We start from the raw sequence: 144,179 nt of genomic DNA on the forward strand, positions 1-144,179 counted from the left end.
TGATGTGTGTTGTGAATTTGGATTTGATTGAACAATTAGATTGAAAGGCTTAAAGGTTTCTGTAGGTTATGGTCTCAGAATTTAGGATTTTGAAGACTAGTGAGATTTTCTTAGATATCTGTCAATTTGTCAGTTATATTGAGGCAAATGTTTTTCATAAAAGTAGTTAGCGTGATTTCTAATAATTATGTAAAGTTTAATAACAAATTAATGATTCAATCAAGAGTAATTCGCTCTGGGAGATTGGCATCAAGGTTGGAAAAGGAGGCCAGTTGATACCTAAGCACATTTTTGATGTTATCATCTATTTGATAATTTCGATCCTTTTCAAAAAAATTTGTATTTTTTATCAACTTAATTTTTATGAGGTGTGCAAAATTTGAGTTAAAATCAACTATTCATTTATTAATTATTAAGGTTTAAATATGTTGTAGAAATTACTTGGGACTGATTAGGATTTGGTTTGAAATTAGGATTAGAATTATGGATTGATTTAAGATTTGGTTAAGATTAGAATTAGGATTTTAGATTTGATTTAAGATTTAATTAGGATTAGGATTTTATTTAGATTATAGTTTAATTAGGATTTGTTTAGGATTTGATTAAGGCTTATTTAGAAATTGATTAAGGTTTGATAAGGATTTGACCAAAATTTTATTAAAATTTGATTAAGATTTAACTAGATTTTGATTGGGATTTAATTAAGATTTTTATTTTAATATTTTATTAATATTTCTATTTTAATATATATATATATATATTTTGAATTTCTATATTACTTCTTTATGATTTCTTTAAAAAGTCTCTAAATATTCTTTATGTTTCTTGTATAAATCTTTTGAAATTTTAATAAAATTTGATTGATATTTTATTATATTTGCTAATTTTTATTTATAATTTATTTAAGAGTCTATTAGAATTGTCAAGACTTATTGTTGTAATTTTATTTTTTTCTTCCATAGTTAGGTGCCTGGTGCATTCTCAAGCCAAACGCCATATAATATGATACCACTCAGCATCTAATTATGCCAACAATTCTCAATTATTCTATCAAAATTAAAAATTCAACAATAAAAGAGTTAATTCAACGACTTACAATGGCCTTAAAATGAGCATGGCATCGCCTCCTTATTGCACAAAATTAACAGAAGTTGTATGCAAATAACCACTTGCAACAGAAGACCTTTTGGAAGGATAATTAGGTATCATTTTCCAATACTAAATTACCACTTGCTTCATCAATCCAAATTTGTAAACTAGTACGTCAATGGCTTAGATATTTCTGTATTTTTGTAGTAAAATCTGATATTGCATATCACCTCGAGCTTTTGCCACATATTTAGATCCATCTAGTCTTCCATGTTTTGCAACTGAAGGAATTTCATACTAAGTCAAAGTGCTTTCTAGATTGACACCAACCACCACTGCCATCAGTTATAGTTGATGGCTAATAAGAATATGAATTAGATAGCATTTTGGAGCATTGCTGCCTTTAGACTACATTGCTACCTATTAGATGATACAACAATAATAACGTCATTAAAAATTGAAAGATTATAATTTCATATATTATTATCTTTATTAAAATAAAGATACCTATATATATATATATATATATATATATATACTATTATTATATTATATTATAATTATTTTATAAAAAAGATAAAGAAGATTATATTATAGAAGAACTTAATTAAAAATAGTACACAAAATATTTAAGATATACAAACAATAGATATGGAGGTAGAAAAATTAATAAGTGCTAATATTATCTTTTTGGAAGAAAAAATTCTACTTCTTTAGTAAGATCATAAATGAAGCAAAAAAAAAATAAAAAAAAATAGATGATATATTTTTTATTTTATCTTATCTTATTGAAATCTAAAGAAATCATAAAAAATGATAAAAAATCCTAAAGAAATCCTTAATAAATCCAAAAAAAATCTTAAAAAAATTCAAAGCAATTCTAAATTCAAAATTCTAAATTAATTCCAATTAATTCTTAAATCTTAAATCTTAAATCTTAAATCAACTTTAGTTAGATTCTAAAATCTAAATTAACTCTAATAAGATTTTAAATCTTAAATCAAATCCTAATCAATTCCTAATTAATTCTTAAATAAATCTTAACTAAAATCTAATCAATTCAAACTAATCTTAGGATAGTTTTAGAACCTCAATATCTATTGATTAAATTATTGATTTTGCTTAAAATTTTATATACTTTTAATGTCTTAATTAAAAATATATACAATAAATTTGAATAAAATCAAATCTAAAAGATAGGAGAATAAAGTCATAATCTACTCAAGTGTCTGCTAGCCTTTATCTTTGATCTTAATCTTCATATTCCAATAGTAATAATTTCTAATCAAATAGATATTTTAATATTAATAATTACTTTCAAATTTTACTTAAATATTAGAAGTTAAGTCAACTATTAGCTCTAATAAAATCTCTTCAATCCAACTAGCAAATCATTACCAACTTTAAATGATATTATTAAATCTAAAAATCTAATTTTTGAGACTCTAACCTACTTGAACTTCAATAACCTCCAATCTAATTATTCAATTATGGTCAAATTCACAATATATATTTAACACAATTATACTAACAATCCTACAAAATTTTATTTGTAGATCTACTACAAAATTCATGAAATTGCTCACATTATAAATCTCATTTTATTTTATAAAATCTAAAGTTATCCAAAATAATCATAAATTTGCAAAGTTCTTATAAAGTTATTACAAACTCAAATTTCTTAAAATCAATGCTTTAAAAAATTCTATGAAGTCTTCTCTAAAATTCTACTATTTAATTTATAAAATAATCTTGAAGTTATTGTAGATATGTAATTTTTTGCCTCAGGATCTGATTTCATCTCAATTTAACAACTAATCTTCTTTGGATATCAATTTTTGTTGTTTTAAAGTAATTTTTGCTAAAATCAACTTCTAATTCCTTTGTACATATGTTTGTATCTTTTATATTTTAATCTACCTTATTTTGCCTTATTCATGGGTCTACAAAATAATTAATAGGCAACTTTATAAAAAGATAGCATTTTCACTTATAATTTACTATCTTTCAATAATTATTCATATTTTTAAGATAATTTAGTATAATATTTTAAAATAAGATCTTCTAAAATATATATATATATATATATATATATATATATATATATATATATATATTTTCTTTTACCTATTAGTTGTGTTATATCACGACATCGATAAGTCAATAAATAATGGTTCTTGAGTTGAATCTATTGATTGTAGATTCTCTATTTTATTAGTACTACAAAATACAAAGAACTTATAATAAAGAATTAAAGATAGAATACAATCTCCATTAAAATTTCTATATTTTATAGTAAAAAATTGCTTGAATTTTAATCTTGATTTTGATAGATGTTGTTAATAAAAAGTTTTAACCTTCTTTGCTCTATTTATAAGATTCTTTGCTTGCTTTTACGTACATTTACCAATATCATACTAGTACCAATGAACAAGATATTCTGTCAAGGACAAGAACTTGATAAAAACAAATAAACAAGTGAGACTTCTTTCAAAAAAAGATGAAAAAATAGAAATAACTAAATATTTATATTATAAAAAAAAAACTAGAATGGCTATTGCCAAAAGACAAGAAAATTAGAAATCCTTGAAACTAGACTAGAAGTAAGAAAGGAGTTAACAAGAGCTACTTGATTTACTATTATTTTCTATAAATAGTTTTATTGGTTGAATTGTAAGTGAAAATGTTAGATTTTAAAATTTAATATAGTTATCTTTATTGGTGACCAATTTGTCCTAATCTGAAGAACCCCTATTGCTCGTTTCAACAGTACCCATTATTGAAAAAATACCCAATGGAGTACCAAATTCTTCTACACCTCCTTTTCTTTCAATTAACAACCTTAAGATTTCCACTGGAATGTTAACAAAATTTTTTGCGAATATTCTTGGCAATTTTTCTAATGATACATACGACTGCAGAATTAACAGTCTGTCCGGTTCTTGATATGTTCGGATGCACTGACAAGCTTGCAGCCATGGTTTAATCCAATTGTGTCGATGCTTCCTTTTAAGATTACGTTCTTGCTCCTCTCTAAGCAAGTTCCTTCCTTGCGCTCTTCCTTGTCTTTCTCTCAACTGATTTATTTTTTTCAATGTAATGCTCACGTTCTTATTAACCATAATCTTGCTTCAAACACTACTGAAATCGTCTTCCATTGCCAATTTTCTCACACGTTTGGTAATTAATTCCTAACACTCAAAGCTATTATCACTCTTAGACAACGGCGCCAAAATGTGATTGCTTGTTTTACTTATTCTGGAAGAAACCTCTTGGAATAAATCCGTATAGGGCGATTCAAACACTGAGAATGACTAGTTGCTTAAGCGTTCATGTTAAGGTCACACAATCAATTACCTCTTGAATGTATCATCTCTATTTTCAATATCTGAACACACAAGGAAACTATAATCTCCTCCTTCACCTTATTGGTCTCTTCCTTACAGCAATTCAGTCATACCAATAATTGCTATTTCTACCAATATATTCACCCTCATTATCTCCAACTGTAATATTGTGCCCTCATAGCTTTCAGTACACAATTACCATCATCCCAATCACTGGAATTCTTCACACAAAACTGCCATTCATAATACGGTGTTTCACACAAATACAGACTCATTCTCTTTGCTCAACTACAATCAGATTTCAGCATTCAATCTTTTTTCTTCTCAAATAATACCAATCACATTTCCATTCCATAATTCACTTCACAATATTTAAAAACTCTCAATCCTCTTATTCAAAGAAAATAACAAACAAAAGAAAAGATGTAGCACCAAGCTTACGCCGGCTCACAACTATTACAGCGATGGCCCTCGGCTCATGACTATCAGAGTTTGGCCCTCAGTTTACGACTCTCACAGTCTGGCTCTCGGCTTACGATTCTCACAATCTGGCACCTTAATTAACTTCTACAACTCCTAAATACTTTCCCCTGATTCTCCAGATTCTAACCGTAATTCTGTAATTAATCGCTTTTAAGAACTAAATCACTTATCCGTCCTCCTGAATTTCCTATTATATGGACTATTAATATATTTTATCAATATCTTTCAAAAATGAATTAATATCTATTCTATATAGCCCCACTCCTATCTATGCAGCATCCTCGCAAACACTTAATTGATACCTATCTAAAAATTATTTAATAAATCTCCACAAAAATTACGATCCCTGTGGCCTATCTAATTAATCAATTGCCGCAGTATCTGTTATTGATTCCACCGATTCCGGTTCCAATTGCAAATCTTCTTCTTCTTCCTCCTATCCTTCTATCGACTCCTACCTCAACTAAGCTAAAAGGTCTTTATTGTATTTACCCAATATACGGACTTGAGCCTCCAGTTTCAAGATCTGGACATCCCGAAGTTCCAATTGTTGCTACTGACTCATCCATTCTGGAATATCTTCAATCGACACTTGTGACTGGCTCCTTACTATTAACTCTTAATTGGAACTACTACTCTCGAAAACACAAGAAATACAAGAAAATGGCACTTCAGCCAACTCAAAACAATACTACAGAATGACTTTAACTGGTGTCCCACTCCTATTCTTTTATTACTTGGTGATAATGACAACATATTATCTATATTGTCCATGAAAGGTAATGAGAAGTAATCTTTCTTAGTGGCCGCATTTAACTTTCGAAAATCTTGACATATCCTGATTTTTCCGTTCTTCTTCGATACCATCACGATTAGTAATTCCCATGTACTATGCGGAACAGGATAAATAAAATCCATGTCGAGAAGTTTATCCAATTCTTCTTTCACTAAAAGAGAATATTTTAGATTAAGTCAGTGTTATCTTTGACGAACTGGCGTACCACCTTCGTCCAGAATAATCTGGTGCTCACACACATCAACTAGAATTCCTTTCAAATCCGCATACGACCATGCAAAGGTAGATTTGTAATGGACGAAAAACTATTTCCAAGCATCCAATTCTATATCGATAATACTGGCATATATTTTAATTAACTGTGGCATTTCATTGGTGCCCAGGTTAATGGAGTGACACACAGTGTCTTCAACAACCTCTGATTTAATTGTCTTCTCCTGATGTGAATATCTTGTATTATCCGACATATGTGAACCATTCAAATCTGATTCCAATGAGCTAACTCTATTGATTACGAGATTGTTCATCCATTCGGCAATAGCATGATCCGAGTTAGTCGCATCCTCCTGATGTAGTAAATATTCATCGGGACCTCCACATTGGTAGACTCTTACCTTTGCTATTGAAGTGTTTTGTCCTTCCCAAATTGCAGTGAACCTATAGCATCGTCATCTTCCTCAATCGATTGACTCTTGTTGTCTAATGTAAATTTTGATTCTGGCAATTAAGATTCTCCATAATATTATACCGAGTACATCTGTAAAATAATCTGATTACTATCTTTTCCAATTATCAATGTGCCTCGATCCCAATCGTTTTTAGCTTTGTCTTGATAAAGCCAAGGTCTGCCCAATAAAATGGAATACAATAACGTAGAACTTTGTAATCGAAATATAATATAATCGATTTTGTATGTCAATTCCGTGATTACAATGGTAATATTTCATAAGATTTCCATTGGCTTTATCCGACTATGATCTGCCATTTGCAAGACCAATGTTGTAGGTAGCAATCGCTTTAGATCCAAATCCTCCATTGTAACCATGTTCATTAAATTCACACTGGAGCCACCATCGACTTGAACACCCAAGATCATAACACCGTCAATCGAAACATCGCTGGTTGGTGCTCCCGGATCTGGGTTTAAGCTAACTTCATAAATTTCTTTAGTGCGGGATCTTTGTCGTATTAGTGCTGAATTCAATGTAGATCGACATTCTGGTGCTACAGCCAAAAGTTGCTTCATTGTAATTGAAGGCTGAATAACATCCAAATCCTTCAGAATGTCATAGGATTCTATATTGAGAGTAATTTCCAATGCTCTTTTGCGCTTCATTGGTTTTGATTTTATTCCATGAGATAAAATATTCTTTCGCCCTGGACTCGGAGTTGGAACAACAGCTTGGACTTCCTTATAATTCCCACCCCTGAGAGGATCTTTCAATGGATAGGATGTTTCTCGAAACTGCGTAGAGATTGAAATTGCTTGGAACGAAACCAAAACCTCCGTAATTGGGACCTCATTGGGTTCTACCACCGAGTCAGGTCTCATACTGGGTACAAAGCCCGTAACAGGACTTAAATTGGATGGTCCCAGTAAATTGGCATGTGGAACTAAATTGGGTTCCTCAGTCTGTTGAGGTCTCAATATTGAGATACGTTCCAATATTGATATTGGTTCATTTAGCCCTGTGGACGGCGCTACTTGCTCTCCTATGATTAGTTCATTCGGGTCCTAAATTGGATTCTTGTCTTTTTATTGGCCTCTGGTAAATACTACGTTCACCACCTCGACACGATGTACTAGTAAGTCTCGTTGAACAGGGCCTTTGTCCTCCGTCGGTTGGCTTGTTTGCATTTGCTGCTCCCGGTTATTATAATTAAAGGGTGCATTGCACTGCTGATAAGTGTGACCAGACTGCTTACAATTTCCACATATTGAAGCATAGTCATCATTGGCCCTTGGATTAGGACATTCACTCGCATAATGTCCAATTTGTCTGTAATAATAGCAACAAAGTGGTCTCCTTTTACCCCCATTAGGCATATTAGGTGCCTCTACCAGTATATACCTACTAGGCTTGTTCCATGTAGGATTAGAAAATGATCTTGGTTGTCCCGTTGGTACTAAGGGAACTTGGTTTGATGACATCAGTAGAGCATATTGCTGATACCTCTGCTGCTCCTTACCATAGTTTTGGGGTTTCGATGCAGATCCTTGATTAAAATTGGAACTTTGAAAGTTATTGAATGCTCGATTTTATCGATTAAATCGATTTTCATTCCATCCAAACGTATTTCCCGTTTGCTTTTGATTGACATCCTATTGGGTTGGTGGAATCATGGTCTGATTACTAAATTGTTGTTGTTGTCTTTGCCAATTCTAACAATTTGCTATTAGGTGCTTTCCTTCGCAAAATGTACATTGATCTATTATTTGTGAGGGTGAGGGGCAATCTGTTACAGAATGTCTGTGGCCCTTATAATTACTGCACCATACATTGGTCCTAGTATTGGTAGGCTTTTGTCTCTTCTATTTATCTTTGGCCATATTGACAGCCATTTCCTCCATTTTCTTCATCAAATTTAATAATAAGGTTTTATTGGAATCTTTTAGGGCTGGCATTATTGGTATCTCTGTCATAGTTAACACTTGTTGTTGATATGGAAAATATGGAGCATACGTTGTTGTCACGTTCAATGGTATAGCTTGCAATGGGGTGACATTAACTGGCCCCTGAATATTGATATTGAAATTGGCCCCTGTTTCTAACATCCGTGGATAACTATCCATTGATTCGTTCCAAGTCGGATTTTGATATCTACCTTGAACTGGAATCATCGTGGCTCCCATAATTAAAAATTGATCATAATGGTATTCCTCCCAAATCTTGGCTCTATTAAGGGATGCAGCCATCATAACAGGTTGAACTTCCTTTAGAAACATTTTTAGCTCTGGTGGGTGCAAACCATTGATTAATATGGATAAGATTAATGCCTCCGACATTTAGTGATTCGGCCACTTACTGAGTATACCAGCCACTCGACCATAGTACAATTCCACCACCTCCCCTAGGATCATTTTGTTGTTCATTAACCTCTCTCGAAGGCGGTTTTCAAAACCAATTGGTCAAAAATGAGATAAAAATGCATTCTTCAATGCTTCCCAATTCGAAAATTGACCCACTGGTTGGCAGTTGTACCATTCAAATGCCGTATCTTTTAAAGTCACTGACAGCCATCGCAACCAAATATCTTTAGTTCTGTCATTATTAGCTAGACATGCTATAAGAAACTGAGACAAATATTGATCGAGATCCGCATCAAGAAATCCTTGAAAAGTAGGTAGTGGCATGACACTAGTCATTTGATCGCCTACTGCACCCATCTGTATTGCAATCGAAACGGCTGGTCTTTCTAATGCCATTGAATTTCTTGTTTCGCTAAACTCCGTTTTAAAATAATCTCTACTTTTTCTTATTCTAATTTTCGAGCTCTCAGAGCTACTCGATTTACTGTTATTTTCTGCAAATAGTTTTATTGGTTGAATTATAAGTGTAAACGTCAGATTTTTAAATTCAATATCTTTATTGGCGACCAATTTGTGCCAATCTGAAGAGCCCCTATTGTTCGTTTCAACAGTACCCATTACTGAAAAAATATCCAATGGATTACCAAATTCTTCTACGCCTCCTTCTCTTTCAGTTAATGACCTTAAGATTTCCACTGGAATGTTAAAAAAAAATTTTGCGAGTGTTCTTGGCAATTTTTCTAATGATACATACGACTGCAGAATTAACAGTCTGTCCGGTTCTTGATATGTTCGGATGCACTGACAAGCTTGCAACCATGGTTTAATCCAATTTTGTCGATGCTTTCTTTTAAGATTACGTTCTTGCTCCTCTCTAAGCAAGTTCCTTCCTTGCGCTCTTCCTTGTCTTTCTCTCAACTGATTTATTTTTTTCAATGTAATGCTCACGTTCTTATTAACCATAATCTTGCTTCAAACACTACTGAAATCGTCTTCCATTGCCAATTTTCTCACACGTTTGGTCATTAATTCCTAACACTCAAAGCTATTATCACTCTCCAGCAATGGCACCAAAATGTGATTGCTCATTTTACTTATTCTGGAAGAAACCTCTTGGAATAAACCCGTATAGGGCGATTCAAACACTGGGAATGACTAGTTGCTTAAGCGTTCATGTTAAGGTCACACAATCAATTACCTCTTGAATGTATCATCTCTATTTTCAATATCTGAACACACAAGGAAACTATAATCTCCTCCTTCACCTTATTGGTCTCTTCCTTACAGCAATTCAGTCATACCAATAATTGCTATTTCTACCAATATATTCACCCTCATTATCTCCAACTGTAATATTATGCCCTCACAGCTTTCAACACACAATTACCATCATCCCAATCACTGGAATTCTTCACACAAAACTGCCATTCATAATACGGTGTTTCACACAAATACAGACTCATTCTCTTTGCTCAACTACAATCAGATTTCAGCATTCAATCTTTTTTCTTCTCAAATAATACCAATCACATTTCCATTCCATAATTCACTTCACAATATTTAGAAACTCTCAATCCTCTTATTCAAAGAAAATAACAAACAAAAGAAAAGATGTAGCACCAAGCTTACGCCGGCTCACAACTATTACAGCGATGGCCCTCGGATCATGACTATCAGAGTTTGGCCCTCAGTTTACGACTCTCACAGTCTGGCTCTCGGCTTACGATTCTCACAATCTGGCACCTTAATTAACTTCTACAACTCCTAAATACTTTCCCCTGATTCTCCAGATTCTAATCGTAATTCTGTAATTAATCGCTTTTAAGAACTAAATCACTCATCCGTCCTTCTGAATTTCCTATTATATGGACTATTAATATATTTTACCAATATCTTTTAAAAACGAATTAATATCTATTCTACAACCTCCAAAAATGTGTTGACTTTGCATAACACATATCTTAACTTATAAGGCAAGTTTTCTATGTGAGCACCACATAGTTAGCTTGTTTCGTAAGCTACCAACATGTATGGCATGTGGTTAACTTGTTAACTAAGTTTCTAACCTACTAATCAAGTATAAACACATGTAAAGTCAAAGCAACGTCTATGAAGCTTCTAGGGATCTTCTCTAGAAGATATTATGAAATTAATCTACTTTTCTTACTTCTATTTATTCATATCATCTAGGTAACAATTACAGTAAATATATGTCCGTGATATATTCCAACCTATTTTAACACCACCTTGAATTTAAGACTTCTTCTATTTGAAACCCTTGATTATTATCTATTTCTATAGGTGATGATGTATTAATCTTAAAAATTATAATTAATAAAATTAAGATTTTGTAAAAAAATATCTTATATAAGAAAGTCTAAATAAGATAAAAAAAACTATGAAAAGCAAAGTAGTTAATTGCCTATGTATAGAAAAGACAAGATAGTTTAAACTACTTTAAGAAGTTTAAGCCACCTTTGGTAGTTATGGTAGTTAGAAAAAAATTGTTTTTATTATATATTAAATAATATTAATAAAAATTTATTATAAAAAAATAAAAATAGCTTCAAAATCATGTTATTATCATCAAAAAAAAATTATAATAAAGTAATTATAATTAATATGCTCACATGTTATTTCATAAAAATTTAGATCTTATATTGAGTTTTAAAGAGCTACAAGAAAAAATAAAGTTATAAATTTTTAAAGTTTAGGTTTAAAAAGATAAAGAAAAAAAAAATAATGAAGATATAGATGTATGAAGATATAGATGTATGAAGATATAGATGTATGAAGACTAGGTTAAAGAAGATAAAACAAGATGAAGTTGATGAAGATATAGATGTATGAAGACTAAGTTAAAGAAGATAAAACAAGATGAAGTTGATGAAGATATAGATATATGAAGATTAAGATAAGATAAAATTGACCGAAAAAATTGATAGATAAAATCAGCAAATAAAATGAAAATAGTTTTTAAGATAAGTTATCAACTACAACTTTGACAAAAGCAAGATTTGTAAAAAAACAAGTATAAAAATAGTTCATATGTGGAGATATAGAAGAGATACTTGAAATTTTTGAGGTATGAAAATTTAGGTGCTAATTTGGCAACCATGTTGGAGATACATTGATATCCTTGGTAATTAAATTGATAAAATTTACAAAATTAATAGAAGTTATTTAACAAATAAGAATAATATTCTTGAATGGAACTTATCAACTTTACTATGAGTATTAAGAACTATAAATAAGGATGGTATGAAAAAATTCTATATTGTACACCAAATCAGTAGAATTGAGCAAATAGTATATAAAAAAAAGAAATAATATCTAATTTTAATCAAGATAAAAAAAAGATACACATGCAAGAAGGATCTATATCAAGAAAAATTGTATAAAAGATTTTTTTTACAATTAGGGAATTATAAAGAAACATATAATTAATGACTATGAAAAATCAATTATTACATGAGATAATGAGCAAAGAAATTGGATCTCCTAGAAGTCTAAAAATTCTAAGAATTTTTTTTTTTGAATGACAATATATTTATAAAATACTTAAACAAAAAGAAGAAGAAAAAAAAAGGAACAAAATTAATAGGCAAAATGCTAAAAGATAAGAATGTTATAATAGGAAAAAAGATTCTTCAAGAAAACTTAAGTTAAAAAAACTTAATAGAAGATTTGAGTCCTAATAGTGAACAATCAACACAATTTTCAATAAGGTCTTCTAGTTTACCTACACCACAATAATAAAGAGCAACAACCAATATGGCTTTAGCTATTAGACATACTAAAGCGGGTTTGCCCAAATTCAAAGGCAAAAGAGATCCAAATACTTACATCAAGGAATTTAATAATATTTGTCAAGCTAATAGATATGATAGATGAAGATAAATTAACATTTTTTTCAATAACACTCAAGAAAAGGAAACTAAAGTGATATACTTGATATACTATAGGACATTTGATTTTTTGAGAAGATCTTAAAAATGCATTCATTACTTGTTTCAAAAAAAAGAAAAGTAATAGAAAAATCATTAATAGTCTTTCACATTTCAAAAAAAGAATGATAAGGATGTAGAAGAATTATTTGAAAAAATAATATAGACAACTAATAAACTTATTCTTCAATTTCATGACTTATTTTTTAAAAAAAATGATTCTTAAATAGATTAAAAATAATAAGCAAATATGTAGCTCTATTACCAACAGATATTATAGAAGAAGCTCTACAATTAATAAGAAAAATTGAACTAAGTATACATAGGAATAAAAAATCTCATGATACATAATTTGAAGATTTGATTGAAGATTCAAATGAGGATGAAAGAAAAAAAAGTATATAAAAAAAATATATATATATATATATATATATATTAAATTTTTTTTAAAGAAATTAAAATAAAAAATAAAAAAAGTTAAGTACAACCACAATTAAATAATAAAAAAAGAAAATAACATATGATAAGAAATTTACCTATAAATCAAGATAGAAGTTAGGGACTTCAAATCAACAATATTACAAGAGGGAAAATACTTTGAGGAATAATTTTTATAGAAGAGAAGAAAGATATCTTTGTAAAGAAAGATATAGATCCAACTATTATGAGAATAGGTTATAACCAAGATATGAAATAAATAGGAATGAAAATTCACGAAGAAAGGGTTATGTAAATCAGCATGAAGAAGTAATCTTAAGTACTATTATTGCCATCAAAATAGACATATAAAAGTAGATTGTCTACTATGGCTTAAATATCAAAAAGAAGCTAAAGAGGCACAAATACAAGGACAACCGGTTGTAGCTACAAATGCAATAATTTTAAAAGTTTGTATAATGACTTTAGCTCAAAGAAAAAAAAGAATAAATTAAAAATGACATAAATAATAGTAGTAGTAGTAGTAGTAGTAGTGATGAAAAAGAAGAAGATTAGAATAAAGAACAACTTAGATTTTTAAATTTAGATAAATTACAGAAAAAATTATCTCAAGAATAGGCCAATAAAAGAAAAATATACAAAGATGTAACTAAGGAAGTATAACAATTATAAAAAGAATTTGAAAAAATTCCAATTTGGAATGAAGATTCACCTAAAGATGTTGAGAGAAAATTAGCAAGTAAGAATATTGAAAGAAAAAGAGTAACAAAAGAAGAAAAAGTTGAAAAAATAATTGAAGATGTATTTTGACAGAAAAATATATATATATATATATATATATATATATATATATATATATATATATATATATATAATTATTGAAATTAGCTTTATATTGCAAAAAGAAGATAATAAAAGTATTTTTTAAAAAATTAATTTTGAACCAAGTGTGCCAAAAGCTTATATTATAATTAAAGATTATGATATAAAAATGCCTATGATTACTATTAAAATTAAACATCAAATTATATAAGATATATTATTGGACGGAGGCTCAAGAGTGGATTAATTTTGGGATGGATTATTAGCAAAAAAGACCAAGTAGATAAAGTAAATCTAGGAACTAAAGCACAACCAAAAATAATAAAATAAAAAACCAAAATGATGATGGATATAAAGAAGAATTGATAAAATTATTAAAAAAATATTAAGATACTTTTATATATAATTATGAAGATTTAAAGGAAGTACTTGCTCACATTTGTTAACCTTAAATTGAACTTGAACTAAATACTTGACTAATTAAACAAGCAAGATATCAAATGAATCCAACTTATGTTGCTAAAATAAAGGTAGAAGTTGATAAATTACTTAAGATAAGATTTATTTATCTTGTAGATAAAAAAATAGTTATTTCTAATAGTTAGTATTCCTTAAAAGAATGGAAAAAATTGAGTTTATTTTGATTATAGTAAACTTAATGGAATTATAATAAAAAATATTTTTCTATTAGTTTTTACTAATGTAATACTTGTAATAGTGGCCGAACATGAATTATATTCTATGTTAGATGGATTCAATGGTTATAATTAAATACTAATGGTTCTAAACAATCAGCTTAAAACTTGTTTTTATTACCAAATAGAATTCATTTGCATATTGAATAATGTCTTTTGGTTTAAAAAATGAACGTGCTACATTTCAAAGAATGCCTTTACAAAATATTTTAATGATTTCATGTAATTTTTTCTTGATGATTTTAGACTGTATAGAACTCAAATCAAATATTTGGAGCATTTACAAAAGTACCTTCAAAAATGTCAAGAATATGGAATCAGTCTTAATTTAGAAAAATGTACCTTTGTAATTACTTTAGGTACATTATTGGATCATATTGTTTATAAAGAAGGGCTATTAGTGGATCTACCCAAAATATAAGCTATCATTGGATTATTACCACCAAAAAATCTTAAAGGTATATAAAAATTTATAGGTTCCACAAATTATTACCAAAGATTTGTACATAATTTTGCTAATATATCTCAACTATTAACAAACTTAAAAAAATCTAGTATAAAATAAGGATGGACTACAAAATGTCAAGCTTTTGAAATTTTAAAGAAAAAATTAATAATTATTCTAATTTTAATCACATTTCATTAGAATAAAATTTTCCATGTATATTGTGATGCATTAAATAAATCTATTGGTTGTATTTTGGTTCAAAAAGTTATTGGATAATTAGATTTATTAATTTACTATCTAAATTAATTATTAAATAAAACAAAAAATTATAATACCACAAAAAAGAAGTGTTGGCAATGGTTTATTCAATTTAAAATTTTTATCATTATTTGCTAGAAAATCATTTTATATTTTATGTCAATCATCAAGAATTATTATATTTAATTGAGAAATCAATAATTTTAGAACAAGTAGCAAGATGGATATTTTTATTATAAGAATATAATTTAAAAATCATTTATAAATCAAGACGTCAACATGTGATGGCAGATCATTTGTCCAGAATAACCACTAAGAAGCACCCACAAGTATAATAGATATTTTTCCAGATTTATGGATATTTTTCCACATAAAAAAAATAATTGGATGGACAGGAAAAAGGAAAGATGTTTGGCATTGTAATAACTACAATGCATACAAAAGACAATAGTATAAAAGGAAAATATGAAAATAAAAATTGTCTTATAGAAGAGGATAAGAATTTTTCTAATTACACTCAAAAATTTTGTAAGCTAAATAATTATTTGACTACTCCTATTAGTCCTAAAAACATTTACATGAATGGTGATAAAGGGACCACATATTTTAGTATAAGTAAAATTTTGGTATTAAAAAATATTGATCAAACAATTGTGGATTTAACAAATACAAGACAAAAGACTATAGCATCCTCATTAACAAATTCAAAAAAAGAAGAATTTAAGATTAAAAAAAGTAAAATTTATAGTTGTTATAAAGAAGATATTAAAACAATTTGTAAAAAAAAGAATAGTTTGGTGACAAATTTAGTTATTTAAATCATAGAATAGATATTCCAACCTTAACATCATTCGTGGAAATAGAAGAAAAAGTGAATGAAGTTTATAGACATTATCTAATAACTATTAAACAAAAAAGAAATTTAAATAAGTTATTAATATTTCAAAAATAAATAAAAATAAATAATAATATAATTTTTAGCATATGAAAAAGAAAACTTGATGAAAAAAGAAACAAATAGACTTTCAATTATGACTTGCACAAAGCAATCTTCCTTAATACTCTTGAAACATTAGTAGATTATCTCAAAAATCCAAGATACTTCTAATCCTCAGGAATATAAGGCTTTATTACAAAATAGGACAAAACATACAAAATAAAATTGAATGAAACTAAATAGAATAGGACATGAAAGACAAAATTGAGCAAAAAAAAACAAAATAGAGCAGATGTGAATAAAAAGGTGTAGAATCAAACTTTACTAAGAGAAAGAGTCCAAAACCATACGTGACAAAATGTCCCAAAAGGCCTTGGCTAGTCCTATTTATATCTTGTCCTATTACCTTAGACTTTCTAGAATGTTCTTAGATAGTAGGCCCTACCTAGATAACTACCTTTAATAACTTTTTTAGAAGGTTTTATGATAGGTCTTACCTACTTAACTACCTTAAATTCTTTCTAGAATGTTTGATATTAGATCCTACATGGTCTTTTAATTTAATTTCAATTCTAGAAACTTCAATGGTTCTAATTATTTATAAAATTATCTTATCTATACCTTGTTATAGTTAATTCTTTTTCATTAATGTGGAATGTCTTTGTTTTGTTCTCGATAATATTTCCAAATTGTCTCTTGGCAATAGCTGAGATTTTGTGCAGGTTTCCACTTTGTATGGTGAATAGAATAACCTTTCCAAAGAACTTTGTACTAAAGTTGTAGACATCTATTGCTATGATAAAGGTAGCGATGCTCCAAAATGTTGTGTACTTTATATTCTTATTGATCATCAAGTACAATTAGTTGTGGTGGTGGTTGGTATCGATCCAAAAATTGCTTTGGCTTAGTATGAAATTCCTTCAATTACAAAACATGAAAAATTAGATGGACCTAAATATGTGGTGGAAGCTCAAGGTGGTATGCAACATCAAATATTACTATAGAAATGTAAAAAGGTCCAAGCTACCAAAGTGCTAGTTTATGGATTTAGATTGATGTAGCAAGTGGCAAGTTGGCATTGGATAGTAATACCTGATCACCCTCCCAAAAGGTCTTGTGGTGTCGATGGTTATCTATATACTGCTTCTATCAATTTTGTGCAATAAGCAAGCATTGCAATGCCTCTTGTAAGGCCATTGTAAGCCATTGTATAAATTCTTTTGTTGTTGGGTTGTTAGTGTCAATGAGACAATGGAAAGTTACTGGCATAAATAGATGTTGATTGGTATTAAAGAAAAATGGTGAATGATTGGTACTTGCTTGAATACTATCATTATAAGCAAACTCCAAGTGGGCCAAGTATTCATCCCAATCATTATGATGAACCACCACAAATGCTCGTAGTATATCATCCATGGTTCGATCTGCATGTTGTCATACTTTAAATACTTATAATATATAAAAATTAATTAGAACATATAATATATTCATAAGTCTTGGTATATGTTAGAATGATTAATAGATTGATTTAAAGAGAGTGGATTTGAGAAACTTTATTTTGAGTTTTATCTATTTTGATTATATCAGTAAAAAAAATTATAAGACCTAAATATTTAATATGAAGCCTTGAGAGGAGATTAGAGCCTAAAGAAGAAATTTTTAACTAGTAGAAGGCTTATTGGGAGGGATGAAAGTAAGTCATGGTTGGATGAAGGCATGGAATAGAAATCTTCATTCCTATTGGTCAAAGGCCATGTCCAATGGGCTTCAAGGAGGCTGCTTAAGGCATTATTAGGAATTAGGGTTTCTTTTTTGAGGTCATTTTAATTATCGAGGCTAGGATCATCAATTTTAGATTTTTGGATATGGATTGGATACAAATTTTGTATGATTTGGAGTTTTTATGAAGGAATTATTGGTACTCAAAATTAAGGTATTAATTTCATACCTATTGTCACACTTTGGGGCATAACATATGTTTATAGAGAGCAATGAAAGATCGGCAATTAGAATTAGAAGGAAACTTTTTTGACTACACTTTTTATATATTTTTTGATGAATTTGGAGTTTAAATGAAGAGGTTATAGGGGGTTGAAGTCAGCACATCGAAATCAAAGGTAGTAAGTAAGTGATTTTATTCATAGTAATGGTTGGAGCCATATCTTAAGTTTCTAGATGAATTTTTTACTCAAACCTTTTGAAAATAGTAGATTATTGTCTTAAAAAGCTATAAATATAAATTTTATGGCATTTGAGTGTTTAATTTGTGAGATATGAAGAAATTTGCACGTGGGTGTATAAAAACTAGGGTTTGAAGCTACTATTAGGATTTTAGTGATATCTTATGATCCGCAATGAATTTGCCATTGAAATTTTTTGTGGTAGTTGTTAGAAATACATTCGTATTTTTTGTAAAATTTGAGTGTATTTGAATGGCCCAATTGGAAGATATGAGTTTTTAAAAATCAAAAATAATATCTTATAAGGATATATAAGGATTTAGATTTTTTAAATCATATTTTGGATGTTTTTGGGAACTTAAGACTTATATATTTGGTATAATTGCTCCTAAAAGTGTTATATATATGTACAAACTTGGTCTTTTTTATTTCAAGATTTGATTGAGTAATTAATGGTAGCCATGAGCCTAGTGCTTTCTTGAGGTAAATTCTTTCTACCTTGACAACATGAAAGTGGATATGCATTTTTAACAGTCTGCTTATTGAAACCTTGATAATAGATGTAAAGGTATAATCTATCATCTTTCTTAAGTGTAAAGAATACAAGTGCTTTCAATAGTGATGTGCTTTTTCAAATGAGGCCTTTTTCCAAGAGTTCATTCAATTTCTTCTATAGTGTTATGTTGTAACACGACTGTATGGTGAAAATATAAATGAAAAAGACTTATTAATATTTAGTCATCTTAGATGTTAGAAACAATGGCCAATTCCAGTGCCAATATTCAAGGACTAATTAATGTCACCCCATTGCAAGCTGTACCACCGAACGTGACAATAGCGTATGCTCAACCGACGTCATCGAACTAAGTACCCTCCGTACCAACAGGATGACTAGGATCATTTTCTAACCCTACATGGAACAAACTTAGTAGGTATATATCGATGGAGATACCCAATATGCCTGATGGGGGTACAAGAAGACCACTTAGTTGTTTCTGTTGTATACAGATTGGTCATTATGCTAATGAATGTTCCAATCCCAGAGCTAGTGACAATTACGCGCTAGTATGTGGGAATAGCAAGCAGTTGGGGCATACTTATCAGCAATATAATGCTTCGTTCAATTTTGATAATCGGGATCAACAGATCTAAAGCTAAGAAAAAATTGAGGAGATAAGTCGAGGTCCTCAAGATTCTTCGATAAATCGGATGGAATGTATCCAAGTTGTTCTTACAAAGAGTCGGCAAAAAGAAAAAAGACCAATTCAACATTCGGGTGAGTTTGATGTGAAGGGCCAATTTGACCCAATTATGGGGACATCCAATCCAAGTGCTGTTATGGGCCTCTTACCTAGTATGAGACCTGACTCGATTAGGCAACTCAATGAGGTTCCAAATATGGAGGCTTCGGTTCCATTTCAAGCTGTTCCGTTCTCTATGCCATTTTGGGAGAACCTTCCTTTCCATAGAAAGATCCTCTTAGAGGCAAGAATTCCATGGAAGCATGGTCTGTTGTTCCAATTCCGAGTCCAGGGCGGAAGAATAGGGGACCTCACGGAGTTAAAAGAAAAGAAAGAAAAAGAAAGAGGGCATTTGGAGATAGGAATTTTTTTGAGGTCGGAGAGCTAGCTTCAAGCTCATTCAAAAGGTGTAAGTCTTAATTTTCATAGGGTTTGGCAGGACTTTGTAATCGTTGTTCAAAGTCACTGATTGTATTGGTGATTTGGGTTTTTTTTCTAATAAAGTTAAAACTAGTACTCTTGACTGTTTTGTGAAATTAAAGAAACATCTGTGGTTGAAATTTTAGAGGTATCTAGATGGTTGAGTATGCCAAGTGCTTGCAAAAATTTGTATTAATCTAATGGTACGGATAGAGGATATTTGATCATTAGTATAAAGAGGTATCAAAAGTCAACATATTGGGGTCATTTAGGATTTCTATAATATCTGAAGATCTATCAGTTAGAATAAGATGAATTTTGATATAGTAAGTTGAGGACTTAAAGGCGGAGTTGCATACAAGGTTTGAATGAGAATTAATGGTTGGAGAAAGAGAAATTGTAAGTCAAGGTTCGTCATCAACTTTCTAGGCCGCAGTCAAGAGACATCAGTGTAGATTTATGACATTTTTTTGCAATCTTTTATATTTAGATGGTTGAAATCTACTAGACTACTCAGATATTATTGAAGAACAAATACTTTGAAGATACAATACTTAGCATCAACAAGATTATACACAAAGAGAGTATGAAATAAGATGTTTCTCACTTCTATTATCCATTACTTATAGGTAGTGGTTGCTGTCCTAAAAGACAACTTCTACTCTTTGACTTTTACACATGTGGCCTTAGGATCCTTTTGGCATCTCACGAGCCTCGAGGATATCCTATGATACGTACTAATGACTCATACTTAGTCTTTGAATATTCCCTTGTTAATACTTTATCCTTTTGATTTTGACTCTTGGTCCATGACTTTGTCCTATATCCATTGGATACCCTTATCATATACCAAGAGTCAAATCTTTGACCACTAGCAACTTACCTAAGTTAATATCCTCTATAAGATAACTTATTCTACTTTTATTTTAACACTTCCACTTTACTATTGGTCAAATGGCTTTTAATCCTAATACCTTTGTCAACATGTGGTGTCTATCTTTAATAATGCCTTTCTCAACAAATCAGCAAACATTTCTTCCATTGCACAATACTTCATATCAATCACTCTCATTTTAATCTTCTCTATTATAAAGTGATGTTGAATGTCAATAAGCTTGGTCCTTGAATGATGCTTTGGATTCTTTATAAATACAAGACATCTTTGATTGTCACTTTCCATTAGAGTTGCTTCCATTTGCACATCTCCAATGTCTTCCAAAAGTTGTTCCAACCATATTGCCTCCATTGCACCATGGCTTGCTGCCATGTACTCCGCTTCCATTGTTAATCTTGCAATTATTGGTTGTCTCTTGCAATTCCATGAAATTGCTCCTTCTCCAATAAAAATGCATATCCCATTATTGACCTTCTATCATTTGTATCTTCTTTCCAATCCACATCACAATAACCATGCAAACTAATGTTATCACCTCCAAGACATAAATTGAAGTTCAAAGTACCTTTTAAGTATCTCATGATCCTTTTGATGGTTTCCCAATAGATTGGTCTAGCCTTTGACATGTATTGACTCACAACACTCACCGCATATGCAAGATCCATCCTTATGCCAACTATTGCATACATAAGTGAGCCCACTACTGCTTTGTATGGAACACCTTGCATTTGACCTTCAACTTCAGCAAACTCTTCATCCGTGAGCTTCATCAACTTCAAGTTTGCCTCCAATGGTGTTCCAGTAGGCTTACACTCGTCCATGTTGAATCGTTTTAAGACTTCTTCAATGTACTTTCTTCAATGTGATATAGAAATTTTTTTATTGCTATAAAAAACCATAAATTAATATAATCAAATAAAAAAAGATAAATAATTATTATAGTTGACACTAGGGTTAAGTTGAAGATAAGACCGAGTGTTGTTCTCATTACATTCAAGCTTCAGTAGACCAAAGCAATTGAACTAATAGAGGTGGATTCGAACACGGGAAAAGATTGGTTATATGAATTGGATCTGTTAGTATCACAATTGACTGTAATCTGGCTATCTGAAATCAATTATTAAACTACAAAACATCGAGGCTTACTACTTCTATTTTAATTCAACTCAAAATCCATTCTATGATTATCAATTCAATAATACTTCTCTCAATCACAATTCTTTATAAGTAAATAATAAAGAAAATAAAGAGGTAGTACCAAGCTTACTTCGACTTATGACTCTTAGTCTGGCTCTTGACGCACGACTCTCAGTCTGGCTCTTGGCTTATGATTCTTAGAGTCTAACTTTTGGCTTACGACTCTCGCAGTCTAGCCCTCGGCTTACGACTCTCAATCTAGCTTTCAACTTACGACTCTCAGTCTAGCTCTCTGTTTATGACTCTCAATCTGGCTTTTGGCTTATGACTCTCAGTCTCGCTTCGATCTCTCTTTCTTCAACTTATTTATCCTACCAAAAGATGATCCGTCGGCTAGCGGATTCCAAAGGTTATGATCCTTTGAATTCTTAATCATTTGTTCCACTAACAACCTACTGTTACCAACTAAATTGCCTAACCATCAGTCTAATTCTCAAAGTTATCAATAACCAACCTGTAACTTACTACAAAGTTCATTTGCCTATTCTACATAGACCCACTCCTAACTGTGCAGCGTCCTCGCAAATACATGATTGTTATCTATTTAAAAAATACTAAACAAAACTCTACAAAGGTACTATTTCTTCTAATCCACCCAATTAATCATTTGCTGCATTATCAAATGTGCGTTCCACCAAATCTGGTTCTAATTACAAATCTTCTACCTCTTCCTCCAGTCAATCCATTGACTCCTTCCTCAACTAGTTTGAGAGATCTTCATTATACTCTCCCAATTCATGGACTTGAGCTTCCTGTTTCAAGTTCAGGACATCCTGAAGTTCTAATTGTTGTTGTTGCTGACTCATCCATTCTGGAATATCTTCAATCGATACTTGTGACTGGCTCTTCACTATTAACTCTTAACTGGAACTACTACTCTCAAAAATACAAAAAATACACGAAAATGGCACTCCAGCCAACCCAAAACAATACCTCAAAATGACTTTAACTGGCGCCCTACTTCTATTCTTTTACTACTTCATGATAATGACAACATGTTATCCATATTGTCCATAAAAGGTAATGGAAAGTAATCTTTCTTAGTAGCCTCATTTAATTTTTGGAAATTTTGACAGATGCAAAATTTTCCATTCTTTTTCGGCACCATAACAATTGGTGAAATCCATTCACTAAAAAGAACCTGATAGATAAATCCAACCTCCAAGAGTTTATCCAGCTCTTCTTTTTACCATAAGTGAGTATTTTGGATTAAGTCGATGTTATCTTTGGCATACTAGTGTAGCGTTCTCCTCCAATATAATTTGATGCTCACAAACTTCAGCTGGAATTCCTTTCAAATCTGCATACAACCATGCGAAAGTAATTTTGTGCATTAAAAAGTAATCCACCTAAATTTCTTTTTCCTTACCTTTTATACCATCATAAATCTGGATGATTTGGAGAGCCTCCCCTATATCTAAATTAATTGGTTGACATCGTAGAATTTTAGGTATCTCTGGAGTGATATTCGGCTCAATTCTAGAACCTTTCATTAAATTTGACACATTAGAACTCTCCAACTCTAGTTCCATAGCACTAACGTGATAAACATCCCGTCTATTCATTCAATATGCAATCATATAATCAAAATCATCAATAACATCTAGAGAAATTAAGTACTCTTCCGATCTCCTACATTAGTAGTTCATTCTAGTGTGCTCAACAACTTGCCTTGTATCAGCATAAATTGGGTCAGGTATACCAATTTCTTCTTCTATAGACTCATCTTCACAATCCAACGTGAATTCTAAAGTGTCATCTTGAGTTTCTCCGTGATATTGGACAAGGTACATTTGAAGCACAATTTTATCATTACCTTTTCCAATTGTCAATGTACCACAGCCCCAGTCATTTCGAACTTTAGTTTAATACAACCACGGTTGCCCCAATAAAATTGGGTATGATAATATAGAGCTTCACAATTGAAAAACAATATAATCAATTTTGTAGAAAATCTGTATAATTATTATATCAATACTTCGTAAAATATCCATAGGTTTAACTTGACTGGAGTCAGCCATTCTCAAAACTACTGTAGTAGGCAATAAGTGATCTAAACCCAACTCCTCTATTGTAGTGGCATTCATAAGATTTACACTAGATCCTCTGTCTACTTGCACTCCCGAAAATAACACTCTATCAATTGAGACATCAATCGTAGGTGCATCTGGATCAGGATTCAAACTTATTTCTTGGATTTCTTTATTTCAAGATCTGCGACAAATTAATGAGGAATTCAAGATAGTTCGGCACTCAGGTGCTACCGCCAATAGTTGCTTCATAGAGATCGTGGGCTGTATGGTGCTCGAATCTGTATGATTCTGTATTAGTAGTAATTTCCAATATCTGTTTCTTCTTTCCAGTCCTAGACACCAACGTAGGTAAATTAGTTTTCTCTATATTGGAAATTGGTAAAGTTATTGGAACTAAATTTGATGGAGCCTATAAAATCGGTTCTTTCAATGGGTAAGATTGTTCTCCCAATTAGGCTGAGATTGGTTCCTTAGAATTCACACCTCTTAGAGGATCTTTCAATGGAAAGGATATTTTCCTAAACTGTGTAGAGAACGGAACAACTTGACACAAAATTGAAGCCTCCGTAATTAATACCTCATTAAAGTGTACAATCGATTCAGGACTTATACTAAGTAAGGGGCCCATGTCATGACTTGGATTGGATATCCCTATAATTAGTTCCAATTGGTCCTTCACTTCAAGAGCACCCAAATGTTGAATTGATCTTTTCTCTTTTTGCTGACTTCTTGTAAGGACAACTTGGACTACTTCTACCTGATGAATTGGTGAATCTTGAGGACCTTGATTTATCTCCTCCATTTTTTCTTGGCTTTGGATTTGTTGATACCGATTATTGAAATTAAACGGAGTATTACATTGCTAATAAATATATCCCGACTACTTACAATTTGCACATATTGGCGCATAATTGTCACTGACTCTAAGATTGGGACATTCACTAGCATAATGACCAATTTGTCTGCAACAAAAACAATGAAGTGGTCTTCTTGTACCCCCATCCGACATATTGGGTGTCTCCATCGGTATATACCTACTAGGCTTGTTCCATGTAGGGTTAAAAAATGATCTTGGTTGTCTTGTTTGTACGGAGGGTACTTGGTTCAATGACGTCGGTGGAGCATAATACTAATACCTCTGCTGCTCCTTCCCATAGTTCTGAAGGTTTGATACAGATCCTTGATTAAAATTGGAACTTTGAAAATTATTGAATATTCAAATTTGTCGATTAGATCGATTTCCATTCCATCCATACGTATTTTTTATTTGAACTTGATTGACTTCCCATTGAGTCGGTGGGATCATGGTTTGATTACTGAATTGTTGTTGCCTTTGTAAATGCCAATAGTTTTGGGTAGGGTGCTTTCCTCCGCAAAATGTACATTGAACACATGTTTGTCTAGGTGATAGACATTCTGTATCAAAATGACCTTGTTCCTTACAATTATTGCACCATACATTAAGTCTCGTATTAGAAGTCTTATATTATTTTTCCTTATCTTTAGCCAAATTTACCACCAATTCTTCCATTTTTTTGTTAGATTTAATAACAAGGCTTCATTTGGATCATTAACAGTCACATTTGTGAACAACTCTGGTTGTTGATAGGTTTGCGATGTAAAATAAGGTATCATCATTATTGGCGCTATTGCTTGGAGTGGTGTAGCATTAATTGGTTGTTGTAACATAACATTCTTCACATTGGAGGTAACCATTTGTGGATAATTATCCATCGACACATTTCTTGGTTGTATTTGTTGGCTTTCTAAACTTGGAATCATCGTGGCCCTCACTGTTAACAATTGGTCATAATGATATTTTTCTCACACCTTTGCTCGTACCAACGATGCCTCTACCGTAGCTGGTCGAGCCTCTTTTACAAATATTTTCAATTTTGATGGATGCAAACCGTTAATTAATATCAACAATATAAACGCATCTGGTATTTGATTATTTGACCATTTATGAAGTATATCCGCGATCCGGCCATAATAGGACTCTACGGATTCCCCCGCAAACATCTTGCTATTCATAAAACTTTCTCGAAGTTGATCTTCAAATCCAATTGGTCTAAAATGGATTAGGAAGGCATTCCTCAAAGCCTCCCAATTGGAAAATCTATCCACTGGTTGCCGAATATACCATTCAAAAGTTGTATCTTTTAAAGTTGCTGGTAACCATCTCAACCAAATGTCTTCAGTTCTACCATTATTAGCTATGCAGGCTGTCAAGAATTGAGATATATGGTGATCGGGATCAGAGCCCGGTCAACCACTAAAAGTAGATAATGGTGCCGCACTTGTAGTTCGGTCTCCTACTGCTCCCATTTATACTGCAATTGGTACTTCTGGCACTCCCGTAGCCATTGATGTTATCACTGGTCTCCTTACTATTTGAATCTAAATTTTTCTTCTTTTGGTTTTTCTTAGACTTGCAATTACTTTTTTTCATTCCCGTAGGCTATTTCTTATGCATAATCGCTCTTATCTTTCTTTTGCTTATCAATTAATTCTTTGATAATTCTCTCCCCCCCCTTGTGATTATCACTTGTAATCTTTCATTCTTCTTTACAAAATCAATACTACCTTGAATTATAACTCACATATTTGTAATCCTAAAATTGATTCTTCTCACGTTCTCATTTAACATATAATTCCATCTCCCATACAATCAATTTCTAACATTTCATATTATTATTATTTCCCCGATAGCGGCACCAAAATATTATTCTCATTGCGTTCAAGCTTCAGTAGACCAAAGCAATTGAACTAATAGAGGTGGGTTCAAACACGGGGAAAGACTGGTTATATGAATTGGATCTATTAGTATCACAATTGACTATACTCTGGCTATCTGAAATCAATTGTCAAACTACAAAACACCGAGGCTTATTACTTCTATCTTAATTCAACTCATAATCTATTCTATGATTATCAATTCAACAATACTTCTCTTAATCACAATTCTTCATAAGAAAATAATAAAGAAAACAAAGAGGTAGCACCAAGCTTACTCCGGCTTACAATTCTTAGTCTGGCTCTCAGCTTATGACTCTCAGTCTGGCTTCGATTTCTCTTTCCTCAACCTATTTATCCTACCAAAAGTTGATCCATGGGCCAGTAGATTTCAAAAGTTGTGACCCTTTGAATTCTTAACCATTTGTTTTACTAACAACCTACTGTTACTAACTAAACTGCCTAACCATCAGTCTAATTCTCAAGGTTATCAATAACCAATCAGTAACTTACCACAAATTTTATTTGCCTATTCTACACTGAACTAAAAAATTCCTTGAATAGGTTAGATTGATACCCAGGAATCAGCCATTTGTAAGACAAGATTAAAATTAGACCTCCAACTACTAAAATGACTGTCTAAGGCAAAATAAGGGAGCATTCAAAGATTGGTAATTAGGATTAGTTAGCTAATTTTAAGCTAATTTTTATGTGGATTAGGAATATTATAAGATAATAAAAAGATTACTAGTATTTATAAAAAAAAAAAAAAAAAAATAGATTGGAAGATCTTTTGGAATTGATTACATTTATTGAATTAGATGATGATGATAAAGTTATATAAATTTATTTGAAAAAAGTTTATGATATGATTGAATCTTTTCAAGTACCAAAAGTCATAGTTGAAATAAAATATAAGATAATAGATAAGAAGGTAAAATCCATTGCTAGACCTTAGCAAAAAAAAAATTTTAAAAAAGATAAAAGAAGCATCAAGAAAAAAGAGCTTAAGCAATTCAAGGAATATTGGACATAAGTTTATTAAAGAGACTTTTAAAGAACTAAAGATTGATTTTGATAGTTCTTTGTTGACACAAGAAATTAAGTACTTCAAAGAGATGTTGGTAAAATAAGATAAATCATTTGCCTTTGAATCTCATGAAATTAGATGTATAGATCTAAATATTATAATGCCTATAGTTATTTTCATTGTAACACATATATTTTAAAATTTAAGGCCGATTTCAACTTACAAAAGAGAATAAAGGCATGGCAATGATGAGGATATCAATTAGACTGGTTAGAATGTATATTCTTTTTCAATGTGCTACTAACTCAGTTGTGCATATGATGAACAAGTTGAATAAGGTGTTGAGGGATTTTATTTTCAAAAAGACTATATCTTTTTTGGATGATGTTCATATTAAGGGATGTAAACAAGAAGACAAGAAAGAGGCTTTAGATAAAAAGAGGTACTATAAGTATGTTGTTGATCATATACAAGATTGTAAAAAAATATTGACTCGGCTTGAAGAAGTTCATCTTATATTATTGGATGTAAAATCTACATTTAAAATATAAGAGATTATAATTTTTGGACATTTATGTGGATTTTATGGAAGAAAACCAGATTCAAACAAGGTTGATGCAATTGAAAGAATGAAAGAGAATTGTAGTTCTTTAATAGAGGTGCATAGGTTTTTGAATGCATATATTTTTTATTATATTTAGATTCTTTGTAATGCTTATATAATAGATTCATTGTATGAATTTTTATATAAGGGTTATCAATTTAATTAGGAAAAAAAGCATTTTCAAGTAATGAAAATATTTAAAAAAATTATTGTTATCATCTCTAGTATTGAGAAAAATTCATTATAAATGCAATAGACCGATGATTCTTATAATAAATTCTAGTTCAATTGCCATTGAATGGATTGTAGGTCACGATGATTTGAATGGACATAGATTTGCAATTAAATTTAGAGCTGAGGTTTTAAGTACTCACCAACATGCATATTTATAAGTAAAGAGAGAATTATGGAAGGTTGTCTCAACTATAAAAGTTAAAAAGGATTATTTAATAGGAGCAATGATGGTGATTGAAAAAGATTGTTTGTCTTTACTTGGAATGATTACTAATTGTACAATAGCGGATATTGTAATGTTGAGATAAATTACTTATATTAAATTATTAAATTTGGAATTTAGACATGTTGAAGAAATAGACAATTCAATAGCAAATATATTATCTCAAGTAAAATATGATAGAAAAGATGAGATGATTGAGGATATTAATGATGTAAGTAAAAATTTTCATTTGGTTTTATAATTGAACAAGGAAGATAAGTCATTTCATGAAGAAAATTATGAAAGAGAGTTATTAGATATTGGACATCATTTGAGCATATTAACCAAGCATGCTAATTGGTTGATTAAAAATTTTAAATACATAAAAAAAAAAAGCATATAAGTTTATATTACAAAGAAGATTTCTTTGGAAGAAGCCAAAATCAAACATTGGAATGCCACAAAAAATAGTAGGTACTAAAGAAGATCAACAAAAACTACTCAAAGAGTTTTATGATAGTTTATGGGTGAGGCATAAAAGAATTTTGGTTATTTTTGCTAAATTAAAAGAATGATATTGGTGAAAGAATATGTATTAAGATGTAGCTTTGTTTGTAGAATCTTATGTAACTTATCAAATATATTCAAATATATGACATATAGATGGTCTACATCAAATATATCGTTTGGCTTTTTTTTTAAATAGATTGTAGATTTAGTTATTATGCCAATGGAACTATGGCAAATGAAATATTTAGTTTTGGCTTATGAAGATTTATCAAACTAAATAGAAGGCAAGACACTAAGAACAAAATCTATAAAGGGAAGTTGCAGATTTTTCCTTGAAGATGTTATTTGTTGCTATAGATGTGTGAAAAAGATTACTGCAAATTATAGAAAATTAGATACATATGAAGTTTGTGAATTCTTTAAAAGATGCCAAATTAAATTATCATTGATTATTGCTTATAATCCAAAAAGAAATGCAAAGAATGAACATGGACATCTACCAATTGTAAAAACCTTGATTAAAGCTTACAATAGAAGAGTGAAGGAATTGCCTTGACTTCTACCTTATGTATTATAGACTGATGCATTATGGACATAGTTCAGTGATATGATATATGTGAGTGGAATTCATAACAAATCAAAAACTTATTATGCTAATTGAAGAATATGTGTTAGTTGTTGGAATATGCTACGTTAAAAAGATGAATTGACAAGGAAAGACTTATTGGCTATTAGAATTTGGCAACTTGAAGAAAGATCAAAAGATGTATAGCTAGTATTATGAAGATTACAAAAGACTAGGCCAAGAAATAAAGCTCAATTTAATAAACAATATCTATTGAAGCCTAGAGAAATTGAAAAAGATGATTGAATTCTTGTTTATGACAACAATTTGGATAACAAGCACAATACTTTAGAAAAGTTTTTAAAATGGTAGTTTAGATCATATATAGTGTTAACAATCCATAATAATACCACACAGTTATTGAAAGAGTTAAATGATATAAGATTGAGGATATTTATTGCTGAGAAGTGAATGAAGATTTTCAAAAGATGAGATAAAGAAATCAATGTGGAGGATCATGTTGAAGATATGAATATTTTTGAAGAAGATAATTGTATTAAAATTGATGATAAAAATAATAATGAAAGATTTGATATAGAAATTAAAGACATGGTGTAATACCAAACATGACATATGATTCATTTGGTGCATATTAGAGGATGCATAAGTTTAGAAGGAATGGAAGTCATATTATAATATGACTACATAGTAAAAATATAATCAAAAATAAATTTCTAATTAATATTTAATCATATTGATTTGATAGTAATTCAAGATATTTAAATATGGCCTTTATAAAAGCCTCTTAGTTTATTTTTTTTATCTTAATAGCTAGTAGATTAAAGATTGATTGGTAATTTTATCTTCTAGGCTATAAAAATTCTTTTATTAATTTAAAAATATCATAAATTAATAAAATTAAATTTAAAAAAGATAAATAATTAGCATGGTTGATACTAAGATTAAGTTGAAGATAGGGCCGAGCTAAAAAATCCATAGAATAGATTAGATTGATGCCTTGGGATTGACCATTTGTAGAACAAGGCCAAAATCAAGACCTCCAACCATTAAAATGATTGCCTACAACAAAGTAAGGAGGTATTCAAAGATTGGCAATTAGAATTGGTGAGCTAGCTTCAAATTAATTCTAAAGATATAAAGCTTATTTTCAAAGAATTTGAAATAAATTTAAAATTATTATTCAAAATTAGAGTTTATATCAGTGATTTGGAATTTATGCAATACTATTAGCGCTAGTACTTTCAACTAGTTCGTGCAATTGGTGCCACATCTATAATTCAAAATTTGATAATACTTGTCTGATTAGATATGCTAAGTATATGTAAAATTTTGTATTAATCTAACGATAAAATTGAGAGATATTTGGATTTTGATACAAGAGAGTATTAGAAATTGACAATTTGAAGTTGGATAGGGTTTCTATGATATGTGAAGATCTATTTATCCAATCAATGTAAAATTTGGCATGGTAGTAGAGGACTTCATGATTAAGCTATATATTAATTTTGAATTGAAGTTAATAATTGAAAAAGGAGAAATTGCTACTAAAACATCTCTATCAACTTTCAAATTGGCGGCTAAGTGATATTAGTGTGGATTTTGGATTTTTCTCACAATTTGTAAGTTAGATTGGGATGAATTTTTTTGAGCATGTAGAAGACTTATAGTAGGATTTTGTACTAAGTAGACAATCAAATTAAGAATTATAGCTTGCTGAAACTCATTGATTAGGATTAAGACTTATAAAGAAAAATTGAAATTACCTAATTATGAAAATAATAAGGCAATTGGAATTTGTGTATGGTTGAGGTTATTAAGAAGAGTGTTTTTAAGTACTTTATATTAGCTTTAAAAACTTTTGAATTAAAATTAGAATTATTTTATACTTAGATGATTAAAACCTATTAGGATTCTTAAATATTTATAAAATATAACTTCACTTTCTACAGCTAGATGCCTATTACATTCTTAAATAAGATAATACATATTATGAGAGTGTGAATAATATAATTATCTTATCCATGCCTTGTTATAATTAATTCTCCTCTACTAATATAGAAAATCTTTGTTTTGCTCTTGATGGTACTTGCAAATTGTTTCTTGATAATAGGTGAGGTTCTGCATAAGTTCCTACATTGTATTGTGGATAGGATAGCCTTTTTATATGGCCTTGTATTGAAGTTGCATATATCTATTATCATGATGAAGGTGGCAATGCTCTAAAATATTATCTATTTCATACTCTTATTGATCATTAATTACAACTAGTAGTGGTGGTGATTGATGCCACTGTAAAAAGTGCCTTGGTTTAGTATGAAATTGCTTCAGCTACAAAACATAGAAGATCAGATGGACCTAAATATGTGGCAAAAGCTCAAGGCAATATGAAACATCAAAAATCATAACAAAAATGCAAAAAGATCCAAGCTACGAAGGTGTCAGTTTACAGACTTGGATTGATGTAGCAAGTGAAAAGTCAGCATTAGACAATAATACTTGGTTATCTTTCCATAAGGTCTTATGTTGTTGGTGGTTATCTGCATATTACTTTTGTCAATTCTATATAGTAAGGAGGTAGTGTTGTATTTCTTACAAGGTAGTTATAAATTGTTATATAAACTCTTTTATTATCATGTTATTAGTATCAATAGGATGATAGAGAGTTGTTGGCATAATTAGATGTTGATTGGTATTAAAAAAGAATAATGAATGATTAGTACTTCTTTGAATATTATCATTATAAGCAAATTCCAAGGTCATCAAATATTCATCCCAGTCATTATGGTGAACTATTACAAATATCTGTAGTATATTTTCCAAGGTTCAATTTACATGCTCCATTTTTCCATCCATTTGAAGATAGAAGGCCATGAATATGACAAGTGGTGTGCCTAGTAGCTTGAATAAGGCTTACCAAAAACTCCTCATAAAATATGGATCTTGATTTGAAATGATGATAGAAGATAACCTATAGTGATGAAAGACAATGACAAAGAAGATCAATGCAAGTACTCGAGCATCAATATTAGATTGCACTCTAGCCAAATAGAATTGCTTCAAGAGTCGATCCACAAAGACAACAACTATGGTATAATTCTGAGGCATTTGTGACAAACACATAATGAGGTCTATGATTACTTGCTTCCAACATGTCGTAGGTAGTAGAATTGATTATACTAGCTTAAAAGATGTTACGTTGTGTGATTTGTTACATTCATATGATATTGCAAGAATGCACAAAAGTTTAATTATAGTCCAAATCTATCCAAAACTATATCTTTAAGATTCATTCTGAAGTCTTTTCACATCTTAGATGCCTAAATATTAGAATATTGTGTCTCTCTTGAAGTATTTATTTTTGGAATATAATATTGTTTAGTATATAAATTTACTTCTTAAAATAGAGTAAGCCATCATTGAGACTTTAATCTTGATATTATATATTATCCATCTTCATCTAATTGCTAATCATCTTAAAATATGCATTTCAATGTGTAGTTTCTTTCTATTCTACTTCTTTGATTAGGTTTGAAATGTCACTACTAATAGTAGTGACTTTTGTCTTGTTCTCTGATTTGGCCTTTAAGTTTAGTCTCTGTAATAAGTTGTCTAGTTCAATATATTATTTTTCTTGCTTGTACTCAAGCTAAATGTTAAAAAGCTACAATTATTTTTTTCAATGATGATGTTGTTATTTCATATTTTTTAGATACAAATTGTATAGAAGGAATTGATGGAAAATCTGAAAAATCATTGGCTTCTCCAAAAAATAATATTGCCACTCTTTTGTGGTATGAATAATTACTAATTGTTTTTGATCACATATAGAGTAATTCTGCTCTATCCTTTTGAACTTGTGTATTTCATATGGCAAAGTTTGAAGGTCCCTACCAAAAACTTATTAATGGATTGTTCCAATAGCAAAGTCGAAAGCATCAATGTCAATTATACAAAGAATATTGAAATCATACAATTGCAATATTAGAGCAATAATGAGTGCTTCTTTCAAGCTATCAAAGATACTTTGCTGTTCTAGTTTCCATTTAAATAGGGCACCTTTCTCCAATAAGCTTGTCAATGAGGTACCAATAAGTAAAAATTGCCAAACAAAACGGCCATAATATCTAATAAGGCCTTAGAATGACCAAACTTTAGAAGCATCCCTAAGGATTGGCCAATCTTCGACTACTTTCACCTTATCATGTTCTATATGTATATCCTCAAAGCATACTACATGTCTTAAAAAGATGACTTCCTACTTCCAAAGTTCACACTTTGATTACTTGCAATAGAAGTAATTATCTTATAGTCAACACAACACTTCTTATAGGTGTTGCTCATACTCTTTAAGGATTTTACTATAGAATATGATATTATCAATGAATACAACTATATACTTATCCAAAAGATCTCAAAATAATTTGTTCATGTGATCTATGAAAGAGGTTGGAACATTGGTGAGGCCAAAAGATAAAATAAGTCATTTAAAATATCTATAATGTATACAAAATGCCATCTTTTCAATATCTCCTTTTGTAATAGGTATTTTTTAATAGCCATCATAAAGATCCAATTTACTAAAGATAGTTGTATCTCAAAGTTAGTGAAGAAGATCATCCATTAGTAGAAGTAGATATACATTCTTAAAATTTTGTTTATTAAGGCCTTAATAATCGATGGAAAGACAAAGTCCACCATCTTTTTTGAATTCAAAGAGCTCAAGTGCTTCCTATGGTGATGTACTTTTTAAAATAAGGTCATGCTCTAAGAGTTACTCCAATGTCTTTAGTAGCTCTTTAAGTTCATTTGGTGTTAGGTGATAAATTGGCCAACTTGTCAATTTGGCTTCAAGCAATAATTCTATTTGAAAAGAGATGCCTTCATCAAGTGGCATGCCACTAAGTAAGTCAATTGGAAAAATATCCTCATATTCATGTATGAGTTGCTCTATCTATCCTGCTCCTTTGGTTGTCTTTTCTACCATTGGAGCAAGATTTGAAATGACTATATATATCAATTGCTTATGTTATATTTGTTTCTTCATAAAGATGATCTCTACAAGTAAGCTTTTAATCACAAATTTTTTTGTTACCTCACTCAATGTAGAGGTACAAAGAGTCACCTTGCATCCACCATCTTTGAAGAAAAGTTTCCTTATTACTCAATCAACTTGCTTACTTCCCACTTCTAGCTATGGCATATCAAAGATAACTTCATATCTGAGCTTTGTTATCTTCTTTATTATCTTGGTGAGACTTGAGATTATAAATCTACCTTAATTTGTTGGTATCAAAATTTTGACTCTTTGAACAATCTTTGATCTGATAGCCTGGCTCCCAATAATGATAATATAATCCCTTCTGTGCCAATATTTGTTGTCTCTATGGTGTCAATGGTCCTTGTATTGCATCAATTACCATGGATGTTCGTTGTTATGCCATAGTATTTGATAGTGGTATAGGATTTTGTTTTATAGATCATATTCCATGATTTCTAAAATCTATAGCATCAATCTTCTTTACAATCCTAATTGCCTCCTTAAATATTTGCGGATCCTTTAATTCTACTCTTATTGAATGTAAGGTTTCAACACTTATACAAACTAATCCATCATCTCTACCTCTAAAATGTTGCCAATTTGGAGACATAAAAACATGAATAGACAGATATAAACTTGCATTGACTTAGATTGTATAAGATTTGCTAATTAATTACGTGCTAACTTCTCTATATTGATGAATCAAAATTGATTTCTAAATTTGGTTTCAAACTACTCTTCGTTACAAAATCTACTTTAAGTTCGATAGTTTTGAGCTTAATGTCGCTACCAAATTACTACCATATACCTTAAATACCTAGCTACATATATAATTCCTTGAGTCGTACTTGCCTCAAATAGTTGGAGGTATTGTCACATCCTAAAGAGCTGTTGGCATATAACTTCTTACCTTAAAGTTCCAAAATATATTTTGAACTTGTTTAATTTTAGTCTAATAAATGTTACCTTCTTTATCCTAGAAGCTTCTATTTGTCCTTGCACAGTAGCTATCTAGTCTACAAGGTATTGCACTTGAGCTCCCATTTGAGATGGCTTCACCATATCTTCTATGCTATAATTTCTTTGCCAAACTTTGCTATCGTAATGCCTTCTACCTTTCTAATTGACTTCTTAAAAATAGCTCATATTAGCCTAAAAATAATAACTAGTGTAATCACAATAATTAGCCTCTAACTAAATAGTGACTATTTATATACTACCAAAGAACAAACTAATATTTGCTTTAATACCAATGAAATAGGACCAAATTCTCTTAAAGATCTAAAATCCTTCTAGTCTATAGCAACATAAATTCTATCACAAAATAGGACAAAATGGACTAGAATAAAACTAAATAGAAGTAAATAAAATAGAATATGAAATAAAAAATAGAGCAAAAGGAAATATAATAGAATATAATAGAACAAAAAATAAAAATCAAACTTTATTGAGAGAAAGAGATTGAAGCCATATTTGACGAAATGCTTCAAATGGCCTCATTCAATCTTATTTATATTTTGTCCAAGTATCTTGAAACTTTCTAGAATGTCCTTAATGGTGGACTCTTCTAAGATAATTTTCATTCTAAAAGATTCTAAAAGTAGATCCTACCTTGATTATTGCCCTCTTAGAAGGTTCTAGACATGGACTCCACTTAGATAACTATCCTTAATTCTTCTAAGTTGTTCTATGGTGGATCCTATATGAACCACCAACCTAATTCTAAAAACTTCTAAAAACTTCTCAAAAACAACCACAATTATCCATCTTTACACGTCAATAATACAATTATCTTATCCATACCACGTTATAAAAAGGCTTTGTAGGCTTTAGTTTTGAAACCAATTTGATTGCGAATCTATCTACCAAATTCAATCTTAAGTCATTAAAATAATAAATGTAAACCTCATGGACAACAATGAAATTTATATAGATCAATAAAGCATATATAAAGAACCAAAAAAAAAAAAAAAAAAAAAAACTAACAATCTTAAGAAATCTTGTTGCAAATTTGTTCTATCTAAACTTTAAAAAAACAAACAATTCTTTTTTAGGTCACAATTTTCAACTTCAAGGATTTTCTTTATTGCTCACATACAAATAAATGAACAGACAAGCAAACTGCAATTTCTTGCGACAATGACCGAAATAAATGTGGCGTTAGGTGAAAACACGGCATGGGTATGTACTTCTGAGTCACGATATCCGATCCTGTGTCCAGGCCTGCGGGTGTCAATCAACCGACCTGCACGTAAACCCTTCCTCATCACCTTCGACGGCGGGTTTCAATTAAGCGTCGATCTGTTCCCATCTCATATCCGTTTCATAACTAGTCGGTCTGTGGGAGGGTATCAACCAGCGGGGCGGAGGTGGGGGCTGGGGGTGATGGGAAGGGGGCGCCGGCCGGGGTGAGGCACCTAATCGCGCGAGGTAGGCGTCGAACAACGCGTCCCGTGTAGTTGGCAGCGCAAGCGAGACCGGCATCGTGCCCTCCGTGTATGCCTGCTTGCGTGCTTGATTGATTGCTTACTCTGCTCCACCATCATCTACGTCTAGTTCTCCGCGACCTCTTCCCCTCCCCGTCCCCGCAACGCCATTCCAACCCTCCTCTGCACGCCACTCTCTGTGCTTGTCCGTTGAATCCCGGCTCACCAGCTCCGCGATGCGCGTCATGGCTTGCAATTAAGTCGAGACTGATTAGTCGTTTCCGTCAAGCCGCCGTTTCGCCTCTTTCCTACGCTCCGCCCTCTAGTTTCTCCTCCAGCAGCACCGAACCCGGGTTTCATTAAGTGCCTCAGATGTCTCTCTGGAAGATTGAATTGAGTTCCTGAGGTGATTAGTGATTCTCGTGTTGTGGGTGTGGGTGTGGGTGTGGATTTGGGATTTGAGAAATTTTCGGGCAATTGGGTTGTGGCGATGGCTGCGAGAGTATGATGAGAGCGTGATGAGAGCTTCACCGGTAGGTTGCCCACCTCGAGAAACCCCCTCTTTTTTGTATGTTTGGGGTGAATTTTGAGAAATTGGAATCATGTTTTAGGGCAGTAGGAGTTTCAGTAGATCTTTTGCCGTGTCGATGACGTGGAGTCCTATATTTGGGGAACAGTGGGGCGAAATTGCACAAGCTGTGGCAAATCGTAATTCATCGTATTGTTGCAGTATAGGAATATGTAGCGGTTGAATGGGAGCGGTCATGTGGGCTTGGAATAGGAACAACCATGAGGAAGGCCAGGGAATTGCGGGGGATGCGAGAAACTTATCATTCTAATTGAGCGGGTTCAACGCCAGACTAGTTTGTTAGATATCGTAAAGAACATATGCTGTGTCACTCTCACTGGATCACTGATATTCGGCCAGTGCTTAGACGCTGTTGGAGGTTTCAGAGACCTTTGAAGGTGGTATTGGGAGATGGTGAGAGATGACTTAGTGAGATGGGGCCTTCATGAGCTTGAGGGCAGCGGGTATGTTGCAAATGATGCAGGAACCAGTGGCACCGCATCAGTGAATGTAGTAGTCGAAACCACTGTTCAAAACAATTACGATCCTACTGCTCCTGTTCTCTACTGGGTGAATGAAGGAATTCAAGTTGCAGTTGGAGAAGTCGTTAGAGCTGAAGAAGTAGAGCAAAATGAAGAAATTTCTGTTCCTTTTCAATTTTCTCCGCCACCAATTCCACCATCGCCAACTACTGCCAACGACGCGGTGATTGCTCAGGCGCTGCATGAAGAATTTCAAAAATTAGCTGCCGCTGAAGCTGCTGGACAGGCTTGCGCCAAAGACAAGGTGCGATCGGGTGTCCTCTCTTGTATTTACCCGCTGATCAATCATAGGGCAGTAGAAAATGAAGGTTACACTGTTGCAACAATGCAGATGGCCTGCCGTTGTTTGTAGACAGGATGACTTGTGCGACGCTCGTTTTAGCTGGAACAGCTTCTGTGTGCGAAGGCTTGATTATTATACCTTTACAGTTAACCTTAATCTTTGAGGCATTCATGAAGGTGGCTTGTACCGGACTCAAATTGGAAAGCATGGTAAACCGTGGTGCTGATTTTGGATTGTCGCGTCATTGGATCAGGAAGCAGTTCTTGTGCAGAATTGGGTTGAAAGTGCAGCAAGTGACACCAGTTCTGGGGAAGGGAGTTCGGATCCTGTTGAAAAAGGTGCTTCAGCGTCCTCTTCGGCTTCAGTAGGGAATCCCTACGGACACGTGACTGTTCACTACTGCGAAAATTCCAAGGAAGACATGGATAGGCGAAACACAGGTTCTTTGTCGAATCCATCAACTGTCTCAAGCTCACAAGACCCATATTCGCTCGATGATGATGATAGACAAATGGCATTAGCACTTTCTGAAGAGTATCAACGCTTGGACCGAGAGGTCGCGAATCGGCTTACGAAGCTGGAATCTTTGAAGGTGTGTTCTGCAGTCTACATGACTTCAGTTCTTCATTTCCACGGCCAAGTCAAGATGATCAATGCCGATATGCACACGCTTTCGGATTTTTTTCATTTATTTATTTATTTATTTATATTTATATTTATATTTTTGTACTGGAAGTCTCTCCACTTTCTTATTATTTCATTTCATTTATTTTCTTCTTGATTTTATATCTGCAGCATGTTCCTCGAACAAATCAGTCGTTTCCTACTTATGAGGACGCGTCTGCTGATCACCAACGGCTTCTGGATAGGTAAACTCTTCGCTCATCTGGACTCTCGATGTAATCGTCAAATTTCCATTTACCTGAGCATGCGCTGTAGTGGTGTGGATCGGTCTCGTCAAAGTGCGTATTTAATGACTGCAAGCATGTGCCACATTGTATGTTCACAGGCTGGTATTGTACGGATTGACAGAGCAAAAGATCAAAGGTGATGGCAACTGTCAGGTACAGATTCTCTCGTCGCCAAGGACATCAGTATGCCTCCGTGGTAGTGGCAGACCAATTGACACGATTTTGTCGCTCGACCCATTTGACTCTTAAGTTCTGAAGTGGAATTGTTGTCTTTCTTTTTCGGATTTGGACTGTTTTGGATTATGTCCAACCTGAAGAATTTATGTTCTCTGTCTGTGACAGTTTCGTGCTCTTTCAGATCAACTGTATCGCAATCCAGAACTTCACAAGTATGTGAGGAAGCTAGTTGTGAAGCAGGTCCATTATTCTCTACAGCTCAGCAGTCACAAATTCTATTGCATGCAGCAACGTACATTTTCATATGCATCGAATTTATTTTCTGCTTTTCTTTTGCTTTGAGCGTTGTGAAACAAGTGCCGCTGCTAGTTCGAGAGTTTGTCAATTTTTCTGGATTCCTATCCTCAAATTGTTATAAAATCTAGGGTTATGCTCTGTTCCTTTATTAACACTACTTCCACGCGAGCGCCAGTTGAACATTACTTGTGTATTGGGTTGGGGACAGCTGAAGGCAAACCCAGAGGTGTACTCAAATTACGTGCCCATGAAATATTCGGATTACTTGAAGAAAATGGCCAAGTAGGTCTCCTCGAATTATGTGGATTTTCCTGATTGTGTTTGTATGTATTGTGAGTTCGTGACATAGTGGGAGTATACTAATAACAACGGAAATTGCAGGAACAGTGAGTGGGGTGATCACGTAACTTTGCAAGCGGCGTCTGATCATGTACTCATACTTTCCTTATCGTTTTAGGTTGTTATCTTGTTAAATAGATCAGGATTTTGTATACATTTGGCAGGATCTGTAGCAGGTTCTCTATTTTCCACATGGACTTTCTTCTTTAAGATTAGTGTTACTGATGTGGTTCTACTTAGATATGTTACATAATGGGCTACTCAAGCTTGCGGGTGGGTGTTGAGTGCAGTTTGGCGTCAAGATCTCTCTAATCACCTCGTTCAGGGACACCTGCTTCATTGAGATTATACCCGAACAACAAAAGTCTCCAAGAGGTCTCATTTCCTACCATCCAGCCGTCTACAGTGTGTCATTTGACCAGGATGAACTTATTCCGTATGTTCTAACTCTGTCGTTGTGCTCATAATCTTAGAAACCTACAGCTTCTCTGACTAGTGTTTATTTTGGGACGTGGTCGTGTATGCAGAGATATATTTAAGCTTCTGGGCTGAAATCCATTACAACTCAATCTATCCTGTGGGAAGTGAGTTTCTGTATCATTTTGTGTCTGTCACGTTAAACTTCGTTTCTCTTCAACGTGTTTCATTTGTCTTGAGTTGAACTGAATTAAGTCTGCTAGGCTTGTATTCGATACTGAATGGCTTTTTCCAGTCAAGGGTCCTTGGAAAAGGTACATAGTGGCTGTATTCTGCATTTTATTTTGTGAATGTCAGACTCTCTGCGTTGAGTGCTGAAATAGTCTGGAAATTGATTAGAATGTAAAGTGGATGTTGGAACGATTAAGATATTTGGTTATTATTCTAATACTTAGACATTAGTAAACAGTGCAAGTTGATTGCTGACGCTGACAATATGCTGAGGTTTGCTAGACTGGTTATTTGTAACTTCAGTTGGTATAGATCTAAATCACCGTTCCTACCTTCCCCTCAGCTTCAGAAATTTTGTTGATCCTTGCGCGGCATCATTTACTGGACGTCCGTTACTTACCGCTCACCTGTTGCTGAGCTCTCAGGTTACTACCAAGATACCCACGAAAGACATGGCAAGAAGAGAAACTTGCTCGCCAAAATATTCGATTAGTGGCACGAGGGGGGGTTAGTTCTGATTTAATCTGTATACAAGTGAAAGGATTGATCCAGCATTTACTACAGTTTTCTGAGGCGACTTAGCTGGGATTTTGTATGGCCAACCATTTTCCTTGATTTTCAAAAAGAGATCTTAGTGTTGTCCTTGGAAGACATTTTGTATTTGGGCATTTGGATTGAAAGGGTTGCGAGTCGAAACATTTTGTGCACGACATGATTGGTCTTTCCTCTTTCCTCAAATTCCACTCAGATCGTTCAATTCCATTTGCTGCACTGCTATATGAGGGAGTTGTATTGTTTCTGCATTTCTACATCTTTCCCATCACGACAAAGAGTATCTGCACTAGATTCTCAAGTGACCTTTTAGCGAGCTTCTTCATTTCTTTTCTATTAAGAATCTATCTTGATTCTTCCTATTCATTCCAGGTTTGTCGAGGCTTGTGGCATACTCTGTACTTAACTCCTCGAACCTCACAGCTTTAGGCCTTTTGAAGGAATTTATTCTCCTTTCGACGTTAAAACCTGTCATTAAGGCTTTCAACAAGGGCACGTAAATGACTGCTTGCAGTCTGATTTTCACATATGGTGAAGCATTTGTGCTTGTATGATTTGTGGGTATAGCTCCGTTTCGGCCAAACCAAGAATCTGTGCTTCATTCAACATAAAGTAATAGTGTGAACTTCAGCTACAAATAGTTGAATGAACTTTGTAATTTTTTCTTGGATTCGATCATTTCGACTTCTCACAGAATTGGTGAAATAAGATTGTTCGAGAAATATATTTAGTAGTAACAAGATTGTTCAAATCTAAAATGAAGAATTTTATGCCAAAAATATATAAAGCTTAAGTAAAAAACCTTAAGTTGTAATACAACAAATATGCTTTTATTATTAAGGCAATAGAACACTTATTAGAATACAAGATTAAAAATTGCTTTAGTCCAAATTTCTAATGTCTTGTCAGCTATTCTAAAAGAAATTTTTTCTAGTAAAACTTCTTAACAAAGGTAGTTGGCCAAATTATTAAATATTTCTTAACAAGACTAGTTCATCAACTTACTACATGTAGATTTTTTGAAAAAAAATCAAACTTAATATTACTTCTAATTTTTATATTAGAAATTTCTAAGAAAATTTCACCTAAGTCAAAAAGAATATAAGAATGCTTAGAACTGTCTAAAATCTATGGTTTATAAAATAGAAGATTAAATAGTTTAAAACATGTGTAATAAAATTATTATATAAGCCACTTTTTATATCAACATAAATAAACTTTCTTTCTTAGAATTAATAAAAAAACAATTATTATTTTTGTACATAGATATTTTAAAAGTCTTCTTTTAAAGTTATTGAGAATTAGTCTCATTTAATATATTATATTCTAATTAATCTTACTATAATATAATTTAAATGAAAATACATCCTATTTAATTCATATCTCTATACTAATGTTCTTCATTTAATTTCTTTAAAATATTATTGATTAAGTTTAAAAATTAAGAAAATAGTATAATTTTTATGCACAAGATATTGATATCACATAATAGGTTAATAATTTAGTAGTAACAAGATTTTTCGAGGAATATATTTTTGAATTTATATTAAAAGTAAAATTATTATCAATTTTTATTATGATAAAATTAAAATTAGTCTAATAAATTATAACAGAATTTTTTTTTTCTAATTACCATTACAAATTACAAACTTCTATAATAATAGATTTTAGGTGTATATTTTAATATAAAGTAAGATAATCATATATATTATAAGTTTTATAATTTATAGTATTAATTGGTTGATTGATATTCTAAATAGATTGTATTTTGGTATCTTACTTTTTTTGATAATAGCAAAAAGAAATTCTAGGTGATATGATGTGTGGTGTTGATAGTCAATGTTTTATTAAAAAATATTGATTAAATGAGGTGCATAAATTAAAGTGGTTGTATTAGTTGACCAAATTTTTATAAATTTATGGCCTCTTTATAAATAATGAATTCATTGTATTGCAGAAATAGTTTTAAACTAGTAGTTATTTTGATTGATGAAATATTGAAAAAACCAATTTAAACTTGCTAGTCTACCTAATAAAGAGTGTAACAAATGTTTGATTACAAATTATATATATATATATATATATATATATATATTCAAATTCAAAAATACAATATATTTGGCTTTGAGTAATTTTTCTACACTTTACATTTTATAATTGATGATAGAAATGTAGAAAGAGGTATCATTTGGTATGCTGCAGCTAAATAAAGACAATTCTTAAATATAAATTGTAGATAATCTTGTTATCTATTTTACAAACAAGAGTTGTGTAATTGGGTCTATTTAAGGTTTGTTACTATTAACTTATATGTTTTATTTATTGGAATTTTTCCCAAATTCATACGTTTTTTTGAGTTGGTGTGTTTTAAATCATAATGTATAAAAATAAAATCAAAAAACTTTAAAACATTCTTGCAAAAGAAAGTTTTGCATGTACTGTAATCTAAGCATTGTTGTGAATTATAAAGATGGATTTAACAGTTATAACAAGATAATGATTGAGACTGCAACCTTGACTCAGAATGAGATTTTTTTAATAATTTATTAACAAACTATTTATTAAAGATAGTCATAATGAGAAAAATAATAATATTACACAAAATAAAAAATTATTATACAAAATTTTAAATCATTCTTCCAGATTAAAAGCATACAGTAGGTCCAGCTATTAAACTCAAATCTTACAATTTTTGGAATATAAATATTAAATAAAAAAATTGACACTATTTTATTTTATTTTATTAAATATAACTATTTGTATTTTTTTCTTTGTACATTGTCTTAAAAAATATTACTTAAGACAATGTTGTACTAGACTTATATAATTTTAAATCTATTTTTAATCTATTTTTCCTGAATTTTTTAATGAGAAGTAATTAATAAAAAAATGACTTCTAATAATCTTATCAAGAGTATATATTTATTAAAAAGCCTATTATATGTAAATACTTTAGTATATATTAGGACTTTTATTATATTATTTATAATTGAAAGTATAATTAAAATTTTATATTTTTTAATGTTATTTTCTTTTATAATTCATTTACACTGATAAATTATTTTAAAATAATTAAATCCTTCTAAATATCTTTAATATTTTAATTTATTTTTATATTCTAATATCAATAAATTACACATATATATACATATATTTTTTTATTTAGAAAAATCCTAAATATTATATATTTTAAGGTAAAAATTATATTAAAAAACTAAGTTCATTGCATTACTTTAACAATATACACATCTACTTACTTTAATATAAATTTGTACAATATAGATATACTTATGTCAATTTTCCAAGAGGTTTTCATAAAGTTTAGAATTAGGATATTTTTTTGGATTTAAGATTGATCTCTAGTCGAAGATTTATATAACAAATCATCCCATTGTTTAAAAAAATATTAAGAAGTTTAGTTTAAGAAGGGCTCCAAGGCCATTCATGAACTTAATTTTATACCAAAGCTATAAAATATATACAACATATTTTTTACTATGGCTACAAGTATTATAAATATATATATATATATATATACTTAACATGAAAATGAGTGAATGGAAATAAATGATAACATAACCAAGCTCATTTATAACTGACAATGTTATATAAAAATTATCTAAAACCTATTTAGATATAACTTGGATATTTTTTGTAAAGTAAATACTCTTCTAAAAAAAATTTGGAAAAAAGAACACAACTTTTTTATGAAAATAAAAATAAAAATGAAATATAGTAATATTAATTGGATTCAAAATAAAATTTCCACATCTTTGATATTTATTTATTTATTTATACACAAAATGAGGTACAAGTATGTAACATTTGGATTTATTTGATCCAACATACATTTGATTTAGTATGTCCTTAGCACATTCTTCCTTCATGTCTTTGCATTATCCATGCAAATGACTAAACCTTCTACATTGTTGATGTGGCACTTGGTTGCTCAATATTGCATCAAACACCCAAATTGGATTCATTTTTCATGCTCTTTGTCTTTTATTCAGCTGTCATATTGCTTAGGTTGTTTCAGTATTGTTTGTTCATTTTGTTTCATGCTGAAGTCTTTTCATTTACACAAATTGCATGTCTTGTGATATCAAATAATCATTCATGTATTTGGCAGCACAAGCTTCTATCCATTCACACATATGTATCTCTCTCTATTTCTTTATATGTATGTATGTATGTATGTATGTATGAAAATACACTTGTGTGTGTAGATTTGTGTAATAATATTTTAATTTTTCAGAACCCAATAAGAAATAAACTTATATATCTTAACCGTTTGTTTAGTAGCTTTTTTTATTAAAAAAATGTTTTCGTTTGATTGTTTGAGGAAGACCACCTTCAAATCAAACAGTGACACTTGAGAATGATCTATGATGGGTAATGAACCAACAAAGAATAAAACAAAGGGAAAGAGAGAGAAACAAAAACTCAAAATTTCATCCACTATGCCACATCAATAGACAACAAATCATCCAAACCCAAAAAGTTGAACTATGTGCCAAAAGAGACCTACAACACTTGTCCCACAAGCACAGTATGCAAAGGACACACACCATAACAGTAAATATCAAATAAAGGAAGAAAAAATAAAATATGAAAAAGGAAAAAAAATAAAGGAATCAATGAACAATAATGGTAGTACGACCCACATTATCAGGCAATCAAGCAGAGAGCTGGGGGGGGGGTGTTTGGATGAATGAATGAAGAACCCTATTTCATGATGCCAGGTCAGCAAGGGATATTCTATCCATCTGTGAGAGAATGTGGTCTGGTTGTGGAGCAGCAGACAAGGCATAAACAAAATAAAAATAAAATAAAAACTGTGGGTGTCAGCAAATAAAATGGGACTTGTACTACTTAGCCATACAATGAATAAAATTCCACAGCCCCATGACGGTTCCATGCATAATTCCCACACTTACCTTGCACGGTGAGGGGAGCCTCACAATGTGGAACGGGCATGCGGGTTGGTCATGCGGCCCCATGTTGAATGAATGTTATGTTATGTTTTGTATTGTATGTTATGTGATATATTTTGGCTTGGGGCAGTGGGACACAGTGAGAGTCCAGGTGTGGGCAGGTCCCTCATTGGTTGCAGATTGTTTGGTGCCCATCGAGGGAAGTGCACCCAACTTTGCAAAGTGCCCAGAATTTATTTATTTATTTATTTATTTATTTATTTATTTTAAAAGTTTTTTTATAAGTTATATATATATATATATATAGTTTTTGTTGTTGTTGGATGAAACTGTTGCAAGTGAGTTAAGAACCTGGGGCTCTTCAAAGGGTTCCCATGTAAGTGAAATCTCCCTTTCAGATGGGAACAAGTACTTTTGTATGTAGCCTTGGGTTTGTACGTTGTTGTGTCTCTTATGATTATTATTATTATTATTATTTCTAATCAATTTTTTTCAATAGATTTCCAAATATGTGGTTGAGAATGTTTATGATTTTTCCAATATTTTAGTTTAAGTTCTGTAATTTTTATTTTTATTTTTATTCATTTTTCTTTTCTTGTTCTGAAATTATTCTATGACTTCTTCCTAGTTATCTTTTTCTTTAACTTCTTTTGTTTGTTCAATCTCATTTCTTTTCTTTTTGCACTGAAAGTTTTGGTTATTTTGCTTTTTCTTTCCATGATTCTCTTATTATTTTGAAATGTGTATTGTTGAAAGCAAGATTTTAGTTTTTAAAAATGCTAAAATTATTTTTCAAAAGCCCGTTTTCTTTTAAAAAAATACTTTAAGTACAAGAACAGTTTCTATGCTGAAGATTGAGCACAAATTTTCTGCTAATACACACACAAATACAAGAACAGTAAGCAAATGTGGACGTCATTGGTGTTAAACTTCTCAACATGGTGGAAGGAGAGCAGAAGAACGTGGCAAAACTCGGGGTGAAACTCAGGGTCCACGAGACCCTGAGTTGTTGCAAGCAGCATCAGCGTCGGGAGCCCAAGGGCGGCAGCGAGAGGACCGTAGAAACAAAGCTCTCGGAGACAGAAACACCGCGAGAATGAAACTACGCTCACACCTGCGCTCGGTAACTCGGTAGTTGAGAGAGAGAGAGGGAGCGAGGGAGCGATCGAGAGGTGGAGGTGGCTACCACGAAGTCAGCCAGGAGAATGACAAAGCTGGTGCTGCGGTGTTTTTTGGTTAATTTGGTCCAATCGTTGCAAGTCGTGGGGCCACGATGCCGTGATGGGGGCAGGGAAAGGAAGGAAGGAAGGAAGAAAGAGGGTCGTATGGCGTCGAGGTTGCGTCAGTAGCCCCACAGCTCTCTGCGATGGCGCTGGAGGTCGAGAATGTGGGCACAATGATTGAGAGATTGGAGGCCTCCTCTCGCACTCCACGAGGAGACTCTCCCTGGAGGTGTGTCCCTTGCCTCCTTGCGATGCACCAGGATGCTGGTCGAGATCTCTGGGCCTGCTACCGGTGTCCAGCCTTTTGTGGGTCGCGAGCTTGGAGGCAAGGGAACTGACTGGCAGTCGCGGTTTTTATGGCGCGTTCATGCGCTCCAGGTGAGCTTGAATTCCCGCGTGATATGCACGCGAGCAGGCTTGACAGGATTACTACAGCAGAGGCCCTTTGGAAGAGCACGAGAGCTTATCTTGTCAGCTCTGGGCTGACAGATTCTGCTCCATGCTAGCCCTGGGGCTTGTGACTCGGCCACCTGAAAGCTGTGCATGGGGTTTCTATGGTGTCAGACCACTTGGACAAAACCTCTCGAGAGAAGAGCGAGCACGCCAAACCCTCGCCAACATCGCATGGGAAACAGCTATGCTTCTGGTGTTTTTTTTCAATTTAATAAAAATATTCTTTTAAAAATATTCTCGTTAAGCTTTCAAAACCTGCAAGGATGTCTAGTGTGACATCACTGGTGAGGACAAAGTGGATCTTCTCTGCCATGGCTGGAAGCAGTCGCGGGAGCACCTGAATGGTCTCTGTTAAGTCATAAAGTAGATCATCAACAAAAGAATTTGATCACAAGAGGGCCAAATCATATTACAGAGAATTCCAAGAACATCAACCTGAAAATCAACCAAAGTGAGGCACGAGTTACGAGTAAGAAGAATGTCTGTAAATTTCATATCGCTCTCTCTCTCGCTGTGTGTGGGTGTGTGAATCTGTGCGAATGTATGTATGTATATATGTATGTATAGATAGATAGACATATATATATATATATATATATATGCAAGTGTATACGCGTACATGATTGATTACCCACTTGGGCATCTTAGCTGTATGTGTGTATCTAGATTCTCTCTTGACTAGGGAAGTGTCATGACGTGATAACAGCACCATTAAGAGTGAAAACTCAAAGTAACAATAACCAAAGCTATGTAATTATTATGTCAAATGTATTCACCCACGTTCATGTCCCTGTTTCGAACCACGTGCAAATGTACAAGTCTTCATCTCCAGTTTTAAGGCTCACACAAGATGAAGCTGAGCTCATCTTCCTCAAGAGAAAAGATTCTCAAGCTCATTTCAGCTATCTAGAATTGATTAACGTACTTGGAGCCCATTTCAAATCGGTAATAAGTTACAGGCTTGGACACAGTTCTGACACTGCAGATCCGTCCCATTTGTTATTTCAGTAAGTTCTACATCAGATGATCTGGCACATTAGTGTTGTCTTTCAGGAGCAAAAAATTTATTTGATCTGATGTTGCATCATTTCGGACTCCTAGTCTAGCATCATGGAAATGACTTACAACAGCAGAACCTGGTTTCTCTAAGATATGATATATAACACTTAGGCTCACAGGACGAATGCTGAGTAATCTGGTAGCGATAACAGATCAAGGCTTTCAGCGCTGCATCTGGACCACCATGCACCAGATCGAACAAATCGGTTGTGCTGGCGATGGTAGTGCCTGGAAAATAACAACTGGATTCAAAAGAATAGACGAATCTCACGAAGGCGTTTTCGAGTTCCGCCGCACGATCCAGTCAAGGCCAATCCCACCAGGGCAAACCCCTTTCCTCGTCCAACTGCGTCAGGATGTAATTACTAGAAGATTCGTCCTGAGACGAGCCGTCCTCAAGCTTCACAGAAATCTGCTGGCAAGCATGGGGGGACAGCATTTGGTTGCAGAGATTGTCGCTCATGTTGATGATATTGGAGCTCAGGGGCATCTCTGCGGCGACGTGGATTGAAATATGTGGCAAAGTGGTGGTAGTGATCATTTCTGTGGTGAGAGGACTGTCCGCGTCCAGAATCCCACTAGAAATGCTATCTGAGCTTGTGGCTCGGGAGCCTTCCTCCTTGTCATCGTTGCTACTGTCGTTTGGGTCCTGAGGCTTACTCTCTAACTTCACACACTCTTCGGATACCATCTTTTGGAGCGAAAGTTGAGACGCCACTGCTTTCGATGATTTCTTAGAAGGTTTTTCTGACACACCATCGCCTGAGGCAAGTTGGGGTGACGTCTGCAACCTCCCCGTCAGACACTCCATCTGTCCAAAATTAACAATATGCTAGAAAAAATCAGCTTCTTTAATTACTAAGTTTCCCAAGACCACTTGGGAGTCCCGGTTCAATGCAGGTCAAGGGCTCGGACAAACATCTCTCCAAGATTCTAGGAACGTTCAAGTGGAACTTGAAACATGGAACTACGTATATCTTGGTTTGTTGAGATTGCCCAGAGCCTCACCTCGCCCTGAAGCTCTTGCTTCTCCTGCAACACAGCCTCAAATTCGCTCTTAAGCCGGTTGTAATCCAAAGTAAGGACCTCATAATCACGCTCGAGCTGCTTTGTCTTCCATCGTGCGCGACGGTTCTGGAACCACACTGCCACTTGCCTCGGCTGCAGACCAAGCTCCTTGGCAAGCTGCATTTTCCGCTCAGGCTCAAGCTTGTTCTCCACCTCAAAGTTGAGCTCCAGCGACCTGACCTGATCGAAAGTGAGCCTCCTCTTCTTCTCCACATTGTGGGTGCAGTCATCTCCCAGATCCTCGTCTCCGGCATCTTCCCTCGAGGCTTCAAACAAGGGGAAGAAGGAGCGCTTCTGCCCACAGCTTACCACTGCATCCTCCAAGCTTCCACCAGTACGTTGTACTGCAAAATGCATTATGATCCCAGAAAAACGTTTTAGAGGTAACTCAAACACGTCAGATTGCCAGTGGGGAGTGCTTACAACGGACTACGGAAGGTCAGCTGTAATCAATTACCAACTAGCCACCCAACAGCAAACTCCCCATCGGAGAAATAAATAAATAAATCAGGCAAACTACTGGCATAATATTCAATCATCGAAACCATGAACTGTCTCATGGTACTGTAATGTGCAGCTTTCTATGACTCTTTCTCCAGTCAGAGTCCTCACACCGCACTCTGGTGATTTGCTGCAAAATTATGCGCTAACTTGAGTGGACGTATCTATCTAGCTGCAGTAGAACTGTTCACAGAACAAACCTTGAAGAGCAACAGGAGAGCAGGAAGCAAGCATGGCAACTAAGGTGTCGGTGGAGCTGTCGTTGCGCACAGGCACGACATTGGACCCACCGCGACTGTAACCCCCTCTGCCGACGTTACTCGCCATGTCAAGCCTCGCAGTGCTGGGATTGAACACCCCCTGCACCTCTGATAAGTCTGGTTGCTGCCTAAGAATTATACCGGAATAGCCTGGGCTGCCCCAACATTGCCGCGCTAGGAAGTTCCCGCATTGAACCTGTGATTCCAGCGAGACGACTACGGTTGCAACAGTGGCAGATCTCCACGTCGCCGCCCCGAAACTGCTCCTCGGCCAGCTCTAAACGTCTGCAGTTTACGAATCTACTGAAACGTAAAGAAAAATCTCGAGCCGTTTCAATTCTGCAGAGCTGGTCCCCGTCTCCACCACATCCACGCACAGCCACCTACTCAACCGCCTTCCGATCTTCCCAAACTCTAGCCCGAGGATTCACTCATCGCCACTAGCTGCGAGTCACTGCAACGCTCTCCGACGAGGCAAAGCTCTCCCCACCCCCGCGCTCTCTCTCTCTCGCGCTCTGTGGTCGGATCTCCCCGTCTCACTCAGGCACGGACGCGCATAGATCACGGAGGCCACAGCGAGCACCGCGAGGCAGCAAAATCGCAGCTAGTCCGGTTACGCAAGTTCTCATCGAGTAAGCCTTTGGGCCAAGAGGTGCAGAGCTCTATATATCCTCACCAGCTCACCCCGCCAGCCAGCCAGCGAGCCAGCCACCAGGAGCAGCAGCGGTAGCAGCAGCAACCACAACCACCTTGATCACGGCAGTAGTGGCTCAGGAACAAAAGCCAAACGCAACCTCTGCGTGGCCCCCTCATCCTCCTCCTCCTGTTCCTCCGTCCCACTGTTACCGAAGCTGCGGTAGTCACTCACTCACTCATTCATTCATTCTCCACTCTCCCCTCTCCTCCCCTCGCTCGTCACTATTTCTCACACCTCGCCGCTCGTTGTAATCTAGAATTAACGATGACACGCCATCGTCGTGGGGGGGGGGCCTGCCTTGTCGGGCCTCCCCTGCCCAGCCCTGGCCTGCCCACCCGATGTCTGATCCACCGACACATACCTCCTCGCGCCGCCCGTCCGCGGCTTCCCGCCTCCCTACAGCTGGCGCTACCGCTATCTCTGACGGTCATAGACGCGCGTCTGCAGTAGCGGTTGCATGCGGCGGCATCCTGTCTATCGCCGCTGCACACTCAAGCCCTTGTCCGCAGCTCTTACATCCACACCTGCTTGTCATAACTCGCCGTGGGTTTTTTGTGGGTTTGGGTCTGGGTTTCATACTGTGTTCAACTTCACATCAATCAGAGTTTCTATTTATATATTCATCCAGACGTGTGTGTGTTTGGGTGTTTGTGTGTATGTGGATGGATGGATAATTTTCTTTCCCAGTAGACATGTTTTGTGGTTTTGATAGGATTTAGGAAAAAAATCAATGTTCTAAAAATATTTGAAAGACTGAAAAGGCATGTTTTTCTGTGTTGCATTATGCATATGAAACAAAAAAATCAAATAACTTGATGATTTGGGTAATGGTACATGAAAGATTATATCAAATTGTCAACACAATCTTCCTCCTTTTTCTTTTCTTTTTCTTTTTCTTTTGATTTTTTTCCCGCCCCTTTTCCCTTTCTTTCAAACATTAAAACAGGCTTGAAAGTCCACCAAATCCTCAAATAATGAAATCTACTATACCAATGTTGTTGAACAACATTGCATACTTGTGTGTGTGTGTGTGTGTGTGTGAGTGTGTTTTTGTTTGATGTAGCCATTTCATACATTTCCATGTACACGAGTGTGTATTTATTTATTGGTAGATAGGTAGATGGATAGAGAGAACCAACCAAAAGGTGAGTTTAATAAGCATAGATTGGTTAGCAAATAAATAAGAATAAAATATTTAAGTATAAGAAATTGGGGGGGGGAAGAGGAAGTGGCACCAGAAGGGCAAAGGGGAAGTCTATGTCCAATGAATGCATTGAAACAATTACTTCACATGCTGCCTTCAAAGGTGGACAAGATGTCACTGTGGGCTTACAGTGTCCCCCCCTACAAATTCATATATATATATATATATATGTATATAAGTATTTTAATTCAGCTCTTGTGCCCCCCCCCCTATCCCCATAGGTTTGCTTTGAAGCCTTTTATTTTTTGTTTTTTTGTTTTGTTTTGTTTTGTTTTATTTTCCTCTCTGCACAGGACTTCATTCTGATTGCCCTAATTCCTAGTTTAGCAAACCCTAATTGCCAAAGTCTTCTGCTGGTGGTGTAATAGTGAGTTATGGTGCAGCAAATTGAGGTCCTGTTGTTAATACTGTCATTTTGGGTACGACAGAGGAGAGCTGATTCTTAATTAGGCAAACCATGACTTGCTTTCCTTTATGATGGAATGCATTGTATATGCATGTATGTATATATATATATATATATATATATATGTGTGTGTGTGTGTGTGTGAGAATGCATAATCAATAACATTCAAGGATTATACTTACAACCAAATTAATAAAATCATATTTTTGTATTTTGTGCAAATCCATAATTTAACCAATGAATTTGTACCACTCAAAAAATTTAATTTTTTACTAGATAAAAAATATGGTTTGCATTGAGTTTATAAAATCTAAAGCTGAATATTCTTGCATAGATATTTTTGATTATTCCTCTTAGTTTCAATAGTATTCTAGGCTATTAAACATTTTTTTGTATTCCATATACACTCAAAATGCAATGATGTATGGATTTCTATCTTAAAATTAAAGTTCATAAGTTCAAAACTCTTTCAAGTTGATCACATTGTATAATTTTATCTATGTATCATAAAATTTTCTAAATTTAGATATTATCTAGATGCAATTGATGTATTGGATAGAAGGCTAGATTTTGGAGAATCATGTAAAGCTTTGCTTTACAATAACAAAGGAATAAGTTTTTTTATTTTTATTTTGAAAGAAAGTATAAAAAATCATGTCATTCTTGTGAGATTGCACACCATATACAGTACAAACAAAATTATTAGATTTTAGATTTGGATTGTTTGAGCTTTTAGGTTTTAAAATTATTATAAAATTTCAATAATGATGTACGAAACGTTTTTTTAGTGATCCTATTTAAAAGTCAATAAAATTACAATTGATTTTTTTAATCTTTTTTAGCATTGAAATATGATATATTTTTGTTTATAGTTCTATTTTTTAAAATTACAATAGTTACAATAAACTTAAAAATATTTCTAAACCTTCAAAGATGTTATTGAATCTAAAAACCATATGTACAATTAGGAAATGATTTACAATACCTCTATATTTTGATGTTAAATTTTTCAAAAATTATAATTAAATAAGTTTATGACTACTTAATTTTTTTTACTTATATACATATAAGTAGATATATTAAATAAATAAATTTGATAATAATGGATTTTCATCATTAAATGTAGTATATATTACTTTCATGGTATGATAAGATAGAGATTTTTATACATTTACTTAAATGATAATGAGGCTGATATAAACTAATGTAGACTCATACAACCAAAAGATTGCATTTTTTACACTTAATTATTAGAAATATTTTTATATATTAAATAATATAAATATGATTAAAAATTTAAAAATATAAATTTGATATATTTATTTATATTTTAAATTTTAAATCAAAATTATCTTTTAATTTTAAAAAATATGTTTTAATAAGCATATTTTACAATTATAAATAACAAGACAAAAATAGAATTAAAGTAAAAATAAATAAAATGGTATTATCTTTTAAACTTCATATTTGATTTGATAAGATAATTAGTGTTTATGTAGTGTAATATGTAAGATTTAATTGTGTTGTATGAATTTCAATCTAAGTTTGAAACAATTACCTAGAAAATACAAAATAAAAGTATCATTATATTATTTTTGCTACAGAATTATCATGCAATAGTATTCTCAAATAGCCAAAATAAACATATTATCTAATTTGTATATATTATTGATATTAAAAAAAATACTCATTATTCAAGCTTCAATTTTTATAAATTTTTATAAATGTATTAGTTTTAAAGTTGATGAATATGAGATATATTTTGAAGATTTATTCAAATAAAAAAATATAAGAAAAATATTGAAATGTAAATTGACTTATTGCAGTTTGTACTAAAATATTTTATAAAAAAAATTATTATTTATTTGTTGAATCATATACTTATGAATACAAGTGAATTAAAAATTTAAGAAATCCTTATTGTATATTAATTTAAGTAATTGGTAATATTTATTTTTATTAATATAAATCCATTGTGATTATTTAATGTTAAACAAAAATATAATACTTTGTGGATGTTAAAAATATAAGAAACTTTTTATAATATAAAATTTTACTAAATTCAATAAATAAGTATGTAATACGACCATAAAAGAATCAAAATATCTTAAGATAAATATTTTAGTTAATGTCTTAAATATCCATTTCAATATTATATAAATAATTTTAAATTTAGTTTAAGTTTCAGGAAATAAGATTAGTATTGATTGTATTACAAGCAACGTGTTTTCTAGAATATAAGATTGACTCAGAATAAATTTTATTACATATCATATATAATTATCACATATTAATTTATTTTTAAAATTTAAATAATTAAATACATAAAAAAATAAGTGAAACATCTGCTTCAAAAAACAGAAAATGTTAAGTTTTTAACAGTTGTAAGCTTAAACATAAATTTTTTTATGAAATAGATATTTATTCTTGTCATAACTATAGTATATACTATATTAATATATTCTAAATTTAATCATTTATTACAATTATAATTTTTATTCTAGTTATAACTATAACTATATTAATATATATAGTTGTATATTAGAAATAAATATTTATTATTTATAAATATTATAGTTCTTACAAACTAAAGACCGAATTTATTAACAGCACAAGTAAATCTATTATGTTTATTTCTTTAGACATATCTATATAAATATATACAAACATTTTATTGTAAATTCATAACTTGGTACATCAAAGAAACAAATAATGAGTATGCAAATACATACAAACACCGAACTAATTAAATTCAAACATCTCTTTAATTGAAACAAAGAATAGCTTTATTAAAAATAATAATAAATAAATTCATATGTAAAATTATGGAGGGATACTGGATTTTATTATTATTATTATATACAGGTCTTAAAAATATTCTTTTAAGAATATTGCAAGAAAAAAAATTAAAGAATATTTAATTTATGAATACTGAGAAAAAAAATTCTTGTATTATTTTTTTCTTGTTTTTAATAGTTAAAAAAATTGAAAAACAATATACTGTATTTAATGTATTAAAAAATCCCCCTCAACATCACTTCTATGGAAATTTATTTATTTATATATTTATATATTGAGGTGATCAAAATCAAACTCATTTTTTTTTGTAGAGACCCTTGATAGAATTGTTAAAAAAAATCGTTAATTATAATAGAGAGGTAATTAATAGTATGTCTTCATTAGTAAGATATTCTTTGAATTACACATTATATTTGGAGAAAATTTTGAGTTTAAATTTTTCAATAAAAAAAAATAAATAAATAAAGAAATAGTAAAGATAATTAGAGAGTAAATCTTAAAAGATCTTTTCCATTGTATTGATAAGGTTCATAGCTCTTGTATTCAATATTATAATTTTTTTTAAATCACCTATTTCTAAGGGATATTCTATGTTACTAATATTTTCTCTTTAACATGAAGAAAAATAATTATTAAACGCTTTATATTAAATTAATTTCAGAATTTTCAAAATTGAATATTTTTCTATGTATCACTTCGTTTTTTTCACAAGAAATGGAACCAACCGAAAAGCCTGCATAAAATACAAAAAACTAAAATGAAATCGTTCTTCATTATGTATATATATATATATATATATATATAACTACGCCTTCATTATTATATATATATATATATATATATATATAACTACGCCTTCATTATTATTATTATTATTATTATATATATATATATATATATATAACTACGCCTTCATTATTATATATATATATATATATATATATAACTACGCCTATACTATGTGTATATGTAAATAGGTATCCATCATTAAATTTTATTATTTTTCAAAGAGAAATTTATGGTTTTAAGAAAATAAATTATTTTATAGAGTAAAAACAATGTACAAAATTCCAGCAATATGGTATTCTTTTTCTTCTTTCTTTTTATTAAAATAAAAAATTCTTCTTTTTCTTAATTTTCCTTTTCTCTTTTAAGCAGGGTTTTTTTTTAAAAAAAATTAATTTTTACTTTGGTTTATTTTTTGACCTTTCTCCTTTAGAATTTGTTACTTATTTTAAAAATTATTAGAATTTGAGTTTTTTTTACTTAGTTTTTTTGAAACTTTCAATTGAATTTTTTAAAGATAAATGTTGAAGCTAAAAGTAACCTCATAACATGCATATTTAATTCTATAATTTTTATTTCTTGAAAGAAACAAGCAAATGTGACCTTTGCCCACCAAAAGCTATGGCAAGTTAAGCTTTAGCCTCAAATGTAACAAATCTTAAAAAGACTCCCGACATGCATTTGGTTGGATCTAAAAGAAAAAGAAGAATAAAGCTACAATTTTACTCTTTGTCTCTATCAGAAATAATATACAATTGGGTCCATATTTGTTCTTACTTTACACTAGAAAGGTCATAAATATGAGAAAGATGTTTGGTTAATTGTTTAACTAGTACCATCCCACTATGTTCAAGTATATGTATAGGATGGTTTTCATAGGATACATACATATCGGAGAATATGTTTCAATTTTTATCAATTTTGTTATAAATATTGATGTGTGAAAGTTGTGTTCATAATTTTTGGATTGTGTGATACCAATCATCCATCATGCATGTGTTTCCTCTATAAGAGACCAACTTGAAGGGCTTTCTAGATGTCCACAATTGACTACGCTTTTTGTGTAGCTCCCTTGAGTCTTTTCAACCCATCTCAAATAAGTGAACACATAAGTAAAACTCATTATCAATGAATAAAATGGTTCTAAATATTCATAACAACATTCTTTTTTAATATTTTTGTTTTGATATAATTGAGATTACTTTCACTTCACTTGTATTATTTCTCTTCAATGTCTGCAATTAAGGTTTTCTTAAACACTGATGACAAGAAGTTGGAAAAACAAATCTTATCATAGCATCAAAAAATTATATATTTTAAGTACTCAGATGATGTCAATTGTCAATAATTGTTTTTGTTGTTCATACAATATTACTCATTGATTCCAAAGATTTTTATTTTATATATATATATATATATATACATACATACATATATACATATACATAAATTTAGTAGCATTTAAAATCAAACTATCCTGTAATAGTAAATGTTTTGTGCATTCAAAATGTTAATATTATTAAACTGCACTAAATGATAATATATATATCAAAAAGATAAGAACACTCAAGATGGAATAAAAAATCAATTATTCAGTCTTTGATATTAACACAAGTGCCTACTAGAAAACATTTGTCTTTTAAAATTTGATCAATTATTTTTAAATTTTAATTATTACATTTTTTAATTCAAAATATACAGTATTTTAACAAGTGGATGAATGCATAGATTAGTGCAAGTGGGGGGTGGATGGATGAGAATGTTGGTGGATGGCATTATCAAAGGGGAATGGGGGTGGGGGGAGGGCTACAATGGGAAGTGGCCATGTCAAGATCATCACTTGAAGGACGATGGAGGAAGGTGCCCCTCCAATCGCATCATCCATGGCCCCCACTCACTCTCTCATGGAACCATCCGGGCCCTTCTTCATTCTTCTTCTACACTTCCCCTTCTGCTTTTGAACGATGTGGACCCGTCTTCCCCGCATCGACTCTTTTACAGCAAAGTCAATGCAAGAAGACCCCCCTCCCCACTTTTGCAAACTTGAAGGTTGGAGGTTGAAGGCAATGTCATGGTTTTGGGAGAAAAAGAGGCTTCTATGATTGGGTTTTTCATGGGGAGTGGGTTTATGTTGTATAATGAAAACATTGCCACTTATTTATTGAAAATGATCATTTGATATTTCAAAGTGAAATTATTTATATATATATATATATATATATATATATATTGATTGGTTTTTAAAGATTGTACCATGTTGATAAATAAATAATTTAATGTAGTTTCAATAATAATGATACTAATGATAATGGTAATACTTTTTTACTTTATATTTAGTTTTTTTATATGTTACATTGATACTTGCTGGTTGCTCAACTTATGACACTTATATGAATTAAGTCATTGCTTCTCTAATATAACATGATCAATGTTTTTCTAATTGAAAGCTTAAAGTAGAAACAGTATTAAAAAATATAATTTTTTACTAATTAGGATTTGTATATATATATATATATATATATTCATACTAATCCATGCCCAATTTTACATTGAAAAATGTTACATTCCTATGATTAGTGATTTTTAATTTGGAAATGATGTAGTTTTTTTTTATTTTATATTAACATTTGAAATTTAGACAACCTTCAAAAACATCTACATAAGGTTGTTGATATTATGTTCATTCTAGTTAATCCGATTCATTATGTATATTCATTATAATCTGTTGTAATATGTTCCACAATAGATTATAATATGTTCAACAAGATTCTTCAAACTGCATAGTATATAAATAAATATATGTATATACACATATGCACAAAAATATTTCATTTATCATTATTTTATAATTTTATTAATACATGAAAATATTAAAATTTCACATCATTTTAATCACTTCTTTAAAATGTGTCATTCTTACGTAGTTTCAATTTATAAAATTTAACCATAAAATACTATAATTAAAATCAAAGATATATGGAAAAAGTTAGATTCACATCAGTTTATAAATAAAAATTATAGAATAATAAAAATTTATTTTTAAATTTTAAAATATTGGAAAGTAACAAACAAAAAAACATACAAACAAATAAAAATGCATTTACGTTTTCCCATTCTTCCTAATAAATAGTGTCCATTTTCAAAATTTATTGTTGACATTGGAAGGCAGTTATTAATTTCAAGGAACTAATATATATATATATATATATATATATATATATAATGTATTCATTGATAAGCCCAAAATCTAAGCAATTAAAAGTATGAGACAGAAGTATAGTTAAATGAATAAATAAAAAGTGGTGACCGTGTACCTGGAATCCTCGGTAAAGCACACTCCAGTAACAAGGGAGTGTGCCCTTATCCCGTGGAGATGATGGTCCTAATGGCGTGGGTGGATGTGACCCCCAGATTCGCAAGATATCTGCAATTCCACACCCCCAATCGAGGTTCTGTTCACACGGGCGTCTTTATGTTCCAAGCGCGGGAAGCACCGACTTGGGCAGCCACGTGGGCTGCCCTAATCAGTGCTGACTCATGTGGACATTACCCCCTTTCCTCGCGCCAAAAAGGGGGCCAACACTTGGAGGAGGAGCCGCTGACGTGGAATAGTGACGTGGAGGCCGCTTACATGAATTGTGGTGGCCGCAGGCGAGCTCATAGTTTTCAAATTTTACGTATATATTAATTCCAAGGAATTAATATATATATATATATATATATATAAAATATTTATATGTATACTAATTATATTCATATAAATATTATTCATATTCATATTTTTTATTCACATTAATATAAATTTTAATATCATACATAAAAAGTTTACATACAAATAATGAGAGATAATAGTAGTTTTATACATACTATTATTCAAATTTACATTTTTATGTTTAAGTGAATATACATGTTAATATTATACATATTATTATACATATAAATTTTATGTACAAATAATGAAAGATAATATTAATTTTATACATATTGGTTGATACAGTTGAAGTATTGTGATTTTTGCGGCTTTAAAAGGATGTGACTTTTTATTTCAGTCTACTGATTGATATAAATGTTTTTGGAATAAATTTTCCAAAAGTAAAAGTAAAAATAAAAATAAAAATATAATACTATAACTAGAATTATTTCATTTTTTTTCAAACAAACTCTTTGAGTGATACACACTGCAAAAAGGTAAATTTAAATTATATTCCAATTAAAATGTTGCCATTTTGTGTTACATTCTTTGAAATATTGAATGTTAATAAAAAAAATAAGTCTCTTTATTCTTAGTTTGTATCAAAAGCACAATAATATTATGTTTTAGAAGTTGAAAAACTCAGATGGAATAATAATAATTTTGAATACATAAGTATATTTAAATAAACAAATAAATAGAAATGTAACAATTCTATTGTAAAAACAAATGATCATAAGAGTATATGAACATTCTTTTCAGTTTGTAAGAACCTCAAAACAAACATCAGATATCCATAGAAGCTCCATTGAAAATAACCAATACTAGAAACTTTCCTTGATGCATTTTCTTCTACTATAGCTTATATTTAACACACACACACACACACATATATATATATATATATATATATATACATTATCGTAAGTAACAACTTATTCATATACTCAAAATGAAATTATTCTGAGGTTTGTCAACACATTTCTCATATTTATACTAAATCTCAGTTTCCTACAATTTACTATATGATACACCTATCGTACTAATTATATTGAAGTGAAAATTTATCTAATATGATACATAATCTATAGTTAATATTAGAATACGTAAAATCAAAATCTGCATTTCTTTTCATGGAAAAATAAATAAAAATAAAACCTGGATTTTGATACATTTATCATGCATGAGCATATTTGTGAAATTTAGAATATCATTTTTTAACTTCAATCCCTTCAAATTAAATATTTCATATTTATAACCAACAATTTAATCTTAAAAGAATTTCATTGTGTTCAGGGGCAAACAAAGCAGATTAAAGTTTGAAATATATCTCTTTTCAATGTTGATTCCATTAAATATTTTTTCAAGTTTCAATGTATAACATCTTATAAAATGCTTATAAATTTATTATAAACCTTAAACGGGAAGTCTGTAACATTAAAAATATCATTTCAAACCCAACAACAAATCAACCTAAATTTAGTGTTCATTTCAAACATATACCAATTTGTTAGACAGTTTCTAATATTGAACGTGTGAATGAAATTATCAAAATTTCAATAACATTTTTTTATCCAATGTAGTATAATATTTTCTGTTCAATATTTTTATAAAAAAAATAATATAAAAATATATCCAAGAGTTAGAAATATAAAAATGTAACCAAGAGTAAGGCATAATTATATATATATATATATATATATACACATTCTCTCATCGCTTTAAAGTTTAAACCCTGGAATTACTATAATGTTAAACAACTTAGTTGCAATGTTTTCAAGGAGAATGGTATTTAAAATTAAAACTCATATTTCTGGAAAAGCAACATCCCAACATACCTTCACTGCTACCAACCAGACAAACCATGTTGCTTTAAAAAATCAAAAAACATAAATTAGAATATCATGTTTTTTTAGAATAGTTCGTTCATTTGATTCATAGATACATTCAATACAAAAGACAAGTTGGAATAGTGCAAGACAAAGATTCATAGACACTTCTCACATTTATTGTGCATCAAGCGTGATTCATACATAATTGAAAATTTTGATTTTCTAAGTAAATATATACAAATTATGCAATCAATGCGAGCACATATAAAAGTTATACAAATAGACAATATTGTCTCGAGATCACATTTTAATATGCACAACACACGACTCCTTACATGCTAAAATGAGATATTCAATGACACTATTCTCCCCACAACTTCTCCGAATACATTCAAATGCCTATCATGAAATCAATCCCAAACAAGACCTCCATTCATTTATTGGATCATAGTGAAATAAAAACTCATAAATAGCTTATAAAATGTTTTGTTAAAGAGAGAGAAGGGATTATCTCCACATGGGGAGAATCTAATAGTGGGGCACTATTTTCAAGGAATTGGCTCCATTGGATGCACAATCCTCAAAATACAAGTTGGTTCCATTGGCTCCAAGCTCGCCCTTCATGGTGTCCCCTCAAGAGCTTCCGTGTACTTTTTTTTCTTCCATTTTTTTAAAGGAAATGGAGCATAGTTTTATAGTAAGGATTCTCTTTTTGTCTCAATAGGATGCAACCCACCGGCAACTCTATAGAGCCCATGAAGAAAGCCTACTACTCTTAAAAGGACTTTGTAGCTTTTTCTTAGGGCTCTTAACTCTCTAAGCTAGTACCTCGTGCAATATGCAAATCTTCCCATTTATGTATCTTATATTATTAAAAATTAAACTCTCAAAAATGTTGTAGAAACATTATTTGTTTGTGAAGATGGCACTTTTTATGATGCTCATGACATACATGTGTATGGTTTGAGTTTTGTTGAAAATGTGACAAACAATTAACTTGTTGGTGAATTTGAAGTGTCATTTTTATTTTTATTTTTTTTGGTTTTTCATTGTGTTGGTGTTAAATGACTGATGGTAAATATTTCGTGAATTAAGCAAGATTTTTTAAAAAAAAAATAGGATTTTGGAATCAAAAATAATAATCACATATAAGCATCACCCATTTTTTGCAAATAGATACTTTAATTACTTAATCAAAAAAATAATTAAAACCCTATTACCAAGGGCAGCTGATCTAAAATGCGACTGCTTCATTCTCATATATGTATAAATATATATATATATATATATATATATAAATTTACTTATTCTATCAAATTCAATTGACAATACCAAAGATTGACTAATTTACTAAATTGACAATTGATAATTTATTAAAATCTTTTTCTTTCCTTTTGCATTGTTAATTGTATTTTATATTTAAATTGTTATAAGAATCAGATTTTATAATTCAGAAGTTCATAATACATTGAGTATACATTAAACAATTTATTGTCCTAATTCTTTTTGAATAGAAAAATCGAATCATATGTATTCAAATCAGGTGTACAGCTTTCAAATTTTACAAAATTATAAAAGTTGTGGTTTTAAAAACATTTATATAAAATTTTCCTTATTTTTACAATTCAATTAAATTCACCATCTGATTTGATTTAATCATAAAGATGAGATGATATCATGCCAAGCATTATACAATGATGCAAAAATATCCCTTTTAAAATTTAATTTTATTGTAAATAAAAAATAAATAATGAATATATGAATAGATAAAAGAAAAAAACTATGTGTATATATATATATATATATATATATAGTATGTCAAAGCTATAAACTTTTAGAATATATTTTTTAAAAAATAAAAATAAAATTTTCTAAAAAAACTGATACAAATAGAGTTGTTTTTGTTTTTATCAATATGTGGACTATTTTTTATGAATGTAGAAGAAATAAGTTTTCAATTTTTTTCCTAAACCAAATACTTTGTATAAACTAATATATTGAATATATATATATATATATATATATCTTTGCTAATATTTATTAATCAAATATGTTCTTATTTTAGGTTTTATTTTGTTATTTATTTATTTATTTATTTGTATATTTTATATATAAGAAAGTGGATTATAGTAGTACAAATTCACTTGTGTATATGTATAGTTTATAAATAATTAATTATATATTAAATTTATGTGATATACATTATGGTCAAAACTATTTAAAACTTCCACATGATCTCTTATTATGTAACAATTTCAACAGTAAGATGTGGATGACAAGGTCTTTGTCTTATTTTTCTTCTACCCAAGTAATTTGTCAAAATTTATAGTTTTGAAATTCTGATTAATAATTTCTTGATAGTAGACAATTTTATTTGTGCTTATGTTAAGATTGTTCTATACTAATTGAGCAAATTTTATTGTTAATTTCTAAAGAATAGAAATTACCTTTGTTTGTATTTATGCTATGTAATATGTATGTGATTTTAGACATTTTTCTATACTCAAAATTCAAATGACAACCAGTGTTGCTAGAGCAAATTCAGATTTTACAAAATTTTAGAATAATTCTAGTATTATTTACTTAAGAATATAACAAAGGCTTGTTGTAGTGTGTACTGAAGGTTTTGGTTGTAGTTTTTATAAGTAAATTTGTCAAATAAATAATACATTTATTTGGTTGGTTGATAAATACAATCATAATTTGCAAAATATTGTTTCCTCTTCAAGTAAAAATTACATAGAATACTTGTCTTGAAGTTTGATAATAGGGTTATTTTTCTGAAATTGATATACAACTAATAACTAATCCTTTATGTGTTTTTGCCTTCAACCATGAATATGTGCATTCTAGTTTGGGTATTGAAACAGCCACCCATCTCTTCACTACCAAGTTTAAACATAGATTTCTATTCCACAACAACTCTTTATTTTTCTTTGTTTAATAATCCATTTAAAGCAAGTTATTACTCCACTAATGTTGTATTGGATCTACAACTAGGTTTTAGCAAGATTTGATTAAGAATACTAACATTTAATAATCTTTTGTTTTGTTCTAAATAAAAAGACCAAGATTTTACACTTGAACATAAAAAAGTTTTCTATTGTTAATGATTTTGAGTCCACTGAAGAATGTTGATTGATGTATGATTTTACATCTTAAGTCACTAAATCATCAAAAAGACATCATTGAATCACCATCATGTGAAAGACATAAATAAGACCTTGTAACTTAACAGAAAGAAAAATTCCTTCAAAATAAACTAATCAAAGTATTATATTTTTAAATAAACAAAGGAGGGTACGGGGTTGTTTTGAAAATGTAATGGTTTTCTTACAGAGACAAACTCCTATACTCAAGAAAATGTAATATATATTGTACTCCAATCAATCTTCTTCAATGTGCTGCTCAACACATCTATTGATGTGCGACCACGATGTGCACAAACAACTATGAGATGATAGAAACTATGTGATAGTTTAGCCAAGTAATATGAGGGATCTTAGAGGTAAAGTTTTGAATCCCACAACTACAATCAGAATTAATGCATTCCTTTACATTAAGTAACGTTTCCCTTCATTTTTTTTTCCAATCCTAAAACAAAAACCCCAAAGCACTCCCTAGTAGTAATAATAATAATAATTATTTCCAGCTTTGTCAGGAAAAGAGTTTTGAGTTTGTTGTAGGATTAGCGAGAATTAGGGTTTCGCTGACAGAGACGGAGGGCCAGCGAGAGCCCCAACTTCGAGCTGCCAATTCTGTTGCAGCGTCCACAACTGCTCTTTCAAGGCATTTGCGCGGCTCAGAAGCTCCTGCTTGCAACCCTCCGCACATCACACGAATTGGGTCACAAAAGAAAAAAAGAAAAAAAGAAAAAAAACGAAGTTTGGAAGAGACCCACTCACGATTTGGAGCCTCTCCATCTCTGCATTGTGTGCGTTGCTGAGACCTTCGATTTCCTGCATTGGATGTGTTGGTAGTAGTTTTTTTATCAGTCACATGAATTGGGGGCCTAAGATGTTTTTTTATTAAGAGTATCGCGTGGAAACATGTCCAGAGATGAACCAAGCTGTTGGAAGTTGTGCAGCAACCTGCTCACAAGAATTCATTTGGCGATCCATGTCTGCTTGCCAATCCTTCATACAGAACAACCCAATGCTGAAGTAAGAAGCTGCACTTTAAACTTCTACTTCTGCTCGGTAAACTGTTGCAAAATTCTGGGTTGATCTGAAGACCGAGAGGATTGTTATTGTATTAGAATGCGAGGGAGTTGACCTACTTCTTTCAGTTTCTTCACATGGCTGAGAAGCTCGGATTGGGACTCTTTCAAACCCTGCAACACTATGTCCTGCACCGATAACAGGTCGATGAAGGTCGCACGAGATGATCGGCATAGTTCGAAATGGCCAAGTTCTAGGTTCTTTCACTACAAATCTGTTAATATTACCGTGTAACACAAAAATACAAGTAAAAGAGTCCAAAACTAAACAAACACAATCTATCGGGATGTTTGACGAGATAGAGATGAATCGAGGATGGTGTGTACTGCTCGGTCCCATGTGCTCGTGATTAGGTTTTCCAGCGAGCAGTTGCTCAGGTTAAGATCCTAGCAAAACAATAATTCAGTAGACATCGCGGCATTAGCTTCATAAAATCTCATAATTAAATGAGAGTAGCCCATCTTTAATGCTACTCCCATGTCACATGAAAATATTTTCCTTCGCAGGATTTTGAAATTGAGAATTCTTTGTTGTAAAGAGAATGCGATGACTGTCAAATCTTGGTGACAATTGAGCAATAAATGATCTAAATTTTACATATTCAATCGCAATTCAGGAAAAGCTTGCAGTGTGCTGCTTTACAACGACTGTTGTAATTGTGGTAAACCATTCAGGAGGATCACCTCTTTCTCCAGTGAGGGAGGGAGATCGTCGCAGAGAGAGGTTGTTGCCATCGTGCTGAGAGCAATTAGCGGGACATTGCAGGCAGAATCGAAAAAACGCAACAGACATTCCGGTAGTTCTGGTCCATGAATGCTTGGGAATTAGATGGAAACGGTTGATAATATATAAACGGAGCCATTTTGGGCTTAGTAAACCTGTGTTTTTGCAGTCGTGAGCTGATCAAATCACACCGAAATTATTCTCCTCAGAATAAACTTGATTCACACAGGTTACATTGACACACAGAGAGACTGGTGGACGGCCAAAAGAATTGGTCAACCATCGCTGCAACAACACCAAATTCTTCAATAAATGTCTATTAAAGTTGCACAGCACTAAGCAAAGGGAGATTTATACGGATTTGTCAATGGGTAATAAGAGGGAGAGAACTTCAGTCCTGACCCCTCAAGCTGGCTACTGTTACAAAAGAAGTCTACAAAGTAGACTACTCTAAAATTCCCTTAATGCATTGTCCGGATAAAGGATGTTGGGTTATAATAGTTGTTCTGCCTCCGTTTCCACACAATATATCCTCCAATAACAATTGCAACTGCTAGAAGCAACCCAAAAATTATTCCAACTACAGTTCCTGCATTGCTCTTCTTCGAAGGGTTATCAGCAGTTGCCGCCTGCAAACAACGACTGGTTTAGTCAAAATGTTCGAATTCGATCTAGTGGAAATGCGGGAGGCAAAAGCCACAAAAATCATCACAGCAGAGTTCAAACTCACGGATACTGTTCCAGTAGGTCTTTGTAGTGGTTGTAGCGAAATGAACTTATTGGATTCGATCCTCCCTTTTGCCTGCAAAGTTCGGTCCAGGTCGTGGCGTCAATAATTGGATCAGCTTGACATCAAAAGTTGCTGGGCAACCAGGATGCGTAAGAAAAATATACCAACTTACCAGATTGGACACTTTCACTTCAAGATTAGAGTTCGAACCATTCGGTTAACACAAGGTGTTTAAGGGGGCTAGAAGACGGAAATACCAATAACGTTGAAACTGAAAACCAAATTCTGTAAACGCACCTCCCAGTCATCCACGGTTAATGAGACAAGGTCGTAGATAGGGGGTTGAACTGAGATGTTTCGACTGCCGGTTATTGGAGAAATAGCTACCTCCCCAGTGCACCCTAGAAACGGAGGATGGCCAGCCTTGAGGACATTCCATATGTTTTGAGCTGTGATAGTTTGATTGGTGCTAACTAGGTGATCACAGATAACAAAATACAGATGGACAGTGTCGAGAAGGTAGGGGGTGTATGATCGCGATTTTGATACTCCTGACACAGGCCGGCCTGGATAACCTGCCTGCTCCCAGTAAGTCCAGTACTCCCCACACTCGGAAGTATTGGAATAATCACCACCTGCAAGTTCAGAAATATACAATATCAGGCTTAAGTGAACAAACAAATACCCTCCAGGGAAAACTCATAGCAAGCCTGAGTGCTACAGTAGCGGACAATTATAAGCGCATCAATACAATAAAATGCAATTTCTGAGACGAAGCGTAATGAAGGACCAGCCTGGAAAGAAAACTCACCAAAAGGTGCGATTCCGATCTCTCCCAAAAGCTTTTGGACAAGTTCAGGTTCTACCAAAAGCACAATCACACGGGATGAGTTCAGCAAGTAAAGGCTGATTCGACACTTCAAATTAACACACATGAGCAGATGGTGCACCACCATGATAGAAATTAGATCGTATCTACGCACTTCGTTACCCGCATGTTATTTAAATTACGCTATTGTTTGCCTAGAACAAACTCAAGCAGAGATTTTGCGGGGGAAAATTGTGCAAAGAAAGAGCGATCGTTGGAAAATATACTAGCGTCTTACTTTCATCTGCAGGGTCAAGAGCTGTGACTCCATCAGTGCCGAAGTACCACCAGGGATTGTCAAGCCTACCCTACACAGCATAAATGTCGCAAAGAATCAGCTTAGATAAAAGATAAAACTGTCTGATGAGGAATCGCCAAAATTTCGTACATAAAATCATGCAATTTAATACCGATAGCAACCGCTTCTTGACTAGTTGGGAACAGAAACAGCTCTCTCAAAATAATACATATGGATGTCATCAATGGAGGTTTAAAAAAACAGACCTGCACATTAAGGGCTTCAAAGGCATCATGTGCCTGCTGAGGGTGCATAACCAGTATCACGAAAGTGTTGGGATCATGCTTGTCCAAGACGGTTTTAAGCTGCACGAAGTCTAAAGTGGAATTCTCTCCATTTTCAAGCATCACGACATTGACTGGAATTGCTCCAGCTACAGCCTGGAGACCAGACACATGATTAGAACTTCTAAAAGCTTACACAGTTATTGCAGCTGAATCCAAGTGTCAATACAGTAAGCTACGATTAGCGGTAAAACCAACCTCCTGAATGTTTTGCGCAAGATTCATAGAGTAGTATTGCTTGGTATGTAAAACAGTAACAGCCGTCATGTTCAACTTCGTAATCTGCACCCATCATCATTGAACTATTAGATGTCGAGAGGAGCAACAACAGAATGATCGACTAGTCCACAATATCAAAGAACAGAATCTGAAGCAATCCGTGACTCCGCTCATTCAAATTTTCATATAATCTGTGCCCAGTATGCATTAGATGCAAGGGAAACGTCTGGTGGATTGTGTTTTTCTCTTATCGCATGAGCACTCTTACACAAGCATGAAAGGGCCTCAAGAACTTACGCTGGCAGCAATGGCCTGAGCTTGATAGTTGTCGCTGTATCTGTGATGATATTGGATATGCAAAATCACTGAGCATTAATAGTTCTTCACTTTCTTGAATATAAACTAGAGTTTCTAAGCATCTGCGTATTCAGAAAAAAGATGCGCCAATTCGGAGAATCATGAGCTCTATCTTTAATTCCTTTCCAAGCATTAGCAATATTTATGCGAACCACAAAATAGCGCCACATACACTGTACGATATAAGTTGTCGGAGAAGTCTCTGTCCGCTGCTAGCGCCTCGGAGGTGGCGGCAAACGATACCATGGAGATGTTTTTAACCTTCATCACCGGGGAGGAGGCCATAGCTGCCCCACTGCACGCAGGCCCAACAACTCCAATCACTGGAGGGTAAGTAAGAGGGTCCAGATTAAGAAGTACATCGGCACCATGATACGCTTTTTGCCAATCACAGTCACTGTATTCGCTTCGGGGAGAGAGTATGTATGGACGGCCCTTTGAGTTCAAAACCTCCACAGCCACCTTGAAAGCTGACTCCCTGGAAGAAAATAGAAATAAACAAGACGATGAGTGATAAAACCGTCATGTGGGTGAGATAACAAAGCGGTAATTAAATTGATTCATGTAAGAGTGTAGAAATTAAGTGCTAAGGAAGGTGAGGCTAATTACCATTCGATGGCCAGTTTGGTTGGAATCTCTGATTCGGCTGCAGGGCCGAGAAAGCCTAAAGTAAATGTGCCCAAAGAAGGTTGTGATTCAACGACGCAGCACTGACCGAGCATCAATACAATGCCTGCGAAAAGCAGGACCACTCGGGGGCTCACCATCGTGCCCACAAGCATTAACTCTTCCAGAAAACTTGATTTCTTAAAATAGATAGCCCAAGCGGAATAGCCCTAGATATGCATCTCCCACTCCGCTGTCATCTGGCAACAAACATGTAACAATTCGTGATTCGAGGCATCTTTGATACAAGTCTCGGTATCGTGAATTTAGTTTCGAAACCACAAGATCGTGCATCACAAGATATATTTGGACGGAAGGACATCCAAAGAGGCAGCTCAAGTCCAGGGACATGAGGATCGACAAACTGGAAGATAACCCCCACCACAGGGCAGCTTGGTCGATGAAACAAACCCATGACGGGAACAATTTTCCATACAGAGAGGAACGGTGAAGGAATGCCAGATTGTAACTGACAAATGGGTCTGGCAATAAACTGCTGCTCAAATGAAGGCCGATACCTCAACCAAATTTGTCAAATCGTAGCATGTCTGACCCCTTGGATGTACCACGAATGTCGCGACTGAAGGAAGCGTCTAATAATTGCTGCTGCACAACGGGGTTCCTCGAAGAATCTAGACGTACACTGTCGTCTGCAACATACAATCTTTTCACAATCTTTTTATCTCGAGGCAGTGTCAAATTATATCCAAGGCGTGCAAGTACACATCCCCAAAATACAAAGAAGACAGGGGCGACAGCATTCTACAGAATGCGGCGGAGACGAGCAGCCATTTTTTACAAATCTATGGATCTCAGAGCAAAATCCATCAAACACGCGACAGCTGTGGTAAGAGCTAGAAGTGGGTAAAGAAACAGAAACAAAAAAAAACACCTGAAAAACGCTGAATCAGACGATGAGCCTGAAAAACACAGCAAGACACAAATCCCCGCCAAAACCTCGCAATCCACACCAGTAAGATAGTAGCCGTAAAGTAGGCGCCGCGGCGCAAAGCAAAACACCAAAGAACTCACCAAATACACACCCGCAAGCTCATCTCATCTCGGAAGGCAAGCTTCAGTATCGGCCCCTCCACCCTGAGAAACAAGACCCACAACAAGAGAAAACAACAACAAGCTTCCACTATTGCTTCGGAAACGTACCAAGGAGGAGGGTAGAGGGCAATGCAGGTGCAGATTAGGACCTAAGGGGATAGTGCCCGAGGACGGAGGGAGGAGCAAAACGGCAGTCGCAGAACAACTTGAAAAGCAAACAGCCCCTCACAGAAGAAGCAGAAGCGATTGAGGAAGGATCAGGGCACGAGGGGGGAGAGGGAAGGTAGTGGCGCGCATGTAAAATTTGGCAACTCGCACCGTAAGTATGAATCGAGGTGATGGCATGCACTTCCTAGTCAACCTCTTCTACTATATTTTAAACGCCGATGTGGACCATCCTCTCCGTGACTCACTTGCCTCCAAGCCCACCATCGCCGCTTCGGCATCCATGAAAATCCAGAGATGCGGGAAAAAGCGATAAAAATACCTTAAGCGAATGCATGAGAACGGGATTACCGAACTGTCAGCGGGGTGATGGCCCTTAACATGAGGTGCTCAGCGATGGAGGGGCTCGGCTGCGTGCGAGCTTGCCAGCCAGCCAGCAGGCGACCGCAAGGAAGCTCCATGAACGCGGCCGGATGGAATCTGTTTGTTCTCTTTTCATTGAACATCCAACTTCTCCTCTCGCTCCGCTTCCTCGCTTTCTTCCTCAATTTCTCTCTATGCATTCATCACCGCAACCTGCATTTGCTCGCAGCTGATCGATTTATGCCCACGCCGAACGCGACTTCCTGTCACTTCACTTCACTTTACTGCATAGCACTCATGGTTCCGTTTCCACCGCATCCCATGTGCACTATTTGTGGGTGGATTCCACTCCAGTTCTGTCCTACGTCTAGACCCGATCTGGCGTTTCTCACGAAGATAATCGTCGATCCGTGACTTGGTTTGTGGACCGCGAGAGGATCCATCGCGGTGTCGGTAGCGAGGTGTTGGGACGTTTGAATCGCGCTTCGGCGGTGTCGGTAATAGTAACTTGCCACCCTTGGCTTCGGATATGCGTGTGTAATGCAACTTTGTATTAGTGGTTTTGCTTGATTCTTGCTTGTTATTGTAGAACTTAGGAAATTTTAGAAAAGAAGAAAAAAAAAACATATATATATATATATACATGTGTGATAACTTTTGAGTTGTGGTCTACTAGGGTTTGTGTTTTGATTACTTAAAAAAAATGATAGTGAAGGTGAATGTTGATTTCTTGATTGATAAACTAGTTGAGATAATTATTTTTTATACATAAGAGGATGAAATTTTGGGAAGAGTAAAAGTATTATTATAGATACAAAAATAGTTCTAATCAATATAGTGTTAAATATGATTATGTACTTATTATAAAATTGTGAAAAAAATAAAAATAAAAGTTAAAAGATAAATTACTTATTATACTTAAGAAACTATCTAATCTTTGTGTGAATTTTGATAACATTTTATATATATATATATATATATATATATATATATTATTGAGATGTTAGTTTAGATATAAATTTACTATTATTGTAGTATGAATTAAGTATATTAATTCAAACTTCTTTACAATCTATTTTGTAGAAAAATCTTTTTAACTTTATTTGTGATTTAAATGCATTTGAGGTTTTTTAAGCCTCATACATTTAGAAGACTTTGTAATTTGGAAAAAAATTAGTATTTAGTTTTTAATTATTAAGTTGTTTTAAATTTAAAATTTTAAGTAATACTTATATATTTCAATCTTTCATTATTGTATAAGCAATGCACATCTTAACATGCTTTCATATCTTTAGTGCCATATTCATTTAAACATAGGAACCTTAAGTTTATGTTTTAAAAGACCTTACATATCTTAAATTTAAAAAATGAATTTATTAATTTTTAATTTTTAGTCATAAAAAATTTTAATATTTTTTTTTAAAAAATAAACTTCAATATAAGTTTCCAATCAATTCTTATTTCACATGAATTTTTTTATCTACAATATAATGGTGTAGTCTTTTCAAAGCAAAATTAAAATTTGATCTTTTGTTGTTTGATCTTTAGAAATAAAAAACATTTTCTATATGAATTTATCAATATGTTTATTATTGATTTAGTATTTTTTGAGCCACATGTACATCTTTGTTACATTTATATCTATCAAATACTTAGTAAAAAAAAATAATAATAATTTAATATTATTTTTGTAATAAATATTAGGTATTTGTGTATTTTTTATTTTAATTTTTTTAATAAAAAACAAGATACAACAATTTATCAATGGAGTATAAAGATTACAAAAGAATACTTAATACCTTATATTTAGAGGCCACATTAAAAACATCAAAATCCTAGAGTAATTATTAAAGAAATTTTGTTTATACTTATGTGTTTCTACCATATTGAGGTATTTTAGAGTTCTATTTAATTACTTTGTTAATTCCATAACCAAGTATGTGTTGTGCCATCCAAGAGTTCTTCTATCTCCAAAGTAGAAAAGACTAATATAGATACTTTGCTAATTACTTTTTAAATAAATTTTTAACAAATTTGTCTACATTCAATAAAACCATTCCAAACCATGCTTATATTATAGAGACCTTTTATTTAGAATTAATCCATAGCAACTTACCAGTAGTTCTTCAAAATTATTTGAGTAAAAAGTCAATAGAAGCTAATGTTGCACCTTCCTTCACAAAATAATGTAAAATATTTATTACTAAGCTTTAAATTAGGTACAATTAGTCTACTTAGAAAGAAGCCTTTAAGACATATCTACCTTCTAAGATTCATCTTCAAATTCATTTATACACATCTAATATTACATCTCAAATTCATCAATGATAATATCTATAATATATATTTTAATCTAAATTTTCAAGAACTTTTTCTAAAACTTGAGAGAAAAATATAAAAAACCAAAGCTACTTACAAAAGCTTAAAAAACATCTTGTACGGCTTTGTCTAAATATCAAAAAATAAAATAAAATAAAATCTCAACTACATGAACACAAGAGATTTCTTATATAATTTTCCTAAGACCTCAAGGTGGCAGCTATATCTCTATCCTTAAACTCCAAAGAGTTCAAATTAAGATCTACAATCCTAATTGATTTAAAGATCAAAATCCAAGTTTAAGGTTAAGCCATCTAATAAGCCATAGAGATATTTTTTGGCCAAATCAACTTCACCATTGTATTTAAAGCACATTTCTAATCAAGGTTGACTACTCACATACCTTGGTTCATAAGAAAATATAATACTAATAAAGCTTAGAAATATGACAATTTGGATTGAAATCAAATTACTACCAAATTACTTCTAAATTACTTATGACATCATTTTTTTTAATTAAAAAAGAAAACTTGGCCAAGGAGAGTATTATATTTGCATGCCACTAAATTAGTGGTTGGATAGAAGGATTAATAGATTAAAGTATTTTTTTGCCAAGTTTAGAAAAATATGTCATATGATTTTTTAATGACTTAAGATAATAATAAAATATCAAACTTCAAATCACATACTTGACAATTGAAGAAATTAACACCATTATTTTTTAAATTTTTTGACTATATATTAATTAGTTAAAAAAATTAAAAATTAAAAAAAAATAACCTTTTAATTTTTATTTTTATTAAGACTTGTCCAAAAAAATTTATTATCTAACTAAAAAATTTAGATTGAATGAATATTTTAAAAAATATATATTTTAATAGAACAAAGTAGAACAAACTATTTTTCCTTCTACACCAATATCTTTCAAAAGAAATTGGAAAACGACTTCAAGAAGATGATCTTGTTTTGATTTATGTAAACTAATTTCTTTTATTTAGTTTTGGAAGAATCTTATTATAATAAAGCATTTGTTTCTAAAAGATTGAAAAACAAATGTAGAAGAAGTTTCAAATAAGATAAAAGAAAATGTGGAATGTGCTACGTAGATTTGGCTTTTTTAATAGTGAATGGTGTCAATGGCCATTTAAATAAAGTTTTGACACAATAAAGACCATATGAATAAAGAATTGTAGATTAATGGAATTGCAAATGAATTCCAATCAGAATAAATTGAAGATTTTACCATAAGAGATGATTCTAAATATTCTAAAATAAATAAGATAATTTAGTAAAAATAATTAAAATAGATGTGTCTATAATTTTCTAATTTTATTCTATATTTTAAACCTTGTTTTCTATTCAAGATTTAAAATGAGTGATAAGACAAGATCTTATACCTAATTCCTAAAAGTTGTAGATTTAATATTTATCATTCTAAATCCAAGAAATTATTAGATATTTGATTGATTTAGTTAAAGTGTCACTAACATCCATTTGGATACAAGTGCTTTGGTGGCTTCTTATGGATTGACAATGCAAAAATCTTCTTCACGATTTATACAACAAATGAACTATTTTACTTTAAAAATTATTAAAAAAGTTGTATTTTCCAACAAAAAAAGTTAACTATAGATTTAAATTTTTAAAAACTATTATTTTTTAAATCCAAATAGCTAAAAATAAATATAAATATAAATATAAATATAAATAATCATAAACATAGCTTGATCTACTACAACAATTTTGATATAGCTCAAGTAATTTTTTTTTTTTTTTCTTTATTTTGTCAATAAAAATTTAATTAGCATGTTGAATATACAAGAAAATAATAAAAGAGGTTCTAAGGAGCTTATTAATATTTGTGTTAAGTACCCATATCCATTTAAAATGTTCTTAACAATGATATATATATAAACCAACTTTTTCTTAAAGTATAGTTAATCATAGGAATATAATCAATGCTTATGATATGCCAAAGGTTTTTGAAAATTTTAATAACTATTCATTTATATCCATAAATTTAATTTATAGCCATTTTCTTAAAAACTTCTTCAATCTTATATATATTAAATGGCTTAGATAAATTCTTATTTATATATTTTATAATCTCACACATGAAAAAATAAAATATTATAATTATAGCTTTCTAAGATTTATAAGATCCTTAAGGTTCTTTTTGTAAATATTAGAATATAAATAAGAATAAATATTTATAAGATCTTAAAATTCTCTTTGAAGCCTATCTTAGAAAATTTTATATTTAATAATAGTAGATTTAGGAGTATAATTTTTAAATTTAGAATATTAAACTTTTTTGATATTATCATATATTTGTCTCTATTTAATTTTAGCACATATTAACTTTTCATCTTATTAATAATCTTTAAGTTGGTTGAAAGATATTAGAACTTGTTAAAAACAAGCTTGAAGGCCATTGTCTTAAGGGTTAGAATAGATTGCACAATAGGCCTTTTGTAATTGACCTTGGAATTCAATATGATGCCTTGAACATAAAAAGGCTTATTCTTTAGAAAGATAATTATAAAAAAATAAAAAAATAAAAAAAATCATACATTGTAGAAATGATCATCTATTATTATATTGAATTGTGATTTCAATAACCTATTGAAAAAATTTGGAATTATCTAAATATTAAATATTTATTTTAAAATTTAATTATTTAGATTTAGATTTTTGGAGTTAAAACATAAATTCAATTAGAAGGTGATCTAATGATACAATATTTTTTAATATTTTTTTATTCATTATCTTTTTTTTTATAAAAAATAGAATTTAATTAAAACTTTTTTAATCTTTTCAAGATCCTTGTATTATTTTTTATTATTATAGAATTAATTCAATAAGAATCTTTGTTTTAAATTATTAATTAAATAAAAAATAATTATATAAATAGTTCCAATAAATCTTTGTATTTTTAGATAACATTCTACTATAAAAACAAATTATTCCTTGTCTCTTCAATGATGTTGCAGTTTCTACCTTAGAAAGAAGAACATTTGCTGAATCTTCTTGTAGTTGACGTCTTTCTAAATTTTTTTTGATATATGGATATTCACAATTCCAATAGATTCTTTAGTAATGTCTTTGAATGTGTTTTACGATATTCTTTTGTATATAAGAGTACAAAAATTACTAACTAGATATTTAAACATTGAAAAAATAAATATATAAACCTCCCTTGCACTTGCACCATTTACGTTGTTTATATATCCAAGGATTGCATTTAAGATGTAAAAAACCTATGTTAGGCCATAGAGAATTTCTTTAATCTTGGACCTTAGAGCTACAAAATTTGTGTTAATACAAAAAAATATTATCAGATTTTAAAGAGATACTCCAAATATAAATTTTTAAACTTAATATTTGTCAATGGTCATTTGAAATCCTTTACATTATGTGATAAAATATTTAACTTAAATATTAAGATAAAAAGGAATCACTACCAGACTCTTCAATTGTCAATTAAGGTTTCTAAAACTACATGCTATGTCTTTCATTATACATAATTAAATATTATAAAGATAAGGACTAAATAATTGGTTTGAAGAAATATTTATCTGATTTTGAAGAAAGAATCTAGTACCTCCAAGAATGTTGAGATAGGATTAAAAGATATCAGTTTTATTTCTATACAAGCAAGAATCAAATCTTCTATTGCATCTTGTCATCTCAAGAGCCTCTAATTTTAGAAATATTTAGAGACTATATATGATATTTTCAATGACTAGTAATCATTCCATATTGTCTTTTATATATGTCACCTATATTTTTTATTGAAGATATAACATAAATCATAAATCATGATTAATTCATATTTAATAAATATGAAGAGAGTGGGATTTTTTATCATATGTTGAATCAAAGTAGTTGTATGAAAAGGTCTTAGGTTAAAATAATTTAAGATGTAGAGTTCTTGCTTTCAAAATAAATTAAACTAAGGTATCTTTTAAAAGATTGTAATCTATCTTTTAGCTACCATGTGGTGTAATACATGCTTCTAGAGTAGCACCTTCTATGCTTGTGTTTCCAAGGCTTCTAATTCTTGTAGAACTTTTGGAATTGATCTTTGTAGAAGAGTTGATAAACTAGTGTTTTTCATTTCTCAAGACCTATTGATTTGATATTTGCTTGTATTATTAATGTAGATAGGTTAGACTCCCTTAACCTAGCCATTATGGTAGTTGTATGGATTTAAGACAAATTCCATTGACTTGGCCATTATAATAGTTGTGTGGATTTGAATTGCAATTAATTCAAATACTACAAGCTCAACTTGTACTATAATCTTATGAATTGATATTTTAGGTTCTACTTGCTTATTTTTAATACAATTAATTATTACTTGGTGTACGTGAAATCTAAGCTTTATTGGTCCACTTATTATTACATCTATGTCATAGCCTTGATTTGTTATTCTACTCAGATATGAATATCTTGAATCCACACTTGGTAGAAGAGACTAGAACATAATTGCCTATAGGATATAGTTGCCTATAATATATCATTTGCAGAATCAGCCATGATCCTAGAATCTAAAAAAATCATGAATAATAATAATAATAAAAAAAAAATTATAATTACATAGGTTTAGCATAGAAGATTGTTGGAGTAAAGATTAAATATATATATATATATATATATATATATCCAAGCTTATTTTGGCAATATTAGAATCTACAATAGAAGAAGCTCTATCTAGCATTTAGAGGTAGAATCTTAATTCTAATTAGAGATGTAATCAAGATATCAATACTCAAGTCTTTTTTAGATTTATTTATTTTTCTTTCTACTTATAATTTTATTTTTATTTTAACTTGGTGTTGAGATTAGTTTTTATTATTTTGTTTACAAAATTGTAAGACAAAGTTATGATGGTAAGGTGACAATTGGAAGAAGTAAGATCCGTTTGAGCTCTATACAAATTCTTAGATTTAGTACTTGGTTATATTTTCTAATATATTCTTTTATTTCTTGTAATTCTAACATAGTACTAAGTCATTTGTGCTTGTTTTAAGACTGAGATTGTTGAATTTGTATTAACATTTCTATTATTGTTTTAATTTTTAGAGCTTATCGATAATCTAACATATTTATATTTTTGATATGATGATGAATATTAAATTGTTCTTATGATTTAAAGATACAAATTTGCATTGGATCTTTTGTAAATAGTAGAATCAATAATGGAAGTCGAATATTAGTTGCCTCAAAGCAAGCAAGATTGACTATTATAATTAAGATCCTTAGTAGATGTAGACTTAGCTATGGATTTTGTGGATGAACAATTTTGCAGAAATTGGAAATGATGTTCTTCATTAACTTGTGATATTCTTCTAATGGACATACTTTGTTTCTCTCTTGAGTTAGACCATGTATTAAAATAATTGCTTAAGTATTGATGTTTATCTTCAATTTTCTTATAATATCCTAAAACCTAGCCTTTCAATACCGTGTTTGAAGAGTGACCTAGAGACCTAATTGCCAAAAAATATTCTTGATTAATTATAGAATTTTAGTTTAGATATAATTTCTTTTAAATTTATTATAGAATCTTCCATAGTATAATGAAAGCCAAATAGATTGGTAGCAAGAATCTCAACTTCAATTTATTGTTTAGTAGATGTAAGATGTAAAAATAATTTTTATCAAACATTTTATGAAAATCTAAAAAATATTAAACCACTCACTAGCGTATTCAAAAGTGAGTATAAGAATCTTTTTATGTTTGAGGTTTTTAAATAGCACTATTTTATATTGTAATTAAAGTTTAATTAATAATATATTATTTTATCATTTTTTTATCTATAATAAAAATATGAAATTTGAAATAAATTTATAATTATTTTTAATGAATAATATAAACAAACTCTTGAACTAAAGTCCTAAATAAACACAATGCATTATATTTATATCAATAGTTGATTCAATCTAGATAGACAATTTGTCTTCTCTCCCCTCTTCTACTTAGGCACTAAGCAAGCAACACAACACAGGAGGAGCAAACTCTTCTTGATAATGTTGTTAATAAAAATGAACTTGTTAAATAGCACAACACAGGAGGAGCAAACTCTTCTTGATAATGTTGTTAATAAAAATGAACTTGTTAAATAGCACAACACAGGAGGAGCAAACTCTTCTTGATAATGTTGTTAATAAAAATGAACTTGTTAAATAGCACAACACAGGAGGAGCAAACTCTTCTTGATAATGTTGTTAATAAAAATGAACTTGTTAAATAGCACAACACAGGAGGAGCAAACTCTTCTTGATAATGTTGTTACTAAAAATGAACTTGTTAAATAGCCAAGGCTATATCCCATAGCTCACACCTTTTTGATTTAATTTACTCCAAAAAATCCTTGAATGTCCTTTTCACTTGGTTTTCAAACAACTTCCTTTACTTGTTTTGGATTAATATTGTACTACTTATTATGGTACATGTGGGATTGAAGATTATTGCAGAAAACGCCATTTCTGATGCTTCACAATGTGTGAGAATTCCAGACTCTACCGACACATGAAAAAGCATGTGACAATGCGACCATTCTGAGCTTGTTTGGTTCCGCTGCAAGTCTGCTCTGCACCACGTGAAGAAACGATGTTCCTAAACTGAGGGTTGCTCTAAAAGTGTTGAAATTGTGAATACATAGATGAAGAGAAGTTTCACGAATATGGTGTGTGTACAGTTAAAGTTTTATTGAGGCCTAAATGATTTTTGTTTCATGGGAGGAGAAGATGCAACGTTAAAAGTTTCGTCTACGCTGGTAAAAATTCAGCAAAGCAAACCATGCAAACCCTGCATCTCTCGAGAAAGGGTAACAAGCTATTGCGGTGCAATTCCGATGTGGTGTTGCTGGCACCCACATTTGCAGTGAGGTTACGGAGCCGGAAAGTCGGCGCTGCAAGCAGCCATCGTCGACACAAACTAGCATTCATACACAACTTGCCGGCCTCGTCTGTAAAGGAAATATCACTCTTCAGCGAATTGATCAGAGTGGCCTTTCTGATCGATCTCAACGTTATGCAGTTGCTCGACAAGTGCAGTGTTGCAGCGGCCTAGAGATCGACGAGTGACGCGATCAATACCTAGACGTAAAATGAGAGCAAGCCGACAGATGGAGACTCATGCTCAAGAAGCTGGATGGTGGAGCTTGGATTTCGATCGAGCTTCGACTCCGAGCTGGGTACGAAGAATCCTGCAACCCGCGTCAGGGTGCTGAATGTTCGCCCGCATCGAGTAGTGGGGTTCGGATTTGAATGTGAGGAAGACGCCATGGATGTTTGCATCGACATGGCATCAACTCGCCGGTTTGATCAAGACAAGGACCTGTGGCGGACGTGGTGCAGTCTCATGTCGTGGCTTGTCACCGGCCGCGACATGGAACTCGTCCGCCCCACGTACCGCCCCATCTCAGACTCGAACATGGGTGGTTCATGCGTGGGAAGTATCGCTCGCATCGGACAATGCCTCAGAGAGGCTATCTCGACAGACGCTAAGATGGGTGGACTGATCACCGGTTCGGTGAGCTTCACGGCCCCCTTCGACTTGCCAAAGCCCCGAATCCTTAGCTTCTGCAGAGCCTTGGCGATCAGCCCACTAGATCGATCAGCAGGCTTCATCTGCGCCATGCACCCCATGGGCCCACAATTCGAGATCGCAACTTCCACTCCCTCAGGAGCCCTCGGCTTCTTCAGCGGGGTTTTCTTCGCCGGCTTGGGATTAACGAATGCTTTCAGGGGATGAGCTCCGGAACTTGTCGAAGCTGCTTGCCGACAGGATAGCTCATGGCTTTGCTGCTCAGCCATGTTCTGTGAGAGCGCCTTGCCCATGCTGCTCAGCTCAGCTTCCAAGCTCCTCAACCTGCTCTCCGTGGCCTGGTAGTCAACCTTCGAGGGTAACACCGGCACCATGTGGGCGCTGGTGCTATCCTCCTCCTTCACGACGATGTTTTGAGATGCAGCGGTCATGAGGTCGTTCATGCAGAGATGGTTGTCACGGAAGGAGGATTCCACCGACCGGAATGTGTCTTGGGAATAATCGCACGAGTGATGCCGAGCTGAATTCTCCGCGGAGGGATAGAAGAACGTGGAGGTGTTTTCCGGGAGGGTGAACCGTTTATGGTTGTGGCTGTAGGGTTCGGCTTGTGACGGGTGCGAGGCGGATTCGATATGCGAGGTCAGCACAGACTGCGTCTGCAGCTGCTGCATGAACATTGCTTGCACGAGGAGTGGCAACGGCATCAAATCGTTCTGGACAGCGTGCGTGCACATCTCTTGCGACAGTTTCTGGCAGTTTAGGATTCGACAAACGCGCAACCGTTCCTCATGCGTGATATTTGGATGCGCCTGCGCAATTCTAATCAAATTAGCATCTATGTTCCCATCCTGAACGCCATGGACTAAACAATATAGTGGAATTTAACCATACACGAGCTGGAGGATTACCTTGAGGTATGCGTGAATGGCGCAGTACACATGATCGTGCACCACGCGCATGTAGGCGGGGACCCTGTCAATAAGCTCTGCGAATCTGGAGGGAGATAAGCTCGAATGGCACGCAATATCTGTAAGGTACTCGTCCCAGAGCTTCTCGACCGCCGAGAGAATGGCCATGTCGGGCAGTCTACCCTCGTCATACCCTCGGAACCTTGTAAGGAAGAGCTGTAGGATTCTTTCCATGGAATCAATCTCGTTCCTGAAAATATAGATGTCGTCTTTCTCTTCTTTACATGGTTGGAGAACGTCGTGCAGCGTCGCGTGCTCGAACTGTAATGCAATTCTTGTCTCGAGCTGGATTCTGTACACATTAAATGAGGACTCAATGTCAGTTCATGTGCTCACCAATTTCCAATAAAAACTCTTTCAGAACAAGATGACCTTGCCGTTCCCGCACTCTACCTGCAGTCATCGTGCAAGGCGCAGCGGAGTCCGCGCCGGAGCAGCCCGAAGAGGAAGCGAATGGGGACAACGTGCCGCTCCAAGGGCAGCACGCGAACCACAGCCTCAATCAGCACAGGCATTTCAGGCGTTACTTGCGATTCCAGTACCCAACATTTGTCATTCCCCTTCTGCACCAAGAGAGAGCCCGCTCTTGAGCCAAAGATCCACCGATCGGCGAATGCCATGATCACCTGCCCGACGTGATTCTCCTGCATACCCTCTCGGCGCAATGCTAGCACCAATTTCACAAACAAGTTGGACGGGATGGCCACAACGTCCTGTATCCACCAGTGGAGAGACGAGGTTTCTCGCATGTTCGTCGTCCAGCGATGAGGATCCTCGGCCTTGGTAGGGAAGGCTTTTTTCACAACTGGGTCGAAGAACTCCATGCACGCCATAAATGCCATGGCGTCGAGACACCGTCGGACGATCCCCAGCTGCTCAGCGAAAGGGGCCAAATTCTCACAATGGAGGAGGACGACAAGCGTATCATCCCAGTTCTGTAAAGTGACTTGGGTCAAGTAGAGCATGCTGCGCTCGAAAAGATTAGCCTGGCCATAATCCTCGGTCATTTGCAAATACTCGGCCACGCAACAAACCTCGGCGATGTTGGAGGGATCCATGAGGATGTTAGAGCCGTAACAGAAATTGAACGCTAAGTCTAAAATGTCTGGCCCACCAGGAACATGACTGGGGATGGTAACATCTTTGGCGTCCTTGAGCAGTTTCTTCAAGTAGCCACTTCGAGAAACGACCGGGAATTTGTGAAGATGGAAGACGCGGTCCTTGCAACGAATGACGATGGTAGTGGGTAATCCTGTGGCGTCGCGCCATGCTCTCACGTTGCGTTGCAACGCGGGGGATATGTTGGGGGAGAGGACGGACGGATCAAACGAATAAACCTCGCTCGGCGGCTTCACGCTGTGCAAAGGATTCAAGTTCAGGACAAATTCGTCTTCGCACTGCTCATCGGCGGACTCAAGGAAAGCCTCCGAGTAGCTCTCCTCGCATTGGAGGAGCCGCCCCATCACGTTCTTCACCACCATCTTCCTGCTGGGTCTATCCATAGCCACCGGAGCTGCAAAAGCGACTGTCATCGTTTCCTCATCTTCCTCAAAACGAACATGTATTCCCAGCTATGCCGGCCACGCAGCCATTACCACCAGATTCTAAAGAGGTCTGCAACCCGCGGTTGTGGGCTTTCCTGTAATCGAGCAGCTCGCAACATTGCAGCCCTCCCTTGAATGCGCACCGGGTATCCAAAGTACAACGTCCGGCAGCACCGGCACAATCTCCAAGACAACGTCGAATGTCATTCCTACTCTCCGAAATAGTATCGATTAACAAGGTCTACCACGAGCTCAACAAAATTTCTCCGCCTCTTCGATCTCTTATCCACCAATTCTAATATTGAGCAAATGCAGACTCGAACGAACGAAGGAACCCGAGGCTAAAACTTCCTCTCTGCCAGCCGCACCTTCGGAAGAGTCAAGCATAAACAGCTTCACCCAAAACCTGCTCCTGTGAGCTTAGATGAGGTGACCAAGTCGCCAATTACAACAACTCACAACTGAACTCAAAACTCTCTCTCTCTCTCTCTCTCTCTCACTCACTCCCGCCCTCGTAACAACAAGCAGCTCCAACTGTACAACTCCATCTACAGGCTTCACACCGATCTGGTTGCAAAATGCCACCAAAGCCAGTGATCCAAGTACCAAAAGAACCTCCGACACTACAGGGACCCAAAATCGATATGGCTTGCTTGAGCGACGCAGGTTGACCAGCATCCCACGTCTGTCCTTGATGCTTCGCTAAATGTTCGCTACGACCTCTATACAGCGATCCGACAAACGTCACCACCCCCTAAGCCCCACCACAGTGCTCTGCAATCCCACACTTTTCTTTTCTTTTTCCGATCTCTCTACATAAACTTTTGAAAAGTCTTCACCTAGCTTAGATCTAACCGAGAGCATCACACGGGCTGCAGATCATGAACCGCTGCAGTCCCACTTGCACACGATGACCAAACCGCACACCCTATGCTACAATCTTCATCATCCAACGCTCCGATGTGCAGACTCAGCACCGTCCAGCGCCTGAGCGCAGGGCACGATGAATCCAAGTGCATCTTCAAGCCCCCGAACCTGCCGGCACTGTTTCAACTCTGTTTCCACACACCGTACAGTCTTACAATGCTCGTTTGTCAGATTCACATCATCCCTTTATCATGTCTCACGGTGCGTTTGTCTCGCACCGATCTGACATGAGGCCGCCTTTCCGTTTCAATGCTGGTCTGCGATGGGCACTTCCAGTGACGCATCGTAAACATCGTCCGAGCTGGGTAGATATCGTAAACATCAGCTAACCCCAGATGTGCAACGCTTTAATAGCTCCAGCACACTTGAGCAATAACAAGTTATCACGCTGTGGGGTAAGTTATTTAGGCCGATGCCTTCTTATCCCCACACTCATTCTCAGGGATGTGTGGATGTGAAGATCGCAGCACACAGTTTCAGGCACAGATACACTAAGTGTGCATGGGAATTTGTGCGCGCTTGTTCATCCCACTCAGTAGGCAACTCCCTTTCGACTGACGACGTAGCAAATGGACCGACAGAATTCACGCGGCGCAGATACCCACTCACTTGGGACTTCGACCCCAACCGGGTTCATTGGATTCTCTGCACTATGAGAAACATAAAATTTCGCTCACACTCTTCGCCTCGTGCCATGGAGCTAAGCTTCGGTTGCGCTACGAGCCCCACATCCACCCATCGCTTGCCCTCCCCAGGGGACGACGAGCCGCGGTCATCGCCTCCGACGTGCACAGCGCTAAGGCCTCGGTGACCTACACAAGGCTGATTTGTCTCCCATCCATCGTGTCATACATTCATCCGTTGATAGCTGAGTCAATATCTCATCCGTCTTGGAGGGCTGAGTCAGCTTATCATTCATCCGATTTGGCTCAGTGCCACGTTCATCCAAGTTGGTGGCACTGAATTCTCCTTGCTTTGAATGAACCGAAACGTACTTAAATTAAATAAATAAACAAATAAATAAATAATGTGCATTCATGACATTCGTAAATGAGAATTCATTAAAATGGAAAGTGACGTTTCCCCTAGGATAAAAAAATAATTAATTAAATTAATTTTTTTAAATGATAAATATGCAACTTATGATTTGGAAGTTAGTGGTTAGAATGCTTTGTTTTATTGTGTGCCCAAAATGTTTTTAATGTCGGTGGCTCATTTTTCCCAAGACGATCTTGGTATGAGGAGAATAGTTAATGTGTCGTAATCTTCTTCTTCAATAATTTCTTTACTTATAGATTCGTTTTTCCAAATCAGTGGTCCAAAACAAAATAAAATAAAAAATAAAATAAAAAACAACATTTTTAAAGTCTAAATAATTATGTTGCTGAATTGATAAATAAACCTTGACATCATAACATGTCCTTTGTTTCATATGAATCTGTATTGTCATTTTGAATATTTTAGAGTGTGATGTGTTACATAATTACATCATTCAGTACATTAACTTGGCACATATACTTTGCTTTTTAAATTATAATTATCACCAAAACCTATGTAAAGATACTTACTATTCCTTGAAAGATTGTGATATTAAATTTCAATGCAACATTAAAGAAGTTTATAAATGCATTGAACTTCAAATGATATTTTCATATATGTGTGACAAATCTTAATACATGAGCATATAAAAATAATAATTCTCTATAACATTATCACAAAAATACAAACTTCACAGATCTCATACAAATCTCTCTTGAATAAGTTTATACTTTATCTATCATTAAAAATAAAACTAATACTTAACAAATAAAAAACTATATGTAGATATTTGTGTATAAAAAGTATTGCAATGAAAAAAATGAGGTAAATCATTGTATATATATATATATACATAGTATTGCTAATGCCACCACAATTTCTTCTCATATCACCATGATTTATCATTCACCACATATCACCATAGTTTTTCTATTGCTACCCAATTTGCCACCTAATTGATATATTTTTTTTTATTTCAATAAAAATTTATGTCAATATTTTTATTATTTTAAATTACATAAAATTTTAAATTAATTTCAATAAAAAATATATATGTAAAAATTTATTAAGAATAAATTGTGATAACAATAGCAAAAAATTTGGTGGCATGTTTTGAATGGCAAATTGTGTTGGTATTAGCAACACCCTTGTATATATATATATATATATATATATAAAGAGAGAGAGAGAATTGTTAATGCTATATCTCCAATTGATATTGCAACATCTCAAGTGACTTTTCTACAACTTAAATTGACTAAAAACCAATCTTCTATGCTAAGGGCATGTTTAGCAACCCAATATTTAATCCCAATATTGATTCAAAAAATAAATTAAGAATAAGTTTTTTGTATTTTTGGTAGCCAAGTAAAAAATTAAAAAAATGAATTATATAATTTTTGACACAAATATTATCTTATATATATATATATATATATATATATATACAACAAAAAAAATTTGTGATATGTTTTTTCATAAAATATTTATTTTCTTCTTCTCAACCACCAACTTTTTCTTAAAGCAAAGGAAGAAAAGAATATGAGAAGAAAAAATAAATGTATAATTAGCTAGTCATCTATGAGGAAGTCATGTATAATTTATTTATTTATTTATTTATTTATTAAGAGAGAGAGAGCAAAAAAAATATTAATATTATATCTCCAATTGATATTGCTACATATATAACATACATATTTGCAACAAATACAATAAATAAGTATTCATTTTGAAAATCCTTGAAAGCATGTATAAAAAAATTGATATTTTTTTCAAACGAAAATTTCTTATAGATATCCAGTATTGAAGTAAATCATGATAACAAATTATGATTTTTTTCCAAAAACCGCAACTTTGTATACAGTAAATCATAAAAGTTTAGTTAATATTTTTAAAACTTTTATAACAAACCAATAGAAAATTGCACCACTTAGTACAAAAAGAATCTTGTAAACACCAATTAATCTATAACTTTATAAACTTGTTTGTAAATTTCAAATAAATTCTAATTAATATCCTCACCTTTAGCAATATCTTATTAAAACTCTAGTAATGTTCCAAGTAAACTTGAGATATCCATCTTTCATTTCAAAAGCTTCACTTGTAAACATATATTTACACTCCGGATAATAAAACATTAAAAAAAAATTCTCTTCACCAGCAAAAAAATCGTGTCCATTTTTTATATATTTCTTTGTTGTTTGTCTCTAACAACAGAACTATTCTCCCTTATATAAGAGACACAGCTATTGAGAAAGAAGACAAAAAAAACACACAGTAGCACATTGCAAAGTCAACAACATCAACAACAAAATATGTTTAGAAAGTGGGTCTTAAACTCAATTCACCTTGATTTGCATCACATATGCCCTTCAAACCCTAAACTTCCCTTGCATCTACAGTTCTGATTCCAGATTTTACATTTTCTCAAAACACAAGACCATTACTTTCTGATTTTTCTTCTTCTTTTTGCCTTTTCACTTTATTTTATTTAAGCTCACGAAAGAAATGATCTACAATTGGGGCTCCAGATAGCCACCACATTAACTCACCCGATTAGTATTCTAGTCCCGATATGCATCTGGCAGTGGTTCCAACCTCTCAGCTTCAATAAAGAGGACGGTGAACTATAGCCAACAGCCCAAACTCATCAGCATGTGGTGAATTTAACAATAAATTCCTCTGCCGGCTTGGGTGCTACAGATATTGCCCATTCGCCTTTTCTTTTTTTAGGTTTCAACCCTTGACTGACTCCTTCCCGTTGACCACATGAGTTTCGTGGCAATAAACTCGAAATGTGAGCAGCAGTAGCTCCACACAAGCCTGCATGTTGGAGCATCTGTTAACCTCCATGTTCAGAGAGAGAGAATATGATCGTGTAAATGCTGGGTAGATTTTTCGTTTAAAAATTCAAGAGCTGTTGCACAAATCTGTCCTCTTCTTGAGAACTTTAGGCTTGGAGTAAGCTTTGGGCAGTTGCTCATCTGGATTGAGTTATTACTTGAGAAAGCCTGCCAGCGATAACTTCTGCTGTTGACTACCTCAATGAAGGGGTGAAAGCTCCGAGATGGCTTGCCTGGCGGATACCAAGCATACGGATTCTACACAAAGATTAACCATTGCTGGTCTGTTCTTGTGCGAGGATTATCCTGATTTCATTTCTCACCCTCGCTATCAAGCACACAATATTTGCGACCATGGTCTGACAGGATTCCTACGACAGGTACTGATGTTGCGTTACTCAACTGCTCGGCGATTGCGAGGCATAAAGAGTTACATGGTTCTCCCCTTCTACACCCCCGAATGATTCCTCGCTTGATTTTTCTTTTACTTGGGTACTGTTGATAGGAACTGCAACGTGGGTACACCCATTAAATGATTTCGACACCCAGTTTGAAGCTGTACTTGAAAGTTAGTTAGACCAAGAATTAACGGAAAAGAGTGACAGAAATAAGGTTTGTTAACTTGCCGACGAACAGTGAAACACGAGTTGATAGGATACCAGACAAGTAGATCGATTGTTTCTCACTCAATGCATTTGAGAAAGAGATTCTAAATCCGGTGCTTCTAAATGTCTACTGCACACCTAATCTACAAAACAGGTTTAGTCCATATGATGAGCCCGCATCACGGCTTCAACTTTGGCGATGTCACCAGGTGTGTCGACCCCATGTGCTTCGTGGTCCACCTTAATCACCTGCAGAGCGAGAGAGTTAGACAGGGCTGCTGTGTTCAGGGATTGAAGACTATCCCAATTGCACATCATCGAAACTTTTGAAATTAATTATTCACGGGAGAATGAGTAACAAGATTGTATAAGGCTTACTTTCAGTTTGAATCCATTCTCAAGAACTTTGAGCTGCTCAAGATCCTCCTCTAATTGCAATGGGGACGGTGGCATGCTGGCATACACTTTCAGAAATTTTGCATCGTAACACTACCACAGGACCCACCATAAATTAGCCAACAAATTCACCCCTGGAGAGAGGAATCATGTCACAGAACTCACACACTACATAAGCGAGCAAAAATTCAACAATTCGCTAAGCGAAGTATTAGTAATTCGCACTTCTTTCGTCATTTTACTAGACATCGAGCCTTTAAAAAAAATGAAAATAAAAATGACTCTAGAAAAATATAACAATGACCGCAGGGCAGACTTCTAACCTGCACGCCAAGATGCAGCATATATGGAAAGTCTGGATTTGGGATTCCTTTTCTGCAAACAAGAAAAGCAACATCCACCAAAATAGGGGTAACTATCTGCTGTAATAAGATGGGGATCTTCCATTGAAATGAAGAGCCGGAACAAAAGTAATTTATCCTCAAAGTACAGAAGGCACGTCTCATTCAGGTGTTACAACAAACAATAGGAAAAAAAGAGGTCATATAGCCAAATGCCATACTTGTTGGAAGGAAGAAGGCCACGAGAAAAATACAGGGCGTAGCCGTTTTTATCCACAATACATTTTACTCGATTAGGGTCGCTAGCATCTTCTGGCTTCAATCCAGTTACAGCAGTGCTATATACAGCATCAGGGCACATCTGCAAGACGTGAATGAATTAATTAGGTTCAGAATCTTAACCTGCATAGAAAAGGAACTCCTACAAGTTAACTAGGTACAAATGTTACACACGTGCCAATCCAGCAATTGAAGATTTAGATAGCCTATCTGGGGTTGACGTGCACTGTAGCTCATAGCATACCTGCAATGCCAGGACAATGCCATCGATTATAGCTGGCTCAATGAGAGGTTCGTCGCCTTGGATGTTTACCACAATGTCATACTTTGCAGCGAGTTTCTCTAGTGCCTCGTTGCACCGCTCTGTCCCTGCAATAGGGCACAGAATCTGTCAACCTATGTCAACGAAAACCATAAGAAGTACACCTTCGGGAACTGGTTTCTCTGAGCCTAAATTGAATATATAATCCTTCCAAAGGTTTCACCTATCTACGGAGTCTTTCTATGAGCTCCACACTAGCCCTGCAAAGTGCTGTTTACAGCTAAACCTGAGATATGCAAAGGGAAAAGGGAAACGCACCGTTTTGGCAATTCTCCGAAGTCATGACGACATCGGCGCCAAATCCACGACAACAGTCGGCAATTCTATCGTCATCAGTAGCCACCACTGCGCCGCAGAGAGTGGCACGCATGCAAACGCCATTCATACAACAGTCAACAGCTTGTGGACACAATTACATCCGCAACTCATTCCGTAACGACCAAATTCATACCAACAAAGATGTGAACACGCCACCGGTCTACTCAACCCCAAAGTCCTCTCAATTTCTTTTCTCTTGAAATGTGATGTGCAGAGTCTGAGATTTTGTGTGAAGCCCTAGCAAGACAGAGTCGAGGGAACTTCGAGGAACGAAAACTAACCAATAGCTTGTAGTGAGGTACACTTCATCGCTTGCTCCCACGTCCTCTACACCATCCAACCACATTACACTGACCTCTCAGCAATCCAAACCCAATCGATTACTCCCGAACCCTAGACAAAGCAGAATCAAGAAGAACCTACAGAAAAACACAAAAAGAAGAAGAAAAAGAACAGATCAAATAAATGTACTCACGCAAACAAATCATTCCACGGCAGAGCGAGAATAGCCTAACAAGGTCTTAGGATAATGGAGCACCTGAATCATGGGCTTGCCCATGATATGCACCAGAGGTTTGCCTTCGAAACGGGACGACTTGAAGCGCGCAGGAATAACGCCCACCACACGAGGCCGAGCTTTCAACCTCGCCCGGAACCAGTAATGGTTAAGGGCCGCTGCGATGGTGATGGCGCCCGCAGCCACTGCCGCGTGCACCAGCAATGGTGCCAACGAGGAGCTGCTCCCGTGCTCACCCATCACGGTTTTGCAGCTCATCGGAATGCCTGGTATTCCCTGCAACACATCGCCCATGCACACACACACACGATCTCAACTCCCAATTCCTCTAACGAAACCTATCAACACCACGACAGCAAGCACTCCCGATTTCTCAAACCCGACCACTGCAACATCCGAAGCTCGGCAACATCACTTCGACCCACCTGTAGTGCCGGTGTAAGAGACTACGAAAACTTCAACGCTGCTTGTTTGAAGCCTCCGCGGCTCATGTCCATGTCCAAGCTCCGCGAGCCAACAACCCAGCCTCCCCCCCGCCCCCTGATTGTAAGCCACCAGGGGGGGGGGAACTCCTTGCGCTTGTGCTAATTGTGCTCCGCAACGAAACCTAGCTTGAAGCTGAGTGAGGGGAGCGACCCAGACAGAGAGAGAGAGAGAGAGAGAGAGACAGTGAGCTTGAAAGCAGCTCTGGCTTTCTCTGTGGGACTCCCAGAATCTCTGTCTGTGAGCTGCTGTTGATGACTGTGCTTGTCAGTGTACCATCCCTTCAAAATCCCTAACAAAATACCGAGGCCTTTTTATTCAAAAGGTGGAAGTTGAGAGGCCTTTTCCCTGACTGTTCCAATTTTCTATTCCGCTTCTTCTCCCAACCTTATTTTTTATGATTATTGTAATTATTGTTCTTCTTCTTGTTGTTGCTATTATTATTGTTCGGGCAGGGGCTTCATGTGGATTTGTCTCTGCAGCGAATTGAAGCCGATCCGTCTGCAAGAAGCTGGGCCCCAGTTGCGGTAGAGCAATTCAAACCCTCCCTGCTGTTCCGCACAGAACAGATTTTCACCCCCACTGTCTCTTTTTTCTCATTTCACCAACTCCATTAACTCTTCACCTTTGCCGCTTCGGTAACCACACCGCATTTCCTCTTCTTCTTTTCGTTTGTTTGTTTTGTTGCCATACTCGATATACTTGATACTCTTGTTTTCAGGAAGAATTCTTGCAACTCATATATGTTATTTGTAGTGTAAGAAATCAATATATTAAGATCGCTCGAGACAAGTGGTGGCTCTCCTTCACCGCATGGATGGGCCTTCGTTTTCATCAAAAAGGTTCATGTTTTGTGGAGTTTACAACCCGTTTTACAGTTGATCAGGAGTTGTACACGGTGTTTTTCATGGTGTTTCACATGCAATCATGTAGACACTGGAAAGGCATTTACATCGGGGAAGGCTCAGCATGTGTTTAAGTTTTGTGTTTCGAGTAAGAATAATGTGTTCTGTGTGTTTCAAACATTGGTGTTTTGTCGAATTTATGAATTACGAATTATTATCATTGTGCTTTGCAATCAGAATTTCAGAAGAATTTCATCGTGGATTAACAACACGGGTTCATCGTGGATCCTGCTTTTGGGAGGTTTCTTTGTTATCTCATCAGGGGCTTACGACGAGGAAGGAGCAGCAGCATGGGTTTACAATCTTGCTGATTGAAAATATTGCTACAATCAACTTTAAGATGCACGCATATTTCTTCGAGGAGGCTTGAGTTCTAATTTTATGATATTTTATGATATTTGCTGAAATATTGCGGTGAAATATTGCAGTGAGTATTGCTGAAATATTGAAGAATTTGTGTTTCTGTTTAGCTTTTTAAGTTTGTCTGTTTGTTTGCTTGTTCTTTGTTTTGTTTTGTTTTGTTTTGTTTTTTTGTTTTGTTTTTTTTTTCTTTGATGTTTGGGTTTGTTGTTGGACTGGTGAAATGTGGGTTGGACTGAAGTTGTGTGCATGAAACTGGATTATTAAATTTTATCATTCTAAAAAATTATTTATTATTCATAATTTTAATATAATATTTATGTTTAAGATAATATTTTATTTTATTATTATTTTATTATTACTATATTAAAATATATTAATTTTTTATTTTAAAATATTATTTTATTATTTTAAAGTTATTAGTTATTATTTTTATTTTTAGTTTTTTTAAACAAGAATTGTTGTATAAAAATTAAATTGTAGGAATTTCATTTCTTCTTCTCAAATAAAATTTTCTATATTCAATTTCATATGTATGAATATATATATTTATCTATTTTTTTATATAAATAAAATAAATAAATATTTAAATATTTATTATTTTATTCATTCATTTTGATTTGCAAAATAAAATATTTTGAAAAAATTGAGCTTTTTGTTATAGAAAGTTGTTGTAAAAATATGTATAATTATAATTTGTAGGGATATATAGAATATTTTGTTAAAATATTCTGGCATTATAATTTGACTAATTAAGCTACATGTACTCATTTTCATTTTACAAGTACTTTAAAATTTTGCTAAATTTTGCTAAAATTTTTCAAGGTTTTATTGGAATTTTATGGAGGTATAATTTTGATATTTATAAGCTCATTCTAATTGTCTAGTAGAACCCTTGTCATTGTGAACAGTCCAGCTTTAACAATGAATCACAGAGCAATTGCTCAATGATAATGTAAGAAACTTGAGAGAGTACAAAGAAAAGCTGAAATAGTTACAAGTACTAAAGCCATACATAATCTAAAGAGGATGAATATTTTGTATTCTCATTGTAATGCACTACATTGGTTTGATGAATATTTAGTCCAATTACCAAAGGAGTTGCCATTATTTGAACAATGTTGTCATCAAGGAAAAGTTTCTCTACCATCTCTACCTTCTTCGCCTTTGCTTTTGAAATGCTTATTTGAGGACCAAGATGCAAGAGCTTATTTGATGATAGAAGATGTAAGGGAGTTCATAGAAAATATCCATCAGTATAATGCTACACATGTGTTTACGTCCTTAGGTACAAATATTGATTGATTTGTACTTCAAAAAAATGCTCCATATAGTTTTAGAATAAATAGAGAGTTGCGCCATTTAGTAGGAGCATTGTTACCAAAAGAAAGAATCGACCCAAGTTATGCACAACTCTATATTTATGATGCATCATTTATACAAGATAGAAGAATGAGTCATAATTTTGGATTATTGAGCCAAACTATGTGAGAAATTGGAAAAGCTATAAGGGAGAATAATTTGTTTATTAGATTGTATAGATAGGCACATGAAATACTATCTCAGGCACAGAATGAAGTAGTAGAAGTAAATCTTGCTGTCTCTTTGAACTTCATGAATGAGAGCAATAGATATCGATATAATCTTCCCACCACTTTTGAAGAAATTACTATTATATTGCATGGAGATGGATCAGAGCATAATGCACTTCGTGATATTATTCTTTGCCTATGCAGTCATAGGCTATTAGAAAAGGTTCATGAGACTCATTCTACTTATTTGTTTATTTTTTTTGTTTTTTTTGTTTTTTTTCACAGAGAATCCATCGATGGCATCTTAATCTAAGGGCACAATATGTAGTAATGGATATTATTGAAGAAAGAGAAGGTGCTGGATGAGAGGATTGGAAAGGCAACAATTTAACACATATAGATTATTTTGCTTATCGATTTTTTTAAGGTCTACTAAGTATTCCACAATTTTGTATGGAAGAAAGCTATTATAAGAATTTATGGTTGACAAATGGACAACAACTAAGCAATCACATTCGCAATATCTACCTTAAAATCAAGGAAATTTATATGCTAATTTATACCAAGGATTGGTGGATATTGTTATAACTCATGAAAGTATTGGGCATAAAGAAAGATAATATGAATTAAATAATTTAAGACGTAGGATCTTACTTCCATCATCACATATTGGAAGTGCAAGATATATGATAGAAATACTTCAAGATTCTATGGAAATTATAAGGTTTTATTAGCATCTTCATATTTTTATGACAATGACAGCAAATCCAAGATTGTCCAAAATCGAGAATAAATTGCTTCAAAGATAACGAGCAAGTAACCAGCAAGATTTAGTTGCTCGTATATTTGAGCTCGAGAGACATGCAATTATAGAAGATATAAAGAAAGAAGTTGTCTTTGGTCATGTTGTTGTACATCTTTATACCATTGAATTTCAAAAGAGAGATCTACTTCAAATGTACATCTTGATTTTTTTGGATAGAGACAGTAAGATTAGATGCATTAGAGATGTGAAAGAAAATTTTTCTTAATGACAATATTATCCAAATAATGACAACTCCCTCGACGACCAGACTAAATTTTCATCAAATCAATGCAATGCATTACAATGAGGACACAAAACATTCATCCTTCCTAGATTATGTATGGCTTCAACACTTCTAACTATTTTAGATTCTCTTTGTATTCTCTTTCATTTCCTACGTTGTCATTGAACAATTGCTCTCCGATTCATTCTTAAAGCTAGACCATTCACAATGGCAAAAGTTCTACTAGACAATTAGAATAAGCTTGTAAGTGTCAAAATAATACCTCTATAAAATTCTAATAAAACCTTGAAAAATTTTAGCAAATTTTAGCAAAATTTTAAAGTACTTATAAAATGAAAATGAATACATATAGTTTAATTAGTCAAATTATAATGCCACAATACTTTAATAAAAATATTCTACATCTATACATTCCTACAAATTATGATTATATATATTTTTACAACAACTAATTCTACCAGACAATTGGAGTACTCAAATGATTGTAGATCTACCAAATAATTGGAGTATTCTTTTTGAACTCCACTTGAGTGCATTCAGTCACAAAATCATAGGAAAAAAAAATGAGCCTTGTGAATGGAAAGTTTGACTCAAATGAAGCTATTTTTGTCTACCAAAGAATATTTTTTAAAATCAAATATAAATACAAAAAAATTACATAATAGAGCTTTTAAATGGATGTATTCATTTACTCTAATTATCTGGTGGAACTTTCTTTGAGGAGGCCGGAGTTCTTATTTTATGATATTTTGTGGTATTGCATTGAAATATTGTGGTGAGGATTGCTGAAATATTGAAAAATTTGTATTTCAGTTTAGCTTTTTGAGTTTGTTTATTTGTTTGTTCTTTGTTTTGTTTTGTTTTGTTTTGTTTTTTTTTTTTTTTTGTTTTTTTAATTTTTTGATGTTTGGATTTGTTATTGGATTGATGAAATGTGGATTGGACTGAAGTTGTGTGCATTAAATTGGATTTTTAAATTTTTTATTTTCAAAAATAAATATTGTTGGGTTATATGTTTATGTGAAATTAGATTGTGTGTGGATTTTGTTTTAGATATTGCATGAATGAGGAATGAAAATTTAGTTTTGTAACGCTTTTGATGCTAATGTTGCATTGAATCGGTTGTTTTTAATAATAAAGTGTTTTGTTTTTATGAATCTCTTTGGCTTATTGAGTTTGTTTGTTTGTTTGTTTGTTCTTTGTTCTTTGTTCTTTGTTTTTATTTTTGATGTTTGGATTTGTTGTTGGATTGATGAAATGTGGGTTGGACAGAAGTTGTGTGCATAAAATTGGATTTTTAAATTTTATTATTTTTATAAAATATTTATTATTTATAATATTTTATAATATTTTACAAATTATAATATTATTTTATAATATTTTATAAATTATAATATTATTTTAAAATAATATTTATTTTTAAACTATTTAAAATTTATAATATTTTTTATAATATTTTATAATTTATAATTTATAATTTTTTTTTTTTATAATTTTTGATATTTTTAATATTTATTTTCCAGATAATATTTTATTTTATTATTATAAATATTTTATTATTTTATTATTTTATATTTTTTAAAGTTTTTATTTTTATTTTTAGTTTTTTTAAACAAGAATTAAATTGTAGGAATTTCATTTCTTGCTCTTAAATTAAAATTTCTATATTCAATTTCATATGTGTATATATATATATATATATTATATCTATCTATTTTTATGTATAAATAAATAATATATTTTTTGATAAATAATTAAATACTTATTATTTTATTTATTCATTTTGATTTACAAAATGTAATATTTTGTAAAATTTGAACTTTTTGTTATAGAAAATTGTTGTAAAAATATATATAATTATAATTTGTAGGAATTTATAGATGTAGAATATTTTTATTAAAGTATTGTGGCATTATAATTTGACTAATTAAGCTGTATGTATTCATTTTTATTTTACAAGTACTTTAAAATTTTGCTAAAATTTGCTAAAATTTGCTAAAATCTTTGAAGGGTTTATTAGAATTTTATAAAGGTATTATTTTGATACTTACAAGCTTATTTTAATTGTCTAGTAGAACTTGTGCCATTGTGAATGGTCTAGCTTTAACAATGAATCGGGGAGCAATTGCTCAATGACAACGTAGGAAACATAAGAGAATACAAAGAGAATCTAAAATAGTTATAAGTGCTGAAGCCATACATAATCTATGGAGGATGAATGTTTTGTGTCTTTATTGTAATGCATTGCATTGGTTTGATGAACATTTAGTTTGATCGCCAAGAGAGTTGTCATTATTTGGACAATGTTGTCATCAAGGAAATGTTTTGCTATCATCTCTACTTTCTCCGCCTTTGCTTTTGAGACGCTTATTTGAGGACTAAGATGTAAGAGCAAGGGAGTTTTGAGAAATTATTTGTCAGTACAATGCTACATATGCATTTATGTCTTTAGGTGCAAATATTGATCGAACTAAGCTTGAAGGAAATGCCTCATACTGTTTTAGAATATATGGAGAGTGGCGCCATTTAGTGGGAGTGTTGTTACTAGAAGAAGGTAACGATCCAACTTATGCACAACTCTTTATTCATAATGTATCATTTCCATAAGATAGAAGAATGAAACATAATTGCAATTTGTTGAGCCAAACTTTGTGAGAAATTGGAGAAGTTTGGAAGGAGAATAATCCATTTATTGGATTATATAGACATGCACATGAAATACCATCTCAAGTGCAAAATGAAAGAATAGTGGAAGTAGATCTTGTTGTTTCTTTATACTTTATGAATGAAAGCGATAGATGCCAATATAATCTTCCCACCTTTTTTTTGAAGAAATTGCTATTATATGGTTTGGAGATAGATTGGAGCATAATGCACTTCATGATATTATTATTTGCCTATATAGTAATTGATTGTTAGAAAGGATTCATGAAGCTCATCTTGCTTATTTGCTCCTTCATTATGATCTATTTTTTTTTTGCATAGAACCTTTGGATAGCATGTTAACGTAAGAGCACAAAATGTAGTGATGGATATTATTGAAGAAAGAGAAGGTGCTAGACAAGACGATTGGAGAGGCAAAGATTAGTAGATGCTATTATAAGTCATCAAAATATTGAACATGAAGAAGGATGATATGAATTAAATAATTTAGGACACAAGATCTTACTTCTATCATCACATATTAAAAGTGCAAGATATATGATAGAAATAATTCAAGATTCTATGGCAATTACAAGGTTTTATCAGCATCTTGATGTTTTTATGACAGTGATAGGAAATCGAAGATGGTCCAAAATTCAGAATGGATTGCTTCAAGGATATTGAATAAGTGACTGGCTGAATTTGGTCACCCATGTATTCAAGCTCAAGAAATGTACAATTATGGAAGATATAAGAAAAGATGCTGTCTTTAGTCATGTTATTACACATGTTTATATTATTGACTTTCAAAAGAGAGGTCTACCTCATATTCATATCTTGATTTTTTTAGATAGAAAAAACAAGATTAGATGTGTTGGAGATGTGGATCGTATAGTTTTAGTAGAATTTCCAAATAAAGACAATGATTGAGAGCTATTTGAAGTTATTCCACAATACATGGTACATGGTGAATGTAGAATGTGAAATCTTCAAGTGCCTTACATGTAAGATGGTCATTATACAAAGAGGTATCTAAAGTTGTTGTAGAAGAAACAATAATGGATAGGATAGATATCCTCAATATTGACAAAGAAATGATAGAAGAATGTTTGAAGTTTGAGAAATAGTTGTTGATAATAGGGATATTATTCGATTTTATCCAAAACTATTTCAAAAGTACAATTGTCATATTAATGTTGAGGTTTGTGCATCTATTCATGTTGTCTAGTATATCCACAAATACATCTATAAGGGCCATGATTATATTACAATTCAATTTAAAAACCAACAAGACAAGATCAAATAATATTTGGATGCAAGATACATTGAAGCTCCGGAGGTTGCTTAGAGACTATTTGGTATGCAGATCCATGAAGAAATGTCAAATATTGTTCATTTGGCCATTCATCTACTAAGAATACTTGAAGTGATATATGATCCAAATGTCGAGATACTTATAATTTTAGAACATGCTGAAAGACAAAAAATAATATTAACTTCTTTTTTTGAGATGTGTGCAACAATGGCAATGGCAAGACAATATACATACCAATAATTTTGACAACATTTCGTTTGGCCTAAGACTAGAAAGACATAGACATTAAAAAAAATATAGATTTACTATTAGAAGATTATATTTTGCAAATCCTATAATGGGAAAAAGATATTATCTTAGACTTCTGTTAATCCACATTAAAGTTCTACAAACATTTGAGCACTTAAAGACTATTCATGGAATTTTCCATCTAACATTTAAAAGTACATGTACCACTTTAGAATTGCTTGAAGATGATAAAGAATGGCAATAATGTTAAGAGGAGGCATCAAAAATACAAATTGGATCTTAATTGAAGGTATTATTTGTTGTTTTGCTATTGCACAAAAATTTGCTAAATCCATTAAATCTATGGAAAAGATTTAGGAAAAGTATTTTGAATGTTCTTAATGTCCGTTTGTAAAGAAAATATGGGATTAGAAATCCAACAGAGGAACAAATTAAAGATTTTGGACTTTTCTTGCTAGATAAGATTATGCGAGACTCCAACAAAATGCTTGCACAGTTTCTTCTAATGCCATTATTAAGAAACAATTGGAATGCAATAGTTAATAAAAATCAATTTATTGCTGAAGAAAAAATATGGAACATTTAACAATTACAAATAAATTTGAAGCAGTATGTTTTATAATTGAATCTTGAAAAAAAAAAGGCATATGATGATATTGTAACCTCTACAATGGAAGAACATGGATATATGTCTTTTCTAAATGGACCTATAGGAACTAGTAAAATATTTGTTTACAACACCTTGCCAACTAAAGTTCAAAAAATTGTCATATGTGTTGCATCATAAGAAATTGCCACATTGCTACTTGAAGGAGGAAGAACCACCTATTCCACATTCAAGATTCCATTAAATTGTAAGAAACACTTTTTTTGTTCATTTACTAAGAATTTCGACTATAATGAGTTTATTTGCCAAACTTCCCTTATTATTTGGGATAAACTTCCAATCCAACATCATTATTATTTTGAAGCAATTGATCATTCATTTAGAGACATTTGAAATATTGATTTCCCATTTGGAGGAGCTACAATTGTTTTTGGTAGAAATTTTTACCAAATATTGTCAGTGATTGTAAAAAGAACTCGAGATAAAATTGTAGTAGCATCTTTTTGACATTCAACATTTTGGCCTAAAATAAAAATCCATACATTAAAAGAAAACATGAGGGTGAATTCAAAAGTACTTCAAGTACATATTGAGTTTGCTAATTGACTTCTTCAAGTATAGAATGCATACATGCATTGTATATATAGATGGTGGTGCATTTGAATTCCTTATGGTTGCATTATTATTCACTAATATTTCTATTTGCCTCTTGCCAGATTGAAAATAGTACAAACTTATTGCTCGATAATATACTTAAGCTTCTCAATCACATGATTGTTAATCAACAATCAATGTCCTTGGTGGATGTTATTTATCTAAGGCTAGTAGAAGTCAATATAACAAATGATGCCTTCTTTAGAGATAGAATCATTTTATCTCTACAAAATGATGATGTAGAGAATATTAATGAGAAGATTATGGCTATATTTTTTTTAGAAAATAACGAGAATATCTAAGTATTGATAAAGTTGTTGTTGAAGATGGTGTCGACAACAATAATGTTTATCGAGTCAAATTCATTAAGTTGCTTGATCCATCTGAAATGCACAAATGAAGGCTTTGTTTTAGGATTGAGACTTTGGTGATGCTACTAAGAAATATTGCTCCTCACCAAGGACTTTGCAATGCAATCCAATTGATAATTACATAACTAATGGATCAAGTTCTTGAAGTAAGAATTCTTAGAGGAAAATTTGCTGAAAATTTGGTGTTTGTTTTGTAGATTATATTAACTTCTACAACAAAAGAACTTTGGTTTGTTCTAAAGAGAAATCAAATTCCTATCCGTCTTACATTTGTAATAATAATAAACAAATTCCAAAGACAATTGGTTAAGCATGTTGGAAGGTAGAATAAAAATTGCAACAACAAAATCCTAACTCTAATAGAATAATAACTAAATTATAATTAGATCATAATAATGCTAAGCAAGCTTTAATCAAATTCAAAGAAACCTCAAAGGAATTACAAAGAAATAATAAGAAATATTAAAGAAATATTAGAATGATCACAAATATATCTCAAATATATCTCAATTCAATCTTAATTTAATCCTAATTAAAATCCTATTGGACTTCATTCAAACTTTAGTCCAAAAATTAACTGAATCTTAAATCCTAAACAAACCCTAATAAAATCCTAAATCCTAAATCAAATCCTAACCAACCCTAAATCAAACCTTAATCAAATCCTAAATCTTAAATCAAACCCTAACCAAATCTTAAATCCTAAACCAAATCCTAAAATCTAAACCAAATACTAACCAAATACTAATCCTAAATCAAACCTTAATCAAACTCTAACCCTAAATCAAACCTTAACCAAATCCTAACCCTAAATCAAATCCTAATCAAATCCTAAATCCTAAACCAAATCCTAATCAAATCTTAAATCCTAAATCAAATCCTAAATTTTAATCCAAATCCTAAATCATAATCCAAATTCTAAATCCTAAACCAAATCCTAATCAAATCCTAATTCTAAATCAAATTCTAAGCAAACCCTAAATCCTAAACCAAATCCTAACCAAACCTTAGTAATTTCTATAACAAATTTAAACCTCAATAACTAATAAATGAAATATTTATCTTAATTCAAATTTTGCATACTTCTTAAAAACTAAGTTGAAAACAAGCACAAAAAATTTGAAAAGGATCGGAATTACCAAATAGACGATAATCTCAAAAACATGCTTGGGTATTGGCTGGCCTGCTTTTCCAACCTTGATGCCAATCTCCCAGAGCCAATATCTCTCCTTTTCACAATTCGATTGATTTCAAAATTTTTATACATATAGAAAAACAAGTCTTATATCCTCTCACATAAATTTTACTCCAATCCAACTAGTAGATTGCAAGAAATCTTAAAAACCCTTACTAGACCTAAAATTCTACTTTTTAAGACCTTGACCTATTTAAACCTCAATAATCCTCAATTCAACTATTAGATCGAGCTAAGATTCACAACACATATTAAACACAAGTATAACCATCAACCCAAAAAATTCCACTTATAGATCTATTACAAAACTCTTGAAATCCTATTTTATTTCACAAAACCTAAGTCATCCAAAAACAAACTTGACTTTGTAAAGCTCTTAAAAAGTCATAACAACTCCAAATTGCCCAAAACTAATGTTTATAGAAATCTTATCAGTTTGCTATCAAATCCTACTCTTCAATCTACAAAAGAACCCCAGAGTCGTCGTCAAGATTTGGTTTTGTGCCTTAGGATCTGATTTCGACCCTAGTTTATAACTAGCCCTCTCTGGATATTAATATCTAGTTTTTCTAAGTAAATTTTGCTAGAATTTATTCTTAACTTCCTTCTAAAGATGCCTATATCATTTATTTTTTCAATCTACTTTGTTTTGCCTTATTTATGGTCCTACAAAGTAAGTAGAAGTCACCTTTCTAAAAAGGCAGCATTGGTACCTTTTAGTTATACTACTCTTTTGACTATTAACTATATTTCTAAGATAATTTTCTCTAATACTTTGAACTAAGATCTCCTACATCATAATAATTTCCACATTCTTTCACCTATTAGTCATGTTACATCATGGCACTGTTCTATTAAGATTTTTCTTATTAGAAATAATAATTTAAATTCCATAATGAATATATATATTTTTTAAAGTTTCAATTACATAAATATTAGTAATTTATTTTTTATAATTTAATTTATTGACTTTAATACATCTTTGAATGTCTTAATATACTTTTATAATTTTATATTTTTATAGGTAGTTCCTTAGACCTTTTTTTTTTTTTTTTTTTTTTTTTTTTTTTGTTTTTTTATCTGTGACAACAATACGGGTTTACCTATCCTACTTCATATCTTAAAGCTTCATTGTATATTTTATTTCTTTCTATTTGTATTGTATTATATTTTTATTTGAAAAATATTCTTTGGCTTACAAAAATACCATTCAAAAATAACTTCATTTGAATCACACTTTCCATGATAACAACAAGGATTTATGATATAGTGCTTTTTTTGTGTGTTCTTGTTTAGCTTTTTGACTTTGTTTGTTTGTTTGTTCTTTGTTTTTTTTGTTTTTTGTTTTATGTTTGGATTTATCGTTGAATTGATATAATGTGAGTTGGACTGAAGTTGTGTGCATAGAATTAGATTTTTGAATTTTATTATTTTCAAAAAATATTTATTATTTATAATATTTTATAATTTTATAATTTTAATATTTACAATTTATAATATTTATAATATTTTACTTTATTATAATTTTATTTTAATATTATTATTTTAAAATAATATCTTCTTTGAATATTATTATATGTTTATTATTTTATTATTTTTTATTATTTTTTATTTATATTTAAATTTTATTATTTATTATTTTATTTTATTTTATTTTATTTCTATTTTAAAGTATTTTTCAAAAATATTTAATTTTTTTTATAGTTTTTATCTTTATAGTTACATTTATAATTTTTATTTGTCACAACAAGGATTGATTTATCCTACTTCATACATAATAGTTCCATTATATAATTGTTTTCTTTCTATTTGTATTGTATTTGAATTTAAAAAATATTATTTGGCTCACAAAAATAGCTTCACTTGAGTCAAGCTTTCCATGACAACAACATGGATTCATCTAGTCTATACAGTAAGATCGCTCAAGGAGACAAGTAGTGGCTCTCCTTCACCACATGGTTGGGCCTTTGTTTTCATCAAAAAGGTTTATGTTTTGTAGAGTTCACAAGGTGTTTTACTGTTGGTTGTGGAGTTCTACATAGTGTTTTTCATGGTGTTTCATACTATTTTTTTCCTCCTAAAATTTATGCACTTTATATTGTAATGTAATCATACAGACACTAGAAAGCCAAATATATTGGAAAAGGCTCACCATGTATTTAAGCTTTGTATTCTGAGTAAAAACAATATATTCTTTGTGTTTCAAATATTGGTGAATTACGAATTATTATCATTGTGCTTTGCAATTAGAATTTTAAATGAATTTTATCATGGATTAACAACACGGATTCATTGTGGATCATGCTTTTGGGATTTTTTTTTATCCCATTAGAGAAGAAGCAATAATATGGACTTATGATCTTGTTGCTCAAATCAACTTTTATACTTATAAATTGTTGTTGTTATGGATGTATTCATTTATTCCAATTGTCTGATGGAACTTTCTTCAAGGACGCTAGAGTTCTAATTTTATGATATTTTATGATATTTATGATTTTGCGGTGAAATATTGTGGTGAGTATTGCTATAATATTGAAAAATTTGTGTTTCTGTTTAGCTTTTTGAATTTGTTTATTTGTTTGTTCTTTGTTTTTTTTTGTTTTGTTTTGTTTTTTTTTTTATTTGATGTTTGGATTTGTTGTTGGATTGGTAAAATGTGGATTAAACTAAAGTTGTGTGCATAAAATTGGATTTTAAATTTTTTTATTTTTAAAAGAAAATATTGTTGAGTTGTATGTAGGTGTGTGAAATCGATTATTTGTAGGATTTTGTTTTCGATGTTGCGTGAATGGAGAATGAATTTTTTTTGTAATGATTTTGATGTTAATGTTGCATTGAATCAGTTGTTATTATGATATAGTGCTATGTTTTTGTATTTTTGTTTAGCTATTTGAATTTGTCTATTTGTTTGTTCTTTTTTTGTTTTGTTTTGTTTTATTTTGTTTTTTTTGATATTTGGATTTGTTGTTGGACTAGTGAAATATGGATTGGACTAAAGTTATATACATAAAATTGGATTTTTATTTTTTTTAATTTTCAAAGACTATTTATTATTTATAATATTTTATAATTTTAAGATAATATTTTAATATTTTTATATTTATCATTTTTAATATTTTTATAAATTTTAATATTTAATATTTATTTTTTAAGATAATATTTTATTTTATTATTTTATTATTTTAAATTAATATTTTCTTTTATTATTATTTTATTATTATTATTTTATTTTATTTTAATATTTTTTATTATTTTTAAAATTTTATTAGTTATTTTTTAGTATTTGTGTTTTTTTTATTTTTTATTTAATTTTTATTTTAAAGAATTTTTCAGAAATAGTTAATTTTTTTATAATTATTATTTTTATAGTTATATTTATAGTTTTTATATGTAACAACAACATGGATTTACTTATCCTATTTCATACATAAAGGCTCCATTATGTAATGTTTTTCTTTCTATTTGTATTGTATTTTATTTGAATTTGAAATATCTTATTTGGCTCACAAAAATAGCTTCATTTGAGTCAAACTTTTTGTGACAATGACACGAGTTCATCTAGTCTATATATTAAGATTGCTCAAGGAAACAAGTGGTGGCTCTCCTTCATTACATGCACCTCTCTTTGTTTTCATCAAAAAGCTTCATATTTTGTTGAATTCACAACTTGTTGTACAATTCATTACTGTGTTTTTTGAATTGATTGAGGAGTTCTAGAAGGCATTTTTCAAGGCATTTCTCACTAATTCTCTCCTCGGATTTATGCACTCTATATTGTAAACATATTGTAATCATATAGATACTAGGAAGGCAAATACATTGGAGGAGGCTTGAAATGTGTTTAAGTTTTGTATTTTGAATAAGAACAATGTGTTCTGTATGTATCATGATAATTTCCAATTAGTGTCTAGCCTATGTGAGTGCAGCATTTAATTTGTGGAATACAATATATTGAAGAAGGCACATCAAGTTATTTGAATTTATATTATATACAAATTATTACAATCTTAAGGACACTATAGACGTTTGTCAATTTTTTTTTTTTTTTTTATTTATTTATTTTTTATATATATTTATTTCTTTGAAAATTGGTATTTTGTCAAATTTATGAATTATGATTTATCACTGTGCTTTGCATTCAAAATTTCAAAAGAATTTCATCATGGATTAGCTTGAAATGATTTTGGGAACTTGTAATTATAGACTAAAGTTTCTTTGTTATCCCACCAAAGACTTATAATGAAGAAGAAGCAACAGCGTGGGCTTACAATCTTGGCACTCAAAAATATTGGAGATTAAAAAATATAATCAACTTTAAGTTGCATGCATATTTCTTTGAGCAGGCTAGAATTTTAATTCTATCTATCGAACTAATAGATATTTTATGATATTATTGCTTGAATTCATGATGGATTGAAAGAACATTGTATTAAGTGTGAGATTTTATGATATCCTTAGAATCTATTTTAAGAGTATTATTATATGATATGGTGAAAATATTGCTAAAATATATTGCTGAAATATTATGGTGAAATATTATTGAAATGTTGCAGTGAATAGCAAAGAATCTAGACCTATATTTTGTAAGCACATTGTATAATGACGTGTGAAATTGATATATAGTTTAGTGATTGTTGTCCATTTCTTGAGCTTTATTGAAGCAAACAATCAAATCTGATTTAGAAAGCATGATACTCAAGCCACATTTGTAAAAAGATTCTATGCTTCTATGATATATTTTATATTAACATAATCTATCTATATACTATTGGATTGTATATATGTGTATAAAATTGGATCGTTTGTAGGATTTTATTTTAGATGTTATATAAATGTACACTGTAAATTTTGTTTTGTAATGCTTTTGACATTGATTTTGCATTGAATGAGTTATTTTTATGATATAGTGCTTTGTTTTTGTATTTTTGTTTGTTTTTTGAATTTGTTTATTTATTTGTTCTTTGTTCTTTGTTTTTTTTTTTTTGTTTTTTTTTTTTTTGGTTTGATGTTTGGATATATTGTTAAACTAGTAAAATATGAGTAGAATTGAAGTTATGTGCATAGAACTAGATTTTTAAACTTTTTTACTTTCAAAAATTATTTATTATTTATGATTTTATTTTATTTTTATTTTTGAGGAAATATTTTATTAAATTTATTTTTTATTTTTTATATTTATTTATTAATATTTTTAATCAATATTTTTAGTTTTTATTTTAGTTTTTATTTTTTATTTAATTTTTTATTTGAAAACTAGAAATCAAAATAAATCAGCCCAAATAATAACTGCATAGTAGATGGGATCTAAAATACATCCAAAACTGTAGATGTATCCTAAGCTGTCTTTACATCACCTTTGATTTTTTGATTGCAAGGTCAAACATTCAAATTTGGCCTTTGTCTTTATTACAATCAATTCCAAGTTTCATTTTGGGTTAGATATTTTGAGCCATCTTAGAGCAAGCAAAATTTGAGAAATTATTATTTTTTAGTATTTTAAAGTATAGACATGAAGAATAAAAAGAGAGAATGATAATTTTTTACAAGCCATCATAAATAGAAGAATTTTGTATTTGACTTTTTTGATTCTACATCGCATGCATTTCACATCTTTTGGCTATCATCTTTCTCTCTTCTATAACAAAAGCTAAGATATCATTATTAAACATAGGTTTATAAAGAAATTTCAAATTTATTTTATTATTTTATAGTTTTGTATTAATAATTCTTATCTTTATAGTTATTTTTTTTATAATAATTTTAATAATTATATTTAAATTTTTAAAAGTTTTCATAGTTTTTATATTTCATTTATTATATTAAATTTCATATTATAACTGTATTATAAAAAATTTCTTGAAAAACTAAGTTTTATTGAAATTATAAGAATATTGTCAACTACAACAAAGATTGTAGTACAAAAAATAAACTGTAGGAATTTCATTTTTTACTCTTATATGAATTTTTTTATATTTATATTCATATGTATATATATATATATATCTATTTATGTGTATAAATAAAAAATAAAAAATAATATATTTTTTAATAAATAATTACATATATATTATTTTATTTATTCATTTTGATTTGCAAAGTATAACATTTTGAAAAAAATAGACTTTTTTTTGTAGCAAGTTGTTCTAAAAATATGTATAATTGTAATTTTTAGAGATGCATAGATGTAGAATATTTTTATTATAGCATTAAGATAATATAATTTGACTAATTAAACCATATGTGCTCATTTTTATTTTATAGGTACTATGTAATTTTGCTAAAATACTTGAGTAACTAAGTTTTATTAAAATTTTATAGAGGTGCCATTTAGATACATACAATCTTATTTTAATTGTTTGATGGAACTTATGCTATTATAAATAATCTACTTTCAATAATGAATCAAAGAATAATTCCTCAACGATAGCGTAGAAAATGTAAAAGAACACAAAGAGAAGCTGAAAGAATTACAAGTATTAAAGCTATATATAAACTAAAAAAGGTGAATTTTTTGTGTCATCATTGTAATGCGTTACATTGAATTGATGAAAATTTAGCTTGGTCACCAAGAAAGTTGCTATTATTTGGACAATGTTGTTGTCAAGGAAAAGTTTTTCTACCATCTCTACCTTCTTCATCTTTGCTTTTGAAACTCTTATTAAAGGACCAAGATGAAAAAGTAAGGAAGTTCTAAGAAAATTTCCATTAATAGAATGGTGCATATGTGTTTACGTCCTTAGGTGCAAATATTGATTGATTTGTATTTCAAGAGAATGTTCCATATAATTTTAGAATAAATAGAGAGTTGTGCCATTTAGTAGGAGCATTGTTATAAGAGAAAGGTATCAATCCAACTTATTTACAACTCTATATCCATGACATATCATTTGCATTAGATAAAAGAATGAGTCATAATTGTCGCTTATTGAACCAAATTATGTAAAAAAATATAAAAGTTTTGAAGGAAAATAATCCATTTATTAAATTATATAGATAAGTACATAAAATACTATTTCAAGCATAAAATGAAGGAGTAGTGGAATTAGATCTTGTTGTTTCTTTACACTTCATGAATAAAAGAAATATATTAAATAGTATATGATCCAAATAAGAAGATAGCTGCAATTTTAAAATATGCTAAAAGATAATGTATAATATTAATTTTATTTTTTAAAATATGTATAGCAGTTATAGTGACAAGATAATATATATACCAATAGTCTCTATAATATTTTATTTGGCATAAGATTAGAAGGATATGGATGTTAAAAAAATACAAATTTGCTATTGAAAGATTATATTTTGTAAATTTGGAAATAAAAGAAATATAACATTTGAAGCTTTTATTAATTTATGTTAAAGATCTATAATCATTTGAATAATTAAATAATATTTATAGAATTTTTCGTCCAACATTTAAAAGTATATGTGTAGCTTTAAGATTTCTTGAAGATAATGAAGAGTGGCAACAATGTTTGGAAGAAGCATCAAAAATATGAACCAAATCTCAATTGAGGGCATTGTTTGTTATTTTATTATTACTTAAAAATCTGATAAATCTATTAAATTTGTGGAAAAGATTTTGAAAAAGCATCTTGGACGATCTTAATGCCCATTTGCAAAGAAAACATGGAATTAGCAATCCTATAGACAAATAATTAAGAATTTTAGACTTTTTTGTTGGATAAGATTTTGCAAGACTTTGATAGAATGCTTGCACAATTATTTTCAATATTATTTCATGAAACAATTTAAATATAAAAATTAATAGAAATAAATTTATTGCTAAAGAAAAAATATGGAAAATTCAACAATTAGAAGTAAATTTGGACCAAAATTTTCTACGATTGAAGCTTGAACAAAAAAAAGTATATGATGATATTGTGGCTTCTATAATGGAAGAATATAGACACATTTTTTTTTAAATAGACTCACAAAAATTGGTAAGACATTTATTTACAATACTTTGGCAACTAAAGTTTAATTGATGCAAAAGATTGTCAACTGTATTGCATCATCAGGAGTTATTGCATTGCTACTTTAAAGAAGAAGAACCATCCATTCTATATTTAAGATTCCACTAGATTATAATGAAGACTCTTTTGATTTAATTACTAAGAATTCCAACCATGCTGATTTTATTTGCTAAACTTTGCTTATTATTTGAGATGAACTTTCAATTCAACATTGTTATTATTTGAGGCAATCGATTATTCTTTTAGAAAAATTTGAGATACAAATCATTCATTTGGAGTACCTACTTTAGTTTTTGGTAGAGATTTTTGCCAAATATTGCTAGTGACTGTAAAAAGAATTTAAAAAAAAATTGTCATTCAACACTTTGGCTTCAAATAAAAATCCATGTATTAAAAGAAAATATAAGGTTGAATTTAAAAATATTTGAAGTAGATATTAAATTTTTTAATTGGCTTCTTCAAGTATTAAATGCATATTCATGTTGTATATATAGATGGTGGTGCATTTGAATTCTTTATAATTATATTATTATTAACTAATATTTTTATTTGCTACTTGTCAGATTGAAAACATCACAAACTTATTTCTCAATAATATAGTTATAATTTCTTTATCACATGAGTGTTGATTAAAAATTAATATCTTTAATGGATGTTGTTTAAATAAGGGTGATAAAAGATGTTGTAATAAATGATGTCTTCTTTAAAGATAGAATCATTTTATCTACATGGAATGATAATATAGAGGTTATTAATGAAAATATTATGGCTATATTTCCTAGAAAAGAAGAAGAATATCTAAGCATCAATGAAGTTGTTGAAAATAGTATCAACAATAATAATGTTTATCCAATCAAATTCATCAAGTTGCTTAATACATCTAGAATGAATAAATTAAGACTTTGTCTTAAGCTTGAAACTTGGGTGATGCTATTAAGAAATATTTTTTGGATTAATATGTGATTTTGAAATCAAATCTTGATAAAGAAGTGCTCTAATAGGATTGGTGACAATTCAAAATATAAGCTAGCATAAAGTACTTGAGGTTCTTATGATCCATATATATAGTGAATAGATTAGAAGTGCCTTCTAGATAATAATATCATTCTTAAAATGAATCCATGTTTAGAAGAAGTTTTTTTTTATTGATCTTATATTTAATCTTGATTGTTTAAAATTTCTTAGAATAAAAAGCTATTGAATGGATCTTATCATCTCCTCTTATTTGTGACAAAACAACACCTATAGCAAAGTTTGATGCATTTATTTTTTAGAAGAATGCCTTGAAGAAATTGATGCAATACAAAATTGGTGCAAAAATAAATGTTATCTTTAAGGCTTTAAAAGATGTTTCTACTTCTTTGCTCTACTCAAGTTTATTTTTACATCTCAAGCATATAACAGGATTATAATTTGAAAAAAGTTTTTAATAAAGATCTTATAATAATTAAAAAATCTTAAAAAATACTACAAATCTTGGACTATTTTTTGGAATCTTCCAATCTATGATAGTCTGGAATTTTTTTGGATCTATCATAAGCCCTTTGTTAGAAATGTTGTATCTTAAGAATTTAGCTTTAATAGTATGAAATACACACTTTTCCATCTTAGAATACAATTCTACATCTCTAAGTTTTTGTAACACATGACAAATATGAAATTTATGCTCTTTTGTATTCTTAGAGTAGATTAAAATATTTTCTAAATAATAAACAATAAAATCATTAAAAACTCATAAAAAATATCATTCATGAGATGTTGAAATATAGGTGGTGTATTTGTAAGTCCAAAAGGCATAACATTATATTCAAAATATCTATACCTAGTTTAAAAATAGTCTTCTATTCATCTTTTTTTATGTGGACTAAGTTATATGCTGTTTGTTGACATATTTTTATGTAGACCTTTGATTGATTGAGTTGGTTAAGAAGTCTTGAAATGAGAGGTAGGAGATACCTATTCTTAATTATGATCTTGTTAAGTCCCTAATAGATTATGTACATCTATTGAGATCCATCTATTTTCTTCACAAATAAGATAGGAATTTATGTTGGAGATTTTGAATGGCCTATGAAGTTCTTAGTCAAGTTATTTTTTATATACTCTTTTATTGTCGCCAATTCATTTTGCAATAAGCTATAGATTGGTCCGAATGGTAGTTAAGCTCTCTCTTGCAAATCAATTAAATAATCATAGGATTAATACTTTTAAAAAATATTTATATTTTTCTTTTCAAAACAACTTGGAAATCTTAATATTAGCTAAGAATATCACTTAATATCTTTTTACTATTAGAAATAGATGTAGTATATATAACAAAAGGTGATCTTTTTTTTGCCACAATAATAAAAGCTTTTGTACTTACAAGTAATGATTTAGATATACTAAGCTTATGTATTTCTACTTGACTAACAAAATTTTGGATCAAAATATAAGAAAAATTAAGCTTACAAGAAAAATTAAGGTTATAAGAAATCCAATATATTTGAGGATTATATTTTTTTAACCAAGATAATTCTAAAATAATTACATTGGATAGAGATCTTATTACATTACATATTATTATACTGTTATAATCTTTAATTCTTACATGTGAAGGAACAATATCATAGATACCATCTTTAGAGACAGCCATCTATGACTTCTATATGTACAAGTTTGGTTTTCTTAACTAACAATATCTCTTGTTTTATGACAAATTTTTTATCTATTAAAGAGGTTGAGACTCTTAAATCTAACAAGGCTAAGACTTTGTAATTTTTTGATTTTAAAAAAAATTCTATTATAAAATAAGATAAATATTTGAAGAGAACATAAGACCTTTATTAGAAGATACATAAGATTTCAGCGGCATAGTCTCTATTATAGCTAGAGAAACTTGTCTTTCAATACATTATCTTCTTTAACAACCATGCTCCTCATTTTGTGATTGTATTGTTTCTTTGAACAATATTAAATAATATGTTTACCTTCTCTCTAATATATGTGTAAGCCTTTTTGGTGATATTAAATCTTTTTTTGCTCCAAATAAATTTAAAATTTATTATATTAATTTACATTGGTTTTAGTCTTGATGAATAAGTTTCTGAAAACTTAAGAGCTTCTATCATTACGTGGCTTGTTCTTCTCTAGCCAAGTCTTTATTCTCAATTTCTTTCAAATAATCAATTATCACATACAACAACTTGAGTGTTAAATTATTCTAAAGATTTTTTTTCAATATTATCAATAACAAATATTTATTATTATCTTTCAATTCATATCAAAATTGATTGATAAGAGAGTTGTTATTCTAATTCATATTGTAAGCAAGGTTTTGGAATTTAATAGAATATATGGTGGTTGATTGTGATTTTTATTGTAAAAATAAAAATTTGATCTCTACTATTCTTTTTTTAGCACTTTTTTTGAATATAGTTATAAATACTTCTAGGAATGAATTCAATCATGAAAGAATTATGTATCTTTTTTTATTAAAAGAATAAATCAAGAAAAAACACTTCCAGATAGAAATGTGTTTATGAATCTAACTTGAATAAATCCATTAAGATATTAGAAAGAATGTAATTTTAGATGGAACTTGACTTATTGTAAAAATCTTCAAAATTTTGATCTTGTTTCATCAAAATTCTCAAGCATATTAATCCTTATCCTTATTATAGTTGTAGAATCAAAACTTCCTTGATTTAATTATAAATTCAATTTACTTGCTTCTTTTGACTACATAACTTCTTGACGTAGATTCTGAATTTTTTCCATAGGTATAGGATTAGTATTTTTATAGTTGGCCTTTGAGATGAATGAAATTTCTATCCTAAGAGTGTATCATGGACATACACATGTAAGCCAATAATCACCTGTATAAATATGTAGAAGTAAGTAAAAGTAGGTAAAAATAAATTAATTCTATAATATCTTCTATAGAAGCTTCTTAGAAGCTTTATAGATGCTGCTTTGACTTTATAGGTATCTTAAATTGATTTTTTGGATTAGAAACGTGGTCAACAAGTTGGCCATGTACCACACATGTTGTTAGCTTGAAGATCAAGTTAACTATGTGGCCCACATATAGAAAAACTTGCCTTGTAAGTCAAGGCATGTGTCCTACAAAGTCAACACTTATTAGAGGTCCTATAGAACATTGCCACGTAGTCTTTAGTTAGATAGTATATGTAAAGACAATAGTGAAGCCCTCTTCATTCTTATCAATTCTTTGCTTGCTTTTAGTTTAGTTTCAAGAGCCTCAAGTTTATTTATCTTTTGGCAATAAGCCTTTCCAGTTTCTTTTAATATACATACTTCCTTAGTTTTATTTTGTCACACTTTCTTTGACATGAATTTCATTGATTTATGCATCATCTTTTAGCTCATGTCCTTGACAGAGTATTGACAAGTTCAAGAAGATTAATAATAGTTACAAATCTATTCTCACTTCTGCTAAGTGTAGCATCTATGATTTTTCCTTCTATTTCAAATATCTTAATAAATCCATAAGTCAAATTAGAGTAAGGTAATTTTTAACCTTTAATATCAAATGAAAATTTTTACAAAGAGAGATAATCCACTTTTTTTAAGAAAAATATTAATGTTAAAAAATTAAATAGTTTATTTAAAGAATAATAATTTATAACCTTCAAAATATAATAATAGAAGTAGAATAATCTATTTATTTCTAAAAAAAGATAAGAATATTAAGTTAGCACTCTTGTCAAACTATTAAGAAGAAGAACCTCAAAGAATTAAAATGTCAATATACTCTTATGTCACTTAAAAAGATTAGATAATGACTCAAAAATAATTTAATATTAAATTAGAATGGCTATTGCCAAAGACAAAAATATTTCAAAGTCTTGAAAACAAGACTGAAGAGTAGAAAGGCATTGACAAGAGTGAAGAAGGCTTCATTCTTGCCTCCATATATACTCTTAACTAGAAGCTATGTGGTAATATCTTATAGGACCTCAAAAACATGTTGAATTTATAAGACACATATCTTAACTTACAAGGTAAGTTTTCTATATGTGCGCTACATAATTAGCTTGTTTTGAAAGTTATTAATATGTAATTAACTTGTTGATTAAGTTTCTAACCTATCAATCAACTATAAACACATGTAAAGTCAAGCAGCATCTATGAAGCTTTTAAGAAGCTTTTCTAAAAAATATTATAAAATAAAATTATTTTTACCTACTTCTATTTTATCATATAAGTAAATATTAGAATAAATTTGTATATCTATGATACAAAGAGATCAATAAAGGCTCCTATTTACTGCATGGATCAAACTTTGTTTTCATTAAAAAAAGTTCATATTTTATAGAGTTCACAATATGTTTTATGATTCATTACTGAGTTTTGCAATTGATTGAGCAGTTCCATAAGGTTTAAGTAATAATCTTCAATGGTTACATGGATGTATCTTTATTTTCATCAAAAATATTTACCTTCTTTAAAGTTCACAAGTCATTTCATAAGACATTTTATAAATGATCAGAGCATTCTATAAGGTATTTTACAATTAATCAAGGTATTTCATAAGAGATCATAAATAAAAATAAAAAAACTCAAAGCTTTGAGAGATGCTATAATTGACAAGTAATAATAGTTTTTAATTCATATGGCTTCAAAGTCTTTTCAAATACTATTCAAATAAAAAATATTTAAGAAAGAATATATCTATCAAGTATCTGATTGTTTTAGATTTGAGGCTCACAATACAAGTAGTATTGTACAATGGAAATTTAAGATAAATGACTGAGGAAAATAGTGGTTTTTATTTGATACATGGATCCATCATTATTCAAGTTTAACTAAACATAAAATATTGGAGTTTAATTGAACATAGATGGGTGTAGCAATGTATTTATTGCATGCACACAATGCAATTGAAGTTGAAGTTTGGTCTTTGATGGAGAAGAAGACATAATTATAAAAAAAATTGCTTTCTTAAAGTTGTATTCTGTAATCACAATAAGTATCTACCAAAAGTTTTTATTTTTTATATCCTAGATATCTATATATTATGTTTGAGCTTCTATCAAAGAATTTGTGAGTGAGAGTACTAAATGAGAGTAAGTTTATAATCTAAACTAAGAAAAAAAAACTTAAAAAAACTTCAAAGATTTCAAAAATTATGTTCTTGATTTTTTTTAAATCATGTTTCCAAGCTTTGAATTGCAAAGTGAGTATATTTTTAGATATTTCAAAAGTTTCAAAAATTTATATGTATTTTCATTGCATTGTATTTAAAAAAAATTATCGTCCTTTGTATTATAAAGTATTATATAAAAAATTATACAAAAAAATTCTTTGTAATTTATAAAATACACAAAAATTTCATTATGCTTTACAATGTAGTGTAAATGTATTTCTAGAAATTTCATAGTGAGTGTATTAATGTAAAATGATTTAAGTGTTGTATGATTTGTTATTTTGATAGTTAATTATTTAGAGTTAGAAACAAAATTTCATCAATTAAGTGAAAGCTAATTATTAAATCACTATTATATTATGTATTATTGTGGTATTGCAAATAGTTTAAAAATTATTTGATTTTTAATTTAAGATCTTTTATTTGCGGTGTTCAAAATAGCTTTAAGTCATATATTTTTTTGTGATAATTGACTTACAAAAGAAGTACAAGATTAGATGAATTTCAACAAATTATATATAAAAGTGATAACAATGAATTTTATCATTGAAAATTTATGATTTTTCAAAAATAAGAGAAGAAAAGACTTGACAATTGAAAAACAAAGGTTGACTCTTTCTTATTTTTTTTTTTATTTTTTTCTTAATTTAATTACTATATTATTATAGAATAGGTAAATAAACTTTGTGGTAAGTTACTGGTTGGTTATTGACAACCTTGAGAATTAGAATGATGGTTAGGCAATTTAGTTGGTAACAGTAGGTTGTTAGTGGAATAAATGATTAAGAATTCAAAGGGTCATAACCTTTGGAATCCGCTGGCCGATGGATCATCTTTTTGGTAGGATAAATAGGTGGAGGAAAGTAAGCCAAGAGCCAGACTGTGAAAGTTGTAAGCCGGGATAAGCTTGGTACTACCTCTTTATTTTCTTTATTATTTGCTTATGAAGAATTGTGATTGAATGAAGTATTATTGAATTGATAATTGTAGAATGGATTATAGGTTGAATTAAGATAGAAGTAGTAAGCCTCGGTGTTTTGTAGTTAGATAATTGATTTAAGATAGTCAGAGTATCGTCAATTGTGACACTAACATACCCAATTCATATAATCAGTCTTTTTCTGTGTTTGAATCTACCTCCATTAGTTCAATTGCTTTGGTCTACTAAAGCTTGAACGCAACGAAAACAACATTTTGGCACTGCTGCCAAGAAAATGATAACAATATGAAATGTTAGAAATTGATTGTATGGGAGATGGAATTATATGTTGAATAAAAATGTGAAAAGAATCAGTTTTAGGATTACAAATATATGAGTTATAATTCAAGGCAGTATTGATTTTGTAAAAAAGAATGAAAGATTATGAGTGATAATCATAGGGGGGAGAATTATCAAAGAATTAATCAACAAACAAAAGAAAGACAGGAGTGATTATGCATAAGAAATAGCCTATGGGAATGACAAAAAGGAATTACAAGTCCAAGAAAAACCAAAGGAAGAAAATTTCAGATTCAAATAGTAAGGAGACCAGTGATAATACTAATGGCCATAGGAGTGCCAAAAGTACCAATTGCAGTACATATGGGAGCAGTAGGAGACTGAACTATAAGTGTGGCACCATTACCTACTTTTAGTGGTTGGCCGGGCTCTGATCCCGATCACCATATATCTCAATTCTTGACAACCTGCGTGGCTAATAATGGTAGAACTGAAGACATTTGGTTGAGATGGTTGCTAGTAACTTTAAAAGATATAGCTTTTGAATGGTATATTTAGCAACCAATGGGTAGATTTTCCAATTGGGAGGCCTTGAGGTATGCCTTTCTAATCCATTTTAGACTAATTGGATTTGAAGATCGGCTTCGAGAAAGTTTTATGAATAGTAGGATGTTTGCGGGAGAATTTGTACAGTCCTATTATGGCCAAATTGCGGATATACTTTGTAAATGGTCAAATAATCAAATGCCAGATGCATTTATATTGTTGATATTAATTAACGATTTGCATCCATTAGAATTAAAAATGTTTATAAAAGAGGCTCGACCAACTACGATAGAAGCATTGTTGGCACAAGTAAAGGTGTGGAAAGAATGTCATTATGACCAATTGTTAACAGTGGAGACCACGATGATTGCAAGTTCAAGAAGCCAATAAATACAATCGGAAAATGTGTCAATGGATAATTATCCAGAAATGACAGCCTCCAATGAGAAGAATGTTATATTGCAACAACCAATTAATGCTACACCACTCCAAGTAATAGTACTAATAACGATGATACCTTACTTTACATCACCAACCTATCAACAATGAGAGTTGTTTTAAATACGACTATTAAAGATCCAAATGAAGCCTTGTTATTAAATCTAACAAAGAAGGTGGAAGAATTGGCCATGAATTTGGCTAAAGATAAAGAGAAATGACATAAGCCTTCTAATATGAGATCTAATGTATAGTGTAATAATTATAAGGAATAAGGTCATTTTGATACGGAATGTCCATCACCCGGACAAACAAGTGTTCCATGTACATTTTGTAGAAGAAAGTACCCTACCCAAAACTGCTAGTATTTACAAAGGCAACAACAATTCAATAATTAGACCATGATCCAACTGACTCAATGGAAAGTCAATCAAGTTCAAATGGAATATACGTATGGATAGAATGGAAATCGATCTAATCGATAAATTTGAACATTCAATAATTTTTAAAGTTCCAATTTTAATCAGGGGTCTGCATCAAACTTCCAAAACTATAGGAAGGAGCAGCAGAGGTATCAATAATATGCTCCATTGGCATCATCAAACCAAGTATGCTCCGTACAAATGGGATAACCAGGATCATTTTCTAACCCTACATGGAACAAATCTAGTAGATATATATATCGGTGGAGATACCCAATATGCCGGATGGAGGTACAAGAAGACCACTTTGTTGTTTCCATTGTAGACAGATTAGTCATTATGCCAATAAATGTCCCAATCCTAGGACCGGTGACCATTATGCGCCATTATGTGTGAATTGCAAGTAGTCGGGACATACTTATCAACAATGTAATGCTTCGTTCAATTTCAATAATTGAGATCAGTAGATCTAAAGCCAAAGAAAAATAGAGGAGATAAATCAAGGTCCTCAAGATTCACCACTTCATCGGATAGAATTATTCCAAGCTGTCCTTACAAGAAGTCAGCAAAAAGAGAAAGGACCAATTTAACATTTGGATGATCATGAAGCGAAGGGCCAATTGGACCCAATTATGGGGCCATCCAATCTAGGTCCTGACATAGGCCCCCTACTCAGTATAAGACCCAAATTGGTTGTGTACTCCAATGAGGTACCAATTATGGAGGCTTCAAATTCGTATCGAGCTGTTCCGTTCTCTACACAGTTTTGGAAAACAAAGTTTTTGTTGAAAGATCCTCTAAGAGGTGTGAATTCCAAGGAACCAATATTAGCCCAATTGGGAGAACAATCTTACCTGTTGAAAGAACTGATTTTATAGGCTCTATCAAATTCAGTTCCAGTAGCTTCATCAATTTCTAATATAAAAAAAACCAATTTATCTGTATCAGTGTCTAGAACTGGGAAGAAGAAACGGACATTGGGAATTACTACTAATACAGAACCATATGATATTCTAAAAGATTTGGCAATCATACAGCCCACGATCTCTATGAAGCAACTATTGGCAGTAGCACTTAAGTGCCGAACTGTCTTGAATTCCTTATTAATTCGTCGCAGAAGTAAGTTTGAATCTTGATCCGGGTGCACCTATGATTGATGTCTCAATTGATGGAGTGTTATTATCGGAAGTGCAATTAGATGGAGGATCTAGTATAAATCTTATGAATGCCGCCACAATAGAGGAGCTGGGTTTGGATCACTTATAGCCTACTACAGTAGTTTTGAGAATGGCTGACTCCAGTCAAGTTAAACTTATGGATATTTTACGAAGTATTGATACAGTAATTACGGAGATTATCTACAAAATTAATTATATTGTTTTCCATTTGTGAAGCTCTATATTTTCATACTCAATTTTATTGAGGTGACCGTGGTTGTATCAAGCTAAAATTCAAAATGATTGAGACCGTGGTACATTGACAATTAGAAAAGGTAATGATAAAATTATGCTTCAAATATACTTTGTCCAATATCATGGAGAAACTCAAGTTGTCAATTCAAAATTCATGTCGGATTGTGAAGATGAGTCTACAGAAGAAGAAGAAATTGGTGCACCTAACCCAATTTATGTTGATACAAGGCAAGTTGTCGAGCACACTAGAATGAACTACTAGTGTAAGAGACCGGGAGAGTACTTAGTTCCTCCAGATGTTATTGATGATTTTGATCATATGATTGCATATTGGATGAATAGATGGGATGTTAAGCATGTTAGTGCTATGGAATTGGAATAGAAAAATTCTAATGTGTTGGATTTTATGAAAAATTTTGGAATTGAGCAGAACATCATTCCAGAGACACCTAAAATTCCACGATGTCAACCAATTAATTTAGGTACAGGATAGGCTCCCCAAATCATTCAGATTTATGATAGTATAAAAGGCAAGGAGAAAGAAATTTGGATGCATTACTTTTTAATGCATAAAACTACTTTCGCATGGTCGTATGCAGATTTGAAAGGAATTCCAGCTGATGTTTGTGAGCATCAAATTATATTTGAGGAAAACGCTATATCAGTGCACCAAAGACAACATCAACTTAATTCAAAATACTCACTTATGATAAAAGAAGAACTGGATAAACTCTTAGAAGTTGGATTTATCTATCCAATTCCTTTCAGTGAATGGAATTTACCAATTGTTATGGTACCAAAAAAGAATGGAAAAGTTCGCATCTGTCAAGATTTCCGAAAATTAAATGTGGCTACCAAGAAAGATTATTTTCCTTTACCATTCACGAATAGTATATTGGATGCCATCAATGGATATGAATGTTATTCATTTCTTGATAGATTCTCTAGATATAATGAAGTTAAGATTACAAAAGAAGACCAATTAAAAACTACTTTTACTATGGATTGGGGGATCTTTGCCTATAAGGTTATGCCATTTGGGCTTTGTAAAGCCCCAGCTACATTTCAAAGGGTAATGACACAAGCGTTGTCGTATTACGTGCTTTCCTGCTTGAGAACGCGTCGGGCGTCTGGCTGTAGAAAGTAGTATGGAGATTCGTCGATAGTCAAGCAGTCTATCAGTTTTGACTACTGGAATATAAACGACTGCAACAATGTACCATAAATCTATACGGATGCTCTTTGACTGCTTGTCGAAGTCCTTTTTGCCCCAGCTGGTAGGTCTCTAGACGTTACAGAGAACCCCGAACAACCCAAACTGTTAATCTTCAATACCGCTTTGTACTTACGATCTTGTATCCACTGACTGTTTTGTTAGATTAACCCAATAAATTTCATTCACTCCGCATACTCAATCCTATAGACACCCTTTTAATCCTTCAATCACAGATGTAACTCGATTTCACAAAACAGTCAAGAGTATTCAAACCCACTTCATTAAAAATCCCGATTCACCATTACAATACTGACTTCAGCAGCGATTGCCTCAGTCTTCCCAAAACTCTACAAAGAAGAAAAATCCAAATTTTATGTCTTTCCTTCCCCGACCCGAAGCATGAAGCTCCTCTTGTCTAATCCCCTTGATCTTCAAAAACCTCCAATGAAAACCAAACTAGTAACCTTACAAAAGCTTGAAAACTAGCTCTCCCCGATTCCTCGAAAAAAAAGCCCCCCTGTTCAAAACTATATCCCCCCTAACCTTATCCTTTGAATTTCTTCAATCTTCCGTCTTAGATCCGGAATTGGCTCCCACCTCAAGCTTGGATCCGAAATTGGCTCTCGCCGTCAAGCTGGGATCCGAAATTGGCTCTTGCCGTCAGAGCTTTCTCCTCCGTTTTTACCTTTAAGAAATCCATTTACCGAAAACAATGTTCCCTGAAACGGCACAGAGAACAGGACAGCCTGAAACAGAATCGAACCCCGTAATCAGGACAACATTGAGTCGCCCGGCCAATTCAGGTCTCATATTGGATAAGAGTCCAGTAGTAACCTGGATGTTCCCGTAATTGGGTCAAATTGGTCCTCGCATCGGATTGGCTAAGACCCGTAGTAAGACCTGGATTTCCCGTAATTGGGTTGACCGGCCAATTCAGGTCTCATATTGGATAAGAGGACCCGGATTGGATTCTTGAAATTGGATCCAATTGGCTCTTCAAACCCGTCGTGTGAATTAGTCCTTCTCTTCCTGCTGACTCCCGTTATTGGAATTGAATGGAGCATTTCAGTATGCCCCGGCTGACTGTAACGGAGTGACTGAACTTGACCACTCAATATTTGCACTGGAGTTGGTCGATGCTCCCAATATTCGAGGTAACTGAATATTAATAAAATTCCCCTTTCTTTTTATTTTCACTGTATACTCGTGTTACAACACGACATCCCCCCCCTCTGAACCTGTGTATCCTCCGATATGCACCAATTTACCCAATTGCTGTTTGATTCAGAATATATCTTCTACGTCTTTGTCCAGTTCGTCTTCGTCACCTTCATTATCCAAATCACTTTCATCTTCTTACTGCGGAATCTCTATACCTTCATTAAGGTCTTTCATATTCATCTCTGCGTGTCTTCATTTAAATATTTTTACTCGCTTCCCTGCAATTGGTATTTTCAATTTTGTACCATCTAACTCCCGTAATGAGTAAGTCGCATTACCATGAACAGTTGTTACCACATATGGTCCAAACCAACGTTCTGAAAATTTTCGCAAAGTACTATGTTGATTATCCAGACTATTGTCATAAACAAGTACCCAGTCACCTTCCTCGATTGCTTTTGGTCTCAATCGATGTTGCTTATTGAATCGCGCCTTATTTTGTAACCTTGATCTTTTTAACCTTCCCAATGCTATCTGGACATCTTCCGTTCTTTGCTCCAATTGTCGAATCCTAATAGCCAGAAGTTCTTCTCTTGTCAATCCATCTTCCCATGGTAGCATACTCCAAGTAAGTACCTTTTCTTTAATCGACATAATTGGTCTTTGACCTGTCATAAGTTCTACTGGCATATATCCTGTCACCGAGCTATGTGTTGTTCGATCAGCCCATAATGCAAATGACAAAAGCCGTGGCCACTCTTTAACTTTTCCATTACAAGCTTTAACCAATGCTTTCACAATCGGCGGGTGACCGCGTTCGCTTTTTGCATTCCCTTCCGGATTATAAGCAGTAGTCAGTGATAGTTTAACTCCACATCTTTCAAAGAACTTATGAGCTTCTTGTGCATTTAATTCTCCACGATCTGCAGTGATTTTTCCTACGCACCCGTAACGGCAAATGACATCTTCAAGCAAAAACCTACAAATCCCCTCTGTAGATTTTGTCCTCAATGCTCTTCCTTCTACTTGATTTGATAAATCTTCACGAGCTAAAACCAAATATCTCATCTGCCATAACCCAACCGGCATAATAACCAAATCAACAACCCATTTAAAATGAATAGTTAGAGGATATGTAGGATGAAGACCATCTCGGTGTCGGATATTAGAATACGATTGACAGATTTCACATGACTCTACAAATGAGAGCACATCTCGATACATATTTTTCCACCAATATCGTTCCTTGAGTTTAGCAAAAGTAGCCCAGATTCCTCTATGCCCTGCCCATAAACTATCATGAAACTCCTTTAATAATTTTAGTTTTTCTTCCCTTTTGCCTATCACTCGTTGTGGCATCCCAATTCCTTTCTTCGGTCTCTTCCATAAGAACCCATCTCGAAGTAAAAATCCATATGTTTTTTTTCTTATTTGTTTGAATTTTTCTGTAGGCCAATTCTTCTGCTTAGTCAAGGTATTCAAATAATGACCAATATCCAATAATTCTCCTTCATAAGATTCTTCAAGAAATAGCTTGTCTTCTCTGTTGAGATTTGATATTGAATAGAATTTCAATCCGACATCATCAATGTCTTCAACCATTTTGTCCTTCCTCTCGTATCTTGCTCGAGATAGCATGTCTGCTACTAAATTGTCCTTTCCAGTGATATGCTTAAATTCTGGATTTAGTGACTTAATATAAGCAATCCATCTCAACATTGCAATATGTGGCGTTGAACAGTTAATAATCATTCCAAGCAATGGCAAGCAATCTGTTTCAATTACTACTACTGCCCCAATCAAATAGTCCTTTTCAGCTTTCATAGCCGAAACGACTCCCCAAAGTTCTCTTTTGACTTGCGAATATGCACGCTGACGAATACTTAAAACTTTAGCCCCAAATCGAACTGCAAATCTACTCCCATTTGAATCATCTTGACCCACAGTCCATCCAATGGCAATTGGACTAGCGTCCACAGTAAGAATCACTGGTCTATTGCACTTATAATCAACCTTCCTCAATATTGGAGGTGACATCAATAATTTCTTCAATCTTTGCATTGCCTGAATATGCCTTTCTTCCCATTTAAATCGGTAACCCTTGCGTAACAGTTCATATAATGGATCTGCTATGTGAGCAAAATGAGGGATCCAGTTTCGATAAAATACACATGCACCCAAAAACCTGCGAACCTCTGTTAAAGAATCACAATCCTCTTTCATCCTTCCAATTGCATCAACTTTAGTCGGATCTGGTTTTCTTCCGTAAGATCCACATAAATGTCCAATAATTACAACCTCTCATACTCCAAATACGGACTTCATACCCGATAATGTAAGATGAACTTCTCCAAGCCGAGTTAAAATCTTTTCACAATCTTGTATATGATCAACAACATATCTGCGACACCCCCTCGTATCTAAAGTTTCATCCTTGTCTCCTTCTCTGCACTCTTTTATAGGAACATCATCCAGAAAAGGCATAGTCTTTTCTGGAATAAAATCTCTCAATATCTTATTCATCCCATTCATCATATGCACAACTGAGTTGGTCACGCCTTGAGGAAGAGTACACATTCTAACCAATCCAAGCGGTGTCCTCATCGTTGTCATATCTCTACTTCCTTCGGCAAGTTGAAATTGATCATAACCTGAATACAAATCACCTATTGAATAGATCGCCCTTCCAGCAAACGCCTCAGCAAATTCATCCACAATAGGTCCAATTCCTGCATTTCTCACAGTTACTGCATTCACCGGTTGCATATCTTGAATAAACCGTAGTGACCCATTCTTTTTAGGTACCGTAAACCATCAACTAGAATACGGCGCAAATGAAGGTTCCAATATTTTCATCTTTATCTTTTCTTTCAATAGTTCCACCAATTTAGGTAAATGTGCCCTCGGTACTGGAATCGGTCTTAGATTCCAAGGTACATGCGGTACAGTGAAGATAACCATAGGTGTTATAATATTTGGATCCACACACCCAATTTCATGAGATTCGAAGGCAAACGATCTACCTTGTTTAGCCAACATCTTTTTGAAGCAAGTAATTTCCTCCGGCAATAAAAAACCATCAGAACCAATCTTCAATTCTTCAAAAGTCTCTTTAGTAAACTGATGTCCAATACTCATTGGATCTCTTAAACTTGCTTCTTTTGATGCTTCTCCCATTTGTTCTTTAGAATCCTCTGGTAATGGTCCGGCAACAGGCTTTACCTTCTTATCTGCCGTTTTATATCTCGTCTCTACTGTGACTTTTGGTGCTTGAAAAGATTCAAGCATGGTATAAACCTCTCTCGAATGAATATCAATAATCTTATCATTATCCCCTAACCCAATAGATGTAGTCAATTCCAATGAATCTTCCAGTACATTTTCTTCATAAACACCCAAAATCCTCTCATCATCTTACAATGTACCTATCTTGCGTAATTGTCCTTCAATATTATATAATCTTTTTCTTTCTTTTCTTTTAAAATCATCAACTTTCTTATACATAATATTTCCATTCTCCAATATACCAATAAAACTCGCATCAAAGGCACCTTCATCTCGCGAGAGTACCTCCTCTTTTGTACCTCTATAATCTCGCTTTACAATGGTACCTCCCCAAAATCCTTAAATCCTTCAACAATCTTTGGCAATGGTTTCTCCCTCAACCTATCTCGATTCCGTTCATGGTTAGGAAGTACTGTTAGAAATTGTACAGCTTTCCTCCCATCTTCGCTCCTTACCCTTGCATAAGCAGAACCATCGTCAAGTACTTTTGTTTCTATCCGTGTTGCCGTGATATAAGGTTGTCCTAAAATCAACAGATAAGACGTTGTATCTTGAACGAAGAAATGTTGCTCCGTCGCAACATCCCCAATCCGAATTTTGACATCTGGACAAGCTCCATATAATTCACCCCGTGTGTTATTAGCTGCTCGTATTGCCCATCCATGTTCCATAACAATTGGCCATTTTTGCTTCTTATAAAGATCTTTAGACATGAGATTTATTTCAGAACCATGGTCGACCAAAGCAACTATTGGTTCATCTATATCTCCTACCTTCACCAATACCTCAGTAGTTGCCCTTGCCCAATGCTTTCGAGTATAATGGCTCAAAGTTTCCATTTCCTTGTCACTAGAATCTTCGAAATGTACTTGCTGATTATACCCATTCTTTTCATTTGTTGGTTGCTTGTAATCAATATCAACCTCTTCTTCATCTCTACATATTCTTGCATCAATAGCATGACTCATTCCAGTTTCGCCCATTAATTGCCTCTTTCGCTTAATACTGTCAATGATAACATCATGAAACTCCTTCTTTATAATTTCTAAAACTTCTTTCAATGTGAATTCCACCTTAGCGTTTAATATACGTTCTTCCAACATCCCTTTCAAATTTGTTGCCGCTTCAATGTCAGAAAGTAGCTTATAGGCAATTGATTTGCCCTTATCTTTTGTCTCCGTTGTTTTTTCTCCTAATGATGATGAGGTATCCTTTACAGGCAATTCTTGTGAAGCTGCCTCTCGAGCCTTGTCTCCTCGAGTTTGCCTCTTAAAAGAATTTCCTTCTCTAGTATCATCAAAATTTCCTTGTCTCTTTTCTTCCATCAAAGCTTCATGTTGGCTCTTAGCAATATATGCATGAACTGAAAGAGACTCAACAAGATCCTCCCAACCTGTTCTACCTCGTATTGTAGCTGCAGTTCTCAATAACGCTTCTCGAGGTAATTTCCCTTCTTGCATTGTAGAAACGGCAGAAGCCCAAAACTCACTAGTTTTCGTACTTCCACCAATTTCATCATCTACTCTAGCACCATAACTTGCACTTTCTCGTGCTAATGTTTCATGATCTTTTAAGTAATCTTGAACCAATGCTCTCATTCCTCCCTTGCCAAAATTGGTTTGAAAAAGATCCTCCCTATCTTTCAATGCTATCTTCCCATCTTTCCAGCAAATAATTCCCTGCCGTATCATATTATTAAATTCATTGCAATCTTTTCTAGTGTGTGAAGCATCATCACACCAAATGCATCTTTGTACATATCCTTGTTTTGAAATATTCTTCGAATTGTTTATAGAAGTATTCTCTTCAAGTCTTGCCAATTTGATTTGAAGATCTCGCATTCTTCGTATAATTCCTTCCATACCCATATCTGCTTTCTTTGACAAGGATGTCGAAGGTTGAACTGTAGGCATTGTTGGTGGTGTTGTACGTATTGGAGCTTTGGGTGCTTGTACTGTTTTCGGAATATTGCTCCTATCCTTCCTCCTTTCTTTTTTTGTAAGCAACCCCACCGCATCTTCAACGTTCTTCCACTTCGTTGTCAATTCTTCATCTTCTTCTTTGTCTTCAAGAAGGGGTTCTAATTTCTCTTGCAATTTTCCATCAGCAGCTTGAAGAAATAGATCAACTTTGTTCGGCTCCAATGTCAATTTTTCTACCTTCGATAATTGAGAGTACTGCCTCTCAAATTCCCTTAGTAGCTCTGTTGCTTGCAAATTCTTATTGGGTCGTTCAATCCATCCCAGAAATAGCTTCTTAGTAACGTGATCAGCATCTTCCAAGAAATATTCGTCTTTCAATGCATGTGATAAATCCTCCCATGAATTCCCATAACGATCCGTAATCGATGTAATGTGGTCCTTTATCTCCGATATCGTGGCAAGTTCAAATAGTGCAACCATTTTCTTCTCAGAAACCCGATTTAATTCCATTTCACGAACATAACATCTTAAATACCTTGAAATATTTCTCCCATCAAATTGATCAATTTTATTGACCACTGCTTGTAATGCTTTGGTTGCCAAAGCTTCCTTTCGATCATTGCTTTGCTGTTGCTGCATTGACAATGAGAAGGCTTGAAACAAACTAGCAATAGACGGATCCATGTGCATACCTTGTCCTTTAGAAGACTCCCCACCAGAAACTCCTCCCAAAAATCCTTCAAAATTTTTATTTTCGTTTTCCATAAAAATAAAGATAAAATCAACCGAAATCCAATACCTTCTACCTCAAGCTTTCACGTCCAGTTCACCACTTTTTGTCGTATTACGTGCTTTCCTGCTCGAGAACGCACCGGGCGTCTGGCTGTAGAAGGTAGTATGGAGATTCGTCGATAGTCAAGCAGTCTATCCGTTTTGACTGCTGGAATATAAACGACTGCAACAATGTACCGTAAATCTATACGGATGCTCTTTGACTGCTTGTCGAAGTCCTTTTTGTCCCAGCCGGTAGGTCTCTAGACGTTACAGAGAACCCCGAACAACCCAAACTGTTAATCTTCAATACCGCTTTGTACTTACGATCTTGTATCCACTGACTGTTTTGTTAGATTAACCCAATAAATTTCATTCACTCCGCATACTCAATCCTATAGACACCCTTTTAATCCTTCAATCACAGATGTAACTCGATTTCACAAAACAGTCAAGAGTATTCAAACCCACTTCATTAAAAATCCCGATTCACCATTACAATACTAACTTCAGCAGCGATTGCCTCAGTCTTCCCAAAACTCTACGAAGAAGAAAAATCCAAATTCTATGTCTTTCCTTCCCCGACCCGAAGCATGAAGCTCCTCTTGTCTAATCCCCTTGATCTTCAAAAACCTCCAATGAAAACCAAACTAGTAACTTTACAAAAGCTTGAATACTAGCTCCCCCCGATTCCCCGAAAAAAAAGCCCCCCTGTTCAAAACTATATCCCCCCTAACCTTATCCTTTGAATTTCTTCAATCTTCCGTCTTAGATCCGGAATTGGCTCCCACCTCAAGCTTGGATCCAAAATTGGCTCTCGCCGTCAAGCTTGGATCCGAAATTGGCTCTTGCCGTCAGAGCTTTCTCCTCCATTTTTACCTTTAAGAAATCCATTTACCGAAAACAATGTTCCCTGAAACGGCACAGAGAACAGGACAGCCTGAAACAGAATCAAACCCCGTAATCAGGACAACATTGAGTCGCCCGGCCAATTCAGGTCTCATATTGGATAAGAGTCCAGTAGTAACCTGGATGTTCCCGTAATTGGGTCAAATTGGTCCTCGCATCGGATTGGCTAAGACCCGTAGTAAGACCTAGATTTCCCGTAATTGGATTGACCGGCCAATTCAGGTCTCATATTGGATAAGAGGATCCAGATTGGATTCTCGAAATTGGATCCAATTGGCTCTTCGAACCCGTCGTGTGAATTGGTCCTTCTCTTCCTGCTGACTCCAGTTATTGGAATCGAACGGAGCATTTCAGTATGCCCCGACTGACTGTAACAGAGTGACTGAACCTGACCACTCAGTATTTGCACTGGAGTTGGTCAATGCTCCCAATATTCGAGGTAACTGAATATTAATAAAATTCTCCTTTCTTTTTATTTTCACTGTATACTCGTGTTACAACACAACAACGTTTCAGGATTATCTATGAATTTCAATGGAAATATTTCTAGATGATTTCTGTACATTTAGTACGAGAGCCAGGCCTTTAGAATGTCTAGGTCAATATTTGAATCAATGTGCCAAATATGGAATTTCTTTAAATTCAGAAAAATACCAATTTGGTGTACCTTTTGATAAACCATTGGATCATATAGTTTTGATGGCAAGCATTGCTACAGATCTAGATAAAATAAAGATTATAGTAGAATTAAAGCAACTCGATATTGTTACGAGTATTCAAGCATTTATTGGCCATGTCAGTTATTATGAGCGATTTATCTATCTATTTGTAGTTATATACCTTTCTTTGACAAATCTCTCGAAGAAACCACCAACCGATGGAACCAGTCCATTTTGGACAAAGGAATGTACAATTGCATTCAAAATATTGAAACAAAAATTGGTTTCAGCACCAATATTGGTGGCACCTTGTTGAACAAAACCATTCCAAGTTTATGTGGATGCATCTAATGTCACGATTGATTCTGTGCTAAGCTAGAAAGATGATCGGGGTTTTGATCTTCCTATTTATTATGCAAGTCATCAATTGGTAGCAGCTGAAAGAAATTATACAATAATTGAAAGAAAAGCATTGGGAATTATTTATTCCGTACAAAAGTTTTGACATTAACTTCTTAGTTATAAATTTATTTTCCATGTCGACCATGATGCTTTAAAATATATGATTAATAAGCCTCAATTGAGTAGTCGTATTGTACGATGGATTCTATTCTTGCAAGAATTTGACTTTACTATTCAAGTATGACTAGAAAAATCACATTTCAATGCAGACCATTTATCTTGGTTATCCAATATATTGGGTAATGAACCCATTAACGATGCACTACTCGATGCGAAACTATTTGCCGTAGATGTAATTACTCCAAAGTATAGTGAAATAATTCAATAGTTGATATTTCAAACCTTTCTACATAATTTTAATGAAAAGTTTAAACGACGCTTAATATTAAAATGTGTACCTTATACGATGATTGCTGAAGTTTTATATAAATAAGGCAAGGATGGAGTTTTGCGATGCTGTATTTATCAAACTAAAGTACTTATTATATTAGAAGGTTGCTACTTGGACTGTTGTGGTGGACATTTTGCGAGGGACAGCACAACTCGTAAAGCTTTACAAGATGGTTATTGGTGGCCAACAATGTTTGCAGATGCCCACCAATTCATCTGTCATTGTGATCCATGTCAGAGAATGGATCGACCTACTGAAACTTCAGCAATGCCATTCGTATCAATTCTAGCTCAAGTGTCTTTTGAAAAATGGGGATTTGATTTTGTGGGATCAATTGCAATAGCTTCAAGAAATGGTTAAAAACGGTATATATTGATAGCAATGGATTATGTAATAAAATGGGCTGAAGTAGTAGCTACGTAAACCGATAGTGTAAGTACAGTATCAACCTTTTTATATGAAAATATTATTATATGGTTCGGTTGTCCATGAGAATTGATTAGTGATCAAAGAACTCATTTTATAAATAGTACAATCAAAGCATTCACGGCTAAATACGAGATAAAAGATCAGAAGACTACATCGTATCATCCTAGAATCAATGGACAAATAAAAAAGACTAATGGAATTTTATGTAAAATCTTAACAAAAATAGTTTCAGGAGTGGGAACAGATTGGGACACTAAGTTGTTCATAGTTTTATGGGCATACCATACTGTGTATAAATTTACTACCAATGCTACCCCTTTCTAATTGGTTTATGGTCAGGAAGCAATATTACCTATTGAATTGGAAGTCCAAAGTTTACGAATTACTATCGATAATAGATTGGGAGATCAAGATTCATTATTGCACCGTTTAGAAGAATTAAAAAATATGGATGAAACTAGAGCCAATGCATTAATGATAATGGAAACGACACAAAAACAAAGGAAGACTTATTATGATAGTAGGCTTAGACCAAAGGCTTTTATGCCAAATGATTTGGTACTTCTTTATGATAGTCAATTTAAAAATTTTCCAGGAAAATTTTAAGTTTGATGGCATGGGCCATATCGAGTTATTGAAGGATTTCCAAATGGTTCAGTATAATTGGAAGATTTTATGGGTACTAAATTTACGACAAGGATCAATGGTAATCGGCTTAAACTTTACTATTCATAAACTCGAGACGAGTTTTTTGTTACAAAAGTGGGAGTTGACCCAATTGATTGAACAATAGTAAGAAGTAGGAGGAGAGTTCTTGACAAGCATCATGTTTTCTTTTGTGGTTAAAGAGAAGATGGCGAACATGGTATCTAAGACAATTTGGATGGAGAACCATCGAACACCGAGGCAGATGACGAAGATGTAAAGAGGAGAAGGTCACCAATTCAAAGGGTTGTAAGTCAATGCCATTGACTGAAGAAGCCAACGCTGCCACGTCTTTATAAGTTGAGGCTAAATAATGTTTGCAAGGACGCTACACAATTAAGAATGGGGCTATGTAAAATAGGTAAATAAACTTTGTGGTAAGTTACTGGTTGGTTATTGACAATCTTGAGAATTAGACTGATGATTAGGCAGTTTAGTTGGTAACATTAGGTTGTTAGTGGAATAAATGATTAAGAATTCAAAGAGTCATAACCTTTGGAATCCGTTGGCTGATCGATCATCTTTTTGGTAGGATAAATAGGTTGAGGAAAATAAGCCGAGAGCCAGATTGTGAGAGTTGTAAGCCATGGTAAGCTTGGTGCTACCTCTTTATTTTCTTTATTATTTGCTTATGACAATTATGATTGAAAAAAGTATTATTGAATTGATAATTGTAGAATGGATTATGGATTGAATTAAGATAGAAATAGTAAGCCTTAGTATTTTATAGTTTGATAATTGATTTCAGATAGCCAAAGTACAGTCAATTGTGACACTAACATACCCAATTCATATAACCAGTCTTTCTCCGTATTCAAACCCACCTCTATTAGTTCAATTGCTTTTGTCTACTAAAGCTTGAACGCAACGAGAACAACAGTTATCATTGTAAAATTGATTCCAAGCTAAAGGGATTCATTGTCTTGTTGTTATAAGTAAAAAACTATTATTCAAGAGTAAGACAATCAACTTCATTAAAAGTAGGCCAATGTAAGATAAATCATGTAATTCATTCAATTTCGAAGGCACTTTTATTACCTTTGATAATAACATAGTGATAAACAATAGAATAAGAAATTATATGAAATTACATCAAGAAATTGTAGTAAAAGAAGTGTTATTTTTTGGCTTAAATTCAATCAAGTTTACTTAAATAGACTATGTTTACACCATTCAAATATTACTTCTTCAAAAGCAAATTGGTTTTCAAATTCCTACATGTTTCCAAACTATGTTGAATCATTCTTTGAGAACCACAAAATCTTGATTACTTATTATTGAAGAATATTTTATAGATAAAAAGACTTTAATATATATATATATATATATATATATATATATATATATATATATATATAATTTTTTTAATCTTTATAGTTTTAAAATTATAAAATTATAAATATAAAAATGTAAAGATATAAAATTATAAAATTATAAATATTTGATAAAATTATAAATATTTTATAAAATTATAAATATTTGATAAAATTATAAATATTTGATAAAAACTATATATTTTTAGATTAAATTTGCATAATGAAGTGATTTATTAGAGACATTCTAATAAATTACTTCATATCTTTTAAATTTGATTTTAATATATTTTTTAATTTTTTAATATACTTTTATATTTTTTTAATATTATCCATAACAATGGCATAAGTTTAGCTATCAAATTTTGTACTTGAAAGCTGTATTGTGAATTTTTTTTTGTAAAAAAAATTAAAAAATATTCATTAACTTAAAAACATATATTTCAAAACAATACTTCATTTGAGTCATAATTTTTGTGACAACAACATGGACTCATCTAGTCTATGCATTTAAATTAGTCAAGAAGAGAAGTGGTGGTTCTCATTCACTGTATAAATCAATCTTCTTTTTCATAAAAAAGATTCATGTTTTGTAGAGTTTATAACCTATTATTGTATTATGTATTGTCTTGTTTGGAAATGCATTGAAGACTTGGCTATAGAAGGTGAAGTTCTATTTTACATGTATCTAAAATAGTTTAGTAGGTTTCATTCAAATAAGAAGAATATAATTTTTATTTCAATTCAAAAGTACTTAATATAAATATAAAATACTCAAAAAAATTCTTCTTAATAACATAAACCATATACAAACCCCAATTGCTTTATTACTTTTGTAATTAAGTAATTTTGATTTTTCTTTGTAAACTTTAATTCTAATTAGTGAACTTTAGTAAGCTATAATTCTTAATTTGACTGACCACTTGGTACAAAATTTTATATACAAATGCTACTATAAGTCTTCTATATACTTTAAACAAATCCAATCCAATTCAACTTAAAAATTATAAAAAAACATCCAAAAAACTGCACTAATGTCACTTAGTTATCAACTTGAAAGTTGATGTAGATGTTTTAGTAGAAATTTCTCTTTCTTTAATTATTAACTTCAAATAAAAATAGGTTTATACCTTAATCTTTAAGTCTTGTAATACTCTATAAAATTTCACCTTATTTCAATTAGTAAAACTTTAGATATTATAAAAATCCTATCCAATTCCAAACTGCCAACTTCTAATATTTTCTTATATTAAAAATCACATATCTCTAAACAACATTGTTAGATTAATACAAAATTTTATATACACTTAGCATATTCAATTAATCAAGAATTATCAAATTTTGAACTATAGATATAATATCAATTGCATGAATTAGCTAAGAGTGCAAGTTCTAATTGTATTGCATAAATCCAAAGTCACCAATATAAATCCTAATTTTGAACAACAATTGCAAAGTATCTCAAATCCTATTTAAATAAGCATTTTGCTCTTAAACAAGTTTAAAGCTAGTTTTCTAATCTTAGTTGCCAATTTCCAAATGTTTCTATATTTTAGCCTAGGTGGCTATTTTAATAGCTAGAGGTTTAATTTTGACCTTTTTCTACAAACTTTTGATCCTTGAATATCAATTCAACCTATCTTAGGGATTTTTTAGCCTAATCTTATCCTCAACTTAACCTTAATATTAACCATATTAATTATTTATCTCTTTTATTTTATTTTTATCAAATTATGGCTTTTCTAAGGCAATAAAAGAGTTTTTTTAGCCTAAAAGGTAAAATTACTAACTAACCTTTAATCTACTAGCTATTGAGACAAGAAAATAAATTAAGAGGCTTTTATAAAATCCATGTTTAAATGTCTTGAATTATTATTGAACGAAGATGATTATATATGAATTAGAAATTTCGATTATATTTTCACCATATAGTCATATTACAATGTCACATTATTTTACATATAGCCACATGCCTTATTATTTTTATCAAAAGTGAAGCAAAAAAGTAAAGTTAATTCAATCTTTTATTTATCAAAAATCAAGCATACTATATTAATTAGATATTCTTGATATTTATGCTAAATATAATTATAAAAGAATAATTTTAATAATTTTTTTAATATATTTTTTATCTTTGATTCTTTGTGTTCTAGCTCTAAGTAGTCTTCACTCATAGTAAAATAGTGCATAGTAGTCTAAACATAAAATTATCTATTTGAGATTGTGGATTATGTACATTATAATTTATTAATTATGTGCATTGTAAATTATTTATTATGTTCATTATAAATTATGTATTAATAGTCTTTGCCTTGCTGCTATTCATATAACTAGTATTGTTGTTACATTTTGTGTATGGAAGATCATGAGTTTGGAGGATCATCTGTGCCTTCTCTATTATCTAGCACTTTTTGTAACTACTCCATGAAGAACTCCATATTGTTGATATGATGTTTTAGCTTATTTATGCTCAACTTAATGGACTCCAGGTTATCTTCAAACTTTTTTATGTGTATTTGTAGGTATTTTAGTATATCAAAGATTGTAGAAAATTTGTCAAGATTAAAGTTGTCATGAAATATTGAGAATAAAAGGTGCAGATCAACATAGTACATTGAAATAGAGATTGTGTGAAGAATTGAAAATTTTCCAATGTCCATTGCTACAAAGTGATCTTTTTAAGGTCTAAGATTTTGTAATCGTAGTAGTAGTCAACACTTGATATAGAGGTAAGTACATTAGATAGAGATATTTCTAGAAATTATAGAGATTCTAGCTTTGTAAATTGTAACTTTTGAGATTATTTTGAATATTGAAGAAGGTACTTTCTTTCCAAAGAATCCTTCAAAATACATGTGGTAAAACAAAATGAGAATTTTGAGAGTTTTGCTAATATTTAGTTGTGCTTTGATCCAAATTAGAGATATTTTTCTAACAACATCTTTGACCAACTTTGTAAGTACAACATATATCATGATAAAGAGGTTACCTAGTCTATATTATAATATAATTTTTATTGCCAACCGCTTGCTTCTTCAATGGATTCAATTATTTTCTTAATAGGAGTTATATTCAAAGCTTGATTAGCACAAAAAATTAACTCCAAAAATGTAGCATGTGTCTTGGGTGGTTGAGATAGTGATGGCAAGCTACTGTGATCTTACAAGAAGCATAATTGCTTATATTTTGGCAAAACATTAGATTACAGAAGGGCCTCTTTGCATAAATTATTAATTAAGAGTAATGCCTTACTTTCACGTTAATCACCAATCTTAAGTTCCATTAATAAAATTCTAATGATTAAGGTTTATTTTGTATGCATTAAGAGGTGTTGTCAATAGTTGTATAGAACCTCCAGCTTCACTCTTCAATTGTAATTCAAATATTCTTCTATTCAAAAATCTTCAAACTATTATCTTTTTAATTTTTCCAGTCAAATTAAAATTGTTTAAGATACTACTCTTGCATTGAATCAATGTTTAGTACTATTATAGAGCATGCTTGATGTATTAAAGAATAATTATATTTGTATTTTAAGAATGTATAACAACTATATTCAGCAATGGATTTTCATCAAGATTTAATACATTACAATGTAAGAAAGAGAGAGTCTATGCCGCTATCAAGAATAGAAAGATCCAATTTAGATGTAGGTATATCTCATCTTGCTTTTATAGGAATTTATTTCTTGCTATTATATGAAATTTTTTATATTTAATTTCATATATATATATATATATTGTTTAAATTAAACTTTCAAATAATGCTTTGTTTCAATCACACTTTTTTGTGATAATGTTACAAGTTCATTTAGTCTATATATTAAAATTGCTTAAGGAAACAAGTAGTGGTTTTTGATAGTTGCATGGATGGATCTTTGTTTTTATTAAAAAAAACTATCTTCTCTAGAATTCACAGGCCATTTTATAAGTTGTTTTATAGAGCTTTGCATCTATATATTAAACTCAAAGAGACAAGTAGTGGCTTTCATTCACTGCATGCATCTTTTATGGTTTTTATCAAAAAACTTAATATTGTTTAGAGTTTTTAGGTCCTTAATAAAACCATGGTTTTCAATTAACAATGTATTGCAAGTAAACATTTATTTATTGCTACATAGAATGGAAGTTGCAGTAGAAACTTTTTTGTAAGAAACCTTTTTTCATTGCACCTTTTTTATAATTGGTACTAGATTCTTGATTCAAAAATTAATAATAGTATAATATTCTTGTTGTGTATAAATTTATAGGAAATCTTGGAGATTATTGAAAAGAAGCAAAATCTTGACTGAGAGGAAGTAAAGTTAAATATTGATATAATTCTTAATTTTTTGTATTTTTTGCAAGTTTGGAAATTAGAAGCAATGAAAGAGGTGAGTTCTTTTGATTTCTTTGCATCATCTAGATTATATCTCAACCATTTTAATTTTGTAAGTTTTTTTTGGTTTCATCATAGCAATAGATAGATATTTATCTCAAATATGTATATATTTTTATATTCTTTGGATATTTTGTGTGTAATAGAAGAAATGAAGTGCGCAACTCAATGAGTTGTTTAAGACATGATGATTCTTTCAACAACATTATAGCAATATCATAAAGCTTAATCCATATTTCTTCAAAGAAAACACTAATATGAGTTACAAATTCATGATAGTTGGTAACAAGAATATGAAAAATAAGCTTTTATCATGGCTCCAACACTTATATACATAAACTTTACCTAGCATGTGTTCTTTATGAGTAAGTCAATTAGTATACTTGACTTAATGTATAAACCATTTTCTAGATCTTCATACTTGATCAAGCTTCAAAGTTCAATATGGTCAAATATTGAATTTTTTATCAAATATTTAAAAATATATTTATAATTTTATAATTACTTAAAGATGATGGAGAGTGGCAATAATGTTTAAAATAAGTATTAAGAATAAAAACCAAATTTCAATTAAAAGTGTTGTTTGTTATTTTGCTACTATACAAAAAAATTCTAAATCTATTAAATCTATAAAAAAGTTTTTAAAAAGTATCTTGGATAATCTCAATGCCTTTTTCTAAAAAATAAAAAACATGAAATTAATAATTCAACAAAAGAACAAAATAAGGATTTTGGACTTTCTTTGCTAAATAAGATTTTACAAGACTCCAACAAAATGCTTGTACAATTTTTTCCAATTCCATTACTAAGAAATAATTAAAATATAATAATTAATGAAAACCAATTTATTGCTAAAGAAAGAACATGGGACATTCAAGAATTAGAAGCAAATTTGGAGTAATATATTTTATAATTGAATCTTCAACAAAAAATGGTACATGATGATATTATGGCCTCTATAATAGAAGAACATAGATGAATGTTTTTTCTAAATAGACCTACAAAAATTGATAAGATATTTGTCTACAATACTTTAGCAATTAAAGTTTGATTGATAAAAAAGGTTGTCATATTTGTTGCATCATCAAATATTACCACATTATTATTTGAGGAAAGAAGATTTGCCTATTTTATGTTTAGTATTCTACTAGATTGTAACAAAGACTCTTTTTATTCAATTATTAAGAATTTCAACCATACTAAGTTTATTTGCTAAACTTTGCTTATTATTTGGGATGAACTTCTAATGCAACATCGTTATTGTTGTGAGGCAATTGATTATATGTTTAGAGATATTCATGATACTGATCATCCATTTGGAAGAGCTACAATAGTTTTTTGTAGAGATTTTTGCCAAATATTGCGAGTGATTGTGAAAGGAACTTAAGAGGAAATTATAGCAGCATATTTTTAACGTTTAATACTTTGACTTCAAATAAAAATCCATATATTAAAAGAAAACATGAAGTTGAATTCAGAAGCACTTTAAACAGATATCAAGTTTATTAATTGACTTCTTCAAGTATAAAATGCAGACATACATTATATATATATTAATGGTTGTGTATTTAAATTCTTTAAGGTTATATTATTATTGACTAATATTTTTATTTGCTACTTCTTAGATTAGAAGCAGTACAAATTTATTATCAAATAACATAATTATGCTTCTTAATTACATGATGATTAATCAATAATTAATATCCTTAGTTGATGTTATTTATCTAAGATCGGCAAAAGACAATGCAGCAAATGATGCTTTCTTTAGAAATAGAATCATTTTTTCTATACAAAATAATAATGTGGAGGTTATTAATGATATAATTATGGCCATATTTCCTAGAAAAGAACAAGAATATCTAAGCGTTATTGAAGTTGTCAAAAATAGTATTGATAATAATAATATTTATCTAATCAAATTCATTAAGATGCTTAATCCATATGAAATGGCTAAATTAAGGCTTTGTCTTAAGATTAAGACTTTGATGATGCTACTAAGAAATATTGCTCTTTGCTAAGGACTTTGTAATAGAATCCAATTGGTAATTAGACAACTAACGGATTGAGTTCTTGAAGGAAGAATTCTTGGAAGAAAATTTGCTAAAAACTTGGTGTTCATTCATGGATTATTTTAACTTCCACAACAAAAGAACTTCCATTTGTTTTAACGAGAAAGAAATTTCCAATCTATCTTACATTTGTAATAGCAATAAAAAAAAATTCCAATGATAATTGGTGAAGCACATTGGTTTGGATCTACAACAACCTATTTTTTCCTATAGTCAATTTTAGGTAGCACTCTCTCAATGCACTTTCTCTCATTTTTTTAAGATTATTCTTCCTAAAAACAAAAATTAAAATTCCATACTAATTATTGATTTTTTTAAATATTTAATTAAATAAATATTAATAATTAATTACTATATTTTATATAATATAATATAATATAATTTGACTTAATTTATTTATTCTTTTGTATTAGAAATATCAAGTGTGGTGCATGTTCATTTATTTAATTGTGATAGAATATTATGGTGTATTCTTCAATTTAGTAGATAAGATTTTTTTTTATTTATTTTTTATTTGAAAGTTATAATTATTTTAATAGTCGTTCTTTTACCATTTTAGTTTCTATTTGTTTATAAGCATTTACAATCAATTATATGGTCAAAGTCTCCTTCATTTTTATTGTTTTGTAAAGAATTTTTTTTTATGCTTTTTGGCAGCTTTTAATTTAAGAATTTGACATCAAATGTAGAATGTAGATATTATTTGAATTAAATATATTATAATATCTTAACAATGTTTTATTACCTTAAAAAAACAAAAAATAGAAGCCTTTATGCCTATTTAATATAAGGTCCAATACACAATTTTTAACAATATACATGTAAGAAAATATGTAACTTTGAAAAAAAAAATAAGAAGAAAAAATAACATATATATATATATATATATATATATAACTCTGATAATACCTTAAAAGTTATTTGAATACTTTATTGCTTACCAAGTAATTTTGCTAACATGCAAAATATACTCAATATAATATAAATTTCTTAAATATTTTCTCCAAACTTTAAAATTAGGTTTTATATCTTTTTAATCTTACACATTATAACAATTTTTTTCAAAACGAGTTTATTTCTTAAAACACATTATTCTAAAAATACACCAATATAAAAGTTAGCTGTTTAAATACACAAAATTAACATACAAACTTTTAGTATTTCACCACACAATAAGAACATCATATAGACTCTTATACACAAGCATTTGCAGGCTTATAATTTTTAGTACACATATTTCAAAAGCATCATTATAATAAATAAAAGATCAAAAGATGCATAAACAATTTTGGAAATGATGGGAACTTGAATTACTTGTTACCCTTACCATATTTTGTAGAAAAATTTGACTGCATATTAACCACCAATGCAACCCTAACCACTACTTATTTTATTTATAACAAACTTTAATAGAAGTTTTTTTTGGCAAAAACTCTTATAAGAAAATAACTATTATCATGGCTTTTAAAACTTTTAGGTTGACCAATTAAGCCCAAAAAAATTACCTTCCAACAATAAAACAAATTCGCCAGGTCATAATAAATTATATATTTCTAGTTGTGACGCCCATAGAGCGAGCATGTGTAGCCTCCCAATAATAGTTAGAGATGACTAAACACTTAGGGGCTTTTACCAACGACTATGGAATTCAGAACTCGATCTGGGATTGCATTGGAAAGGTCCACATGCTAGAAAGTTAGGTGGTTACGTTCAAAACGAGCACTTCCATGGACAAGTAAGAACGAACCTGGATCTAGTCAGCGGAATCTCTGACGGGTGACTTGAAAATTGATAAGAAATTAATTTCCAAGATGTTGGATCAATCCCCTGCCATAGTAAATTTCCCTTATCAATTTGCACCCATCTGCTATGCCAAGCTAATATCATAGCACAACCTCGAAAGTCACCTAAATCCATCTCTGTGCTTGCATCCAAGGATGTGGATCAATTGCTTCTCCCCGTACGTGTAAGCCCCTGCAGATTACAAGACCATGAATTGTTCATAAGTGCTATCAAAGCTTCACAAATAGAGACACTGCATGTAATTAGTATAATGCTTATGCAAGTATCTTTTTTATGAGATTTACCAGTGCAGATGAGGGCCGGTGGCAATGCCAGTCTCGCCCACGGTGCCAATGATTTGCCCTGCGTTCACCATCTCTCCTTCTCTGTGGAAATCACAACACAAACCATCCAGCTAAGGAGTCTG

At 31.9% G+C, this 144,179-nt stretch overlaps 7 protein-coding genes across 17 annotated transcripts in view; 1 reads left to right on the forward strand and 6 right to left on the reverse strand.

Moving 5' to 3' along the window:
* The first annotated feature begins 37,618 nt into the window (after positions 1 to 37,618).
* On the forward strand, positions 37,619 to 42,084 carry LOC112284953 (OVARIAN TUMOR DOMAIN-containing deubiquitinating enzyme 9). Of its 3 annotated transcripts, none has more exons than XM_024525367.2 (11): positions 37,619 to 38,156; positions 38,354 to 38,977; positions 39,270 to 39,608; positions 39,812 to 39,885; positions 40,026 to 40,080; positions 40,270 to 40,344; positions 40,610 to 40,683; positions 40,783 to 40,831; positions 41,031 to 41,115; positions 41,268 to 41,324; positions 41,814 to 42,084. In XM_024525367.2, the coding sequence occupies exons 2-11, from the start codon at positions 38,603 to 38,605 to the stop codon at positions 41,879 to 41,881; spliced, it is 1,251 nt and encodes a 416-aa protein (XP_024381135.1). In that variant the 5' UTR covers positions 37,619 to 38,156; positions 38,354 to 38,602; the 3' UTR covers positions 41,882 to 42,084. The 3 variants fall into 3 exon arrangements, with proteins under 3 accessions (XP_024381135.1, XP_073391513.1, XP_090107768.1); XM_090251642.1 differs by having other exon boundaries at positions 37,675 to 38,156; positions 38,359 to 38,977; XM_073535412.2 differs by having other exon boundaries at positions 37,625 to 38,977.
* Positions 42,085 to 49,457: 7,373 nt separating this feature from the next.
* On the reverse strand, positions 49,458 to 52,306 carry LOC112284406 (uncharacterized). Of its 2 annotated transcripts, none has more exons than XM_024524171.3 (3): positions 51,379 to 52,306; positions 50,618 to 51,021; positions 49,458 to 50,420 (listed from the first exon to the last, which is right to left on the reverse strand). In XM_024524171.3, exons 1-3 carry the CDS (start codon positions 51,503 to 51,505, stop codon positions 49,914 to 49,916), a joined length of 1,038 nt encoding a protein of 345 aa, XP_024379939.1. In that variant the 5' UTR covers positions 51,506 to 52,306; the 3' UTR covers positions 49,458 to 49,913. The 2 variants fall into 2 exon arrangements, with proteins under 2 accessions (XP_024379939.1, XP_024379940.1); XM_024524172.2 differs by having other exon boundaries at positions 51,469 to 52,066.
* A 14,005-nt stretch (positions 52,307 to 66,311) lies between these two features.
* Positions 66,312 to 67,944, reverse strand: LOC112285157 (uncharacterized). Of its 2 annotated transcripts, none has more exons than XM_024525752.3 (6): positions 67,757 to 67,944; positions 67,400 to 67,459; positions 67,133 to 67,201; positions 66,945 to 66,989; positions 66,755 to 66,812; positions 66,312 to 66,665 (listed from the first exon to the last, which is right to left on the reverse strand). In XM_024525752.3, the coding sequence occupies exons 1-6, from the start codon at positions 67,805 to 67,807 to the stop codon at positions 66,511 to 66,513; spliced, it is 438 nt and encodes a 145-aa protein (XP_024381520.1). In that variant the 5' UTR covers positions 67,808 to 67,944; the 3' UTR covers positions 66,312 to 66,510. The 2 variants fall into 2 exon arrangements, with proteins under 2 accessions (XP_024381520.1, XP_024381522.1); XM_024525754.3 differs by having other exon boundaries at positions 66,759 to 66,812; positions 67,757 to 67,941.
* Positions 67,945 to 68,097: 153 nt separating this feature from the next.
* On the reverse strand, positions 68,098 to 72,763 carry LOC112285156 (uncharacterized). Of its 7 annotated transcripts, none has more exons than XM_024525746.3 (12): positions 72,251 to 72,763; positions 71,737 to 71,868; positions 71,162 to 71,418; positions 70,725 to 71,030; positions 70,493 to 70,532; positions 70,175 to 70,258; positions 69,899 to 70,072; positions 69,633 to 69,702; positions 69,338 to 69,388; positions 68,824 to 69,161; positions 68,527 to 68,598; positions 68,098 to 68,425 (listed from the first exon to the last, which is right to left on the reverse strand). In XM_024525746.3, the coding sequence occupies exons 3-12, from the start codon at positions 71,332 to 71,334 to the stop codon at positions 68,258 to 68,260; spliced, it is 1,476 nt and encodes a 491-aa protein (XP_024381514.1). In that variant the 5' UTR covers positions 71,335 to 71,418; positions 71,737 to 71,868; positions 72,251 to 72,763; the 3' UTR covers positions 68,098 to 68,257. The 7 variants fall into 7 exon arrangements, with proteins under 7 accessions (XP_024381514.1, XP_090107770.1, XP_090107771.1 ...); XM_090251644.1 differs by having other exon boundaries at positions 71,737 to 71,882; positions 72,251 to 72,644; XM_090251645.1 differs by having other exon boundaries at positions 72,380 to 72,509.
* Positions 72,764 to 81,811: 9,048 nt separating this feature from the next.
* Positions 81,812 to 86,902, reverse strand: LOC112285026 (BTB/POZ domain-containing protein At5g48130). Its single transcript, XM_024525481.3, has 3 exons — positions 84,038 to 86,902; positions 83,585 to 83,936; positions 81,812 to 83,485 (listed from the first exon to the last, which is right to left on the reverse strand). Exons 1-3 carry the CDS (start codon positions 85,174 to 85,176, stop codon positions 82,454 to 82,456), a joined length of 2,523 nt encoding a protein of 840 aa, XP_024381249.1. The 5' UTR covers positions 85,177 to 86,902; the 3' UTR covers positions 81,812 to 82,453.
* A 3,693-nt stretch (positions 86,903 to 90,595) lies between these two features.
* Positions 90,596 to 93,425, reverse strand: LOC112284234 (3-deoxy-manno-octulosonate cytidylyltransferase, mitochondrial). The gene is made up of 9 exons (XM_024523868.3): positions 93,200 to 93,425; positions 92,796 to 93,050; positions 92,539 to 92,584; positions 92,198 to 92,284; positions 91,862 to 91,986; positions 91,560 to 91,699; positions 91,321 to 91,372; positions 90,980 to 91,090; positions 90,596 to 90,850 (listed from the first exon to the last, which is right to left on the reverse strand). Exons 2-9 carry the CDS (start codon positions 93,030 to 93,032, stop codon positions 90,758 to 90,760), a joined length of 891 nt encoding a protein of 296 aa, XP_024379636.1. The 5' UTR covers positions 93,033 to 93,050; positions 93,200 to 93,425; the 3' UTR covers positions 90,596 to 90,757.
* A 50,069-nt stretch (positions 93,426 to 143,494) lies between these two features.
* The window catches only part of LOC112284793 (uncharacterized), a 2,341-nt gene continuing 1,656 nt past the window's right edge, over positions 143,495 to 144,179 (reverse strand). The window contains exons 5-6 of the mRNA XM_024525031.3: positions 144,058 to 144,138; positions 143,495 to 143,944 (exon numbers count right to left, since the gene is read on the reverse strand). Of these exons, the coding sequence (XP_024380799.1) occupies positions 143,878 to 143,944; positions 144,058 to 144,138 (148 nt within the window). The 3' untranslated portion in view covers positions 143,495 to 143,877. The remainder of the gene's footprint in view (positions 143,945 to 144,057; positions 144,139 to 144,179) is intronic.

Source organism: Physcomitrium patens, chromosome 7, assembly GCF_059467195.1.
Source record: "Physcomitrium patens ecotype Gransden chromosome 7, ASM5946719v1, whole genome shotgun sequence".
NCBI classification, from domain to species: domain Eukaryota; kingdom Viridiplantae; phylum Streptophyta; class Bryopsida; order Funariales; family Funariaceae; genus Physcomitrium; species Physcomitrium patens.

Bases quoted from the DNA above. Each gene is read 5' to 3' on its own strand.
- LOC112284234 (XM_024523868.3), bottom strand. From the start codon at position 93,032: ATGAGCTGCAAAACCGTGATGGGTGAGCACGGGAGCAGCTCCTCGTTG. The intron at 92,285-92,538 runs GTTAGTTTTCGT...TCTGCGGCGCAG, and splicing joins TACCTCACTACAAGCTATTG to TGGTGGCTACTGATGACGAT. The intron at 91,373-91,559 runs GTATGGCATTTG...TCTTGTTTGCAG, and splicing joins GGCCTTCTTCCTTCCAACAA to AAAAGGAATCCCAAATCCAG.
- LOC112285156 (XM_024525746.3), bottom strand. From the start codon at position 71,334: ATGCTTGTGGGCACGATGGTGAGCCCCCGAGTGGTCCTGCTTTTCGCA. The intron at 71,031-71,161 runs GTAATTAGCCTC...ATTTTCTTCCAG, and splicing joins ACCAAACTGGCCATCGAATG to GGAGTCAGCTTTCAAGGTGG. The intron at 70,533-70,724 runs GTATGTGGCGCT...ATATCATCACAG, and splicing joins GACAACTTATATCGTACAGT to ATACAGCGACAACTATCAAG.
- LOC112285157 (XM_024525752.3), bottom strand. From the start codon at position 67,807: ATGGCAACAACCTCTCTCTGCGACGATCTCCCTCCCTCACTGGAGAAA. The intron at 66,990-67,132 runs GTAGGTCAACTC...TTCTGTATGAAG, and splicing joins ATGTGAAGAAACTGAAAGAA to GATTGGCAAGCAGACATGGA. The intron at 66,666-66,754 runs GTGGGTCTCTTC...GGTTGCAAGCAG, and splicing joins GGAGAGGCTCCAAATCGTGA to GAGCTTCTGAGCCGCGCAAA.
- LOC112285026 (XM_024525481.3), bottom strand. From the start codon at position 85,176: ATGACAGTCGCTTTTGCAGCTCCGGTGGCTATGGATAGACCCAGCAGG. The intron at 83,937-84,037 runs GTAGAGTGCGGG...TAATGTGTACAG, and splicing joins GCCTTGCACGATGACTGCAG to AATCCAGCTCGAGACAAGAA. The intron at 83,486-83,584 runs GTAATCCTCCAG...AGAATTGCGCAG, and splicing joins CCATTCACGCATACCTCAAG to GCGCATCCAAATATCACGCA.
- LOC112284953 (XM_024525367.2), top strand. From the start codon at position 38,603: ATGGTGAGAGATGACTTAGTGAGATGGGGCCTTCATGAGCTTGAGGGC. The intron at 38,978-39,269 runs GTGCGATCGGGT...TCATTGGATCAG, and splicing joins AGGCTTGCGCCAAAGACAAG to GAAGCAGTTCTTGTGCAGAA. The intron at 39,886-40,025 runs GTAAACTCTTCG...GTATGTTCACAG, and splicing joins CACCAACGGCTTCTGGATAG to GCTGGTATTGTACGGATTGA.
- LOC112284406 (XM_024524171.3), bottom strand. From the start codon at position 51,505: ATGGCGAGTAACGTCGGCAGAGGGGGTTACAGTCGCGGTGGGTCCAAT. The intron at 51,022-51,378 runs GTTTGTTCTGTG...TGCATTTTGCAG, and splicing joins CTCTCCTGTTGCTCTTCAAG to TACAACGTACTGGTGGAAGC. The intron at 50,421-50,617 runs GTGAGGCTCTGG...AATTTTGGACAG, and splicing joins AGCAAGAGCTTCAGGGCGAG to ATGGAGTGTCTGACGGGGAG.